The sequence below is a fragment of the Astatotilapia calliptera genome, chromosome 3, assembly GCF_900246225.1.
Source record: "Astatotilapia calliptera chromosome 3, fAstCal1.2, whole genome shotgun sequence".
Classification (NCBI taxonomy): Eukaryota; Metazoa; Chordata; class Actinopteri; order Cichliformes; family Cichlidae; genus Astatotilapia; species Astatotilapia calliptera.
This window is the reverse complement of record NC_039304.1, coordinates 11367355-11511533: the sequence shown is the minus strand read 5'-3', so window position 1 is coordinate 11511533 and position 144179 is coordinate 11367355. Positions and strand designations below refer to the sequence as shown.

Here is a 144179-nt window from a genome sequence, read left to right as displayed (position 1 = left end):
ACAAAGTTGGTGAAAAAAGACAGAACAATAAAGGGCTTTTTAGAAAAAAAACAACAACAAAAAACCTCACTGTATGTTTCTATTTCTCCGAGCATAATACAATATCAATATACAGGATGTTAGGAATTAAACAACTGTTCAAACAAACGATATGAGGGGAAAGACAGATGTTCGCCCGCTGCACAATAATCTGGCCTGTTATGAAAAGCTTGCAAGTTAAGCGAATTTCTGCTGAACCAGGAACCGATTCGTGTTGCTTTAGAAGCGTGATGCGCACGTGCCGGCGGTGCCGCTGCAGACCCAGTTCAGCAAGAAAAACACGAGTTTTGCTGTTTGCCGTTGGCAGGGAGAGAGTACGGTAACCGTCCACGTTGCCCTTGCGTTGTCACGCACGCTCACGCTCGCTGAAGCGTCCTTGAACAGCACGCTGCATCCATATCAGCTTCTGCCACAAGCTGCTATTCGGTACACAGGGCTGACCTTTGACCTCTTTTTGAAGGAGAGCATATCGCTTCACACACTCAGTTAGTAAACAGATAAATAAACCAAGAGAGAATAACAATAGCCCTCTTCTTACTTTATGAAAGCTCAGATAATTAGATTAGCTCGCTTTGCTTTGCCTAGAAGTCTCGTCCTGTGACTTACAGTGCTCAGCATAAATGAGTACACCCCCTTTAAAAAGTACAGATTTAATCAGCAGCTCAATGAACGAAAGAACAATTTCCAAAATCTTCACAAGGCTGAGTTTTATTGAAGACTTGTTTAACTCCATAACATGAAATTAAGGTTAATAATATAACTTAGATCACAAAATCTTCAGTTTTACTCAAATTGGTTGAAGCAAAAATGAATACACCCCACAACAAAAACTACTACATCTAGTATTTTGTATGACCACCATGATTTTCTAGGACAGCACCAAGTCTTCTAGGCATGGAATGAACAAGTTGGTGACATATTGCAACATCTATTTTTTTCCATCCTTCAAGAATAACCTCTTTTAGAGCCCGGATGGTGGATGGAGAGTGATGCTCAACTTATCGCTTCAGAATTCCTCACAGGTGTTCGATTCGGTTCAGATCAGGAGACATACTTAAATGAACCATTCAATCACCCTGTTCTTCTTCAGAAATGCAACAGTAGCTTTAGATGTGTGGATCTTTTTTTTGGAGTCCCAGTAGTCTTCATCTTTTTCAGCATGGGCCCTAGGAAATTCTAGGCATGCTTTTTTGTGCATGGGCTTTAGGAGAGGCTTCCTTCGTGTACAATACCCATGCATGCCATTCCTCTGCAGTTTGCGCTGTATGGTGTCACAGGAAACGGTCACTCCAGTTTGGCTTTATACTGCTTTAGCTAACTGCAGTGAACTTTCACTGCAGTTAGCTACACTTTCGGTCCGCTAGTAAAACGTAGTTCTATTAATCTGCGCTCGATTACTCTTGAACCGGAACCGGATGTAAGTCCCAAAAAAACTGAAATTTGGAACTGAAATTGAATTGTAGAACTGAAACTGGATGGTGACAAGTGAATCTGAAATTATTCGAGAGCTAAACTTTTAAAGGATAAAATACGGTTTCAAAGCAAATTAATTCATTTTCAAAATATAAAATTCAATGTCAATTTAGTGATGATCATTTTCAAACCAATAAATTGAATTTCAAATTAGGATAATTCATATTCAGTTTTTAAAAGCATTTATTCAAGTTACAATTCAGATTCAATCCGAGCAATTCAAATTTGAATTTAACTTATTCAAATTCAGTTTCTGATGGCACAGACTTCTGCCCATATTTCTTTTCCATGTGGAGCCATTGCTGACAGCATGAAATGGGAAGGGCTTTTCTTTGTTAAGTAATGCCCTTTTATAGTCACCTGTCAGCTGGACACCTCTTAAATGAATCATTAGACTCACCTGTGGTTGAATGCCTGTTAATTTGAATTTTGTAGTCTTAAGTGTGGCTTTTCTCCTAAGACTATAATTGGGGTGTACTCATTTTTGCGACATGGGCTTGAATGTGCTCGAATGAATTTGTTAGGGAAATCACTTTTTTGTGTGTGCAAATTCACAAATCTTGTTTGCAAGATTGCAAACAAGATTTGATCATAGAAAATGTTGACTAAAGGGTTTTTGACAAATGTAGTGGGGTGTACTCATTTATGCTGAGCACTGTACCTCCTGTTTCTTTTCTTGCTAATGTTGAAGTGTCTGACTTTTCCTGCCCCCTTCAGTTGATCAGTTGATTGATTTTATTAATGATGTCTAGCCATTTATTCCAGCTACAAGAAGACTTTTGGCAGAAATTTTGATATTTCTCCCCCAGAATTGTTTTTTCCTTTTTTCCTTAAGTGTCTTTCTCTAACACTGCACTATTAAGCATAATATTACAGTACATTTTACTACGTTAGGCCTAGCAATAGGCCTAAATTTGCCATTTCAAAGGGACAGATCGCACTAAAATGATGTAGTTGTTTTAAAACACATAGGTTGTCATCCATCTCGATTGTCTCGATTGTGGGAGTTGTCCAGTTTTGGAGTGTTTTGGAGAGAAGGGCTCTTACTTTGTGCTAAAAAATGCATTTGAAAAACTCGGCAGTCTCTTTCTACAAACCACAAGTAGGTTACTTAAAAACGTCCGGCAGCCGTGCTGTGGAGAATTTAAAGTGGGAGCTATTATCTTTCTGCTGTCTGCATCTGTCAACCAAAAGAGTTGCGCAGCTAGTTAACATTACAGCTCAGCTGGTGTTTACAACCTGTCAAAACAGACTGTAAATAAAAGATAGATGCAGCCGCTGTATGGTTATTAAAATATTGTTCCTTTTTCTTTTGTTTTTTGTTTTCTTCTTCCGATGTCATCTCCGTGTTTTGAAAGTGGACCTAACAAGCAGAGCTGTTAATCAAACGGCAGAGCATACCGTGCTTTTTTTCTTCTTTTTTACTTTAATGGAAATCGTAATGAGCAAAATCAACATCATGTTGTATTCGGTATGATTTGAAACTGGCGACTGACGCTATTAACTCCTTATGAACGTGTGTACTGAGGGCGTGCGTCAAAGGAGACAAATCTGTTCCCTGTAAGCATCTATACCAGTGTTTTCCAACCACTGTGTTGCGGCACATAGGTGTGCCGTGAGAAATGATCAAGTGTGCCGTGGAGGATTATCTGGTTCCACCCGATTAGTACTCTAAGCTACAAGCGTGATTAACGGGCAGAACAATTAAATTCTCTTCCACTAGAGGGCCGTACAACTACCTGCTCTAATTAAATGGTTTGCCAACTGCCAGTAGAACAGAAGAAGATGAAGAAGAAATTACATAATAGTCACGCTGTCAGACGACAGAGCGCGTAATAGCAATACATAAATATTTGAAAAGAAAAAAGTAGCCAGTTTCGACCCAGATGAAGGCCCTAGCATGAATAGTGGTCAGAAGAAAGAAAACAAAAGTATACTGGGGACAAACCGAACCAATTCCCTGTGCCTGGTGCGCTGGGAAAAATGATCAACATGCTTTTTGTGACATTTTGGTTTGGTGGTGTGCCGTGTGATTTGTCTAATGTGAAATGTGTGCCATGGCTCCAAAAGGAGAAACACTGATCTATACAACCAGAGGAGTGGCCTCCTGCTGGACAAAAAAAAAAAATGCAGTCATTTTTATACAGGTTTCACTTTCTATGGAAGCCCATTTCTGCCACTAAAAAAAAACAAAACAAAAAAAACTATCCATCAAATTTTGAGTTATCTTTCTCAAAATTTTAACTTATTAATTTGACAATAATAACTCAAAATTTTGAGTTACCATTGCTAGTCAGTAAACTACGTGAATGACGTTATTTTCTTGTTACCCGGAAGGATATGGATCTCAAAACCGGATCATGAGCTACCAATGTATAGCAACAAATTGGCTCTTTCGCAAGTACGTTTACTGATACCATCGTTCCCTCGAAGCTGGACAGGAAACTGCAGGATCTAGGACTGAGCAGCTCCCTCTGCAGCTGGATCCTTAGCTTCCTGTCTGACAGACGCCAAGTGGTCAGACTGGGCAGCATCACCTCAGCATCACTGGTGCTCCACAGGGGTGTGTACTGAGCCCTCTCCTGTACTCACTCTACACCTACGACTGCACAGCCACTAACAGCTCCAACATCATTGTGAAGTTTGCGGACGACACTACAGTGGTGGGTCTTATCACCAACGGTGATGAGACGGCTTACAGGGAGGAGGTCAGCGCCCTGACCCACTGGTGTCAAGACAACCATCTCACCCTCAACGTCGCAAAGACAAAGGAGTTGATAGTGGACTTCCGGAGGTGCAGAGAAGTACACACCCCCATCACCATCAGCGGCGCTGCTGTGGAGAGAGTGAGCAGCTTCCGGTTCCTTGGTGTACATCTGGATGAGGATCTTACGTGGTCAGTACACACAAACAAAACAGTGAAGAAGGCGCAGCAGCGCCTCTTCTTTCTCAGGAGACTGAAAAGATTCGGCATGAGCCCCCGCATCCTCAGGACCTTCTATCACTGTGCCATTGAGAGCATCCTCACTGGATGCATCACCACCTGGTATGGCAACAGCACCGCCTACAACTGCAAAGCTCTCCAGCGAGTAGTGCGGTGCTCTGAACGGATAATTGGAGGTGAGCTTCCCTCCCTCCAAGACATCTACAGGAAGCGGTGCCTGAGGAAAGCGGGGAGGATCATCAAGGACTCCAGTCACCCCAGCCATAAACTGTTCAGACTGCTCCCATCAGGAAGGAGGTTCTGCAGCATCCGGTCCCGTACCAGCAGACTGAGAGACAGCTTCTTCCACCAGGCCATCAGACTGCTGAACACTTCATAGACACCTCAGCTTCACTACTGGAACTTCAACATTATGCACTCCATACTGTACAGTAATGCCACTGTTTTGCACATGTCTCACTCTGTATATTTTATTTTATTTATTTTATATATTTTATTTATTGTTTACTCTATTTAATTTGTAAAATATGTGTACACACACACACACACGCACACACACACACACACACACACACACGTAGAAAAATATTTAGTACCGTATTTTCACGACCATAAGGCGCACTGTGCTAAAAGGCGCAGTCTCAGTTATGTGTGCCCTTACTGTATTTAACACACACATAAGGCGCACTGGATCATAGGGCGCATACAAGTACCGTATGCGTATTTAAAAATAAAGCGGGAGCAAACCTGAATTCGGTACCTTACTCACATTTCTATTGCCGGTAATCGTCATCATCAACAACACACAAGCATACAAGTGTGCATATTTAAAAATAAAGCAGGAGCAAAACAAAGTTTGGTACTCACATTTTTATCATCAATCAAACCCATCGAAGTCCTCATCCTCTGTGTCTGAATTGAACAGCTGCGCTAAATCTCCATCAAACATGCCAGGTTCACTGTCTTCACTGTCAGAGTCACTTTCCGTGCCGTGCGGCTCCTCGGAAACGATGCCGGCTTTTGCGAAAGCTCGAACAACAGTGCCAGCAGACATGTTAGCCCAAGCATCTACAATCCATTGGCAAATTGTGGCGTAACTCGCCCGGCGCTGCCTTCCACTCTTAGTGAAACTGCGTGGAAAAAACCACCTGGTCTCCTTACATACACCTCCCTCAGCCAGTCTTTCATCATTTCCTCATCCATCCAGCCCTTTTCATTTGCCTTAATGATGATTTCTGCTGGAAACTTCTCTTTAGGCAAAGTCTTTCGCTTAAAAATCACCATAGGCGGCAGTTTCTGTCCATTAGCATGGCAGCCAAGCACAACAGTAAAAGAAGACTTTTCATACCCCGTTGTGCGTATCGCTACCGTGCTGGTCCCCTTCTTCTCCACAGTGTGACTCACCGGGATATCAAAAGTGAGCAGGACCTCATCCATGTTTGTGATGTGGCTGGGCTGGATGTTTTTGTCGCTGATGTGTTTGCTGCAGTAGGAGCGGAAGATTGCCAGCTTTTCCTTATAATCCGCTGGAAGTTGCTGCGCTACCGTAGTCCTGGTCCGGATGGAAAAATGGCACCGTTTCATAAAACGAAAGCACCAAGACGGACCTCCTTGGAAATGTTCAATGTTCATCTCTTCAGCTAGTGAAACTGCTTTTAGCCGAATGGTGACCGTCGAAACGCTTCTCACGCTCGCTCTTTGTTCGATGATCCACCGCTCGAGTCTTTCCTCCAACTCGGGCCACCTCGCCTTATGTCCGCGGAAACTCAGCTGCGTTTTCTTGACCTGCCGGAGCTTGTTTTCCAGCTTCCTCCATTTGCGAACCATCGATTCGTTAATCTTAAATTCTCTCGCCGCTGCTCGATTTCCATGTTCCTCCGCGTAGCTGATGGCCTTCAGTTTAAACTGTGCTTCGTAAGCGTGGCTCTTTGCCATTTTCAGGGTTGTTAAAACAACGATGTCCTGCATAATGCACATACCTGTTCTTTTATACAGGTATGTGCGATTGTCCCGGTATATACGATCAACGCCCACACTTCACCCTTTAACGTTCTCATGGTGTTCTCTACTACGTCCTCCTTACAACACATAGGGCGCACCGCGCTATAGGGCGCGCCGCACTTTTTGAAGAAAATCTAAGACTTTTAAGTGCGCCTTATGGTCGTGAAAATACGGTATACACATCCAGAAATGCATATACTATTATATATTGTACATATATTTATTAGTTTCAGATGTAGCCATTCTTGTATTTTGCTTGTTTACATTATTGTATTTGCACAACTCTGTTGCTTGTGAAGCTCGCACACAAGAATTTCACTCACATGTGCTGTACCAATGTACCTGCACATGTGATGTGACAATAAAAGTGATTTGATTTGATTTGATTTGATAGTAACGCCATGTGATTCAGCTAATAACACAAGGATTTCATCATTTGTGAAGCCACGTTGAAAATACTCAGCAATTTACGCATTCATGACTGGCTGTAATACCGGTAGCTTAGCTGTAGCATTTGTGGCTGAGGGCCTCAGCTTACGGGTAACAAGGAAATGACGTCATTCACGTAGATTACTTATTGGCAGTGCTAACTCGAAATTTCGAGTTACTTTTCTCAACATTTTTAGTTATTTTTGTCAAAATATGACTTAATAAAAATAATAATAATTTTGAGAAAGATAACTCAAAATGTCAAGTTATTTCTTTTTGTTTTATAGTGGCAGAAACGGGCTTCCATACTTTTCGGATCTGGATACTGCTTCACCTTTTATATCATGTCTGTTTTGGTGAGACAGTTATGGTGGGTGTATTTTGGTGGAAAATATTTTTTTTGAGTAACCAGGTACTGATTTCTGTAAAAAGTCATTGCTGATGAGTTTTTTCAGAATTATTCTTTTAGAGTAAGGCCCATTTATTTTTATTTTTTATCTTTGATAGAAGGCAAACATGTCTACATGTCTATCTCAGGAACCAGGCCAATCAGACCAAAGCACTCTAAACAACTGCTATCTTATGTCACATCCCACCAATAATACAGCACAATGCTTTTTCCGAGGAATGAACACATCGTATGTTGTCAGGTGTTTTCATTCCTGAGAACAAAGTCACTAATAACTATTTATGCAAAAACCAAATGAACAACTCAAGGCAAATTATTTTCTTCTTCCCATATGTGTTACCCAACACTCACAGGGAACAATGTTAAGGCTTTACCTACCATAGTATTAATTAATCATTGCACATCTGTAAGCGTGTATGCCCATTTCTGTGCCTGTTAGTTTGTTGACTTGTGTGTGTGTGTGTGTGTGCTACAATGGTGCTTTGGCACTTTGGCACCTGCGCTACATTATAAACCTAAAGGCTTGGATAATAAGCTGCAGGTGCACTCCTGGCAACCAGGGAGGAGATGATGGGGTTGTGGATGGTGGTAGGGGGGTGGGTGGCACTGCTGGAGTGTTTGTGTGAGTGTGTGCTGGAGGGGGGGGGGGGGAAGCTGGGTCACCTGCTGTTGTTGGTTGGCGCACAACATTAGCAAATATATGACGTCAACTTGGCTCCTATACCTCGTGTACATCGCACGCTTACTGGACTTTTTTTTTTTAAACTTCTTCCAGGAAACTGGCTTCAAAGTGCTCAGGAAAGAGAAGCGTCCGTTTCGTCCATCCATCCCTCCTCGTTCATGCCACTGTCAATAATTATTGATGTTAATTACCGTGATGATTAGGGTAATTTCTTTATGGCTTTGTTGGCAGGTATGCAAAGCAAAAACGGGCCTGATGGAGCGGACTGCAGAAGGGGCTTCTCGCATTGATGGCACAGAGTCGACGTGACAGCCAATAAGGAGGCAATCTACTTCATGAAAATCTAATTATGTGATGAATGGTGCAATGTATAGACTGTGGCACGGTAATATTGTACTCCCACCTGTGAACGTGCTAGCTGGAAAAACTGTTTATGTTGTGGGCTGGCTACTTTTTAAAAAACCCCCACTGCTAATACCTTAAAAATGGTGTCCACAAACTTCTGCCTCACGAACACGAAATCTGTGGATTCAAATGTAAAAATGTTTCAGGCGTAACAAAATAGTTTTGTGTTACTATAGCTTCAGAGTCTCTCACCTGCTTAACATTTACTGTGCTTTCTGCTCAAGCCGGGTTATATTCTATGTTAATGGTTTCCAGACTTGGTCTTGGCTGAAGCACATTGTTGTGACTCAGCCAGATCTCTCAAAACTGTGACTGACTTAGAAATGTTTGTATACTTTAGTCGAGAGTGAATATAGATGTTCTTGGTTTTCATACGATCTGAACACCACCAGGGTCAGGTAGATCCACAAAACGGGCCTGAACTTTTTAAGGCTTTAAAACTTTCCCAGAGTGTCGCGTGTAAAATGGCCCTGACAGCCTTCAGCTGTGTATTCTTGTCATAAATTGTATTAGCTCTGAAGCTGTTTGCAGCTTTACATTAATAAGGACCGTCAGCCCACGTGAAACGTGCTGTCTCGTTATGAAACATATCAAAATGACAAATTTGAAATCCTTGGTTTAGAAGAAAGGTAGTGAGGCAGCGTGCAACATATGGCGCCGCGCGTCCAAACCTGGCAACAGGCAATGGATTAACAATGAAGATTTGCTCTAAATGAAACAAAAACCTCTCTCTCTCTCAAAAAAAGGCCCGTCATTAAAAGGGCTGCAAGAGCAACCTTCACTTTCATGTGCCCAGGGGACTATATGAGACAAGAGAGGGAGTCCTTTTTTGATTCTTCAGCTGCATTTGGAGAAAGACTGGAAATGCATTGAACTCTTGGATCTTGTCATCCGTGCTTTCCCATATGGCATATGGATCTGGGCGCAGATCGAAGGATGAGACACACACAAAAAAAGAAAAAGAGTCCCATATGTGTGTCTTTTTCTCTTCATTAGCTCCCAGCTAAACAGAAGTACTTCCTCAGCAGCTTGATTGAAATTAATGTTGTTAAAAATGTCAATACGGACGCAGCTCATTCACTCGAGGACCTGACATCACAGAGAGTTTGACATTGCGCTGCGAACAGATTTGAATATGTGGAATAAATGGCATGTTTAAGTTGCCATTCTTTCTTCCTCTCACTGCTTTTGGTAAAAGTGAAGGCAGGACCTGTCACCCCTCTGCGCTTAAGAACGAGCCCTACGGGGTGGAAGAAATCTCCATGTCGAACTAACCTGACATGAAACTAAGAAGTGAAGATGCTCTTTACACCCTATATTAAATTCTGAGAATGTACTATGAATTGAACCATGTTTATTTACATATTTATATGAAGCATGCCACCTTAAACCTGCTTCAAGTGAATTTCACACAGTAAAAGCAGTAAGAATAATTTCTGGTACATCGATACCTGGGGGACATTCCTCGCTCCTCGACAACTACAGGCTTCACTGTATTATTTGAGTATCTCTTATTTGAAGCAGGTACAGTGTATGGTTGTTTTATCTCTGTGGAAACAGCTTCCTGCTGTAGCTCGATAATGGAAATAAAATGCTAAGTCTAAACCAAGCAGCTGCTTCTGGTGATGCTAATATTCCCCCCTACACTCTGTAAGGAGAGGTAATTTTATACTCTACATTTATATTCTAATATGTATTACAAAGATATATTTTATTAAGGATGAGGGAGCTTTGAGTGACAGGTAGACAATATTTTGTAATGTTAATCACTCAGCTGCACTTAAAGACACTCTAAATGAGTCTGCTGTTCAGTTTTTGTAGCAAGCATCTTTCGTTAGCCAAAATTAGCATTCCGCTTATTAGCGGCTAACTAGCTAGCTATTGCTAGTGTTAGGTGACAGTTCCCCAGGCAACTCTTACCTCTTCATATAGTCATGCCTAGCTAAAATAGGATGGTGATAGCAAGGGTTACAGAAAGACTTCAGGTCCTATTGAAGTTTGGTGTAAATGCAGCTTTCAGTCTTGACCTCTGTGAACAGTTTTCTAGCTTATGGGTTCAGTCACTCATTTTCGGTCATTTCGGTCAAACAAGAAGAAGAAAAGAAAACGAGAAAAGAATGTGTATATATATTTTTTAAATATATATTTATATATATATATGAATATATTTTGTAGTTTGTGCTGTGTGTGTATTGTAAACTACAGCCTAGTTGTTGATATGGTTGGATGTTTTGTTGCTGACTGAAATCGCCACTTAGGTGGTTTCTGAAGTTTTGAGCAAACCTGACATTTGCAAGTTTAAACATTTATGACCTCCACCAATCAGAGAAATCGCTGTTTCAACTCAGGACAGTAAGATAGAGTAATTCTTTTCTACAACTCCACAAATAAAATGAATAAAATGCTATAGCTCGAAGTAAGTCTTCTTTGGATGGTTACAGCTTTTTATGAGAGGAATTTTACTACCCGAACTTCACCGTCAAGCTCTATTTTACCAAGCTAATTGATGACATCTGTGGCGGCATCTTTTAAAACCACAACAATAAGCAGAAAGAGGGAAAAATGAAAAAAATGCTAGGTATACCTTAGGGATGATCTTCTCTTCTTCACCTCCGTTACATGTTTTTACGTTACACATTACACAATGGCTCAATGTCATTTGAGCCATTGTTTACCTAAGAATATGAAACTAAGCAGCTTTGAGAGACATTACATGTTAATACACAGCAAAATCTCCAGTGTTAAATTAACACTGGAGAGTCTCTATATGGGTCCACACCTCTGAGGGTTAAATACAACACTGTTGAGTGTTAAATTAACACTTTTGACAGTGTTATATGCTTAAAAGTAACCTAGTCAGTTTTGAAGATTAACAATGGCTAACATTGAGCAGTGCTGATTTTCTAACACTGGAAAATAACTCAAAATGTTAGAAATATTCCAGTGTTAGAAAATCAGCACTGCTCAGTGTTAGTCTTTGTTAATCTTCAAAACTGACTAGGTTACTTTTAAACATATAACACTGTCAACAGTGTTAATTTAACACTGGAGATTTTGCTGTGTACTTGTAGCTTTTTAAAGTACAATTATTCCGAAGATTTTGAGGAATACATTTCCTGCTGTGGTTTATAAGGTAGAAGTCCCCAAAACTTTAGGATTCAGCTACTTAGGTTCAATCCATTAATCCCACAGCTCTATTCCCACCGCAGTGACCCCTCCCTCTGTTAGCCTGAAACAAAGTACCCATTGTACCAATGCCCTCATTCTCCCTGCAAAACCAACACCCTCATAAGGATTTTCCTATCCCAACCCCTTCTAACCGCAACGTTAAATTAGTCACATCCAGCCGTAACTGAAAATCAGCGTATATATGGATTTATTTTACCTGCCAAACACCACTTATCTAAGTCGTAAAATTGCATTTGACCTTATTATCTGCACACAGCACTTAAAAGTTACCTGTGCTGTTATTGCATTTTGTCCTCTGAGTTTTTCTATTTTGACTTTCAGTTGCTGAAGCTGCTGTAAACTTTTTATTTTGGGCCCTTTTTTTTGGAAAGCAGAAGCTCTCACTTGACATTTGAGGAAATTAGGTGGGTTGCTTGCTGCCGTCATCATGTGGGCATCTTTATTCACAGATGTTTCACTCACTTAGACCTATGACAGCTTCAGAGGCCCGACAGGAAATTCCAGTTTCCTAAACTCATTCGGTTATGACAGCATTTTCTGTGCAAAAAGGCATGATTTTTTTCTCCCATAGACGGTGTCGGTTTGCACATGCCCCCTCCCCCTCACCCCGCCTTGACCCTTTTTGCCTACGTCCTGAGAGGGATGGGCATAAATCTGCTGTTACCTTGAAGGTGTTGACACTGGGCCCAGCACCAGTGAATTGCGCTGCTGCCTCAATTAGCCGCTCAGGATCTTGTGTCAGAGCCATGAGGACAAGAGCGGTGATGTGATACCCTGCAGCTGAAGCTCTGTCACTTACCTGGTTGCTTCATAGTGTGCCTTAACATATCATGTGCCCGCAACATGCTAACACATACATGCTCTCATCTCTTTTTACATGGATCCGGCAGAAATGTGACCACGGCGGGTGAGGCGGTGGGTGGTGGGGGAGGCCTCTGCAGGTCCTCGACTCCTCCTTAGGTCAGGAATGTACTTCTCTAACCAGGCCTAACAGGAGGTGGGAGGGGGGAGAGAAAAAGTTACAGCTGATGTGATGTTATATATTCTCTGGAAACTAGCTGTTGCCAGCAGGATTAAGGTTAAGGAGCATTCTGGTGCTAGATCTCCGCTTAGGGGCGTCTTGTAGCTCGGAAGGAGTAGTGTCGGCAGAAGGGGGCGAGTGTTCCTCCCCGTTACCCCCTAGCCACCCTCCTCCAACTGCCATCTGATGTGAGGTAACATGTGAGGGCGAGCTTCCATCTGTCCACGGTATACGCTAGCAGAAGGTGCAGCTAATGAGGCTTGATTTGCTGCTGCACCTGCCTCCAATCTGGGGGGCGATGGTAGTGGTGGTGGTTGAGTGTGAGGTTTTGTATGAGTGTGTGTGTGTGTATACTGGGGATGCTCTATCTCACCAGCCTCCACTCCTCTTCCACCCGCCCCCTCTCCCCCTCTAGGTGTAATCATTGGTTAGCTTGTATGGGAGCGCCTGCAGGTTGATGGACCCTGGGAATTCATTAGGAAGTAGGTGAGGCCTTGGGTTGAAAGGGCCTTTTGACCTGCCTCCAAACACCCTCACATTACAAAGCAGAGGACGATTCAAAGGGAGAGGGGAGTCAGCCAACTTGTCGATGCGCCTTCCCTGCTATCACGCTAGCCCGTCTTTTGTTAAAATAAAACATTTTGACTCTCACACTGTTGCTATTTTTTTCCCCCTTCACAAAATCGATTTATTCAGACACAACTCGAGCGCCAGTTGAGTTGTTGCTTCAGAATTAAAAGCAAATTGAGGTTGATGAAATGCAACCAAAAACAGGATCTTTCTTTGGTAGCTGCGGATGAGATTGTTTTCCTTCCCAGATGGTGTTAGGGGGAGGTGTTATGTCCACATGTTAAATGCAGCATGTTTATCCCCCTTCCCTGTTCCCTGTCACAGATACCATTTGATACAAGAGCTCTTCAGGGGCCAGTTATTCCAGGCCATTGAATCCAGATCAAAACCAGCCCTGAATTTTTCCTTTTTTTGGGGTGGGGGGGACTCTGTTTTCAGCTCCTCTTTTCTTTTCTATCACTTCTTCGCTGCTTCTTCCCCGGCTCGGTATAGCGAGGCCACAAATATGACCACCTCTCTTGGGTCGACTTGTCATGCAAAACATGTAATTGTGAAAGTTTTTCTAAATATGTTGTTTTTGGCAGTAAATTTCAGACGCGGTGGGAAAGCGAGGGGGAATTCTGCACCCTGCGGTTCGATGTAAGTATTTTGGACGGGGAAAGGACACAGAGAAAACCAAAGAGAAAGAGCTTGTTGCCCCGAGGCGGCACTTATAACTGGTAGCAAAGCCATCACTGGGAAACAGTCTTTAGAAGCGGCGTGAATAATCGACGGGATGATGTCATTGCCGACAAAAAGCTGTGTGCCACTTTAGATTATTTTCAAATTAGCTCCTCCATTCAGAAAGGACTTATACGTGGAGGCCCAAATTAGAACTCACATATTAATGACTGACCTGGAAAGACTGGTAATGCTTAACATATTCACTTTTCATTTGGAGATTAGAGATAACACTCACAATCACCAAACATCCTGGGAATCGACTCAAGGATGTTCTTAGAGCTAATATTTTAACTTTCACCTTCTCTCACATGAGCGTGCTCGAGACTGTGAAGGAGATCGGCATCCTTGACTGGCATTAGAGCCGTTTTCATCAGAACTTTAAGGCCGTATTTTAAGTTGCCTGACAGCAAAACAAAACAGTATGGACTCGATAATGGTACTTGAGCCCTGCAGCCACTCCATAAATCGCATTTTAAACTCATCCCCTCTTTGAAACCTCTAAAAAAAGACGTCAGAGTTGAGAGCTGTTATAAATCAGAGCTTCGTCACCAAACGAGACGAGAGCTGAGATAAATCCAAGTCCTGTGCTTAAATTATGAGCCAGCTCCATGGGAAAAGAGTTTATGCTGCGAATCTGAGAATGCTGATCATCCCATCGGGCTCATTTGTTTACTTTTAAATTCCCTCTTTTGTGGGTTTGGAATTAGAGCAATGTTTGTGCTTGCACTGGCCAAGGGGGAAATCACTTGAGATGTGATTAAGAAAATGGATACTGCCCTCTTCTGGCAGCAGCAGTGATCACTTCTAGAGAGAACAGTAATTTTATTGAATATCAGTGTAAGCTGGCATTAAAGTTGCATCTTATAATTACAGCAATGATCAGTGCAGTGCAGAACGAATCACCAGCGAACAAATGGGGATGTTAAACTACTTATTTGAGCATTTGTAGTACTGACTGATAGTGAAATGTAACTGTTAGTGTTGTTTCTCCATAGTTTTATCTGATTACACAGAGATTGTTTTTACAATTCACATAAGACTTTGGAGGGCAGGCCATCGGGCTCCAACCAGGTAACTGTCCAAAGCTTTTAATGACCACTGCAAATCATTCATTACAGCGAGGTATAAATCCCATATGTTTCCTCTGCCTCGCTCTTGTGTGTGACGGTGCTCCAATCTTGTGGCTGACGTGGGTCAGATCTTCAGGCAGGTGGCTGGGAAACAGAGGCAGATGGGCTGAGCACGCCACCACTGAATCTGTGAAGTTCTCTCTTCAGTTTCAAGCTGCACCGATGGGCCCTTGAATTATTACCGGGCCCCCCATTCATAATTAGCCCGGGCCTGGTGGAGACTAAAGCCCCACTAATGACGCCTTTGTTGCCGCTGATCTGCAGCGCACAATCAACAAGAGAGGACGTATGACTGGAGAAGCAGTCCCACACTGAGCGATATCGTGCCTTTAGGGCAGCCTCTCTAAAACAATCACGCATGGTTTCAGCTCTCCCCTCGTTAAAGATGAGTGTTCACACGGGGCGTGAGACAGAGCGGGTATGTGTGACTCAGGGAGAAAGTGACGCTTGTAGGTCCAAGGATATGCCAGTTCCCACAGGCAATATGTGGCTTTTGATAGGCCATTAGTGTCTTTAGTGTTAAAGACTCCTCCAGCCTATGACAATCATATTGAGCCTACATTAATCTCTCTCTTTTTGTCATATAATTATATATAATAATTATATATATTTAAGTATGTACTCCAGCACCATCTGGCACTTATCAGTTTTAAATGTTTTTTTCTAGAATATACTATATTTTAGAAACTATTTGTCACATTTATAAAATGCCAATATGAGGGCCTTTTTAAAGTTATAAAAAACAGATACTATTATACTATATGTTAAATTTAGAGAAGCTTAAATAGAAGCTGAATTGTTGCCATGTTGTATTTTCATTCTTTCTAGCATTTGAGCAAATATTGATTGACTAACAGGGAACAAGCTCTGATGTCAAACTGTTCTCACTGGAGTTAAATTTGATGTTCAGACAATCTTCATTCAGAAACAAAAGACAGGTGTACAAATCTTATTTTAACTTCATTTAAAACCCCAATAGTACATTTTTAAAGTAGGTTGAAGAACGTCACCTGTTTTCTTGATGTCCTTTAAGTCTCCTCGTCCCGTGTGTGATCCCCGTGAATTTGGAACAAGTCAGACTTTAATAAAGTGTAGAAAAACATGCAGAAATGCTGCATTAAAAACAGTCAAAATGTTATATATTCTTATCTATCTGTGTTGTGTATAAAAATTTATGTCCGAGAAAGCTGCTGTGGAGTATTTGTAGGATTTTTTTATTTTTGTAGTTAAATAAAAGTGTAAAGTAGTATTGATGAAGTTACACAAAACTACAATTTCATTAAATATTCTCTTTTTTTTTTTTGTCTGACTGTCACTGAAAAATATTATGTAAATATACAGTACAATTGCTGTTTCAATTGGGGAATCGTAAAGGAAAGGAATTTTCCATGGATGTTTTTCAATGCATATTGTGATTCACCATTTAAGAAAATGACCATAAACAAAACAAAAACTGATGGAAACATAATAGAGTATTTTCATTATTTATAAAATATAGTGTACATGATTGTTTTCTCCCATACTTATTGGTATTTAAATAATGCGCGTAATTTCAAACATGCTATCTGTTATCTATTACACCTACAGTACCTAAGGCCTATCCCATTTTTGCCACATTTCACTACAAAAAACACCATCCCACTGCTTCCATCTGCCAGCTCTTCTTCACCTTCTTCTTTGCCCTTTTCACCCATCATATCAAAAACACTCAAAAAAAAAAAAAAAAAGAGAGAACCCACTCCCACTGATGAGTGCAAGGTCACACATAGGTCTGAAATAATCTCCTACTTTCTTCCTCTTGGTCACAGCACTCATCTTCTACCTGGAAGTGAGTTGGAACGGAGCGGCAAGGAAAGGAGGGAGGCGAGGATGGAAGAAACACAGAGCAGGAAATGAATCGCATCTGTGCTTTCTTTTCATATCAAGGACTTCATTTGACTTCAAAAAATGTTTAAGTATTATTTCATATGCATCACGTCCACATTGATACTGAAGTCATTTAACATATGAGACAAACACAGTTTCCTTTAGAGTGCGCACTTGAACATCACTTGAGCCTCCGCTGGTGAAGGAGACTGAATTTGGCAGCTCCTGTCATCTTGGCAGTATAGTGGTACCAGCATCTGTTTCTGACTCACAGTGGCATTGAGAAGCTGGAGTAGGGAATGGATTTATTTTTTACTTTTGGGAGAAAACTTAAAAAATCCTGGTCAAATATGAAGTGTCTAATGGCTCTTAATGTCTCGCGGGGATGACGGCAAAGTGTGCCTTTGTTTGGTGCTGCAGTGGAGGTTTGTTGCTTAGTAAGAGAAGTGTGCAGATGTGCTGAATGAAGCTGAGGGTGCTTAAATCTATCCAAGAGGGGGTGGATCCCAAAGTCCAGAAACTTGGCTCTTTTTCAAATCAAAGTGTATTTGTGCATTTATCAGTCAGCACTGACATCCTGTGTTAAAAGACTTCTTTCCACCCACTGGTTAAGTCCAGCTTTGAAGTCACATGTGGAAGGATTACCAATCTATACATGCCAAGGCAGGGGTTAAAAAAAAAGGAATATACTCTGGATTCTTTTTAATTATTTCTCAGAGTCGAAGGAGTGACTTGAGTTATGTTGGCTTTGACAGCACAGTCGATGAAAATGAGCGTTAGGATTGAAACACAGAGTTGGGACATCGAGCTAAATTCAGACAAACTCAGCAGCTATTTGGATTTGTCTTGTGTTGTCAAAGGTTATACTGGCGTCACCCTTGTGTTTGTCTGTTTCTGTTGCTTTCTCTTGCTTCCAATTTAATTTTGAAGAATTTTTCCCGTCTTGCCTTTGTTCTCATTCCATCCTCATTAGTGTCCCACTGAGGCCGCCTGTGCCTCTGAATGAACACAATGGAGCTGGGACTGAGTATGGAGTCAGCATCCTATCCCTGCTCCTGTTCAACCTATATGCCAAAGAGATCTTTTGGAATGCTGGGCTTGCTGATTGTGAATAAGGATTTTGTGTTGTTGGGGGCCAAAATACGAACAACCTCAGATATGCAGATGACACGCTTTTAATAGCAACCAGCACCCGATGCATGAATAACCTACTGAGAAAGCTATAACATGGCACTACTACTCAGTATCAGTGGTCTCCAACCTTTTTTCCCCCACGGACCGGCCTTTAAGGTGTCGCGGATAAATACAACAAAATAAAATGATACGACCGAGACAAAAACTGTGGTATTTTGTAAATATAGTAATAAACGCAAATTCATTGTGTAATTGTGTAACTCTATTAGCAGCGTCCTCCTGAAATGCGCCAGCAACGTTGAGAGTAACATCCTCCTCTCTGCCCTTAAATGCTCTCTGGTCGCTATGGTAACGTGTAAATATTTCTTTCAAAATAAGACATGCAACTACAACACAGAAAAAGACCTAGGGAAAGCGAGTTAACGATAAAAACCCTGAAAACCATAAATTTCACACCCGATTCTCAACTCTCAGGGCCTGGCACCAAATGACTCTGGCCCGGGGATTGGGGACTGCTGCTCAATATGTCTAAACCCCCAAATCCTAGCAGCTAAAAACTACACCTTCAACACAGACAACAAGAAAATAGAAATATTCAAGAACTTTAATAATGAGGCCACATCTACGTTGGAAATCAAAAGGAGCAACGAGGAAATCGCTGCATAAGGTCTTCAAATCCAAGGACATTTCTCTGTTGATTAAAAGAAGACTTACACATGGTCAGATTTTTTTCATGGTTATAAATACTTGTGACAGTTGGACAATAAGAAACCAGGACTCAATGAGAAGTCAGTGCTTTTGAGTGTCTCCTGTGTTGGAGACAGGTTTTATTAGTACTGTGGACAACCAGCGGGACAGCCATTCAGCTGTGGAAGAAATCAAGCCAATAATGTCACTGGAAGGACAAATAAGGTAACTACAACCTGCTGAATTTTAGACACATCATTAAAAAACAAAATTACAAAGGGACATCATGATTGGAAGAACAGAAGCAACAGGGTGCAGAGGAAGACCAGCAACGGGTTGGCTGGACAACATTTTGACAATGACAGGAAGTAACTTTGGATGGGCTTGATCAACTCACACAGGATTGGTCTGCTTGTAGATTATTTATCCCCCAAGTCACTATAGACTTGGCCTTAACTATGTTTCTTTACTCGTCTCCCTGCTGCAAATTTAGTCTTTTCTCAGTTTTTGTTGGATCATTGCAGCTCCCACCTAACCTGCTTCTTTTCCTCTTGCAGCAACTTTTGTCTTATTTCTTCATAATGTAAAGACACTTATTTTAGTTCCTGATTGCCAGCCTTCCTTCACATCCTACACGTGGGTCCATTAAAAAAGCTTAAACATTAAAATCCTGACAGGCTTAGCTTAGTCTAAAAAAAAAAAGCTATCTTGGTTTCTTAAGACTAATAAACTAATAAACTTATTTCACATGTTTTTGGTTGTCAAATCTTTTCTCAACTATCAAAGTGGAATTTAATTGAAATTAACATCATTATATATAATCAATAATATTCATTTAACTTAGCTTCAATAACTACTTTTTTCCCCCCTTGGTGATCCATCAACAGCCCCCACCCTCCACCCACTCAAACCCTTTGCCAAATGCAAAAATCTGTAGAAATGTTTTATGGTACGCAACATGGCCATCACTGTAATGTAGCCCCCAAACTCATCTCTAAAGAGATTTAAAACTTCTCTCTTTTTAATGACTGCCTGACAAGTGTTATGTTGCCAACATGTTTTCCAAGATCTAATAATTCAGCCTTTGGCTCACAGCTCTTTTGAAACTGATTGTTAAGATGTTGTTACAGATGTGCAAATGCTGCGAAATTAACAATATCTGAGCAGCGCGGCTCACTGATTACATTGAAACTAGGATGCAGGAAGCCAGCTGTGGAGAAGCCCTCTATGGTTTTTGGCATGTTGGAGCCACTATTTGCAGCCAATTGTTCGAGTCTCTGTTGTTTTACAGATCTGAGCAAAAGAGCATGCAGTGATACAGCAAACTGATTAAAAGAGGACATCACAGCACTTGAATGTGCATTTGTGAAGTGAAAATGAGAATATTAGGACTTTATAGAGAAACCCCGAGTGTTTTAGATTTGTGTTATTCTGAGAAGTTTTGCCGAAACACATATTTTTATTACATGCCAGTGTTAAACGCCTCATGGAACTATTTTAAAAGGGATTTGGAAAAAAAGGCCAGAAGCTAACAGTTTCCAGATAAGATTCCACTTTTCTCAGCACTTGCAGTTCCCCTGCTGACCTTCCTCCTGTCAGAAGAATACACATTTACCTCGTCAACAGTGCGAGGCTCCTTAAAGGAAAGCTGAAAATCCATAATGTGAAATGTGATTTCTTCTTGTTTCCGGACATACTTCTTGTTTCGGGGCAAACTCGGGGCAGACAGCCACTGTGCCTAGTAGATTAGACTTCTCCAGTTCTTCCTGTTTCATTCCATCCAGGTGCATACTGGGAACGCTGCCATGTATATCCCTCGGTGCACAACAGTACAACGCAGCTGTGGAAGCCACCTAAATTTGATTCCTCTCGTTGTAGCCTAGCAACGGTGGGTATTAACGCACACAGGCTGGATGGGTGCAGTTCTGGTGCCAGAGGCAGGATGGGCGCCTGGTTGCAGCTCATTGGCAGATGACATTGAGTGAAAGCTGGCATTCTGAGATTAGGGGATCAGATGCTCACAGCGCTCTATGCAGGAAGTAGGATGAAATGTAAAAATCAATGCCAGGAGGGCTTGACAGGTCCTTTACACTTGACGTGCAGATGTACACAGATACGCCATACATAATGTTGTTACACAGCGCATGAGCCCGCATGTTTTAGTTTGCTGTACACTGTAATTTGCTTTTTGGAAAGAGAAATTTATTATCTGGTGATGTAAATCCGAAAATGAGCATTTCAGAAATCTGCTATCCGATCTTGGCTCGTCCTGCAGATAAGACATTTGAGAAAATATTCTGGCACGTTTCCAATAGACGCAAATTCCTGCCGTCACCTTACCTATTGATTTACTCGGAGTAAATAAGCTAGTGTTTATACTTGTTGTGTTAAGAACATTGCACAGGGGTGTCCTGGCAGCTCTGCGGTATAAAGTGTGTGCCTTGTAAACATGACTTCCTGGTCTGAATCCAGGCCAGGACCTTTGTCACTTGTCTGTGTTGTGTCTGTTCCACCTGCAAAAAATACCATGCCCACTCCCCTCAAAGCAGCCTTTGGACGACGCAGCCAACAAACACACCTCTTGTGGATTTAAAACACAGCCTTCGCCAGCAGCACTTCCACTGGCTTGAGGCCGCTGAGCGGGGGGAGGCTTCTCTCCCCTGAAAGCATTGGCAGCTACGCTAGCTTCTGTTTTCTAGAATACCAGATGCCTCACGCCACATGCTTCAGCCACTTTGATTTCATCTCTGTGCAGTTGTTGATCAGATCTGTCTCTGTTTGACACAACCTGCCTCCCGTCTCCCTCGTAACTTTCATCTTTTCCATGCCGGGCAGGCAGGCGGCCGCGGCTGTCTTGAGATGTCACCCGGTGACGTGCAGTGTCCATCTGGTATACGATGTAATGGGCCTGGATGAATGAATGGCCAGCCACTCCACTGCTTCCTTTATGATTCTCAGCAGTGGTGCTGTCCAACTTTGATTCCCCAGTTATTAGGGAATTGAATTCCCCACTGAGGCGACGCCCAGAGGAGAGGAAGAGAAAGAGACACACAAAAGGAGTGTGAAATCTGTGGCAGTGCTACAGAATATGCTGCACAGCCCACCACTGCTCTCTTCCTGGAGCCTCTTCTCTCTTTGTGTTAGTCTGTAAACACATTTGCACCAGAGCCACTGCTCCAAAATGTAAAGATTTGCAGCAGCAATTCATTGTCAGGCATGATCTAGGGCTCTTCACTTTTCACACAGGCGGAGAGGAAGTCACTCAGTTTGAAGAGCAGCACGTCCTCTGAAGGTCACGTAATGAAACAAACCTCCTATAACAGAGATGGAGTAAACTAGGTGGATAACCCTCAGGGGATTTTGCTTCATCTTAAAAACTATTGACGGTTTCCCTCTGAATTTAAAGGGCTCCTACTGGATCCCATCACAAGGGGATTAAAAAGGAAAAGGGCAACTGGGATCACTTGGAGAGCAGACCCCTTCCACTTGAGCCAACACTCAAGCAGGGATGAAGTGGAGGCGTAGAGGCAACCCAGAGGGAAAGAGCGCAGAGGGAAGGGAGAGACGGGGAGGTGGCATAGTTTGGATTCCCAATATGTGTCCAGGGAATCCGAAGTGAGGCCAGATGGCACAGGCCTGCCGGTCTTTGGGAATCACAGCATACGGCGGCGGGATGCATGGCAGAAGGTAGCGGGAAACAGTGCCGGGGTCAGCTCTTGATGTTGGACGCTCCCCGGAGCGGTTCCTTCCATCCCTTTGAACAAGAGAGCATCTCCACACAACTGTGCCGCTTCTCTGCTTAATGCGGCAGTTGACTTCAAACGCAGCGCTATTCCCTCCTGCCCAAAACCTCCCGAGTTCAAAACATATGTTATCAGACCCGATGAAAACACCGTGCCAATAATGTGCCACCGAGCGCCACGTATGGACATATGTGTTCTGTTTCAGCTGCAACTTTCATCTCGTACAATTTCATTCGACTCGCTGGCGGAGCCGACATGTGGGAGCTACGTCACAAGGCCGGAGCGAGGTGCGGCGGCGCTTCGCGGTGCCTGTCGTGCCAGCGTGCTTCGCCGTAGACCGAAGCACAATATGATGGCGGCCAATTATATATCAGTCAGCTTTCGGAGACAGATGTCCAATATAACCTGGTTAGCGCTAATAGGCAGATTTTTAAACGAGTAATTATTCATCGTTCGCAGACCAGTAAAAGAGACGGATGCTAATATCTGATGCTGAATGTGTGTGACAGGTGTTACCAACGATTTCCCTCAGTCTCTCGTGGCAGCCACCACTACGCAAACATCTTAAAACATGTCTGCATTCACGTTGCAGTGATCTCACATTTTTTGACACATACTCTTTGACTTTGGGAAAGAAGCAGCCCTGTATGTGCATACTGATTATCTGCCTCTATTTCTGTCGAAATAACAGTTTTTTGGAAGCCAAGTGTGGTGTTATGCTTGTTGTCGCATCTCCATATCTGTGTATAGACTAAGATCCCCTCATTATTCTCATTAATGGTCCATCTGTCATCTTGGCAGAAGCCCACTGGTATAGAGTTAGCTATGATTAACATTTAATCTATATGATTTTCTAATGAAAGCAGGGGTACCGCACTCGGTAATGATTGATTTGTTTCGCTTTTTTAATAATGGCTCGAGTTGTTGGAGAAGATGTTTCACTGTGTGCTGATTATGGTGCCATTGTTTTCTTAATTTCATAAAGTGCTGCTTCTTAATCTGAATTTCCTTATTGTGTTTTTTCTGAAGTTGTCATTGTGCACGTCGCAGGGGGAATGAAAACGCTGTCACTCATGCATGAAGTGCTGTTTTGTGTTTTTTTTGTAGTTCAGCTTGTGACATGTCAATTTTCCGAGGGCCATCAAAAGGCTTAAGGTTTTCAGTGAACCGAAAGTTTGGAGAGTCTGTCTAGTATTTCTCTGCAGGTCGTACAAGTGCAGAATAAAAACGACTAGGTTTTAGTAAGTAATTAAGATGAGTCGGTCACATAATAAAGAAACAAAGCAAGTATGAGGTCAAAGTCGCATTTGATCTGTTTTGCAATCTGTATTCGAAATTCACATAAAGAACAACTGTAACAGGAGAACAGGGAACAAAACAGGTAGAGGAAAAAAGAACAGGCTGCATATATAGGTGCCATATGTGCAGAGCAGCGAGGAAAAGAACTGCAGTAAGATTACACCGCAGCAAAACCAGAACTGCATTATCATAATCCCCTGGGAGACTGCTTAACTTCAGTTTTACCATCTACAACAAACTAAAGCTACACATGGAAATTTCCCAGATCCCAAAGCGGTATCTGTCTGAATAACTTCTTTGGTTAAATTTAAAACAGCATTAAACACAGAAAAGCTGAAGAGAGTCTTAAGCTGAGCTCAGACATCAACATTTATTTGTCATTGATTTACCAAAAGAAATCAATGGGATGCTAAACAATAGTATATTTAATAATGTGTTAAACATCCAGCACTTTTTTTTTTTACTGAAGAGCAAAACAAATAAATTATACTCTTCAAGTTGCAGTGATTAAAGTATGGTCTAATTCACAAGTACAATTCAACTAACACAATCAGACTCACTTTTATTGAACACAGTCGGTAATCTTTCGCAGTACAGGCTGGAAAATTCAACCGAACCTCGACCTCTGCGCTAACGACGTCTCTAAAAATACAGGGAGTCAGGTGGTCCAATTAAAGAGAAGAGACTAGAAGTGGGGATTGTTCTCGTGTTATTCCTATAAATAAATGCATTAAAAGTCTTGTTACTGACACAAAAGTCTGGACTTCATAAAAGTGATTCAGTTTGTGTCCTGATCACAAGAGTGGAAGCTGGAAAACAATTCAAGAGGACGCGAGTGTTCACCGATCCACATTCGGACACTTTGTTTACAAGCAGGGGAACTCTTGACATGATTCTCGGTGTGATCACCAAGCAGCACCAAACCAACTTCAAAATAAAAGAATTGAAGTTTTTAAAGACTAAACAGATTTTCCACAACACATCTGGAACAAATGAGAGACAAAATGCTGAACACTATATGTAGCTAAAAAACAAACAAACTACACAACATCATCAAACCTGTGGCGATTGGCGGATGGCTTCTGGGGCTGGAGGCTTTGCTGCTAAGGGAATCAAAATTATATTTAGTAAATTTTAGGTGAGAATATAAATGGAGAGGGTTGGTGATGCAACAAGACAATGACCCTATATCTGCTCGTGTGTTAATACCCAAGTCAGATTGTGTTTGTCTTCAGTTTGGTTGTAAAGAGCCAGTTTGGAAATCCCGGTAATCCCAAATGGTTAGCAAACTTTCTCTTTATGACGCTAAGTTGTGTTGCTGTTGTCTGCATGAGAAACAGATCTGTAACCTTCCATAGGCTCACCGAGACATCTGCTGTACATGGCAACATGAATAGAGCTTTTGGCTTGGGTTCAAGGCTCCGAGAGTGCCTTTTGTCGGTGAACGGTCTATTGTGGGTGGATAGGAGGATGGTGTTTACGGTCGCCACTACCTCCATGGCCCCCGCAAGGAGGATAATGAGATACAGTTGTTATCAGTGACAGCCGAGGGCCACGAGGAGTTGTATCGGCCCGGTGCCTCGACTCTGATCCTCCCAGAGTGGGAGGCAAGATTGGAATGATGCTAATGTTCACTTGAAAGCCTTTCTAATTACTTCTTAGTGGGAACTGCACATCTTTAACTGGAGAGATGTGGCATGAAATTTAGCATATAGTTAATAAGCTGGTCCGACTGGTCATTTTTGCACTATTTTGCTCATTAGTAAGTTGCATAATTTGCATTTTAATTGACCACAGCTAGTGTTAGACTCTTGAATAACTTTTGATAAGTCTAAATTTAGCTAAAGATACACAAGGCTAGTAAAAAGTTGCTTAGAGGTGTAGTTCTGTTGGTCAACATATAACCTCTGTGGAAGTCTGCATTGAAATCCCTCTCATCTTAGTGACTCATGTTAAATTTCCCAACTTAGCAGCAGAAAAAGAAAAAGGGTATGAAAGCCTGGTGTAAAAAGGGGTACTGTGGTATGTGATAAAATGAATGAGCAGTGGAACACTTTCATCCTCACCACTTGTCTCATAAATATGAATTTTATACACCACAGTATATTATTTTCTACATGTGCTTATTTGCTATGTTTTGCCATTGCCAAGGTAACACTGCTTCACTTACTATTCTGGGTTTATTTGTGTTAGCATTATGTTGCAGTTAACATCAAAGCAATTGCACAGATGAAGGCAAATACAGTCTATCTTTTATTGTGTTGTAGATGTTTCCTGTCATTTATTCCTTTGTTCATACTTTACTATTGTTTCTTTGTTCTGAGCCGTAGTGGAGGTAAAGTGTTTGGGAAGGAGGCTCCTCCACATCTCCTGACTTTTATAGTGCTGGTGATTTCATGGTCGATATGACTGGGTTACATCAAGACGAGGGTTTTTCTTTCAGTAGGAATGTTTTCTTTTGTGTGAATTTTTTCTTGTCTGGATCACGGAATCACTAGTCAAGAGTATTTGTCTTATTGGGAGCTATTTAGCTGTGTAAATTAGCAAGTTATTGAGTTACAATTGAAGTTCAGTAAAACACATAAGAAACACACAAAAAAACCCTACACAGAAGTATTTTTGTGGAGACATTAACACAATGAAACAGCTGTGACAAGCTAACAGTGACAAGCTAACAGTGACAAGCTAACAGCTAACGGCTACTGGCTAACATATATATATAAAATCATATGACTCATGAGATTAAATCACATATTACCTGCATCTTTTTCTACCTTTGTGTTTTATGACATTTTGTTATTTTCTATCTCTGTTGTGTTTTATTCAACTTCTGTTGTATTTTGTGTTTTTCTTTTTCTGGGTATTTCCTTAAGCAGTGGTGCTTTTGACCCTTCAGGGCCACAATAGATTTGGGGAGTTTTTGGTTTGACTTTTGCACATCCTGTAGAACACTTTAAATAAACTGCTCATCTCTGGGAAAGCATTGCCAGACTGTTTTACATGGTGCAAGGACAAAAATGTTGAAAGACTCCTTTAAACTGAATTAAGACTTTAAGTTATGCATATTAGGAGCATGGCAGCTGGCACGTAGGTTTTCGGTACATGCAGTGCTAGCTACTAGCTGTCTGCTAAATGATTTCACAGGGACATTTTTATATAGGCACAATAAATACTAGAGCCCTGGGCTAAACTAATGTTTCCCACTGAGTAGGCCTGTGCATATTAATATAATGGAAAGTATTCAAGCATTACTTTGTAAACTGGCATACTATTCGGCTGACAGAGGTCTGATTTAGAATTAAGACGTTTTGATCTAAAATATACCTTAGTTTGAACTTTGACATATCTTTTACTCACCCAGCCTCACTCTAATCACAGATGCCATTCATTCTTATCTCAGTGCTCAGACCAAACATAAAAGCGAATCAGTAGTAGAACCCTTCACCCAATATCCTTGCTGGATATAGCACAACATCTTAATTGATTTGTTCCAAAACCAGATGAAGTGACTCACAAAAATCTGTACTATATGCCCTCAGATAAGTGCAAAAAAAACAAGATTTCTGCTTTGAAGAGTATCCAACAATTATATGTGGTATTTGCGGACAAACACCATTGTTCATGGAATTTAGGGTCGAAGCCGAGGCCCTTACAGATGATTTATGTATTCAGCTGGGGATGGGGGAGGATAAAATGGGCAAATTTCATCTGGCTGTAGAAAGCTCCAGCCCAGCGGGCCTAGAGAAGGCTTAAACATAAGCAGGACGGGTGCCAGGTCCTCTCCTCGGCCATTGTGCTTTAATTAACCTACATAGGAGCTGACTGCTTAAATGTGCAATGATAGATAAGGCCCCTTGGATGATTGATTTATTTACTGCACATGCTAGTGATTTCCATAACATTACAAGCCATATGAGGCACAAAAGTCATTAATGCTCAATATGGCCGTCAATGTATACAACATACAGTAAAACCTGCTTTCAGGTGGAGGTAAGCTAATAAAAATGCAGCAAATGGATGGGAAATTTTGGCTTGAAGATCAGCCAAGGTCACTGATGTTCCAGTAAATAACAGCGAGGACAGGAAATGATGGAGAGATGTTGAATTCACGACTTTTAGAGACATTGTTTTATAAAAGCACACCAGGTCTGGCTTTGTCAAGTGAAGTCTGGCATGGGCCCAGCAGCAGTCTGAGGCTGTGATTGCAGCCGAACGTCTCCATCAGAGAGCACTAGAAGGTAACGGTGGGATTAAAATGGGCACTGCTGGCACATACAGGCGGGCAGGGTGTTTCTTTCTTTTTTTTTAGCTAGGCCATTGTTCCATATGTGCTCCACCTGCGCCTCTCAGAGCCTCGCGCCAAACACACGGCCGGCAGGCTCCACCATCCTCGCTGATTGGAAGTTGCCATGGTGATGCTGGAAGCCGGAGCTGAAAATAGGGGGGGTGTGCTGTAAATCTCAACATGGTATTTTTTTAATTTAGGAAATTGGCAAAGGAAGTGTAGTAAATGAATCGGCGTTAATAATAATTCACATATGGGACAAAACACAATTAGGCTGCTTTTGGCTACAGGCAAAGAGAAGACAGCTCCCTCTAAAATGTGATCTCATCTCATCAAAGGCACTTCAGCTTTCCCAGTAGTCCTGAGTGAGCAGATAGTACGACTCTATGTGATAATGATGTTTATGGAAATAATATGACTGAAAGTTATCACTGGACACAAAGAGCAGCGAGATGGAGACATCAATCATGCAATGATGACCCATAAATTGATTCCTTATCAGCTCGTGTAAATGGATGGAAAGAGTGATTCAGTGCTTTGGTTTATTAAATAGAAAACTCAATTTTTTCTCCCTCCCCACTACCAGCACTGTTTTGTTTCAAAAGTTAGCTTTTTAAAAAAAAAAAATTATTTCGTTTTTTTATAAATTTGTTTGGAGTGCAGAGGAAAGCCGAGCAGCAAAGCTCACCCGTAGCTTTTAATAACACGATGGCCACCATCCAGCTTCAGACGAGTCCTGGGATTGGCTGATCCCTTCACACTCTGGCACCTGGAGCAAGCCTGAAGTATATGTATGTGTGTGTCTGTATGTGTGAGTGGGAGAGGGAGAGGGTGAAAGAGGCTGTCATTGGTGGCTGCACTATTGGAGGCGTGACATGACGAGAATCAAAGGCCGTCACCTGCAACCGAGTGAGAAGAAAAATCATTAAAATGGTTTCAGGCCAAAAGCCTTTGCATAAAATCCGAAAACTTTTAGTTTGGGAGAGGAGAAAAAAACATTTTCTCTTGGTTTTAAATTCAAAGTTCAAAGTGCATTCAAGGAAATTCTTGGCTTAGGTTTTGGTATTTGCAGCAGGTGTGAGGGAATACATGAGGAGAAAAACCTTCCTGACTAAAACTGTCTGCGTTCGAGTTTGTATTAAAAAGACAAAGCTGCAGCGCTGCCCGCAACACTCAGTGGTGACCCACGTATTTGTTTATGATTGGCAACCCCCGTCTGAAAACGGCTGTGCAAATACGATATGTACATTTGCATGTTTGTTGTCATTCATTTCACCATTAATCCATAATCCAAACTAAACTGGCGGTAAACAGCATTGCGGGGGGAGGTGTTTGGTTGTTCAGCTGTGGCTCCAGGATCATCCAGTGATACATGCAAAATGGGGCTTTGGGTCAAGATCACAGCACAGATAGAAACAGATAAAAAAAAAAAACCTGCCGTTTTCTCTGCACAGAAATCCTCAGCAGCGTTTTCTATACTTCTCAAGTTGGTGTTGTTTATGAGACTCCTGCGCCAGCTTAGCCGGTGCGGAAGTGACCTTTCCGAGTCATTGAAAATGCAGAGTAGCTACAGACAAACTGACCTGCAGAGGAATTAGCCGCTGCTCCTTTCGTCTCCTGCAAACCCAACAGCTTGAACACGCCTGGGCGCTGCCTCACAAAGGCGCTCTATGGAGGAGGCCTATTAATCTTCCCAAAGCCTCAAAAAAGCAAAAGAGTCAGTGTGGGCCCCTAAGTCTGGTGCCCGGGGCCCGCAGAATGGGGGTCCTTGGCAGGCTCTGTGGGGTCAGTCTTGGCCCTGGATCAAATAGGTGGGGGTGGGACAAGGGCACAGGATGGTGTACCTGTGCCCTTTAACAGATGCCAGGCTGAGGCTGGCTCCGGGGAGAGGGGAAAGGATCATTCCTGGTGCTGCTGGCCTTCACAAACATCAATCAGGATGTAGCTGTTCTTCCTCCATCATTAAAGAGGAGATAGAAAGAGGGTAATCTGAAAGCGCTGCAGCTTCTCCGTCTGATATTTAAGGGCCCGGAGTGCGACTGAAGAGAGCGAGTGACACCTGTGATGCCGCCACTGCATTACGGAGAGAAATATTTTATTAGGAGTTTAATCTTCTGATACATGAAGCGATAACAGCTGACAGTACAACATGCAGATTGCGAGTGTGAGTAATTATTTGCCTGCACTCTGAGTAAATATTGAAGCAAAATAGGCCCGTTCTGTATTTTGAGCCTTTTGCGGCATGTAAAAATAGCAAGAAATGATCGTTAAATCTTTAAAAATATAAGTATTTAGTAGTTCCCTACAAACATCTGCTGAAACACATTACACATACTGTTGCAATGGATGATATATTCCTTCAGAAAGATGTGAAAGGAAAGAGGAAAGGTTGTAAAATTTGCTGGCTTCTAGTGGGTGGGGCTTTTAAATTAAATCAGAGGCCCAGGTGCAAGAAGGCATGAAGGGAGGGGATCTTTTTCCTTTTTTTTTTCCTTTAACTGAGCCAACACCTGCCTTTAGCTTAGTTTACCTTTTTGGGACTGGTCGCAAGCAGCAAATCTTAACAAGAATCTCTGTATTAGGTACTATTTAGGCCGGCTGCTGGTGCTGAGAAATCTACTTAAGCTAACCTGACTTAAGGTAAGCCCTAAATAACCCAGTGCCAGCAACCTTCAGTTACTTCCTGTAAATCCTTTACAGGCACACCCGGTGTTAAAAAAGTAGAGCTTCTAGTCATTCACTGTCATGTCTTAAATATACATACATGCATTTAAGTGTGTGTGTATTGTCAACAGCGTGCACCAAACCCAGTGTTACTCAGAGGGTGTAACAGTCTGTCGCAAACGTTAAAAGTTAGGCACTGAAATAATCTTTTATAAGGGAAACATACAAATATAAAGTGGTGTAATTAAAAATGAATTCATTACTCAATAAACTCAATTATGCAAAACCATAAATTAATATTGCTCATCTCAATATACAACATAAATGAATGAGACCAAAAATAAATCCAAAGCCATTAAATAAGGTTACAGTTGTGAAGCCTCGAGCTGTTTTCACTATCGCCGTCGTCAAGCCAGAGGCACGTCTGACCGAGGAGCTATTGAAGACTGTAATTTGCAAAATAAGCATCTAGTTGGATTAAATGAGACTTGGAATTGATATTTTACAGCATAAATTTATGAGGAACCTACTGAGGTCAAAGATCAAGGGAAACAGGGGCTGTTTTTTATGGCCTAGACGATAGCGACTTCTTTTTGCCACCGGTTGGCAATCAGAAAGAATGCAGGTTCAAGGCACTCCTCTTTAGGCTTCACTTTTCCAGCATCTGCATTCTTTTAAAAGAATTATACATGTGGAATTTGCACAGATGGCATCATGGAGGGAAAAAAAGCAAACAAAACACCAGTTCTCTGCACAGCAAGTCTGTCTACCATGGACACAATTCATGCAGAATCTACCTCCAAATCATCATTTTATTACAGTCCAGTGATTTATTCTGGTACATTTAAATGATAAAAATGTAACTTTCATCACATTTTAGAGCGCAGAGATTCATAATCAGTAAGATAAAACTAATAAATTCCGATTATTTCCTGCTGTTTGACTGTTTGATCCCTAGGGGTGTAGTTTTGAATTCAGCATATTTGTGGAGGGGCTGAGGTAGAAACCAAATGATGATTTTTCCTTAAATAAACAGTCTGTAATCAAGTTTCCTGAGCTCTAAATGCACAAACAATAAAGAGGAAACATTTAATTTGATTTCTGTCAAGTAAATCTACGAAAAGCAAAACCCTAAAATTATCCTGTTATTGCCTTAATGCTTCACTATCCTTCAGCTGGGCCTAATGCCTCTTAAACAAATAGACCTTGCTCAGGCTTTTCAGTGTTTGTAAGGACTTGTCAGAATAGATGTACCCTGCTGTGGCTGCTGCTCTTTTCCCCCCACAGCCTGCGAGGACTGAACAGAGCTCTACTGTGCCTCGGCGGACATTGAAATTCCCCCGACGTTTGTACAGTGAATTCCATTTCCGTGCCTTTTGATTCATACTTCTTTTTTCCTCCTCCTTTCCCCCTGTGAAGTACCTTTTTGTCCCCTGTTTGAACTTGGGTGAAGAATTCATCTGCAAGTGGAGGTTGGAGGTCAGACAAAATGGGCGAACTGAATGACTTAAGGAGCGACGGAAAGGGAAAAATATGAGGAATGGTGGCATGCATTGACAATGAATAAGATTAAATAAGGTCTGCAAGTGATGGCTTCCTCTGTTAATGCGATTAGTGGAAGTGGGCTGTTTGTATAAGCGTTAAGGGGAATTCAGTTGAAAGAAGTAATGGTGATGAATATCCAAAGTTCAACCAATCCGACCTGTGAAGAAGAAGGAGCTCAGAAACTGTTACGCTTTAAAAACATTGTTTTATTATTAATGTTCTTCTTTATTAGCAGTAACACGTGCTCACAAGAGTGATGGCAGCTGGCCCGCGACACAAACTCATCTAACTGGAAGCTAAAAAAAGAAAGTCAGCATGAACTCCTGGATTGGACGCTTTGTTTTTGCTCCTGTGCCATACACTCTAGCTGCTCAGCTTTTTCTTTATAATCAATGCTGTCTACATTTACTGTTGAGGTCAGCTCTGAGCAGCTTGTTCTCATCACAGTGAGGTTCATCTATAACTATATGCGGTTTGTGGATTAGGGGATGAAAGAATGCCACTGACTGTGAAATTGCCTGATTTTTATCGGGGATGTTGGTGAGCAGCTGTGCACAATCCTCTGCCCTAATCTCGGGGCTGGAGAGGGGACTGGGCAAGGAGGGGAGGTGTTTGTGTGTGTTTTTGTCTCCCTGCATGTGTGTGTGTGTGTGTGAGAGAGAGTGTTGCGTGCATGCCAATGTTGGAAAGGTTCTGAATGGTTGTGTTTATGCATGATCCTTCAGAAGACTAGTTATCCCTGATAAGTTATCCCAGTGTTGTCCCAAAATCGGTGGTGCTACAGGGATGCAGGATTCAGTAGATGACTGTGGCGACAGCTTGGCTTTTTCTGTTTCAGTTGGTAAAGGCCAGTAAAAAGATATGTCATAATAATATTATTGATGCATTGACTGTATAATCCTGTCTCTCCACTATCTAACCAAGTCTAGTCCTGGAATAAGGATAGAGAGGAAATCTAATTAAAGTTCATGTTGCATAATAGTGAATCCATAAAACTGTATTCTGTCTACAAAGTTTCATATTAAATTAAATTCAGTTTGACTTAGCACTGAGTCACAACAACAGTCACCTCAAGACACTCTATATTGTAAGGTAAAGATCCTACGGTAATACAGAGAAAACACAGACAACCCCCTCTGAGCAGGCATGTGGTGACATTGGGAAAGAAAAATTTCCTTTCAACATGAAGAAACGTCCGGAAGAACCAGGTTCTACAACTTCCTGCCCACCTATTTGAGCAGACAATTTGCATGGGGCATTTGAATGTCACTAAACTCTGTGGTGTTGTGCTCAGTTTACTGTTTTAGCTCTTTTGAAAAAATGCTCAGATATGCAAAAGGCCCAGCAGCAACTGGGAGGCAGACAATTAGCAACTCAGTCATGGAGCATGGAGCAACTACAAAGCGGGATATTTTCCTTAGAACGAGCCAAAATGTTCCTCTCACCCATAGCCTCCTGACTTTATGGCAGTAAAGATATTCACAGGTGAAAAAAAGAGTTTTAATCTCTGTTTTTAATTTTCCTCTTAATGACAGCTAGGTGATTTCTTTTTATAGTTAATAATTAAATTTAGGCTTACTGTTAGGCATTATATAGCAAGTGGAAGCTGCTAACTGTTTGCTAATTACTCTGCTAGTTACTGAACTGGACCTCTTTACAGTTTTTGTGGTGCTGGTGCCTTCTGGACCTTTTTTAATGGAGTTAGCTAACAAATAGCATGGTTTGCCATGTGGCACGGCCCATTCAAAAAGTCCATACTCTATTTTTGGTAAGTGGAGCTCTAGTATTTTACTGAGCTACTTAGCCTTGCTAGCCAAACTTGCTAGCATTAGTGGAAAACTTTACACCATCTTTTCTAAACATGGTCACTTCTGGCAAGTTTGCCATTGTGTTAAATTTGAGTTTTTAAATCAGACTTTACAAAGCAATGTGCGATGCTATAGTATCTTTTATTTAGCCTAGTCTATGATTTATACATAGAGTGCTTGAAAATATATCCTAAAAAAAACAAAATAAAGTGCATTACTATTTAGTACTATTTGAAATGTAATTAGATTTTTATTGTATATTTATGGATTTTTTTTAACAATGCATTGAATTTTACTATTTATGGAAATTCCCAAAAACTTCTGCAAAAAGTAGACAATGTACTAGCAAAAACTTTGGAGGCCATTTTACATGTATTGTGGATTTATTGTTTAAATGTCTATACTTTTACTAAAATTTGCACAGCACAGTAGTATAGCTCTTTGGAAGTCATGTTCATATATATACATTTATGCAATTAAATGTTTTAGAGATTTCAAATGTTTATAGTAAAATACACATTTGGTAAAAAAAAACAAACCTCCAACTCACAATTGTATGAAGTGTGACCACTTTTGTGACCAAAAAGAAACAAAGTTACAGAATAGAGAAATACAGAAAGTGTCATTTCGGTCAGTTAAATAACATATACGATCAATGTAGGAAGTGTGTGTGTAGATTTATGTTTCAGAAACATCACAAGAATTTCTTTTTTCAAAGTGGATGCAGAGTACAGGGTTTGTCAGTCTTTGATCGTGTGTTTGATGTATTGCTGCCCACATACAGAAGCATGCTTTGTGTGGGCAACGCATGACACTGAAGTTCCCTATCTCCTTGTCTCTCTGACTAGGGAATTATTCCATGTGGTGGCGCTCAGAAATTTGCATACACAATGATTTGAGGCCTATCTCGATGGCCGTGCCCGATGCACGGACTGAAATAAACGCAGCAGGTGACAGGCAAACATATGCCTCGAATGCCATGGGGTCCCGAAGCCGGATCATCTCCAAAGGCTAACTGGCAGGTCTAAGTAGAGACGGCATTAATACATATTATTCACAAAGAGCATGATTGAACAGAAAAATGTGCCCGGCGTGTACCCAGCTGCTTTGTTGGCACACAGCTCAGCCTCTGCCTGGGTTTCAAGACTGAGCTTGGATTTAGCCATGCATTCACTGAATTCCCCATGCAGCTCTTATTCATTCATTCAAGCACAGGCAGGGCTATACCAACAAACTGGTGTCTGTGAGTGTGAGAAAGAGTGTGCTCATATGTGCCAGTTCCTGAATGGGTGTGTAAATCACAGCAAATTTAGATTTTTGACAACTATGTACCGTAAATATTTGCTGTTCACAAATGTGATTGACGTGATTTAAAAGCGCCGTTCTAAGAGGGTATTTATTAAATTTGTAAAACACAGAGATGGCTGCATTGTGGCAGCTAAACAAAATGATTTTCCCGGCAACATCAAGCCTTCTTTTACCCTAACATGACTAATATTTCTGCTCTTCGCAGTAAGCCGGCTTACAGCTTTCATTTTCTTTCCTTCAGATTCATATTGACATTTCTTGGCTGACGCGAAGATCGAACACATGCTTCGTGTTTGCAGCCACAGCAAGACGTAATTAATTGATGTGCTCATCTTCTGATTACATACATCAACATGTATGGATACATTTTTCCAAAGCTTGCCACCCAGTCAATAGGAGGTCACAGGTGCATCTGTACTTACAGATGTCTTCAGACTGTGGGTGCGATAGCCATATCTAGAGATATGACGCCCTCTAGAGGGAAACATTTGGAGGTTTTACAGGCCGAGACTTGCTGGCGTGAGCGCTGCCTTTCTCTAGAGAAGAAGCTCATAAAAATGAGAAACACATAATTTCCTCACTAATTATTAAAATTGTGGTTTAGTTTAAACATTTACAATTGTGAGCGGATTGCTGCAAATTCAGTAACAAAAAAACTGTTAGAAGCAGTTTAATCTACAAAATTACAGGAATACTAACATCTAAGTTTTCATAAAGCAAAACTATATGATGCTAAAAACCTTTCATTGTATTGTATATTACATATAATTATTCAAACTAATGCACTGATACAAGTTATCCTATAAGAGGAGGGTTAAGCTGGATGTGGACTGTGTAACATCCTTTTTACTTCTTATTTCTCTGAAAGAGAAAACAAAGAAACAAACGTGTTTATGTATTACAACAGATCACAGCAGCTAAAAGTCATAATTGAACAGAATATTAATAGTGTCTTTGGAGCCAAACAGAAAATATGATTCTGGCTTAAATAATCAAAGAAGTGGATTTCATACTCACAATCGATATAGGACTTGCATTCACCGTTTTTCGGATTTTCGGAAAAAAGCCGTCTGCAAAAGAATTTGGTGAATTGCTGCATTATTATATTTGCTTACTGGGACGTCAGTGTACAGTATTTTTTTTTGTTTCAAGCAGAATAATCAACAGATGTGATTAAATGATATATTAATGCAGCTGAGCCAAACTGTCCTACTGCAAGTGAGGTAAACGTACCTGCTGTGCTTTAAGCGGCTTGCTGTAAAAATCAGACTCTGCTGGTTGGTTTCCTCTTTGACTTCCATTCACCGCAACACCTGGGGGAGAAATTATCCAATATGCACTGCTGAACAGAGAATCATTCGGTAAAAGAAAATAAAGGACTCTCATTTAGCGTTGGTGAAACTCACTAGATCAAAACACAAGGCACTGGGGATTTGATTTAATAACACTTCCCGGAGGATTAATTTCCCAGCACTGCGACTGGAGCTCGAGAAACTACAAAGGCATGCAAACACAGATTTCCTCTGCGCGCGCTGAGATAAGTTTTTAAAGACTTACTTGCCGTGTGATGAACGATGTTGATTTTATCTGTAGGGAGAGAAGACTTTTTAAGCCATTTACAGTATACAGTTTAATACACTCATTTGTACCGGGGTTATTTATTCCATATACTTAATATTTTAAAGAAAACCAAAAAGTCTCTGCGATGACAGCACAGTTTAGCCCACATAGAATGTGAATATTTACCATAGACGCTGTCGTCTGCCTCTCTGTTGTTTATGATAGTGGCTCTCAGATGGCTCAGCTTCTGCTGTAGAGACAAAGATCAGTGCTTCAGTATTAGACTGACTGTACAGAAGGCATCCAGGTCTTTATACATTCTGAGATTTCCATGATGGATCCGTGTTATGTTTACACTGGCTAAGACAAAGAAAAGAGCGCGTTTCACAGACTCATCATAAATCTTTCGGTGCTTTCGTGGAGGTCCAGTGGAAAACATACTGCAAATATAGTCCAAGTATGCAACAACAGAGCAGAACAAAAGGGTGGAGGTAGTTTTACTGACGATATTAGTCCGCAGACCAATAAATCTGCTCTCTGTACTGCGCTGCATTTCAGAGAGCAATATACTTTTAACTGTTGATGATGTTGATGTTAAGGTGCTACCTTGATCATTTATCACTAAGTCTGTTATAAGATGTGAAAAGTAGTAAGAGTTAGTGCTGAAATGCCCAGGTGAAAGCTCCTTATATCAAATATTGAAAATTTGTGTAGCAGAACTGGTGACTCTTTAGTCGGACTTTGATACAGTGTGATCTCTGTTGCTCTACTCATTCTTCTCCTCGAGTCTTACATTTTGCAGGTATTGTGACTTGACTTCAGTGTTAGGCGGGAAACAAATTCCTTTAGCTTCTACAAAGGCGTCTACCGCTGTTTTACAACCTCATAACCTGTCTGTGTAACGCACAGCAGCGCACCGTAGACCAGACCTTATAACTTGCCTCAACAGGAAAAGCACAGGTGTTACTAATAACATTAAAAATGTGTCTCAAAAATGAGACGGCGCGCCAACAAAACCAGGACCCTGAAATAAAAGCAGGTACATGGAATTAGCGCATCATCTGTTTTATTATTTCCTACTCTGACGTGCCAGAAAGTATTAGGTGAAAAAGGTTTGTTAAGGCAGATTGAGCCCGAGCACTTCATTGTAAATTAACTGCAGTCCTGATGAAATTTACAGTACTGTGCGAAAGTCTCAAACCACCCTTCATGTCTTTATATTTTGCAGCAATTTATTCAAAAACCTGAAAACATAACTGGAAAGTGTATAAGGAGTTTGTGCTAACGAGCTCGAAAGTGAGTATTTGGCATGACCACCTTTATTTTCCTGCACACACACAACGCTCTGAGGCAAGCTGTCTTGTCAATAATCCTTTTTTTATCCAGGTAAAAATCTCATTGAGATTCAAATCTAATTTCCAAGAGAGACCTGGCATCATGGCAGCAAAAAGTCAAAACACAAACGCATAAGGGTGAAGTAGTCATCAGGAATAGTTCTCCAGGCTTCTTGAAGGACATTCAAAGCTCTTCTTTGGATGTTTTCTGCCTTTTGTTCTGTTCTCTGTCAAGATGATCCCACACTGCTTCAGTAATGTTGAGGTCTGGATTCTGGGGAGGCCAATACATGACTGATTATGTTCCATTATTTGTGTTTTCCTTTACCCAGTTATGCTTTTACTTTATTATCAGGGTGTTTGGGATCACTGTCATGCTAAAAAATTAAGCCCTTTTCAATCAAACACTTTTCAGGTTGAATTGTATGGTGGATCAAAATCTGATGGTACTTTTCTTTGTTCATAATTCCACCAATTTTGACAAGATCTACAACACCACTGGCTGAAATGCAGACCAAAACCATGACAGAGCCTCCACCCTGTTTTACAGATGGCTGTAGACTCTCACAGTTTGGATTCATTACTCTATAAGACGTCTTGCCACTGATTTTACGTCCAAATTGGCATACAGTCTCTTCCTGTTTCCCTTCCCTAAATAAAACTTCTTGACAGCTATCCTTCCACTGAAACCATTAGATGGAAGGTCCAGATGCATCTCATGTCCTGTGTTAGGTCTTTGGTGGATTATTTTTTTCTATTTCTTAAGGACTTAACTTTCTGTACTGCTCACTTTCTGTAGATAGTTTTTTTTTGTAGGCCTGTCACTTCTTCTTTTCCCCCCACTTCTCCAGTTTTTTGAAGTTTTTTATGGATGGATGGCACATCAAGCCAAGGCATGCCAAGTTTACGGCTAAAACCTCTTTGGGAATCACCTTGTTGGTGGAAAACTACATTCCTTTCCTACCCTGGTGTCCTAGTGTTGCACAGCTACCTGATAACGAACAGATACACCTTCCCATCATTCCCCTATCTGGAACTTAACAGCAAGTAACTTGTGTTGTGCTTCAAATCCTTCACTATAGCTGTTACAGTATTTTGATTGCACAAGTTTCACATTATTATTTATGAATTTATAAAGAATGCCAAAAAAATACTAGATAAAAATACCCCTCAAAACTGGACTGCGGAGCTATTAAAAACTGCTCTCCCTCTCTCTATCATTGCCTTCTTGGTTAACAACATAAGACGCCGATGCAGGGTAGCTTGCCGAAAGCTCTAGATTTGACAGACTTATTTTTTTAAGGCACAACAGCTGAAACCACCCAGGTCATGTGATATGTGCAGTTTGGTGTTTGAAGAATGTGTGCGTAGAGGCTCCTCGAGTTGCAGGTGTTGACGAAATAGAGTAGCTACAGGAAAAAAACGACAGCCAGATATTGTAAACATCATTTCTGCTACTTTGTGGTGCGTAACAATACTAGAAAACAGTACCATGTCAAAATTTACATGCTGCTGAAAATAAGAAACCCTTCCCTTCAAATGTGAGTTTGTCATATTTTTGGCCCCTCTGGCTTCCTGTACAATTCATAACAGAAACCCTATTTTGAATCAGCGATTCTTCACTTCTTTCTTTTTTCTGGCCTACAGAGATCTTTAAAACCCGAGGGACTGTTTTCTTTATTGTGACACATGGTTCCCCAGATGCATACCACACTTGCCTGATTATTCAGTATTTGTATTGTATCGTGTGTGGACCTGCTTGCTTCTTTCAGATCCCTTCATGTGAGTTCGGTCAGAGCATGCAGCGATCCTACCTGCTGCTTGGCATCCAAGTCTTTCTGAACGTGCTGCCAGTCGCTGAAGAGCTCGAGAGCCTCGTCCACAGTAAGCGAGCCTGCCTTCACCTGCTGCTGGAACTCAATGAGCTGCTGAAGCCCGTCTATCTGGTTTGGCACAAAGGTGTCGTAGGTGGTAGAGACACTGCCTTCTCGCCCGCGTGCTGCTGTAAACGACAAGCCCATAAAAACAATAAGCAGGAACGTTTCAACATGTTTACTGCTGTAGATTATAAAATAATCATAATGTAAGTCCTAAAATATCCACCCATAAATTAAATAGCTGATTTCTAGTTGGGAGAAGATAGAAGGAAGAAAAGCCCGAGTATAATACCAAAGCAGCTGGTATCCATAGTCGGGTAATGTGAGTTCGCTCGGCACATCTGTGATGTCTGTGAGTCACCGAGATTGTAAGTAATTTTCGTGGCGAGTGTGATGATCTGTGGACGTGTCATTCAGTGTCACTAATGGAACAGCGAGGCAGACAAATGGCTTCATCTCTCTGTAGGTGCTCACCATTGCAGTTCATCCTTTTTTTTAAACTTCTTAGCATGTGGCTTTGCTTAAATCATTTTATTGCCTTTTTTACTGCGTGTGTACCCATTACACTGCTGCTTTAATTACTGCCTTCCCCATGCTGATTACTGGAATATTAATCTGCTTAACAGAACACTACAAATTATTTCATAGCGTCTCCATTAACTTATATCATCCAGCAGGTAATTTTAATAGACAAAAAATTACAACAAAAAATTAGAGGAAAGTATTTATTAAAAAAATGATTGGCACATCTAATCTTAAGTGATGATATCAGTCGTAGCCAAAGAGGGAAATACAAGCAACTGTTTAAAGACATCACAAGCATGAAAAAAAGCATTAACTGCTTATTCTAGCTGCAGGGCTTGTTTGTTTCAAAGTTAATGAACTGCGACTGTCTGTCCCAAACAAAGCAAAGAGTAAAGCGGCAAAACATATCAAAGCTACTTGCATTAGTATGCAGGCGACTGCTTAGTCAAGCCTGAGAATAAAACCCTGATATATCTTCAGGATTATCTCAGCATGGGTCTGGAGACTGCAGATTTTTAGCAGGAAGTCTGCATCACTGAGGGCATGGAGTTTGAAAGATGCAGATGTTTGGATATCTCAGTGGTCAAAGCTTATTTAAAGCAGCACACAGGCAGAAATAAGGGAACGCTATCGGAAGAATGTCTTCATGCAGCAGTAGTTCATGGAGTTCTAGCTCTAGTTCAGGGGTCCGCAACCTGGCTCGCGCGCCCTTCAGCTGTGGCTCATGTGAGCTTTGAACGAAAAAATATTGCAAACTATACGAAACAATAGGAAAAAAGATTACATCTGTTATCCATCTGACTGTGTTGCGGCTAAAGAGGCTCTTTTGATGTTGAAGGTTGCCGACCTCTGGTCCAGTTTATACACACATATCCCAGAAGCCACTTTGTTGGTCCGCTTGTTCAACTGTTCATTAGTGCAACCAATTTAAGAGTCCAGCCCAGTACTGACAGGACGTACCTAATAAAGTGTGTATGCATTTAAATGATACCAACTGAAGGGCAAATTGTATATGATGAAACAGGATTAGCGCTGCTTTTTGTAAATGATCACATACGACTGGTTAGCACTGGTTTCCTAGTGATGTTATATAAGTTACAAATATTCAAGTAAAGTCCACGTACCTTAAATATTGTACTAAATGACTATTGTACACATTGATCACATGTTACTTATTGCTCTTATTACTATATATTACTCAACACCTACCTTGTTTAGAGGGAAGTGAGTACAGATCTCCATCGCCTGGTGTTTTCTTCCTCTGGAACACTGTTGATGCACAACAGTTTTATGTAACATTGTGCTAATAATGTGGTAAATATCTCTGTAATTTTCCACTAATTATCTTATTAGATAATACTACTAGAATGATGAAAACCAGATCTGAATCTTAAATTTTTTCTAATTTGTGCCTGCATTTTAACTGTCCTGCCACACGATGGAGCCATGATCTTATTTCAAAGCACCCTGCTTGTGGCTTGCTCGTAGCTTAGTTTAAAAAAAAACATCCAGTACTGTTTCAGAAATGACAAACGTAGTGACATCTGAATATATGTTTAAAAATCTCAAAATAAAAAATGCAGGATCTTGGCTCTTTGCAAAGAGACACAGTTGAGCTCTGAATTGAGTTAGACACTCTGAATGATGCTTTTGGTTTCCTGTCAGCTCTCTGAATGAAAGACTGCACTGTTTTAGCTGTCAGAGGCGGGGGAGCTGCGGCCGTGTGACCAACACTGGATTTCAAATTCAGCATCCACACCCTGGAAGATAATCCCAGCCTCTGACTCCGTCCTCTGTGACAGCATCTCCTCTTTTCCACTTCACGCTCAAACACGACCTCTCTTTCCTGCCTCGCTCATAATACAAGCCCGGCTTTGTGGCTTCATTCGGCCTCGGCGTGTCCATGTATGTTGCATGTGCAGAACTGCCTGCCCATGGGATTGAATTTCATTCACGTTTTCAGTCTCACTGAGCCCGAGATGTCGCTGCTAACAAAAAGAAGACTCCTCAGTGTTTCCACTTGTGCCGTGTTCTCCAATAACTGGCTCATCGCCTAATCCTCCACCGAGCCTCATCTCTGCCCTCACATCTTTGACTGCGGTGGTGGGAGTTAGGGGCAAAATGTGATCCTTGTGTGGTTTGAAGCTCCTCTGTCTCAATAGATGGAAACCTCAAAATCCCTCTCCTTTCTCTTGTGCGCTCTGGGGACAAGGACGATGGAAAACATGTGTAATGACTTATTCTGGCTGACTTGGCCTTGATCTGGCCAAGATTGGTTGCAGATGGCAGCCCGGTAGTTCCCTCTCTATTACTGAGAGGATGGTTGGGGTGCAGAGAACTCAGTGGTGCACTCAATTCCTTGTTTTGCTTCGTAAATCCCACCGGGAACGGGGTCGGCTCAGTAGATACAAGCAAGCTCACTAAAGAAAAAAAAAAGGGGAGCTATTTACTGAGCCGCTCTAATTAGTTTCGTCTATTTGAATGCACGTGAATGCGAGAGGCGGGCGTAATATTGTCTGCGGTAATAATTAATTGCGGCCCCGCGTGTTCATTTTTGCATTTGCGAGACGGAAAAAAGAGAAGCCACAGCTGTTTTAATGATTTATAAGCCTTGATAATACCAGTCACTTTTGGATGTTTCATCTTCATGAAATATTCACACAGCTGTAATTGAACAGTTAGGGACTGTGGGCTCTCAAGGCAGGCAAATGGGTCTTTCTCCAGACTCGCTCGTGTTTGTTTTGTGACGGGGAGCGACTATGTTCTTGCGGTTTCTGAAATCAAAACAAACTGCATCACAAAGCAAGCTCTCTTTTCTCTATTCAGCGCTCTGCAGCGCTCTGCTGATGGTGGCGATGCACATTCCAGGCCCTTCCTCCCCCCATCCTGCATAACTCAGAATCATAATCATCACTATTGTATCTGTCTGAATGAGTGATGCAAGAAAAGAGTCTCAAGTTACCTTGAGTGATGTAAGGGGTTTTGCTGTCCATCAACTGGGTGCCTTCAGGCCGGGGTGTGGGTGCTGGTGGGCGGTTGGCAATGGCCACTGCTTTTGCTTTAGCTGAATTCAGGATGGTGTCGTATTCACCATTCACCCCCAGCGGTGCGTAGAGATCTTCATCCTCCCCCTCTTTTTCCTCCACCTGTTGCAGTTTCTGTGTGTCTGTGATGGAAAGATTCCCTGACACACAGAGTGTTTACTGCACTAAAGCCTCAGAATCATAATGGATGCTGCACATGCCGTTTTTGTTTTGTTTTTTTGGCCACTTGTCATTTCACAGCTGATCAGAAGCAATGCTACACGATGTCCCCATCATTGAGGGGAAACGAAATGAAAGGAAACACAGTGTAATCATATGCCGGGGGGCATAAAACAATTCCATTACTGGCTTGCCTTCTGCCCTCGCTCCACTTCCCATCAGTTGCTCACTCACCTGCACTGCACATCATTTCGTACACGCTGGTATCGTCATTGTCCCCGCCTGAGCCAGACATATTCTGCAACAACAACAGAACACCGAGATGCATTTCTTGCGCCCGTCCAGGAGGCCACTTTAAAGGATATTTGTCTTGCATTGTGATACAGTGCAGCAAAATGTGGATTACTCCTTAGCTCGCTCTCCCTACTTTGCCCGCCGGCTCTTTTTCTCACCTGCGTTCTTAGGCTTAGAAATTGAAAGCTCAGAGCACAGATGACTCTCCACACACCACCACAGGCTGATATCTTCTTCCGTGCACTGATTTGATATTCAGCATTTCATGTCAGCTGTGACAAACGTCCAGATTATTAATCGAGCTTTCTCACTGCATCTGTTAGGACTTGTGGAAAAGCAATTTCAGGGGGCCATAATGTGAATTACAGAGGTGTGCTTGTTACCCCGCCTGCTGGCTAACAGAAACCCGTTTTCTCTCTGACAACAAAAGCTGCAGCAGACTAGGCCTCTTCGCTAATAGCACGCTGAGGGACAGACAGGGGTATGATCAGGGTAATTATGAAATCAGACTATCTTCCCTTTTCAGTCTAAACATATCATTTAGTGAGCAATTCAAGACCCCTTTGCTCCATATCAGACCGCATCTATAATTAGGATGAGAAACAGATAATGATTTGCTGCCATATTTCAACTTCTGATAGAGATGCACATTCTGATATGGCTAACAGAAAAAAAACAGACAGTACCACTACATTTTTAAATAAAAACAGCTTTTACTGCATTGTAGCTTTTCCATCGAAAGAGTGAATATGCAATAATATCTACTGATTACAGCTGACCCCGCTGCCGCTTTACGAGGATACATTGTGAATGCAGCAATGTAAATCTGCAGAATGCATGAGATACAGCTCATTTGGATCAAAACATCCACCATATAACCCGCCCTGCTGCGTGTGCCGTTCCCAAGCAACACAGCAAATCATGACTCAATTAGAATATTGCACTGTTCCGAGTACTGCAAATTACACATTGGCTGCCATGAATGCATTACTTAACAGTAGAGGTTCATAACAAGCCCAACAGGTGGAAGGGACGGGTTAATTACCACCACTCGATCATTGAATTTTAATAGTCAGATGCTGTGCCGAAGCACAGTGTGGTATTTTCAGGGGTAGTTCTGGACCGAGGAGGGGTATTTGTTTACTAACCACAAATGCTAAATCATTTTAAAGATGCCTGAAACTGCAGAAGCCCCATTCATTCCAAACAAATTCAATATGAACTTCCGCAGTCCAGACAGTATACATCTAACATGGGATAAGGGCCGTAAATCTGCCTTTAACGGCTGAAATGGCCAATTCACAAGCTTGCTCTTCGCTCGGCTCTCAGCTTTAGCGTGCTCGCTATCTTTTTGCATACTGGTGTCAGCATGGGAGTGTTTGATGTGTGGCAGATTGCAAAGTGTAAAGCTGAACATCACACAAGTGCTGTGCAGTTAAAAATCTGTCCAACTTTTTTTTTTTTTTTGGCATAGAACAGCTAGTTGAGCTGGCGAATAAATACTTCACACTTCTGTAAAGCTAATTTTGCTCAGGAATGTGTTACCTTCGCACTTTTCTTTTCACACAAAGCCAAACATGTATTATTGAAGGCTAACACAGCAAGCATAAATCAGTTGTGCTTACATCAATCTGCTGTCAGTGGCAATGCTAAGATGTCGGTTACATGTTTACCATAGTTGACCTATTCTTATATTAAATAACAAACAACTGGGAATAATGTTCCAGAGGGAGAAGGTTTATTTTTAAACCAGCATTTTACTGTAAAGAAAATGCCTACTTTGATATATCAATAATTTATCCTTCTTTAAAGGTGACTTGATGCTAAGTGACTGCCCCAAAACTAAATTAAGCTAGCACTAGCTTATGTTAGCGAAAGTGCGTATCAGACAGATACTGATAGTGACATTTTCTAATGGCTCATCATATGTGTTACTTTGTCCTGAATGAGACTATTAATTATTTGTTCATTGATTTCCATGGCACTCGCATGGCATACAGTTAGCATCTCAGTGTATACCTGAAACGCCGCTAAAGAAATGTGTAAAGCTGCACGTGGGTGTTCAGATGAACTCGTTTTCTGTTAGTTAGAAGGCATGTGGACTAAGGAGCAGTGAGAAGAAGAGACTATGCAAAGTAAAAGCTTGACTAGAGTTGTAATATTCACTGAAAACATTATACAACATTAACACTTTAGAACTTTTATGTTACTACCAACATAAGTCGACTGTAACATAAGCGTTATTGTACAAAAACTCATCCATTCATCTATTTTCTTCTACTTACCCAATTCAGGGTTGTGGCGATTCACGCTCACAGCTATGGGCAATTTAGAATCACCAGCCCAACAGGTGGAAGCCCAATTAACCTAACCCCACTAACTTCATGTTTTTGGACTTCGGGAGGAAGCCAGAGTACCCGGAGAGAACCCACACAGACACACGGAGAACGTGCAAACTCCACACAGAAAGACCTAGGCCACATGGTGGATTCAAACTCAGGACGTTCTTGCTGTGAGGCAAGAGTGATAACCACCAAACCACATTACTTTAACCAAGTATACCCCATATCATAAATACAGTTTGAGTAAGTTTGAATCTAGTTGTGATTTCACTGTGTAGAGATCTGTGTTTCCACAGACGTGCATTAGAAATTAGAGTGCAGAGGTGCTTCAATGGATAGCCACTGCCATATCTACGCATATATGTCTCTATCAATATTTACCATACTATGCTGAATAACATCGTCATGCCAACATTTGCTAATTAGAAACAAAGTCGAGAGATTCATCATGTAGGACTGTGAGATAAAACAACATCAACCTAATCTGTTTCACTAGAAACTTTGTCAAGCTGACTGAACGATGTACGAATTCAGGGGATTGCTAAATTCAGGCTTCTTCAACCTGTTAATATCTGCAAAAGCTTTTGATGGAGCTCCATCCAGTAGCTGATATATTTCAAGTGTTTCTAAACCAGCTATGCTAGTCCGGAGGAATAAGTGCTTGGTGAAGTGCAATGGATATGCAACATATAGTCTGGTAATGAGTGGTAAAACAGCGTTTTACTTGAGGAATATGCAAATGTTAAGCAAATCTCTGGAGCTGACGCATATTACCGTGCAGTTACTAATAAACCAAACACCTTATGCAAAATATGGTCAGCTGATATAACAAATCTCACGACCAGAGTCTAGGACGTCACCTAATTTGGATTTTGTGAATTTGAATAGGTGGATACACGAACAACACATAAAACGTTCTTTGTAGCCTTCGGGTGGTGAAGTTGCTAGCTGATTTGTATTTATCGAGTTGTGCTCTGCACTCAAAGCGCACACAGTGAAATCTTGCAGCATGAGCACAGAGTCCATCGAAATGCCAAGTGACACTCAGCCAGATTTGTGACCCAGTTCTGAAATATTAAATAAGGAATATGCTGGCTTGTGTAAGTAATTGAGTGAGCACATTGCAGTCTGAGGACATAAACATTGTTGATACCAGCGGAGCATTTTCTATATTTGTATTCTAGTTATGCTCTCCCTGAATAATTCAGCTTTCCCCTCTGGAGCAGTTCACAGCTAATTAACAAAGAAGTGTGGTGCCGGGGCAGACTAGTGGATCTAACGCAGGCCCTGTGAGTGATTCGGCCCGTCTATGAAGCAGGGGGCCAATCCATCTAGGATTTATTGACAGAGTGCTGCTACGCTGACGCCCAAATCACTGATGCATCATGGGTTGATTAATTGGAGGTGGTGGGGGGAAACACTGCAGATGATTTAATGAACCGAGGACAAAAAAAAAAGGAACAAAACCCACAACACAATCATGGCTCTCATAATTTCTCCTCCAGGCCACATGCAAGCACAGTATGTGTTGTTTTTAGCTGTCGAGATGAATACCCTCCAATAAAAACTGCCAAGAAATAACACTTTCGTCTGTGTGCTGTATCTGATGTCTGTTAGGTTGTAGCTATAGACTCCTTTTTGATAGACCTCCGTATGACTCGACCGCTCCTCTGTCAGTTCCGCTCCAACGACTTATTGTACACTCACAGCGAGCACCCGCTAGACCGCTCTGATCGAACCTCGCTCACTATGCACTCACTCTCAATTAGCAGCGTTGCCAGGGGGATAAATACATTTGCAACAGCTGTTGGAGTGCCAGGGCTTTCTATAGGTTAGGCCGAGGCATTAATAAAGCAAAAATGTTTTCGACATCATAAGGAAAGATGAGGGGAAATTGACATTTTCTGACTGAGCATTAAGTATGTCTGAAACAACCTGATTGTAATTTGTCTGATTGGCTGCCGTAGCTTTTATTTTTTCCTCTGTTTCTTTTTTCTTTGTCTTCTGTGCCTCCCTGTCTGTGTCTCTTACCTCCTCTTTTATTTTGAAGTATATTTTCTATGTTGTTGTTCTTTTGTTTGGTATATCTGTGCTTCATTCCTCTTCCCCACAGAGTGTATTTAGTTTGTGCTGTCACATGAAGCTGGTTATCTGCTTGATAAGATAACCCAGAATTTATCGATCTAGCTATGAGTGTGTTCACATAAAAAGGGGGTGACATCTGACCAGTCACAAACGGATAAGGATCTCTGGAACATAACCTGTTCTGGAGCAGATGATGTCTGCAATCTCTTAAGAGGTTAACAATATGAAAACACACAGTTAGCCCTGAAGTTACCTGAATAAGCCCAAAGCTCATCATCTTCTCTTAAGCTGATTTTATTTTTATTCCTTTTGTGGGGATTTTTGTGTTTTTCAATTCAGTTTTATTTATACAGCGCCAAGTCACAAAAACAGTTGCCTCAAGGCACTTTATATTGTAAGGTAGACCTATATATAATAATACATATGGAGAAAAACCCAACAATCATATGACCCCCTATGAGCAAGCACTTTGGCGACAGCGGAAAGGAAAAACTCCCTTTTAACAGGAAGAAACCTCCGGCAGAGCCAGGCTCAGGGAGGGGCGGGGCCATCTGCTGTGACTGCTTGGGATGAGAGAAGGAAGAGAGGATAAAATACATGCTGTTGAACGTCCTGTCTCCTTCCCCTCGCCCGCAGTGCTGCCCTTAACTAATCCTGGTTCTGTTCAACTTCCTGTTAAAATTGAGTTTTTCCTTTCCGCTGTTACTAAGTGCTTGCTCAAAGGTTGTTGTTTTTTGATTGCTGGGATTTTCTCTGTATTATTGTGGGGTCTTTACCTTTACTATACAAAGGGCTTGTTGTGATTTGGCGCTATATATACATAAATGTTGATGTTTCTATTCAGGTTTTGAGGTGTCTCTCTCTGAAACACTATTTGTTTTCATAAGAATGAGTGCACCTCTGTGGACATTTGTGGAAAACATACTTATCCTTACTGATACAAAATAACACTTTTATTTAGAGCTTTAGGTAGGAAGATTTGGTAACCTCACTTAAGAAGCTTGTGGGTATCATGAGCAATCAAACCTTGCTCAAAATTGATGTTCGACTACCTCACAACAGTGTACCAAAGATATACCGCTCCGGCTAAAATGAATACACTGAAAAGCTTTTGAGGTTCACTGACAGCAGATGTGCAATGTTGTGTAATATTTGCATTACACACTGGAAAAAAAGGACCCGCTGACCTTTCTGTAACACTGGGTGCGTGATGTGTGTTTTTGCTTTGTTTTTTGGTTTTGTTTTGTTTTTAAATATATATATAAATAATGTCCTCACGGCCTAATGAAATTAGTATCGGAAAGAACATTGTGATTCTACAGGTTTATCAAGTAAAGTGAGGTAGGTGCACGCAAGGAATCTATTAAATATGGATTACCTCTAATTAGCGCGTGAGAGGCTAACCTGCGGCTCAGGCGCGAGCGCGTCTGCACAGCGAAGTGGAAGGTTGAGCGGGAAGATGATCTCCGCATTAACATGACAAAATGGCAGCTGTTACGCAAGGACATTTTTAACATCAGCGGCCGCATTAATTGTCTGAATGTATGCAGACGACCTGTGCTGGGAGCCATTGTGCACGCATGAACAAACACCGTCTTTCTAATCTCTGTGGGGGTGTTCCATTAGGAACCTCACAGGCCAGATATATTGAAGATGGGAGGAGGGAGCCCACCATCCATGTGCTAACTGAGTCATGATCTGGATATAAAGACGCAAGTTAGGAGGGAGTGTGTTCGCCCCTCCTCGCTTTCAATCCTTCCTATTCTCTCCATTCCTTTCATTATTGATAAGGGACCAGTCACTTATTGTCCTGCTGCCGTACTCATTTCAGTAAGAGCATTCCTAAGTGCTGCACTGCTTACCCCGGCTTTTAGATCTCAAGAACAAACGTCTATCTTGCTATTTTCCTCAACTGTCAGCAAGTAACTGGAATTCAGCTTACCTAAAATGACATCCAAGCAGCTCTGTAACAATGATTAATGGATTCACAGCTTTTTATTAAAATTAGAAATCACTGAGCCGGAAAGCTGCAATCAGATATTGTGATTTTTCTAATAATGTCTTATGAATGTCTTGCATCTATGGAAGGTTAATAAGCCAGAAGCATGATCTAACTTGTTGCAAGGATCAATTCCACATGGAATAAGAGTCAATATGAGCCCAGAAGATGAAACGCACACAGCGAGAGTGAAAGAAGTCTTATAAGGACGTAGTTACCAGCATCTCTTTCAGTATGACGTGAACCTCTGTGTGGCCGTGACTCTTGGCAATCTGAACGGGAGTCTGTCCGTGACGATTGGCCGTGCGGAGTGTTCTTACAGCACCTGGACACTGCAGGAGGAGGCTGGAGACATTTCTGAAGCCGTACCGAGCGGCAAAGTGGAGGAGCGAGGGCACCTCTGCACGGTGGAGCTCTGCGGGGGATGTTTGAGAGTTTAGGTCTTGGAAAGGAATTTCCATCCATTACATTAAGGCTGAAATTGAAAATGAGCTGCTGTATCACGTAATAGCAGCAGATACCTCTGCCTTGTGATAACTTGACGGCGATCTAGTGCAATGTGGGTAATCTAACACATCCAGGAGCGTCAAAGAAAGACAGCTTGGAGGTACTTATTGACCTGTTTGTCATGGCAACATTTCCCTGTGCCCTTTTCAACAGAGTTAAGAATCAATCTCAGTGGCTGATGAAGCCATCAATCTGCCACATAATGAGCCAAGTAATAATGGAAGGCTTTTTTTCCCCTTTCAAAGTGGATACTGCGCTTGATGCAAGTGGGACCTATTTCAGCTGTGTGCATTTTGTTGAATTCACGTCATTGCTTCAAGACATGGCCAGGAAAGAGAGAATTAGGTAGACATTATAGTGCAGCAATGCGGCACCTAATATAAATGGCCTGATCTGACACTTTCTGTTGTCATAACCTGCCGCAGCTTGTATCAGCTACACGTTAGACGTATTGATTTGTAGCTTCTGTCTGAAGGAAAAATGTTTTCCACACAATTAGGGATCGTGTAACTACTGTGGTTTGGACTGTGGATCTTCTGACAATCAAACAAGAGTTTTGTTTTTATACATTTTATATACCAGGTTGGGTTTTTCTGTCTTTGCGATTACTCAGCAGATGCTTTTTAATGTAAAGTTCAGACTAAGCAATCCACCATGGAGAGCTGTACCTCTTTCAGGTGCGTTTTCACACTGCAGTCCTTGAAAGCCTCCCGTGGGCATGTTCTCCAACAGCATGGAGGCCAGTTTCTGATCCAGCGTGTTCACAGAGGACACCTGAAAAGCCTGAAATGCAAACACAGTCTAGTGAGTAATGGCTGTAAAGAAAAGCTTGCAGCCTTTTCTCTTAATGACCAGGCTGGAGGCCTTTTTTGTTTTTATTTGATGAACGAATTAAACATATGGATTAAAAAAAAGTACAATGGAACTGTTGTTGATGTTATACTGAATTTACAGTAGAGAGACCATAAAAGTGCCAGGTTGATTTTTAACCACACACACATCAGAGGCATGTCCGGGCCTTTAGTTTGAGATTGTCTTGGCAAATTCTTCTGCTGGCGTGCCTCGAGTGTGCCTCTTCAGCAAAAGGGATCTAATCAAATCAAGTGTTCATGGCTCCAAGACAGCTGAAACCTGCTGTCCTTTAATTTCAGAAAGGAGATGGTGAATGGTTGTTCATAAAACACCAGAAGAAATATGCTGATTCAATCTAATGGATGTTTTCCCACATCTTTGTACTTTTAGGCTGTGTTCTGAGGTAGTGATTGACTAATTTTGATGAGTGAGTTGCATAATCGTGAGTCACTAAGTAGCATTGTGCAGTACCTCAGAAGAGTTACTTCTATTGTTAAGGGGGAGTCTGGAACAGCAGTTAAAAGTGCTCTAAACATGAGTAAGTTAATGATTGACTGCAGGTATTTAAATATATTTGCAAGTGTTATATGTTTGAAGTCCCACTGCTGTTTCTGTGCACACATATAATGTGAGCTAAGAGCCAGTCTTTAGTACAATTATTTAGTACAAAAACCAAATGTTTTCTTGTTTTAATGGTTCCTCAATTTAATTGTCCACCTCTGTAAAAATAGTTAGAAACAGACTCTAAAGAAAGGATGCGGAAATAGAAACAACAGAGATCACTGATGTATGTATAATGAGGAAAATTTCCCAGTTCAGCACTAATCCTTTCTGGGGGAAGTAGTGGAATTTCCCATTTTAAAACTCAGATAAGGCATTTATTCTTTATTCTTTACCCACATATCATTTATGGCTTTACCTGACACATGAAATCTACAGGGTCTGTTACCCTCGAGAGCAGACACGCGATTTCTTCGATGTTGTTGTAGTACTGCAGCTGTGCATCATTCAGCGGTGCTCCACCGCTGTAGACAGTCACTCCTACATTTCCTGCTGGAAAATCTTCAGTAAAAACACACAGATAACACACAGGCATGGTCAGAGAAGATACTAAGATTTTTGTGTGTGACCAAGTTGTTATCACGTGCCAAGAAGTTACTTTAGCAAACAGCCTATTATCTTGGTTCAACTATTTAGTCCCTTGTATACAAAGATAAATGACTCATTCAAAGAAGATCACTTCGTAGGACTTTAGAGGCTTCACACAAGACAGAATAAAGCTTCATTAATCATACAGTCATCACAGTATTTTATTGTTTTGTTCACCTGGGGCGCTGACACATAGGATCCTTTCATTCCAGCGGAGAGGCTTCACTCTTAGCGTCCGACTCTTACCCGTAAACTCAACTTCAGTGTCGGAGCCAGCCACCTCATTTTTTAGAAGAATGAACACTTCCATAGAGCTCTACCAAACAGACAGTACACACGTTACATGTGCTTTGTGAAAAAAAAGGTTTACTAATGACTAGATGAGTTTCTCACCCCACAGGGAACTCTGGAAGGAACCACCATAATGCTGGATCTGGCGCTGTCAGCTCCAGACAACTGCATCTGCACCCCCTTCAGCTCTGATGCTGATGGTTTGTGTGTCATGGGGTTCATATTTGCTGCTGAGGCTGAAAAAGATAGACACTCAATAACATGCTGAACTATGCACTGAGAATTTCTACAAAACACATTTTTCAAATAGCAGTAGCTATCTGAAACATGTGTTTTAGTTACTGGAAGATCCCAGATGGTTGTTCTGCCACTTTGGCCCGAGCTGTAATATCTTGCCGACAGTCAAAGACATTGTCATGGTTGTCGACAGCATTATAGAGCCACTGGTGGTTAGCAGAGAATGAATTCCTGTAGCATTAGGATAAGTTTCTTGCAGTCGATTTTGTGGAAATGTCTAAGCATGTACCTATACTGACTCTGTACAGCACCACAGTGGATCTCTCAATATGTGAACTCTCAATATGAGGTCTGCTGGTCATACTGTTTTTCTTTGTTTCTTCAACCATCGTTCCTAGATCTGCTTCACATTTGATAATCAGGTGCTGGAGATAGCAAGGCAGAAGGTTGCAGCAGTTCACATTGTCACCATTATGCTCCCGACTCTTAAAAACCTTGCCACCTTGGAAACACACTCATCTGCTGCCTTTAGAAACCTCCTGCCAAGCTTGCCTACTCATTGGTTCTCACTAACCCACTAACTAACCTGCTCACCAGCCAACCCACAATCTGCCTATTGCTCTTGCTTACATTGGCTTTGCCACCAGCTTCCCACAGACCATCCTCATAACTTCATTCTGATAATCTCCTCTCTGGCATCTTAGGCAGTTTCTAGTCTTCCTAGAAGACTAGTGGACATCGCGGCAAATTGCTGACAATGCTGAGAGAAACTGTAAATAAACCCAAGAGCTATATCTCAGATTCTATGTGCCTCAGTTAGCATGCTAAATGTTAAAGGTCATGACAGTGCAATTATAAAAAAAAAAACTGAGCAAGTGTGATTTGTTTGGTGGTTGTTTGGTGGGGTGGTTAGGAGAAAGGCTCGTGTCTCTAAAGGAACATGGCAGCAATGCTTAGGTCTACAAAGTTGCATCTGAACAAAACAAAAGAGTTCTTGAATAAGGTCCTTTGAACAGATGAGACTGACGTGGAGGTGTTTGGTCATAATGTGCATGTAATACGTCATCCATAATGCGTCATGTTTGGAGAAAACCAAGTGTATCAACACCTCATGCTAACTGTCAAGCACAGTAGTGGAGGGGTAATGGTTTGGGCTTATTTTGTAGCCATGGGATCTGGGCAACATGAAGTCATTGAGTTGACCATGAACTTCTCTGTATACCAAAATATTACTTAAATAGGAGGCTATCTGTCATGCAGCTAAACTGGCTGAAACTGAGCTACACAACAGGATAATGATCCCCAGCAGAGCAGCAGAATAGTTGATAAAGAAAAGGATCTATCTGCTGGGCCAAGTCACACTCCAGACTTAAATCTGATTGAAATGCTGAGTCCTTAAGAGAGCTGTGCATAACAAATGCCCACAAACCACAATGAATTGAAGCAACGTTATAAAGAAGAGGGTGCCGAAATTCCTCTATAATGACTTGAGAGACTGAAAAATACATACAGCAAACAGTTAATATAGCTGCTAAAGGTGGTGCTAAAAGCTGTTGAATCTTGGGGTGTAATTTTAAGACCTGGTGAGAACTTGATGTTGATTTGCTGTCATGTCCTAACATGTAAAACCTGGAAAAACTGGCAGAGGCTGTACATTGGTTGTATGGCTGCCAGGGGAATGAAGGCAATGATGTTTACTGATGATGTGACTGCTGACAAAAGTAGCAGGATTTGTGAAGTGTACAGGGTTATGCTCTCTGCTCAGATTCAGCCGAATGGCTTATGACCTAAAGCATACTGCAAAGGTTTTCTCATGGCAAAGAAGTTGACAGTTCTTCAATTATCAGGTCAGCTGCATGTATACTTTGTCAGGTATAATACTGGGATAAAAATACTGTATGAGCATGTTAGCATGCTAATGCTAGCCTTTTGCTCAAAACATCGGTGTGCTCAGAAGAAACTGATAGACCTGCTGCCATGGTTACATGATGTTCTCTTGTCGTTTACTTACCTAACCTAGCATGGTAAATAGAGTTTTTAATTTGATGATTTCACATGTGTTTGAAATAGAAAATCTAAACTCTCCTTTTTCATTGGAAACAGCCTGACGCTGATGCATGTAGGTACAGAAACCAGTAAAGAAGTACGCTTACTTTACGTGGGGTACGCACTTATCAAACACCCACATGTCTGTTGCATGTGTCAACAAACAAACAGCTTCATCCTGCATTAATAGTGAAGGTGCTTCTGGGTTAAAGTGTAACTGTTTATAGGCTCCCGCTCTGAACCACTTCTCTGTACCGCTGCAATGAAGCAATGCTGTAAGTGCTATTGAATTTGCATGGCTCACAATGAGTAATCAGTGGTGTCTGAATGTGCATCAAATGTTCCTCCTGCTCCCACACCTGTTTAAATAGAAGCCCACTCCTCCACTTTATGGTTTTATACAAATAGTGTAATTAGGAAAAAAACAGGAAAGGAGGCAGAGGATAATTGGCGGGGCAGATGAGGACATGGTAGTGATACACGCAGTTTCACCAAAGATGTCTCTGCAGCTGCTCCTAACAAATATTGGATCTTCAAAATGCACAATTCTCATGAAAAAAAAAAACTGAGTAAACAGGTTTCCAAGCTGCTCAGGCATTCTAGCAAATAACGAGCACTCGTCTCTCCTCGCATTTATTACAAGGGAACAGCAAGGACATTTGTCCTAAAGGAAGGGCAGGTTGAAAAAGCTGTTCCGGGTTTTCAAAGCTGAGATCAGCACTGAGCCAAAAAAACATGTTTTTAACTGTTTGTTTTTAACTGTCATGCATTGAGATATTTTGCATGCTATTTGAATTCAAATTCAAACCTTAAACTTCAAACATAATTTTTAGAGAAACACTAGGTAGCGTTAAGACTGGAATAACAGTTGGAATGATGTTGAGCTCAAAATATGAGATGTGACAGAGTTGCGGGGTATTTCACACCTGACTGGTTCATGAAATAAGATCAGAGACCTCATGGGGTGGCAATGATAAAAGATACCAATAGTTCAGTTTTACTCATTATCCACTCTGCAGGAGATGGTTGATTTGCTTTTACCCATTCTTTTGCACTTTAGCCAATATTAGCATTCCTCAAGTCCTATAATCTTCTACCAGGCTAAAGACAATGGTGCTAACACAATATATGGTCAGTGATTTTAAAAAGATTCCATACCTTTTCTCACAGTGTCCATCACAGTGGACAGGTATTCAGAGGCGTCTTGTTCACTAGAGATCTGCGTGCACTCATCACCGTTCAGAGGCACCAGCTCTAGCAGGGGGTTCAGGCTCTCCACCCCACATAGCAGAACCACCACATGAGCCGCAGGACTCAACACGCGTCCCAGGAAGAAGCGTTTCGTCGGGCAAAGACCCTCCAGCAAGCCCTTGGAAAGGATTAGGAGCTTGCAGGTATACTGGACGAGCCTCAGGAAATCACCCTTCGGACTGGTCGCTGCAGCAATGTCATAGCAGCAGATCCCAGCCTCTGAGATGGGACCAGTGAAAACTGACTGTAGGTAGGTAGCCCATTGCTTTGCCTCAGTGTCGTAGACGATCAGCAAATCCCCAGCTATATGAAGAAAAAACGTTATGGTTTCAGTATTTTATGAAACAACATTATCTAGACTTTTCTGGAGCTGAGCCACATAGAGGTAAACTGCCAAAGTAATCCCTGTTTATTTAAATATATAAAAACAAGTGAAATACAGAAATTATTGATCTGGTGATGACAACAAAATCAATCAAAAAGCATTAACTACAAAAATCACATACTACACAATCATTTTTCACTATCCAAGATAAAATAGTAATAATGGGCTAATTAATAAATAATATGAAAAAGTAGCCTACCTGTGTGGCTCATGTCTGCGGTGCTGCTTGTGTGCAAGGCTGACTTCACAGTAACTGGATGGCTATTGTCAGGAGGCGTGCAGATAAGAGGCTGTTTCCGTGCCAAAGCAGACAAAGACTCAGCTATGATGACCAGGAAAAAGTTAGGCTTTGATGTTTTGCTTAAAATATACATAAATAGTTGCTTGATATACGCTATGAAGTTAGTCTAATTGAGAAGTTACACAACTTTTTACTTTTTGTCCTTTAACGTGATTAGAAATTTCCCAACAGACCATAAGAGATAAGGACATCAGAGGTTTAGTTTTGCTCTTAAAATGATGCTGACACCATAAAAGCTGGCGTGTTGTGCGTAAAAGGGAGTTATAAATTTATAGTCATAAAATAATAAATAAAACACGATGCTGAGGTAATGGAGTAAACATTATCTAAAGAGGGCGGCACATTAAGATGAAAAAGATTGTTGTCAGTGTTTGTTTACATCTTTCATGCTGAAAAATCTAATTTGTGTGGAGCGTTTTTGAGTATCACCTTATCACGTTGTATCGTAGACATGCCAAATAAATTTTATGGTATCCCTTATAAAGACAAAGTAGGCATTCAGGTAAGCGAAAGAGGAAAACAGAAACCAACAAAAGGTCATCGTCAAGCAGAGCTTGAGTCACAGACTTGACCGGAGTTTAATTAAGCCTGGGTACAAAACAAAGTGTTAGAACCCGAGGCGTGTTAAAATTAATGATCTGATGCGAATGCCTCCCGTACAGCCAGAAGTTTAAAAAAAGAAAAGGATTGTCTGACCTACCAGGCGCAAAGCTTCTCATTGAGAGAAATGTAAAAGTTAGGGCTTCATTAACTGCCTCCACCTGCCAAACAACTGACTCATACCACACAGGTGTCTCATTAATAGCAGTTTGCAGCCGTTTATGTCCTTTCAGTGTTAGAGGGGCGACTGAAATGTACAAGTCGAGAAAATGAGCAGGTGAAAGTTGAGGTCTCCTTCATGCAAATCACTGGCTCCGTCTATCTGGTGACTCACCGGCCACAGATCTTCCTGTTCCTGTACACGCAGATCCAGACTGGTTCACTCAGATTTATTCATTTGTTTTTATTATCGTTATTTTTTTGTTGCCAAACTACGCTGATGAAACCACTAAAACAGAAAACGATTGTATTCTGTATGAACTATTCTGCATTTGGAGGAAGCCCAGCTGAACATAGTTGACAATGAAGCGACAAGCACCTAAAAACATGTAGTCAAATAAAAATGGCCTTAAACCTGACCTCAGATCAATGACTCACTGTGTACAAACACGTGAAGCTGCAGATCCTGTCCTGAGGGTGGTGCCAGTGGGAAAGACATAGAGTAGTTGAAATTAAAAAAAAAAGGTTTACCTTCATGGAACAATGAATGTTCCTATCATTTTCTTTTAATTAATTAATTTATTTATTTTCAGAAAATGTGTCTGTTAGATAGGGCAAAGTACAGACAGGTGAAAAATATAAAGAAAAATCAGTATAAAAAGGTCTTTCCCGTATGTGTTCAGCTGGGCTGAGATCCAGTCGCTGTGAAGACTGCCCCTCATAACCTGTATGAGGGGTTACTGACATCAGAATAAAACAGATTCTTCATATGATTAAAATGATCAATAGGAGCAGTTTTATATTGATTTCCTTTGATCGTTCCCTCTGGGGAACATGTATACCCAAACCTGGCAACCACATTACCCTGGAGCATAACAAAGTCATGAGAACCTTTCACTTTAAGGGTCAAAGGTGAATTCTTTGTCTTCACTTTGTCACATGCTATCTTTGCAAATATTGATTTATTGTCCCAGGGTTGCTGCAAGAGGATGCACATGGAGAATCTGATGTAGAAAGGTCAGGGGGACCTCTTATATATAAGCATTAAGGAATCCTTTACTTCTCAGTTACTGTGAGAATATTTTGCTATAATCTCATAATATAATCTCATATTTTACTTCTGAATTTTTACTTACGTCACAATATGCAATGAGACTTTTTTTTAACTATTATTCAAATCTGCTTTGTTTTGTTTTGTGTGTAAATGACTTGTTAATATATTTTTAAAGCTAGCTAAACAGGTGTAAATCTTTTGAGAGCTAATTTCCAGCTGTTTCACCAATCTTTTCAATATGTTGACAGAATGTTTCAGTTTTTATCTTTTTTTAAAATTTAAATCGTTAGGGACTGTTTATTTGTGCACTTTAACCAGTGTATACATTCATATTCATCCATACCAGTTATTAATACCAGACTGACACAGAAACAGCCCTTTGATGAAAGTGGATGTACGGGCATAGGCAAACTGTCACTCTCGACCAATGGGCGAAGCCGCTGTCACCAGGAGGCGGGTCTTGCGAGTCAGCACGTTTGAGTGCAGACTGCGTTGAGACAACTTGATACAGAGTAACAGTAAATCAGACAGAGCTGCTCCTACAGCACCAGCAGTGAAATTGTAACCCTGTTGCAAGTATTTTTGGCCGCTGATAGGACCGAGTGAGATCACTGCGGTCTCTTTCCTCGGATAGACTCACGAGTTGTTCGGCCAGAGCAACGCAGGGACCGTTTTAAGTCTCATTTCTGCCCTATCTTAATTTTATATCACACTGGAAATGTCCGAAAACAAGCCGAATGATGAACCGAAGTTATCTACGACGGACAGGGTGGTGAAATGTAAGTGTTGCTTTTCGTGTCATATTGAAACGAGACGCTACCACAGCTCTGGGTCTGACCAGCACAAGCAGACTTGAAGAATTCACGGTCGCAGCAACAGCGGGCGGCAAATGTAGTCGAAAAAAAATTGTTTGCTGGCTAGGGAGGAAGAAGGGTGTTAGCCGAGCTATGACAGCAGCAGTAAACTAGGAAGTCAGGGTAACTCCAGTTTGTAGACCAGAGCAAGAATTTAGCATGAAATGTGTCACAGTCTGTGCGCGAGGCGTTAGACGCGGTACAGCCGCTCGTCTGTAAATACTCGGGGTTTTTTTTTGCTGTTTTTTTCCCCCCCTATTATTAGTGAATAGCATGCTACCAGCGGTGTGACAGATGCATGAGCGTTTCGATTCATATATAGTGCACAGGTTTACAGTATGCATGCAGATGTTGCACAACCGTTGCATTCAACCCCAAGGGCGATTTTCCCTCATTTTGCATGCATCGTCAAACAGTTATACCAAGGCTCCTCTTCTCTCTCTCTCTCTCTCTCCCCTCTCTCCATTGCATAATACTGCTTGATGTCGTCTATTTTGTAATCTCACATTTGGGGGTGTTCATCGTGTGCTTTGTTCGTGTCACACACGGTGGTTCTTCCTGCACTCTGTGTTTACACGTCTGACATTCCACCTTTGCAGTCTACCATAAGAATGCAATAAAGATCATAATCGAGGCAGCCTTCCCTCGAAATAGGAGCAATGCAGCCTGCCCAGTTTCGTGTCACTTGACGTCTCATGTGTACTTAAAGGCAGCACACTTAAGTTGCAGCATTCAAGCCTATTTTTGTGTTAGCATGTGGGCACTTCAAAGTGAAAAATACCCCCCTCCTCCTTTCTCTTGTTGGAAGACAAAAGCTTTTCCACACAAGTGAGATGACAGAATGTGTTTACTCCTGCTTGCTGGCACTAGTTACAACCCCCCAAAAATCCTCTGCAGCTCCAGCCCAACAGGGATGTGCAGGGATCACAGTGTGCGCACACACACACACACACACACAAGGGGACTGTTGAGTGATTTTTATTCAAGTTTAGCTGGTTGAGTTCAGTCGATTGAAATGATTGGATCATCTCAGAGCATTAAACGTCAAGATTTATGCAAGAAAGTTGGAATGAATCGGTCTGGGATTGTTGACTCTGTGTTAAAAGACGAGGTTGTGCACCTGGTTGCTCAACTCAGTAAGGAATACAGCTCTCCCGTGTTGCAATCTCGGACTTAGGACTTGACACTTGAAACAGAAGAAAACGTTTCACAAATATATCTGCAGCCATTTTTTTGTAGCTACATTTTGCTCCAAAAAAATAAGGGGTTGAGTGTTAAGAGTCACTGCATGTCTTGGGTGCTTTTTGTAATGAATATTTCAAGAGATCATACCCCTACAGTCTCCACCAACTTGAAGGCTAATGAAAAATATATGGGACAAGCATAAGTTTTAAAGAGACAACAATATCACTGGGTGACCGGTCTTGTTGCATGGATCTGAAGCTACATCTTCCTCTGTCATGCAGAGGAGATGCCAGATCTTCATGCTCGGCTCTGTGGATATTAATCGGGTTGAAATGTATCAATTAAACGTTAGAGGGCCATGTCAGTTAATCTCGGAGGCCAGCTCACTTTTAAACCTTGTGTCAAGCTCAACAAAGTAATTTTGCTCATTTTTCATTCATCAAGTTTTGAGGACTCAGTGTTTTGGTAATGCATCAGTATTATGACAACACAGGCGCTAGCTGTGTACAAAGCACCTCCAAAATAACTGCAGGCTATAGGTGTGAAGTAATTTGTTTTCAGCTGCCTAGCTTGCCGTGCTACAAGGTGTCAGTCCAACTTATCATAAGTGCTTTGCATCCACCTGTTTTCAAAATGCATTATCATAATGCTCCTGAAAGCCAGCGCTGCATAGTAATTGAGTTTAATCAGCTAAGGCGAGAGAAGTTGCTTAATTTTTCTTGTGCTTTCATCACTTGCAGGAATAAACACGTGAGCAATTTCCAGTATATATTTCAACAGACTTGACTGTGTTTGTAGCTGTTTTTTTTTAATATTGTATATAATGCTTGGTGGATCATCACTGGATGACCATTTTTTTAATGCTCGGTTAATTAAGTGGAGTTTAAATAAGGATTATCCTCTTATGGTAATCCTGATTATTAGAATTCGTGGTCATGATTTTTTTGTTTTATTTTGCTACAATTAACAGCAAAGCTTTTTCATTATCAACTAATGAGTCATGTAGTCTTTTATTTTGAAAACCCTGTTTACATACTGATATTGCTGAGTTTTGTCCAGCACTGTATAAAGCAAAGATGTAGCAATGTCACATAAAAAGTTGGTAATATGGTTGTCATGGTGCAGTCGTGACAACCTCAGCACGCCAAAGTAAAGCAAGCGCACTAATAGTGTTTTTCCATCAGCGACCGAGAAACTGGGCCTCCGAGCCCCCAGCGGTGCGCTGGGTGCTTCTCTGCGAGTTGGGGATGGATAACATCTGACATTTGACTTTTGAGAAGAGGCCCCCATGCTCAGACATGCGTGGGCTGGAGAGACGGCGGTGGTGACAGCGGCGCGATGCCAGCCACTGATCCCAGCTGGAAAGCCGAGTCATTTATAGAACAGAACATTAAGTAATGCCACAGACTTGATCCTCGCCTTACGTGCGATCACCTGCACACAGACCCGCCGCATCGTGCTCATAAAGCGACCTGTGTGCCATCACAGTGTTTCTTTCTAATCGAGTACAAGCGCTGTGTATTGCAGAGCTATAAAATTACCAGTCGTGAGTAATTTTCCTTGAGGTGTTGTCATTCTGAGTAATATTTCCTCATTACAATTCATAAACCTTGTCATCAGGTTTGTTTGCATGGGAATAGGATTGCTGTGAGAAAGTCAGGTGATTTATAACCATCGAGGTTGTTTATAATTTTAAACCTGTGCCAGTCTGCTCTGTCTGTAATTTGTAATGTTAAAATTTCAACTGGGATTTTTAATTTTTTTTTCGGTGACGTTTGTGTTACCTTCCACTCGTACTATGGTTTGGCACATAATTTCTTCATCTTACGAGCAGTCATTTTTATTCAGAGGGAGTAAGGACGTAGATTTGTTGCTTTGTGAGACGGAGACAAAGCAATAAAGATGGCATCAAATTGTCTTAATTAAATTGGAGTTGCAGAGATGTGTTGTGATGAGACAAATACATTACACTCTGTTAAGTTGTGCTGCTACTAATGAATAGAAAGAACCCGTTTGAAAGCGTTAAAAGAAGAAGAGGGGCACTTTTGGCCATTATTTTTATTTCACTTAAGTGTAGTGGGATACAAAAAACACTCTCTGGGAGCTTAAACATAATGTTGGGTTAGTAGGTTTGTGAGTAATTAATCAACATTTCTGTGATCAAGTAATTTTTTTTTTAAGGAGAGTTGCAGTGAGTGTCTGTATTTCTTCATCTCATGAGACAGCAAACAGATTGTAGCTGCTCCTGTGTGCGCGTGTGAGTGTGTGAGAGCAGCAGTTAATCTAAGGCTGCGATTGGTCAGACAGCTGACCCGTGGGTTGCTTGAGCCGATGCTCCAGAGCAGGCACTTAAATGTCAAATTGTCAATTTCATACCAAGTCTAGTTTAATTATCTTGGGAAGGAAATATCATCTTGATCTAAAAAAATATATTAACTGTGCACGATCAAAAAGGAGTTTGGGAGGCTCCAGCTGCTGTCTTGCATTGCGTTTCAGTGCCAGCTTTCCCGAGTTATTCCAGACAATGAGTTTGCAAGATTTAGTTTTTGCTTTCTGCTTTTGAACTCTTGAGAAAAAAGTTAGTAGGTCACTTTCCTAGGTTTCATAAGTCATCAGGGCCGCCACTTTCCAATTCCTTGACATACCTCCTTCGCATGCGAAGAAGTCTGGGGTTAGGAGCCTGAGGGAGGGTGGGCCACCTCCTCCACCTTTTGAATCTTCTGACAGCAGTCCACTTACTCAGCTCAACCCTGAAATGTCTCCCATAGCTGCAGCAAGATAACCGAACTAGCTATTGGTGCCTGCCATGTATGTGCTTGTCTGATCTCCTGTGAGGTTTCCTTTTTTTCTTTCTTTTTGAGATTTGATGGTTCTGATAACAATGCATTGCATCATGGCCTGAAAGGGAAGACCTGAGCTATCTCTGTTGTGGTACAACAGTAAGATATACGGTCTGCGGTATTCCAAACCAGAGTAAGTGCACCTTTACTGCTCATTAGATTAAAGAGGAATTAGGCTCTGTTGTGGATTTGGGGCACAGCAAAGCAGCGGATTTGGACAGATTAAGCTCCATATAGGGGGATAAAGGCAGCTCTGCTCAGAGGTTGTAATCTGACTCCATGCATTAGCTGCTGCTCTTGCTAATTCGTGTGAACAAATGGATGTTGGTTTTCGAGGGGAAAAAGTGTTTACCTACCTTTGCATTTTCAGGTTGTTGCTAAGCCTGCGAGTAGATTTTGGGGATTTTCAATCCTTTGAACTTGTGCTGTTGATACACTTGTCTAACCAGTACACATTCATAAGCAGCAGTTCTGTAGCTTATACGTTGATGGAAGCTGTTTTACTTTGGCTTTTTAATGTAGCTGCTTTCTTCATAAGGTGCCTTTTAATCACCAAATGTAAAAAATGTAAAATACCCAGAGTAGCATCTGTGACCCAGTGACTATAACACTGTTTTATTGTTTTTTGGGGTTAAAAAAAAATCAACCTCTACATAAACAAATCCTCAGTTTTTTTCCCATTTCATGGCATGTACACACCGACACATGTTGCTGCTGCTGCTGTGAGCTACAGTGGCTAACAAAAGCCATTTGCAGCAGAGGCAGGAGTTATGTGTCATTGGATCCCTCTCTAGAGTTGGTTGCAGAACAGTCACAAATCAATCAATATAGTGTCTGCAACACATGTAACTACAGGCTGCGCTCCCAGTACAATGAGTGTGGGGGAGGAGAAGCTAACCCAGTGAACTGGGAGCAGTCGGGTGGCTGGGTTATATTAGAGGCTAGTAGAGCAGTAAATCTGCTTTCTCACTTTGACTCCTACTTGGAGGGCTGAGCATGGACAGCCTAGGAAGACACTAAATTTTTATAGGAGTTGTGCATCCGCGTGTGCACACTCGTGTATACAGGCATGCACGTTAGCTGCAACACTGGACACATAAAGTTAATTGAGAAAGCAGATTTTGGTAGAATTTACATTAAAAAAAAACATCTGTGTGCAGTTGTTTGGTAGCTTATGTTTAGCAAAAATTGGGGAAAAAGTTTTGTCAAAGAGCGTGCGTCATTGGCTGAACAACACTCGGTTCAATCAGCAAGCTGCTAAATCGTTATTTGACTTGATCCTGGAGTAATTTTGTGCTTTTTTTTTTTTTCTTGCATTTTGTCAGTAACAGTTTGGTAAGTTAAAATTATGACTCCATTTGACAAACTTATGCTGGGAAAACAAGTGAGTCTGTATTTCGGCTATGAAGTAATTGCTCGGGGGTTTGTGAAACACTAAAGACTGAAGTATAATTAATTCCATGTAACTATGTTGAGCTGTTTCCCACTCATAAACTTCACCTCGGATGTGCCTCTTAGATAAATTAATGGCCACCCATCTGTATTCGGCAAGTTATTTGAGCACGATGTGTGTGTGAGAACGATGAATTTGGATTACTTTTGGATAATCGCCGCATTCTCTATTTTGAAAATCTGCTAACCAGCTGCCTTGTATTATTCCTGCAGCCTGCCTCGCCAGCCACTTTACTCTTTTGGTGGTCTTAGATATCATTCAGCTGCTTCTTCAGTGAGAGGCTTATCTTGTGGTCACGTCCTATAATAATTCAAATCGTCGTGGCAACGTTAGTTTTTGTTCTGCTGTGGAAACAAGCTGCAGCCCACCGGATGACCACTCCAACCAGATCCTGCTAAAGGAAAACGATAGATAATATAAATTCTGGTTGAAGATGTGGGTGTGAAAAGTGAAGACAGCCTGTCTCTTTTTAATAACCAGCAGGAGGCGATGGCTGCGGCTGCAGCAAAACTTCAGGTCCTGTGGAGGTTTATGGGAAAACAGCCCTCATGCTTGACCTCAGTAGACACTTTCCTGATAACTTTAAGGGCTCAGTCACACATTACGGGTCAAACTGAATAAAACCTAAAGTTCATTTTGTGAATTTTGGTCATTCTACGTTTGAAAAAGGAGCATTGTCCATCACAAGAGTGCATTTTTGCTCTCAGGTTCGCCTGCTCTCGTCTCACATCTGGTTTCAAAAAAGCAAGGTGGTAACAGCTTCAAAATGGGACTTCAGAAACCAGTGGGTGACATCACAGTAGCTACGTCCATATATTTCTTCACAGTTTTATGATGACAAATGCCTGACCTGCCATTTCATGCCAAACTCACAGAGGCTGCAGAACAAGGACTGCAGGCCAGGACGTTGTAGGTTGGAGTTCAGTATTGAGAGACTCATGGGAGAAGCAGCTGATCAAGTTCATTATTTTTATTAATTTAAGGAATGGGACAATACAAAAGCAGTTTGAGAATTGCCAACAGTTTGATCTATTTCATATGTGAGTTTGCTAAAGTCAGAACAGTCTATTTTCTTTTGCAGCGTGAATGCAATTGAATCTGCATAAGTGAATGAATGTATCAGTTACAGATAAATGTTAACACCTCCAGCTTTATTCTCTGCACAAAGAATCGCAGTCTCTTAATATATTTGAACCTGCATGTACGTGCACACGTGGCCACCTTTAACTGCTCTGTGCATGAGACAGTTTTCACTACCCTGAGTAATGTTTTGTGAGCCCAAATACAATTTCTCTGCAGTAATGTGTTTATCTAGGACAAATATCCCGCGTGTAGACGCACACAGTATTTTGGCCTCAGTTTTCATGCCATGCTATTTAGCAGAGGAGTTTCCTTGTGGTGAAAACATACCTGCATGCTAAATGGGAGACTCGACTTCCTGGATTAGGTCAAGCCCCTGCATGGTGCTGTGTGACAGATGCAAACACAGTCGCACACTCTCCTGTGCTGGGCCAGGCAGTTGTTTGTATTTAAATACGAGCAGAATGAGTAAAGCCATCTGCTGGTTGCCTGTAAATGGTAGATTAGTAAGCGGAGAAAGCCATCCACAGGGGAAAGGGATGTTGTAACTTTTATGCCCGCTCATCAGCTCAGCGCATGCACAGGAGGGGAATGACACGGGAAGGGTACACAGTGTTTCATGGCTAATGCATGTTTGCAATTGCATCTCACTGTTATCATAGTAGCATCTGCACTGGTTGACACCCACACACGTATACATACTGAGGCTGATGCAAATGTGACCTGTTGAAGATGAGATGGATATGCTGTTTTCTTTTCATTTCCAGCACATTGGAGTTTGCACCAGGGAGCACACAATAAACTCAGCAGATGTAAAACTCATATATTTTATCCATCATTATGACTTATCGAGGAAAGGTAAACCTCAGCTATGAGGAAGTCTGATACGATGGCTCTAGTTTGCCTTTTTTTTTTTCAGCTCGACACCGTGAAAAGGGACGAATTTCACAGGAAGACTGAGAAGAACCGTTGCTTCCTGTTAATTTCCCTGTTTTCTCATTGTGTTTTGATCATGCTGTCGTAGCAGAGCAGGATTTTACGCAGAATTCCTCGTTGCCTTCTGGGTGTAGCATTCCACTGTAGTGTTTGTTTTGGCAGCGGTCTGGTTTGGCACGTTACTGAAGCACCGGGAGCAGTATCAGCCAACATGGCATCAGGATTTAGACATGTTGCCCCGGTGGTTTGTGGCCAGTGACGAGTTTCAGGCCTTAAAAATGCAGTTTGACATTTTCCAGGCCAGGACCCATAGCTATGAACCAGGAGAGTAAAGTATCTGTGGCTCTCGTATTAAATACCGTGTGTAGCAGTTTCCAGTTGTCTGGCTAAATTAATGAAAGAATCCAAGTGGACTCACCATCCTCCCTTACCTTCTTATTAATCCTTTTATTTCAGCGAGCGCTCGAGATTTCTTTTACACGACGAGAAACTCCGTCTTTAATTAATCATCATCAGATTTTATGTATATACTTCAGTAAGGCTGTAGCAAGAACACACACACACTGAAATATTTATTTATGTTTCTGCCTGAGTGTTGGATAATGCGATTTCGTTTTAAGGAATTTAAACAAAGAAAACAATTCATTTTCACTCTTTGCTGAGAAAAGTCAAAGCTATTCCTGGGTTCTGCACGTTTTCTGCACATTTTTGCTTTGCAAAAATTATATTCATTGAGAAGACCAGCAATTACGGATGGGTGTTTAAGCACATTGCATGCTACGTGGCTGTACTGTGTAGGTTCATGGTGGATCTTGGTGCGTTAGATCCTGGTGCACCTTTTTCCCCCCTTGTTCTTCCAGGTGTTATCAGCTTACTAGTTAAAGTACCCAGCTTGTGGACAAGAGAGAAACTCCAGCTATACAAATACAGCTGGAGGTGAGTCGAGGCCCCAAGGTTTATTTACCCTCATTCACACGCGTTAATTATAGACCACCTGGCTGAAAATTAACCCTCTTATTCCATGTGCTGGTGAATTTGGCGTGTGCTTATCTTGGATTACCTCTGGAAAAAAAAAATCTGTCGTTGCTTGTTGCCGTGTTCTGTAGTTGACCTGAGAGGAAGTTGTCTGGTGAGACTGGCATTTGTCTAATGGGATATGATGATTTTGGCTGAAATGCTTTATCAATACAGCCTTCAGGATATTACTTCAAGGTTTCACCTGCAAATGTTTCAAACCTGTGAAACATTTTTTTTTGTTTGTTTTTCCAGTTTTACTGCCAAGCTGTGTTTTTTTTTTTTTTTGTGCTCAAAAAAGGACAAAGAGGCATTAAGTTTGCCCAAGAGCTGATGATTTCAGGCCACTCACTTCCTCCCACGTGGAGAGTGGAGCAGGAGGAGGACCACTGGCTGGCCCACTCACTCAAAACATTGCAGAGGCTGACCGAAGCCAGAGTCGTGACTGTGATGTGTCTCTGCTGGTGAGGGAGGGGCTTGGGGTTAGGCCAGCTCTAGAGGTGGCATATATATACACACATAATGTTCCCCTGCCTTTGCTGTTTCGTCTTTTGAATTAGGCCCCAGAGACAATTTGAAAAGCTCCAGTAAATTTCCTCTGGGATTACTCTCCACGTAATTGCAAGTATCTTGTTCTAAGTTCCATGATAGACCTTAGCTTTGGCAGTAACTCAAGGCAGAATTTGGCCTCGGCTGTTGCCACGTCAAATCGAGTCCAATCATAGGGCAAACTGATATCCCATTAGTCTGAACTCACAATATGCCTCGGCTAGCCAGATTGCGGCGAGGTTAGTGTGTCCCATGGCTCCGACTGATTATGTGCCTGTCCAAACACCACCAGAGTGCCATACATTACAGTGACCAATCACTTGTGCATCCTATTCCCTGTTGCACTCAGGGTATAAATATATATATTCTTTTGGGCTTGCCACTCAGGAGCAGTTCCATTTTTGCTTTATTGATTTGCATGCAGGGAGATTTTCAGCAAACTGCTGCTGATGCACTAGTCAGCTGTCACCGTTGTGCGTGTTCATACGTGTGCCTGTGTGTTCTCAGGATCGTGTAGTGACGACTCTGAAAAGCGTCAGATGCGAGGATGGAGGAGGAACCTCTCATTCCACTCATTTTTGTGTGTGTGTGTGTGTGTGTGTGTGTGTGTGTGTGCGTGTGTGTGTGTGTGTGTGTATTAAATTTAGTGAAAACTGAATCATGAAACTGTGGGAGACGTGTTGTTTCAGCTAATCTTCACTCCATGTGAACTCCCGAGCCAAAGATGTGATCTTTTGTTGGTAATTAATACCGTTGTCGCACCCCAGTCCTACACACATATGCTCCCTTGCTGTCATGCTCTTGGCAGCCTATTTATTGCTTTTGTATATCATGCAAGCCTTTCATACTAGCCTGCCCCCACATAAACTGGTAAGGTTGCAGAGTGACACAGCAGCTAAGTGGTGCACAGTTACTGCTGCGCTGCAGGTTTGGGTATGTCCACATTCATGTCACACAGTCTCAAGAATACTAAGGAGTACGATGTCTTTGACAGCTTTGCTGCCGAGGCTCGACAGTTTCACAGTTTGCCTTTTTTCCCCCGTTTCTTGTAGAAATGTCAGACATACTGTACAAGACCGATTATTTTCTTGTTTTACCTGCTCACTTATTTTTGTCTCTGCCTTGTATTCCAGCAGTATATTTTATATTACTGTCTTTTTCCTCTATTTAGCTGCACTTCATCCATTCCTGCTTTCAGCTATGACTGCAGTGTTTTTTTTTCTAGGCCACCGTCTGTATTTCATTCAGCATTTCCTTTCATTCCCTTTTGCGCACTTGCTTGCTCAGGCTGCTGCTCAACTGTGGCAGACCCACGCTCCAGGCCCGTCTCCCTGTATAGAACGTAATCCGATCCCTCGGGAGGAATGTGGTAAGCCTAGGGGACGGCCAAATCGAGGTACAAATCAGCTGGTCATCCAGCAGATTGTGTATCTCAAAGTAATTTTAAGCGACACTTGAGCAGTAATTAGAAGTGTGGACTCAATTTAGCATTTAGCCTCCACTGCTCATAATTCATGGTTATTATTTTATTTCAAACACTCCATGACAGCAGGGATGTAAGACAATAGTTTTAAGCTGAATTAAACATAAGTCGAGTACTTTCTGTTTTGCAGCCAGCAGTTAAGAGGGCCAGAGGCTTCATTTTAGCCCAACAGATGGTGCGAACACAGTACAGTTTTATGCAGTCCCACAGTACTGGGCTGGAGCCCTGCATGGGATGTCTCTATAAAGCCTGTTTGCTTTTGATGAAAGTAAATATAGTGTGTTAGAGCAGCAGATAACGTAAACACCCTGCCCAGGGTATGTGACAGTGCGTTTTGTCCTTGTTTGTCTTTCGAGGAGGAAATGGTTACCTGAAATTTAACTCCAGCGTTTTTCCTCTTTCTTTATGTAAACATGGACGTTATTCAGCATTTACAGTGCAGCGTGATCCGTTCTGGGGAAACCCAGAAACTGTTTTTAATAATTAGAGGGGAAAAAACTGACCCTCCACCCTCCTGTGTCTGATCTGAAAATGTAAGTGCAATAGAAGAAAGTCAAGACTCCCTTCAGGCACTCAAGCTGTCAAGTGAGCTGAACATACTCTGTGACCTGATCCTCAAGAACACATGAACCTTGGAGCAGCCCTGTTTATCCCAGAGGGATCAGGGGCATGACCCAGGCCGCACACTGCTGTTTGATCCACACAACCCAGCAGTGCTCGGAGTCTTATAAAGGCGCTGTCCATTGCTTATGCTCTCATCTTTGATTGGATGCTGGCTGGCGGATGGCTTTTCAATGCGATGCTTTAACTGCCTTTAATCTCACGGCTGCTAGCAAAGCCTGCACAGATGGCGCTTCAGCATAATACTCCTTTAGTGAGTTTTGAAAGTGCTTCCTCTGCTATATGGGGGTCAGGCTGGCAGCAGGGAAGGATGATTTACTTTACAGTCACTTTTAGCCTAGAAGAGTTGCATAACAGCAGCTACTTCAGGAGCTTCGTCACAGATTCTCCTGATATATAGAGCTCCTCTGGGGTGCTAACAATGGCGAGACAAGATGCGTGTGCGTGGTTAGTGTGGAGTTATTGCTCTTGCTGACTCAGAATTCCTTTGGTCTTTAGAGATGTAATTCCTTTGTTGCCCATCCTCTCTCCAAGTCCAGCCACGTGCTGCTTTTGCTTTTCTTTCTTGGCAGTCAGGTACCCCTGCTGGCAGGAGAACCCACCACACCCACACAATTTTGGCCTAGAAACAGCGATAGGCTTGAGAGGTGGGCGTGGGTAAGGGGGAGAAGGAAGCAATGGCAAAGGAAGGGAACTCTTAGGGGCCTTGTTGACTTGGCAAGAGGCGGGAGGAGGTGGCTGGCTGCGCCATCCCATTGCCTCACCACCTGTCCCCTGAAAAACCACGGTCAGTCTGCCAGAAATAAAAACTCTGCCATGGACCTCTTGGATGCAAATGCTTGATCCCACAAAAATCCTTGCTATAATATAAGTACTTTATACTTTCAGTATTATTTCTTTGCTATAAATACTTTCAGTACTTAAGTTGAATCATTTTGTTTGCCATTTCTGACCCATCCTAGTTATTTTGACATGGCATGGAGGAATGCTTTTCACATATGAGATGTAGCTATTCTTGTGTGGCGGGGAGGGTTTTCCCCAGTCCACACATCATTGTAATAGTTGGCAGTGCGGTATTCATTTTTAAATCAAACAGGTAGCGTCCCCAGCTGAGAAGAGTGGGGGGGTGGGGGTTAATTAATGATGAGGAATATTATCTACAGCTCAGGCTCTGTTTTATTTGGGTCAGCCTCAGGTCTGGTATGCTCCGTTTACCAAGTGTGGTTGCAAATATAGACTGGCCTCAACCCCTCTGTATGTGTCTAGTAATTGCATTCTAGAAATGCCAACATTGCGGCTGCCAACAAGCCCTCCTTGGGAGGTGCGATCACGCCTGTTGAGGCATATTATCTCTGAGGCAAGCTGTGAATGAGTACAGAAAACACTGAAGTCAGTTGGAGTTTCTGGAACGTAAAAGCATTTCGCTATTGATTTGCGCTCCATATTGTTTCACGTTACATAACACCGTATCCAGTTAGATTCTTCACTGTGTCATATGTATAGATTTGCAGTTGGATGTTTGATGTTGTTGTGCGTCTTGGTCCAGAACTTTCTCAGGTGATAGATGAAATGTCACAGTGTTGTATATAAATATGATCCCAATTTTTCAAGAATTCATGAATGTACTCTATTAACGAGACTTAATGTGTGTAGCAAATGTGTACTTTTCAGACTTCTCTTCGAAAGGTTCATATGTGTTTAGAAATTTTTACAAAGGTCTGGCAAAACAGCTTCAATAATGATCTCTACAGCTGACATCGACAAGCAGTGAAATAGTGATTTATTTACTTTCTATTTAGAAACTAAGACTGGGTAAATAGTAATATATCATGTCGCTTGTCGAGCTAACATGATGCATTTTATTCTTACACATCTTCCAGTTTGAAAAAGTTTTAAAATGTATATGAACTGCAATGCACGAATGCAGTAATTAGAAAATAAATTGGGATTAAATTAAAATCACTATAGATAACGTGTTCAGTATTTTGCTTGAACCTTGTGTACAGGTTTTCAGGGAGTGTCTTGCATGTTTCAGCCAAACCACAATTTCCAAGTAGCATGACGTTGTGGTAAGAGTTTGGCTCTTAAAAAAACAAACATGTAAACAAACTGGAATTACCTGCTATCCAGAAATGTCAGTCACGGAAAGCATCTGATATATTTAAGAATTTCTTTGGGGCGGATTATTTTTGTTTTTTCACTGTTGACAGTGCTTTGAATAGAGGGGTAGCAAGCACGTGTTTTTTATTTTATTTTATATGACAACACTGAATCTGTATCCTGTCCAGCCACCTGTCTGCTTGTCACTGCGCACTCATAGAACAAGCCACCAACAAGAACCCTTTGTAGACTGGCTGCCGGCGCGCTCGCAGAGCTCTCCAAGGTTAGTGGGGACACATGTTCTCGATAGACCTATGTCGTCAGTCCTTCCCAATACAAGCGCCAGTTGACAGCGTGGTGGAGAGTGGCGCGAGACTGACACAAAGGCGGTTCTGTCGATGTACGGGGCCAGATTTTTGTCCAGACCGGAATATAAACATGTCCACCTAATCCCTTCTCAGATGCGTGACCTTTGCCTTTACCACCTGAAGAAAAGGTTGAACTTGTAGTTTGTCATTATGCCAAAGAATAGACACGAAAGACCTTGAGGGTAATCACATATCATTAGATGAAGTTGTGTTGAGTTGCCTTTGTTAGTTTTTCTTTTTATGGAGGCAGCCTTAGGTGTTTTGTAGATTAAAGCATGTGAACATATCTAGTAGCTTTCTCTTATTGCCTGTAGATGAATAATTAAGCCCATTAAATATTAAACGTAGCAGGAAAAATTAAAGGCGTTGGCTGCCTCTGAAGTGCTCAAGAGCAGAAGAGTACCTTGCATGCAGTGTCAAGGCCCTAAAAACATAAGAGAAGCAATGTTGCATTCAATTTGTTAACTTTTTGTTTTTAAGCTGGTGAATAGATGCCACACAGCATTACTTCTCTATCTGGCTGTGCCACAGGTTGCATTCGGAGCTTGCATAGAGCAAAGCATGCACCCTTAGCGCCCTGTCTTCCAGATCCTTTCAGCCTCCTCCATTGTTCCGTCTCTGCTATGCTCCAAAGCTGATTACAGCACCTTCTCTAATGAAAGCTAATCCTGTGTCACGGCATTGTGTAGGAGGAGGAGGGGGCAGGCCTGAGCCAGCAAAGCTAGCAGGGAATGTCTTCTTCAGGGCCTGTCAGAGTGGCTTTCAGAGGAAATGCCAGAAAGTGTTAACGTCTCCACAAACCTGCAAATCCGAGTTTTAAATGGAGTTTTTTTTCCTCTGCGCTGGCCCATTGTCCCTTAGTGACTTCTACACAACAGCAGCAATTTCTAAAATCCTCTATTAATTCCCCCCTATGTTCACAATAGTTGTTCAAAATATTTATAGGAAAAATATAGGGTACACTTTAAAGTGTTATATACAGAGATTATTATCCTTATGCCGTTTCCCTTCCCAAGTAAAGCTTCTATAAAACCTATAAACTACTTATCATGGGAGGTAACACAAGTCCAGGGATGTACAAGTGAAATCAGTGTGAATCATATCAAAGTTAGGATTGAGGTCTGAATGAATCTGCATTCAGTCAAAACAAGACGTTGCGCATTTTATTCCTTAACAGGATGTGTTTACATAATCCCAGCTAATCTTCTTACATACACCCACACAACAAACAATGATCTTGTTAAATGACTTTGTTTTAATCGATTTCAAATGGGAAGAGCTGTAACGCCTTTGAGTTTGACTTTTATCTACGGAGCACAGGACCAAGGTGCTCTCCTGGAATAAAAGCACAACACAATCTCATATTTATGTGCTATAGGCTGTTATAATGTTACATTATGCAGGATTGTAGTAGCAAACTTAATGTTAAGCAACTTCTGGCATACTGAGATGTGCTGTGTTTAAAGATATATGGGTTGCTTAGGTTAAGTTTTATTTACCTTCGTGTTAGATTAGTGAGTCCATGCGTGCAGTGGGTTGCTGGCTTGATGTTGAGCCCCATGTCAGCACAGAAAGGCACATTGTGTTATTAAAATAAAGAACAACTCTGCAGTTTGATTTAAATTTTTCAAATTTGAGTACATTTGTCTCAGTAGGTTTCTTATCAAATTAAAAAAAAACAGGTCATTGCTGTGATTAGTTGTGATTGCAAAAAAAAGTAGGATTTACCTGCTAATACACACATGAATGTAATTATATACACCGTACGATTACAAAATGTGAACATTTGAACAGAAACAAGAAGTTTTGAATCAAAAATAAATAACTTAAGTACATCACTCAAAAAAATGAGTTGGAAAATGTAAAAATTAGACGTTTATGCAGATCCTGCTCTAGCTTGATGTTCAAAATAATCTGATACGATTATGTAAATCCCAAGGTAGAGGGAGGAAGACCAAGGACAAAATAAAAAAATACATTTCTAAATATATTGTCCGATATAATACTTGTAGCAAAAACCATGATGTTCAGATTCCCTGTAAGAAGTGTTAAAAGCATTTTACTTACACCTGGGCCCTTGGCTTAATGCTGGCTCTTTCACTGTGACTGTATAGCTTTCTAGACGTTGAACTGTTTTATCAGGGTGCGGCTCATAATTTACTGTAGGTAATAAATTGTGCAAATACACAGGGACCTCCCATTATTGGACTGTGACTTGGTGAATAGATTTTTTTTAAAGATTGGCAAATGCTCTTTTCTCCTTTTTCTTTTTTTTCATCCATTGTTATTTCATTGACTTATCTTTCACTCTCCCTGACTCATGCCCTTCCCCCAGTCCAGCTCCAAATAACTGAAGTCATTTTCCAGCCATGATCTAGATCCCTGGTGGCCTCTCACTGTGTCATTGATCCACTGCTCCACTGACGGCTTACCACACACCCAACCACTACCAAAAAAAGCTGCAGTAGGAGATCCCTCAAACTGCCTGTTGACCCCCATCCCCCACCCCATCTCAGTATCTACTGCCTGCTCCTTTCTATCCATCCTTACATGCATATATATATACATCCACCCCTACATTCACCCACGTCAGCCTCCCACGCTCCAGCCCTAACCTCACTAATTAATCAGAGACTTAGGCTGACTAAGTGCTGTCTGAGTACCGGTGCATTTTGATCACCTACTTCTGCAAATGTTTTCTGCATTTCTCATCTAAAACCTGTTGAGGCGACAGCAGGACCAACGTTCACTTGTCACTCATGCGGACTTCGCTGTTGCCCAGGTCTCTAAAACACTGCTCAGGGCTATTTTCTGTCAGAGCTGGATGGTCTTTGATAACCCTGACAGAAATGGCAGGACGAATGCAGGTTTGGGGTGTGTGGCCGGCTTATTAGTACACAACCTGTCTTAATAATGAGCATACCTCGATAACTGTCGCTGATGAGACCTCCTGTGCAGATGGACAAACATGCCACTGCATTGAACGGCCGTCAGATCCACCGTCGCGCTCCTGTTTGTGTTCGCCGCATTTTTCTAGCATGTCATTTTTAAGCATGAATATATATATATATATATATAATTTCCAGAGCTTTATCGACTCTGTGGAGAACGTAACATGCTGCCAGCAATTCATTTTTAAGCCAATATTTTGATGGATGAAAGATTAATACCGAGACTCTACAGCACTGTTTCCCTGGCAACCCCTTTACTCACTTTTATCTAATATCTCTCCTGTTTGTCGACGCGATTTAAAAGCTCTTTTCTCTGCAGCAGATGATGATGGTCAGCAGCACTTTAAAGTGCAGTAATGGCACCCTGGAAGCAATAAAGCACAAAGTTGGGGTCTTTGCAGCTTTGGTTGGTTATGACACTGACCTCCATGCTGTAGCTACTGACTGAAGGAAAGAGAAGTAGATGTGTACGGGATAATCTCGTTGATTTAAAAGCTTGTTATGCAAAGATAAAATAGAGCCAAAACATGACATGTCTGCTTGCTGCGTTCAGACTCGACTTAACAAAGAGCTCGATTTAGATTGCTGCTAATCAGCCCCAGTTTATTTTTAAATTGATCAAACCGTGGCTTTTGTGCGCCACGGATGACCAGCGAAAAGTGGTCATATTAACGCATGAAATTAATGTTAATTTAAATGCAGTAAGATCACAGCTCCAGGACCTGTTTGTAACGAGGCACAGTTTGAGTGCTTTTCCTCCCTGACTGGACTCTATACACAGTTGTGTGTAATTTCTCCTAATTCTGCTGACCTGCTGTGTTAATTTAAATGAATGAATTGAGGGAAGCAAAGACACCATTTTGCTAATGTTCGGAAATGTGTTATTAATTGCAGGGGACACATTAAGCAGTACGGGAGTCCAAATTATTAATTTAATGGAGTCATTGCTCATTTGTTAACATTAGAAATCTTTAATACCTGCTGGGCGATCTCCATGGGATGAGATGCCAGCCCCCTGAGTTTTTGTTGACTGCTCTGCTTGCCCCACCCACCTCTTGTTGTTGCATGGGTCTGTATAGTATTTTATCTGATGCAGCTTCTCTTTCTCGTACTCTCCCTCTCTGGGAAAGTGAGCGCTATTGGCCCTGCTCTCCTTCCTGCCTCAGCCAACCAAAAGTAACGCCTACACCTCCATAATGACACACAGATATAATCAGGAGACTTGTATCATTGAACTTCAAAGCTATGCTGTGCTAAATGTTGTGTTTCGCCTGGGTTCATAGCCATACGTAGCAAAGAGGTTCACACCACTTTCCACCACCGTTAACCCTGAAGCCCACGGGCCTTCTAAAGTCCTCACTGAACAGAGTTCTAACATTACATGATCTTTATATAGCATCATATTAAGATTTATAATATAGTGGTAGTAGATAAAGTCGACCGGCGTATAAATATCCGGCTTCTGGATTTAGTTTTTGCAGTTTTCAGCATAAGCAGCTGATAAACGACCATGTTTTGGTAAGAAAAGAAGAATTGCAGTCTAGAAACTTCTCATCACCCACATAGCAGCAGATTCCATTAAGGAATTTTTAAAAGGCTACCTAGATCAGCCAAGTGTCATTATGTCCTTATATTTCTTGCCAGTAGCCGATTTAATATTCTTTTTGAAATCCTTTTTGTAATAAAAAAAAAAATATACTCCATTATTACTGTGGACTGACATTTGGGTCATTCTGCAGCTAAAATCTATGTTGTGTTAGCTTAATAAAAGATATCGAATCTTAGGAGCGCAGACTTATGAATTATTGATTTACTGTGTCTTAGGCTTTACAGGTGGGTTACAGAGACACGGAGCTGTTAAATACAGCAGTCTCATCTGTGACTTGCAGACATCACACTGCAACCTGTGTGCGAAAGATGGGTTATTGTAGATCATTTCTCACCTTGCGAAAGTAATTTGTGGTGTGCTTAAAGTGCTGCAGTTCTTTGTTGTTAGTAAATCAGGGTCTCAATCTTTGTGCAGTATGCATGTCTGTTAACCAGCTTCCGAATGGGCCGAACTGTGTAATAACGGAGTAATAAAACAGCTTCTAAATGACGTGAAGTTGAGGTGTTTTCTGCTGTACAGTATGTCCTTTGTTTCCTACCGCCTACAGAAGCTCATGCATTCTGTTCATCCTGGACTCCTACCCCACTCTAATTCAGTGTTGTTACGTAATTTAATTAACAAACCCTGACTATCAGTGGAGAGTGAGTTGCACACTCTGTGCCCCTTCAACACTTGGCAGTCGTCCTCTATGCATACAAGACGCGCAGTGGATCCTTCATCACTAACAGGCTTCCAACTGGGGGATAGTAACAAACCAAAAAATCTGCACTGTCGATAGCAGGTTAATCTCAAATGCAGATATTGCAACTGCAGTGTAGCATTCAAAGCGTGATCTCACGTTGTGCAGCTGGATGCATTTCTGTTTTGTTTTTCTTTTTTAAACATACTGCTGCACTCCACTTTGGTTTTGTGTCTTACCTGGTGCTGGTATTTATGTACCATTTGATCAGATAGTGAGTTTCCACTTGATGCATTACACAGAGATCTTGCTCGCGCTGGCAGCTATTTACCTTGCCTCAGGATAAAGAGCACTGTACCGTCATTCAAAAAGGCAAATGGATCTGGCAAGTAGTCAGTGCTGCTTTGTGCGGGTAAGGAAGCAAAGTTATAGATCGGTATCGCGCTTTAGATCCGACACCGCACCGCCTTTTGCATAATAACGTCTGGCTGTGCAGTCAAATGTACTCTGTTATTCTATACTTTGTATGAACTGACCTTCTGTTGCACTCACAAACAGTTTCCTGAATCTTTGTTCTGACTTGGCTCTCTTTTGTCATGCTGAGATTTCCACTGAGTCTTAAGGGAGGGGAAAATGCCGGTGCTGTGGCTTGTCTGGTGGAAGGGGCCCGGATGGTTTGATGTGGGAAATGACAACCCAAGTCTCGCCCACACTCGGGGAGGGCCGTTGCTGCATCGTGCCATGTCAGCTGTTTCTGTGGGGTTCAGTTTAGCATCGGCTGGTAAGATGCTGTGCTATGCCAAAGTGGTTGTGGACGTGGAATTGGAAGAATTTCTCACAGGTTGCTGGGATTCTTTACCACCAGTCTGCTGCGTCTTTATGGTTTTAATGGATTTTTTTGCTTTTATAAATGGCTGATCGTTGGCCTCCATCCCAGTCCAGCTCAGACTGTGCCAGCTTTATATTTTTTTGTCCAACAGAGGTAGTAGGTAATGGCTTATGCTGCATGATTTTCTGCATCAGCTAAAATTAAGCCATTTTCTCATGTGCACTGAGTGAAAGTGGCCTTTTCCTCAGAGCATCGTGTGTGCTGCCTCCTGCTTGCTCTGTCCTCCCCTCACCTAACACACACAAAGTACTCCCAGTAGCATGTGAATACATGTGAGAAAGAAAATTGTTTGAAATTGTTCAGTTTGTGTTTGAAAATGACTTTAGTTTATGTTTTTTTTATCGTTCAGTTGGTGTCTCTAAGTGGCACAAGTTGGATATCAAATGACTGCATTGTGTGAGCAGCCTCAGCAGTTTTCTGATTTGCAGAAATCGCTCTGAAAGAAGACCGAACGTGATCGTCGTTATGTCTGTTTGCAGGTTTAGCACACACCTTTCACAAAGCTGCCGGGGCCAAAAGGAAATTGATGCACACCAATTGTAGCGACCTGAGCTGCCGGATCAGTCCAGACTAACGGTCGCACTCCATGTCCTTCATTAAACGGAGTCAGGGGTTGGTGAGCTCTGCAACAGTCTGTCTCTCTTTCTCCAATTAAGCTGATCTGTCCAACAGCGTATGACTGCGCACCTCCCGCTGTCTCATTCCTCCAAAAGACTGCCTTAGCGGTGAACTACACCAACCTCACAATTTCCAGCTGCCTATCTTCCCACTGCTTCTCAGCAGTTTATGCTGCACTGCACCCCGTGGTGCCGATTTTCTCAAAATTCACACCTGCATGTCTGCTATGCGGTGTGTAGTTATATCATGATTGCTACATGCACGAAGGTGGCTGCGGGGGTCGACGATCTAAAGCTGGATGACTTTAAAACCCGAGGTACATGAAATCATACCGTTTGTGTGAACCTGACTGTAGTTTTAAATTTATTTTATACACACTTCAGTCATTTAGAGGTCTATTAGGCTTACAATGAAATGCCTGATGAACGGCTAGCTTGGAAACTATAATACTAATCTGAGACAAATTACCATGGAAAGTTAAGTCGGACTCCAGATTTCTTTTTGCGTTTTATATTTTTTAAATTTAAAAATAAAACCTGACTCTCTCTCGCTCTCTCATCCTTTCTTTCTCATGCCAGATTTGAGGCTGCAGTGCAATTTCCCTGTTACATAACAGAAGAGAACAGAGAAATGTTAAAATTAATGAAGGCAAAAGTGAACGGCTAATGGAGACCATTTCTGACTCATACTTGGGTTTCAGGCACATCGCCGCAGGTCAGTTTATGCTCTCACGGCTATAAAGCATTGTAAGAAAAGAAGAATAGATGCACTAGATTATTTGCAACAATCAACAGCTGCTGTCTGGGGAAAGCCCCGATACCGCTGATGAAGGCTGGGTTTGGGAGGAAAAGGATCAGAGAGATTTTTGCCGTGTGGTTCTTTTAGACTTGGAATAGCCAATTACTTCAAATAATGATTATATAATGCAATATCTGACACCATTATTTATTCTTGTTTCTTTTTCATGAAAGAACAATAAATGTTAGATTTTTTTTTTTAATGTATTTCTTTATGGAGTTGTTTTTTATTTATTTATTTTTTAGACAATTTAATTTTTTTTTTTAATACGTTGCTGTGCAAAAGCCTCGAAACCCTCCTCATTTCTGTGTTTAGGTTCCAAGGAGCCAGACTTAATGCTTTTACACACCGGATGCGTTACAAATATTTTTTGTCACCTGTTCATAATGTAATTGTTTTTATTTTACAATTTTTTTCAAATTAATTTTTAAATCAGCTCGATATTTCCAAATAAATAGATCTGACCAATCAGACCGTTGCATTTGGCAAAAAGTGTGCTCATACTAAAAAATGCACACCGCTACTGGATATATAAAGATTTGGAAATAGTAAAATAAAACTGCTTTACTTCACACACAAGTGGGATTTCAAATCGTATCGTTTGTTCCAGTTTCTTTAGCTGAATCTACGAAAAATGTCACAGATAACAATTTGGTTGCCGTAAAATGTTGGGAATCCCAAAAACCTGGGATGTCTCATTTCATGTTTTTGAAAAAATTTGAGGATACTGGACAAGTGGAGGGCAAAAGAAGAAGTGCTGGGCCGTTTTTAAGATGAAAAATGTGCATCAGATGAACAGTGTCTGAAAATCATGTCCTAAAGAAATGGGAGTAACACATTCTTCTTAAGAGTGTGGAACTGATCATTGCAACGTGCCATGTAGTGTTTTGGCAGATGTGGGTGTTACTCTTGTTAATAAGGGAGCTGTTAGAAATTCCACAAGGGGAAAGTTCACAGTGTTTCCATTGTCATGACTGTAGGAAATGGAAGGGTGATGTGTTAAGAGGCTGCTAGCATGCCAGCACCTGCAGCTTTCACACAGCGTATTTTTATTCCAGAATAATGTCTTTGGTGTTTGGATTTTAGAGTGCGTCATGTTCTGTCACTTCGGCGGGAAGTGGGATCACTCACGACATTCACAGTGGCTACACTGTTTGGGGACTATCAGTCTCAAAAATGTCTGTAAATCAACTCACCGGTTGCCATTGTTACTGCATCAGTTACTGGTTATTTTGGGGTGGGGGTCGGGGGTTCTACTTCTTTCACTGACAGGCTTACTATTAATTATTATCTACAGGAACCAAATAACTATTGCAGCTGGTAGGTACAAGGTTTTCCCATGTAGTTTCCTCATAAGCTCAATATGTTTACCGTCAGGTATGTTGTTACACAGATTTCGTACGTCACTCTGCGCATGAATGATTTATGGCTTTGTCCTGCCGCTAACTGTCATTCCTCATAATCAGAGTGTTTTTCTTTTTTCCTGCACAAATGAAAAAAGAAAAATGGCTCTGTTTCCTCTTATGCAGTTCAAATTCAACAGCAGCGCAGTTGTGGCAAACAGCCTGGGGAGTTTACCTGCATTGCCTAATTGGCTAACAGCGTGGGATTAGGGAAATAATTTAAGCACCTTACTTTCTACTCCCATTTGACAGATGGATTACGTTTAGCCAATTAAAGCACCTAATCCTTATAGTCTGCGGTTCATTCCCCAAAAGTATCCCTCCAACATGAAAGCCAGCTTTGGTCATTCTTTTGTCTTTTTCTGGCTTTAATTTACAGAGTTTGCATAAGAAGTTGTCACATTGGCAGCTATAAGTAAAAGGTTTTTCTGTATTTACCTGAAATCTAAGTTGAAAACGTGTACCTGTGTATGAAATTTGACATCCGAAAGAATTTCGGGGTGTGATGTTTAAATTTTGTAGCACTTTTCAAATAAAAAAACTCTTTTTCGTGCTGCTTCTCAATCATTATCTGAGAGCTAATCATGTCGCAGATTCGTGGCCTAGCTGTCATTTTTAAAAGCTTGCTGCTCAGTTGAAAAATGCCCTCTATCAAGTTCAGAACACTTCACATGAATGTAAACACTCAATTTGTTCAACAACTCAAGGGGCTGTGCTTTCTGCACCATGGAGTCAAAAAGCAGTAAGGCTAGAGTTGCGTAGCAGGTGCTCACACCTGGGGCTCTGGTAAATCACTCTCAGATGAGGGAATCTCTAAATCCACCTGACACCTGAGCAAAGACATCGTATTGTATTATTCAAGATTTATTTCAAGCATCGTAACTATTTATTTGGCTTAAAGTGACTTTGTGGTATCCACCTCCTTCAGACATTTTGGTTTTACGTGTTTGAATTTACAAAGGAAACTGAATGAGTTGCATTAAAATGTTTGATGTTGGAAAACTTGTGTTATGTCACGCAGATTCTCAAAATAGCATTTATGGGGAAAATAATTGCCAGGTAGGTAGAACAAAGCTTATTTCCGTGTAGCTTGCCAGCATCATAATTATAACTTTCAGATATCAGAAACAGCTTTCAGCTTCACTTCTTTTCTCTTTTTTGGGGGGCTTTTATAGCTCGTGTTTCTAAAAGCAAGTTGGGACGCCTTTAAAAAAGTGAATAAAAATGGAACGCATTGAAATGAGTACAAAGACAGCACATCGAATGTTGTCCTATCATTGCAGGATCCTTTTTTATAAGGAAGGACGTGGACGTGTTTACGGCCGCGGTGCATGACCTCATCCTATAGCAGCCCTCTTAAGTGTTAACTCAAAATAAACAAAACGTTTCCCAATCCTTCGTGTCGGATTTAATCTGCAATAGGTCCGACCTCCTTTGCGGTATTTTCCTGCCATCATACTTTCCAATGCTGGCAGGTCTGTACTGCAAACATGCCAGTTTAGATGGAGCCATGCTGGCATTAAACATGCTGGATGTGCTTTGGTGTTGTCTTGCTGAAATAGGGAAGACCTTCCTTTGTCTGCATATGTTGCTGAAAACCTGTATTTATTGTTAAACGTCGATGATGCCATCACAGATGTGCAAGATATCCATGCTTTGTGAACGAATATGCCCTCATGCCGTCACAAATGCTGGCTTTTGAATTGTGACGATGAACTGTCCATGATTTTTGAAAACAATTTAAAATTCTGATTAATCATACCCCAAAACAGTTTGGCTGTTTACTAGTTAAGAGTTAAAGCTTACTAGTAGTAAACCTTGAAGCTCTGAGCTGAGCCTCCTCCTGTTTCAGGCTAGCTTATAGACCGAAATGACTGGATTTGCATCAGTAGCTGGTGAGGGTTGTCTCGTTCCTTGCAGCTACTCTCAGAAAACCCCAGAAACTATTCCAATGGTCGTCAAACCATGTCTTTATTGATCTATACCCAGGTGTCAAAAGTTGTCAATTAGGGGTCCAGGAGAGATCGTCAGATGTTATGAGACGAAAGAGTTAAATGCATGTGTAGTTTTAACATGTAAATGTGGATGCGACAAGACCAAACCATATCTAAACATTTAAACCTTCTCTGAATCTTTTCAATTAGAAACAATACTCTTACATTCGCCCTCTCACAGGGTTGTGCCCCTCTGAATTTACTACTATTTTTAAAGTGGCGTTGTGAGTTATCAGAAATTGTACATCCTGTCTCTTTCACCCTGCTGATTTTACATTTTTACACACATAGCATTGCTGAAAATACCCAGGATGCAACTGTGCAAGTCCAGTAAATTTGTAATTTCCACATAGACCCATTAGAAACTGGAGCTGAGATCCCAAATGTCATCTGTTGCTAAAGCTCACTGTGACACAGATAAAGTGCTGGCCTGATTACCGCTGATGTCACCTTCAGGAAGGATGGATGCTGGAATACACGTACACACCACACATGTATACAACAAACACAGACACTAGCTCAGCAGTATTTTCTTCTGGTTTTGTGGATTAGTCACCTGTAAGCTGTATGTGAAGTCTGACTAAGAGCATGATGTATGTTTTAAACTCTTAGAAGCAGTTCGATTGAGCAAAAGGAAAAAAGCGGGGAGGAAAAAAACTGTAATTTTGTACATTTATTGTAAGTAATATGTTTAGCTTTCATTTAATAAAAGCATTAGGCTACTAACATCGCAATAATATGAAGTCCAGTTTGAAGAGCGTTTTTAATAAAAGAAGACTAGACCTAGACTGCAAATCCCTGTTTTGATTTAAAATGCATGCAAATAGCATTGCAGCTTGCGAGTGCATCAGTAGGATTCCAAATTACTGGGGAACATTGAATTACTCTGAAAAGCTATCCCTCATAAGCCACTAATTATGGAAATTGACAGTTACAGAGATTTGTTGAGGATTTGGATATTGTCTGATTTCCACAGTGGCTGCAAGACTCTGAGGAATAAACCCAATTTTACTCTTTAAAAATAAATAAATAACTGTTGCTGAGAAATAAGTAAATGCTTGTCAGGCTGAAGATGATATCTCTGTTGTTTCAATCGAACACAATAAAAGAGAGCACACTGAAGTATGGAGTTGGTTACACGTCACACATCCGCATACACTGGTGTTTCTGTCCTCGCAGCACAAGCTTTTAATGTTAATAAAATAAAGATGTGTTGGTTCTCTGCCTCGTTTTTAATATACAGTCTCTTTTCTCGTGAATATTGCCAAGTAAACTAGAAAATGTGTGTGTCTGTAATAAATATTGAAAATTGAATGACTCACAGATCATAGCAGCAATCAGGTAAATTGTCTCAGAGGGTGGGCTGGAAGCATGGGAGTGAGCGCAAACTCCCTCTCCTGCAGGGAGTCGATCCCCTGGTACAAAGTACCTTCTAATCAAACAGCTTAAATGCAGTTTTCTCAGTGATGTGGAAATAACTGTGTATTGCTGTAAGCCTTTTGTCAATGAAAAGTGTATTAAAGCACTGTAAACGTGGTATGAAAGTACATCAGTTCTAATGATTTTCTTCTTCTACTTTTTTTTTAAACCCTTGCAGCTGTCCCCTTCCCCCCCAGTCACCGACTGACAGCTAAAGAGGTGTTTGACAGCGATGGGAAGCCCAAAGTGGACGTGCTGAAAGCTCACCTAACCAAGGAGGGCCGTGTGGATGAGGCGGTGGCGCTCAGGCTCATAGGAGAGGGCGCCGCAATCTTGCGTTCAGAGAAGAACCTGCTGGACATTGAGGCTCCTGTGACAGGTCAGGGTTCAAATACTGCATGTGTTACTGCAAACCAGTAATCGACCAATAAAAAGTGAATAATTTTGTTTCACTCCAGAAATAGTAGTCAGAGTAATTATTCAGTAGTCAGCTGATGCATCTAAGATTGTATGCAGTCACCCGCAACTAGCCAGTGCTGCAGCCCTACGACTTTACCAAACTGGACACCAGGGTGTATGTCACTCATTTGTTCTCTACTGCTGCAAAAGTGACAGGAAGTTGTAACCAAGCACAGTGAAAAGTAAGACATGACTGTCACGTAAATAATGCAAAACGACATTGTGCATGTGAAAGTTAACCTGTGGGCAAGGTAGGTTGTGCCAGCACTGAAATGGGTGTGTGCTATGTTGTGTGCAACACATTTCAACATCTTTTGAAACAGCAGATTTACTGAAGAAGGCTCACCAGTTTGTCTTTTGGGTTATAATTTTTAGACAATAATGGAAGATTTGTTGAGCTATTTATTTTTGTCTGCAAAACTTTCAGGATTTATATTCATAGTCTAATGCAAAGATGTCACTGTGCACTTATAGAAATTTAAAAGGGAATCATTGATTAATTGATGATCAGAAATGACGAAACGCAACTGCTTGTCTAGACTCACAAACTACAGCCTTTCCAAGAGGGAACACTTGGGTGGACACCACTCATATACTCTTTATTCCACAAAATCCTGCATATCATGACCTACATTCATTTTTCTTTTTACTTTTTCTCTTGTCTTTTTTAGGCTCCATATATCTAAAATGCAAACCTTAGAACCGGCCCACAACTATAAGAAGAAACAGACTCATTCATCATCATTTACCTTAACAAACAACAGATGATGATTCACTTACAGACACTTCCCAGCATGTTTCGCACTGTGTATTCCAAGTATTCCACCTTCCCAAACAAACGGCAGCTCACAGTAACCTACAATAACTGTTTGTTTTATTTATTTGCAGGTATAAACAATATACAGATACAAGATTTTAAAATCAAACCGACACAATGGAAGAGAGAGCTGAATGTTTACAGCAGTATAAAACTTAATTTTCCTAATTAACTGAGTCACTGTTTTACCAAGCCACACGCGGGCCATGCCGATAACTAGAGCAGTGTATTTTTAAGAAACACTGCTTCAGTTCATCCAATTTGGCAAAGCTAACGAGCAGTGTTGCATTCAGTTACTAGGCTGAGTCTCAAAGCAATGCAGAGGGACGTTATTGAAAACATCTGCTAACTTTGGAGAGAGGTAGTATGACACATCGATCGTTGTTGTTTTAAAATCGCTTATTAGTCATTGTAGTTTTGAAAAAAATGTCATTTTCATTTCATTTGCTTGGTTTAGCTAACAGCTTTTACATTCAAAGCTGCTAGTAACTGAAGCTTAGCTCATTCACCCCCGTCACACGCTGCTGCGGGAGGTTCGCTGATGCATATGCACAAATCCAGCGCGTCTATTGTCGTCTTTTCTTCCTGGTCAAGTGCCCTGTTCCTCCATTAGACTTTCTGATGAGGCTTCTTTGATGTTGTCGTAATCAGAGGCAGAGACACACTCATAGGATCTATGGCAACCAAACATTTCCTAATGTGAGATCATTCCCACAATATCATCCAGAGAGGCCTGTGTTCATATTTAGCAGGCATGGCACTTACTTAAATTCATAAATGCAAATACCCCCTTTTTTTTTTTTTTTAAAAGCTGTTCATTGTTTTGTCTTAATGGATGTAGACCGTTATGATAACCCTTGCTGTTCGAGAGAGTTGAGGTAAACAAAAAGATGCAAACAGACTGCATGTTTTCCACGTCTGTCTTTGTGTTTGCAGGCACCTGAGAGCTGTAAGGTTAACAGATGTGTTGTTGAACACAGCTAGATTCCTCCAGTTTGAGCTAAAACTAACTAAGTGCATATTCAGCTGTTTGTGAAAATTAAACACAAGTTCATTCTCTGGGCGTCTAAATAGGGGTTAGAGGGTTAGGGGTTAACCCTAACCCATTTTAAATCTGACGCTCTAGGTGTTTAAAAACAAAAAACACAAAATGTGGTGCTGGGACAAATTGGATAACTAGCATGGATAAACCTTATTCGATTTTCTGGCTTAATCTGATCGCAGGGTGGATTCCTGTGTGTAAACATGCTCCAGTGGTGACCTTCCCCGGTCAAGTCGCCTTTTTAAAATCTGGTGCAAGTTAACATGTTTTGGTTTCAGATTTTACAGCACTTCAAATAAGGGATTTGCCAGGAAAGCCTCCTCTCTTTGTTGTGTTACATGGAAACAGTGGACAGCTTCTCCTCCGTGTGCAAGCCACAGATCCCGAGGAGCGGTGCGCGTTCGGTGCACTTGTGTACACGAGTGCAGCGATGAACCAGTTCTTTCCCTCCCACTCAACACCCCTGCCTCAACCCCTCTCCCACTCAGTAGGCTTGGACAAGGATTTCTCTGTTGCGCGTGCTCATGCGCCTGCTGTGTTTCCCTCTCCGTGCGCACTCCTGTTTGCTATAAGCATTTCTTTGTTTTTGCTCCCATTCCCTCTCTGCCTGCCATGTTTTGACTGTCTGTGTCACGGTCAGGAGCTGTTTCTCTCTGCCTCTCTCCGCGTTAGCAGGCCTCCCAATTCCAACATGACACATGGTCAGTGAATTAGTATGTAAATATTTATCATGGATGCAAAGCACCACGACATGTCAGCTACCTCTCTCTCTCATAGTTACTTCCTTGTTGGGCCAGATGGCAGGTGGGGTATTTCATGAAAGGGAGGGGTGTGTGTGTGTGATGAACGGTGCTGGCTTAGTGTACTGAGTACAAGCTGCTCTCATGGCCTTCACACAAGTCACCCATCAATAGAGCTCCTACAGCCACATCACCAGGCAACAGCCAGCTTTTAAACTATTCATACACATTTGCAGTGTGTGAGCTCCACTTTGCGCAGGGGCTCTGTCATGGTTTCCTTGAACAAATGATCTTTTAATTCTTTTTGTTGTGTGTTGATGTAACACTACATAGCTGAGTATAAAATGCTCTAAGTTTCCCTGCATCTTCCTTTAGCTGTTCGTGTTTGATAAGATTAGAAATAAATTCGAGAAATCTGCAAAGCATAGTTGGTCAGGAAATATTAAGACCTTGGTTGTGGAATTTCCTGTATAGAGCTTAAAAAGCCTCCTCCTAGACCCTGGTGAGAGTGGCAGTTTTATGCGCATAATGTGAAGTGTTTGCTCTGTGCAGCATTACAAGGTTGTTGAATATTTCCAATAGGTTCTTATGCAACAGTCTTATAATGAGAAATGCACTTGTATGGACATTAGAGCAAGGTGGATAGCATGTATGGTATTTGTACGTATGGGCCCTGCTTTATTTTGTAAAATGTGACAGCCAATGTAAACACGAAAAACAATTAGAAGATATTTTCTTTGTAGATTAGCAATCCTACAAGTTTACTGCAAGCCATGCAGTGCAGTGTTTCCCAGAGAGCTGCATAGTATTTATGGCAGTAGTAGGTATTGGGTGCACTCCAATGCTTTTAAATTGAAAAGAGAATTTATTGTGTAGTCAGTGTAGGCAAGACAGAGAATACATGTGTGTGAATGACAGGAAGGCAGGTGGGAAGGTGAAGTTGGAGGAGTTTAAATATGTGTCAGCTATCCAAAGTAACGAACAGTGCACGAGAGAGGTGAAGAGAGTACAAGGGGTGGAGCGGGTGGAGATGAGTGTCGGGGTAGTGAGACCTGCTATGATGTATGGTTAGGAGATTGTGGCACTGACAAAAAGACGGGAGGCCGAGCAGAGATGAAGCTGCTCATATGTTTATTGCAAATGAGCAACAGAGGGGCAGCTTAGGTTCAGTGGTCTGGAGACAGAGTTAAAGAAGTATGGCTGAGGTTTCAATATGTACTGATATACATATACTGGGCTTTGGTAAGATTCCACCCTCTAAATGGAGGAGGAAAGCAGAAGTTCCTCATCCAGTGAATGCTTGAACTGCAGCTGGTCACAATAGTCCCTGCTTTGCTGTGCAGCTTTGGATCTCGGCATAAAACAGGGATTACTCTGGCCGACTCCAGTTTAGGATAGTGCAGTTGGCATCAGTCTGATCCTGGGAGACCTGAGACAGCTTAATGACATTAAGGACTGCTTCAGTAGCAGCTTAAACAGCCCGCCAGTAGGAAACGCAGTAAAGAAAAGAACTAGTTAATTAGCAGTGACTGAACCTCCACTAATTCATCCACTAAAGACGTAAATTACAAAGCCAGTGGTATACATCACCTGCCCATGTAGAATATATGTGTGGGAAACCATGCTGTGCATTTCATTGTAAGATCTACTCAATCATAGGCTGGAATTCCTCGATGTCCTCCTCAGCTCAATCCTGATAGCCGCTTGAAGAAACATTGTATAAACAAGGGTCCTTCTGACACGGGTCAGCTGTAATTTATTTTTGAATGTGTTTTGATTAGGACATTTATTTCCATCGTGGTGAGACCATTACAAAGGTCACCCCAAAGCCTGCTCTGTCATCCAGTGGGGATGACTGTTTTGGAGCCACAGTTTTGTCTGATCTTTTGGTCGGGGCTAATCCGATCATGGAAAGGTGTTTTGTTTTTTCCCCTATGTGAAGTAAATTAATATTGACATTTTCAGGGTTTGGTTTTTTCTTTCTTTGATTTCTGAGGTCATCATTGATAATATTTGTCAATACTGTCAAGAAAAAATCCATTATTAGCAAATCTCCATGGATATGGATGTGAAGGGTTATGTTTTTTAATAGTTGGGAACTATTTGTATTATATCCAGACAAAATGAATCTAAATCTGACTGAAATATATATAATATGTTCAATATTTAGTTTTGCTGCTTTACTTTAATGGCAGCTTTCACAATATTGCATTCAAATTGATGTTTAGAACAGATTGCGTTTTTCATAAATGCGGGCTAAAACCGGGGGTATTGTTATCATCCAATCTCAATCAAAACACGATCTGACACAGTCTGTATCACAGTGGATTTCACTCGCTCAATGAGCGCGCCCTTTGGAGTGGCTTGTGTAGGTTCTGAAGCCAGGTTGTGTAATGCCCGCCACCCACTCAATAACTGCTGCCCGCTGATATGCTGCTACTCAGGGAGATCACTTTAGCACACAAGCAGTAGATGGCCAGAACGAATTGTTTCTCACTCCAGATAATGTACTCCCACCTGCTCTTCTTATGTGGGCTGTGGTTCTCACCTCTTTTTTGTGTGTTGTATGACAAGAGGGAGGGAGGCAAAGCACGTCTGTAGGTGTACTGGAACAGAGTGATGGGTGGATTGTGTGTTTGCTGCGATAAAGCAGAGCACTGAGCTGGAGGAGTGAGCTGCTGTAGTGTTACCGTTTGATTTGCTCTGACCAGTGGCGTCCGGGGTTGCACACATGAGACAGCCGCAGTTCACAGTGACCGTCACATCGGGTCTTTTTGGCCACCGATTGAACTCTTAACATCACCGCATCGCCCCGCTGTTTTCTTCAGCAGCAAGCGATAGCTTTCCAAAAGGTCAGCTGGAGTCCTCCCACACACAGTGTGTTTTCCATTAGCTTCAGGTGAAATCGCTGTCTCTGGCTCCCTAAATGGACTTCTAAAAACATATTGTATATTAATTTTCCTGTGAAAACTGGGAACGCTTAATTTTGATAGTAATTACACTCGTGGTGGTCATCCATTCAGGCAATATCGTATTCTCAGGAGCACAGTTTATTGTGAATATTAGAACGTTTAGTCTACTGATGAGATGGTTACTTATGTTGTGCCATCAGCCTGTGTGGTTTTATACAATAGCTGCATTGGATTGCTGCCTCTGGTGATGCTCGTAGAGGTCCTCTATCAGGTCAGGAGCAGCTTAGGTTAGCCTTTTTATTTTCTTGAGAGATATTGACTGCCATTGTTTGGAGGATTTACTGTCTTGGGGGTGTTTCTATAGTGATAACCAGCCTATGAAGCTATGAATCACTAGGATTTCAGAGTTGTGTTGACCTTTTTCGAAATATATTAATTTCTTGTTGTGTAAAAATTCCATTAACACCTAATGCATATGCTGCAGTTTGAATATTTCAAGTCAAGAGTTAAGTCTGCATAAAACTGTCGAAGAATTCAGTAGTCATGTAGGTTTTAAAAGGTCAACATTTTTTATTTTCCGTCATTTTTTTTTTTTCAATTTTACATAATGAGTTCATGCTTGTGACTTGGCTTTGCATATACACAAACCTGATATTCAGTTTAATTTTTAATACAGTGTCAAATCACAACAACAGTCACCTCAAGATGCTTTCTATTGTAAGGTCGATCCTACAATAACACATACAGAGAAAAACCCAACAATCATATGACCCCCTATGAGCAAGCACTTTGGCAACAGTGGGAAGGAAAAACTCCCTTTTAACAGGAAGAAACCTCCAGCAGAACCAGGCTCAGGGCGGGCCGGCCTGATATGACCATCCATAATCAGATATCCCAACTGCAGTTTGTAAAGCTTCTGTTTACAATTGAGAAGGCAGTCAAAAGAAATTTGGTGAGCTGAGGGGCTGCACCAACAAGAATGTTATTCATGCAAAGCTACTCTAGTAGAGCCTAAGAATAAAAGTGAGGCGATGGAAATGAGAATTATGAGTTTCATTTAATTATCTTATTTTGGGGCATAAGACAAATATGTGTAGCTCTAATGAAAACAACTAAGGAATCAACATGTGGGCATTTTAAAACATCAAAGAAAACAATTTGAATTGTAATTTTAGTCAAATCAATAAACTTTTAACAATGATTTAACAATGATACATCGTTGTCAGGATGAATCAATACATTCTCTGTTGGTGAGGAAAAAAATTAAACCTTTCTAACGATGATGGTGTGATTAGAAGTGCTGCATCATGATCATCTATCATATCTGATAGACAAAATATAATTTATGTATCCCAAAGTTTGGAATTTCTGAAAAGTTGGGATCAGGTGGGAACTTGGTGGCATTAAAGCACCAACAGACTGCAATGAAGTATTTTTCTCTGAGTACATACAATTTAAAAAAATTGGTGTCAATAAATAAGTTTTGTGCAACTAATATTTAATAAAGCTCCTTTTGAGTGTTTTTGTTTCAATAAATCACTTTCACAGGAACTTTACAACAATTGAAAACAGACCAGCGCTCCTTTGAAGTATACTTAGCTTGATTGCAAGAGAGAGTGAGGACGTCCTTAGAAATGGGACTACAACTACAAGGCTCCTTTTAAGTTGGTCCCCGCTGTGGATTTAAACAGTTACTCTGTGTGGGTTTAATAAAAGACAAATGGTAAAGTAGAGGTTTACGATACAGTCACGCAGAGCTGATTCTCAGAGCTGTCTCACGAGGCTCGTAACCTGAGATAATTGCTCTCCAACGCTGTCCTCCAGCTTCCACTAATTGGGTATCTCTGTGAAAGAGTTTTTCACTGGCTCTTATTGTGTTTCTTGCTCCTAGATACAGTTCATAAAGCAACGGCCTCGCAAAAAGAAAGTCTGTGTCCTTTTCAAATTAGATTTAAATCTATTCACCCTGTGGTTAATTACTCAATTAGCCGATTACTTGAAGAATAGATGAATTGAGGTGCGCTGGCTACGAATGCCATGCTTATCATCACAGTTACTGTGATGGTGTTCAGTGGATACTGGTAATTGGTATCTTTGGTGTTATTTGTGTGTTGCATTTTGCAGGTGAATAAACTTTTGTAATATGTTCACTGAACTGGAAAGGCTTTAAGTTTATTAAAAAAAAAAAAAAAGAGGAAAAACTTATTAATTATTGTTTTGAACACTAGCTGTGAATTTAATTAAAAAACTTATCTGACTGTATTTGTTGAAATCTGAGGCCCTAATAACACATTTGTCCACGAACATCTCCACCAATATATATGGAACTATTTAATAGGTGTGACGTCACGCTAAACACCGTTTAAAAAGAAGATTTCAACCCCTTGAAACGAGCTGAGGAGACTGACTGTTTCTTGTATCAGGCTGTAAACTTGTTTATTTTTGTTGGTCATTTTAACATGGGAGTCTGCAAAGATTAAATCGCCTTTCAAACATAGACTGTATAAAACACTGGCGTAGCTCCCAGATTGGAACAATTAAGCCAATGTTGAATTGCCTTAAACCAGCAGTCTGTGTAAAGACCGAGTACTGTGATTGCAAAAAGACATCTAATCCTCTAGAAGTCTGTGGGAAAGCATATTTTTGCATCGACCTCACTTTCTGACCAAACTGTTTCCTAAGTCGTTTCACATAGAAAGAAACAAGTACTCTGCCTCAAGTGGCCGCTAGGAGAACTGCAGTTTTTGCCACTTGGCATAATGGAGCTTCACATTTTAAATGTGTTTTAATCACATTTTTGTTTCTGTGCAGAAATGATCCAAAAGTTAACCAACTCTTGAATCGATCTTTATGGTATCTACAAAATTGAGCAGAGGCTTTTCAATCACATTATCTGACATCCCTCAATGTTGTCTAAGCAGCTAATCTCCTGTTGCTTCTGTTCATCCTGTATCCTCGGGGAGTGAAAAGAGTATTGGATCACAGTGATAAGAAACTAATTCAGACTGAATCGGTGTGCTGGCTCATTCCTGACACAGATGTCATCCAAGAAGCCAAACCTGACGGTCGGTTTATCTCATACCTGCTGTGCTTGTTGTAAAATAACAAATCTATATGATTATAGTTTAAAGTTACGAGATAAAGTCATTGATTACTAATAAAATGTGGTATGATGTTCATCAAAGCTACAAGCTACCTCTGCTGGCGCCCTGTGGCATCTGGCGCTGAATTGTTGGCGAGTGATCCTTTGGGTTGTGTGGTTTACAAGGTTTCTAAAGAAGTTTCTCGAGAATGAATCCACAGTGCTCGAAAACTATGCCTCTATCAACCAGTCAGGTTGCGTTTTACAAGCTTTCCTGCCCAGACTTATCATGAGTGTTATGGTCCTGAAACTGAGACCAAAATATGGAGTTTCATATCACACTTGAGCTGTTCCATTTCACAACAACTTTTAAGATAGTGCCTCTTATCATTTGTGTGGACACCATATGTATAAAGAATGTAACTATATGCTGCTGACAATCATGTCGTCACATTGCCTGTGCTAAAAAGCCATGTGGGGCTGTGTTGGTTAAATCATGCTTTAAAGCATAAACTGGAAACGCACCAGAATGAGGTTTGTTTTTGTTGATGATCCAGTAAATGTTATTGTGACATCTGTTTGTTTTTTGTCCTCATTTCTTTCATAGGTTCATTATTTTAAGAGGTAGGATGACTAAGTGTGGGTAAAGTATTAACCAGATCTATGATTTGAAGAATAAGTGCACTCCCTAATATATGTAGTAAAGATGAGTATGTGAGCACCAAAGATTTACGTCACCATTTCAGTGTCTGACAAATGTTGAAATGCGTCCCATCTCCCCCTCTGTTCCCATGTTGTGTTGTTGATTAATGGACTGAATAGTTTTAGCAGAACATTAAGATGTCAAATGAAGTTCCCCTTTGACCTTTACGTATAAAATCACGCTCCTTCTAGGAAGTCTTGCTACTCTGTATCTTGGTAACGCCCCCCGGAGGTTATTTTGGGCAGTTATTTATTCCACTACACAACCACTTGCGTCAGTCCAGCAATACCATTGGCTGAGTATGTTTCCCTGCTTGGCTGTCTTAAAGAAGACAATGGCTCAGGAGAGGTGGGTGATTCAGCAATGCCCATGATCCAGAGTACACAAAATGGAGGAAAAAAAAAGATTGTAAAGTCCAAACGCTGATCTTAACCCAAACTGTATGTAACTACAGGGGTCCAACAAAGAATGGCCACGCATCATACTGATGTCTTCGGAAATTTATTTCTCTCTCTCTCTCTCACTCTTATTGTCTTCAGACACCGTGAAAACTGAAGAAACACAAAGTTTACAACATAAATGTTTTGAGCTTTTCAGTCTCTCATATCAGTGTCCATAAACAGTCTTGTGCAAGCAGAACAGAAAAATGCACAATAATGGATATCACAAAAATGTCCTCTCATTACCAGTGTAGAACACGTATGCAACATTATACAAACAATATACATGAAACCATACCGTGTGCGCCTCTTGGACCACATGCAGAATAACATTAACGCTGAGGCTGTAGATGCATCTGTAGCCATGTATCCATGCTAGCTCCACAATGCCGTGATTGTGCTCTCAACCAAACTCTGGTCATGTGACAATTACAAATATTACCTCATACAAACTTTACAGCACTTTACATATTTAACAAACCCATATTTTGTAATCACATATTTTAGACATGTTTTTTTTAATTAATCTTACACTTTTATCATCTTATCTTGTAAATAAAAGAACTAAATTAAGCATGAATCTATCACAGAAACATGAAATAACCAACTTTATTTTAACTGTCTCAGGGACAGTTACACTGTAAACCTCTGGCATGTCCACCTAAAATTATGATGATCTGAAACAGGTTTTGAAGTGGTCTCAAAAGCAGATACAGGAAGGGTTTGATGGATTGTTGCAGGATTACTAAATTAAAGAGTCCAGTCTTTGTGTGGTCTGATCCAGAAATCCTGGTTAATCCAAAAGCTCATAACTTTTTTGTAAGTGATAGAGTGACCAGATAGCACCGAAGCCACGTACTTTGTAATTGTCTTTTAATATTTGTCGTGACAAAGCCAGGTTTTTAGTCGCATCAACAGGGGAAACTTAGAAATGAACACAGCTGGAAGCTTTGTGGTGGTTTAAGTTCAGTCAAATGCTAGTTTATTTGTTCAAATTAAGTCTCGCAAGCCAGCTGAAACACCTGAAGGTTATAAAGAGATTGAAAGAGGATGGGATGGAAAAGCAAGGCGTGGAAAGGGACACTCAGTTCTTGTGATTCCAAAGTATTACAGCATGTTAGAAGGAAGATGGCAGATGCACTGTTAACAATTTTTGCAGGCTTTGATTAAAAATCTCTTTTTAGGAAAAGCTTGTTTGGATTATTTCTTATTTACCTTACTTTGTGCAATGGGATAAACGCTATGTGCAGAGTTATTAGGCAAGTCATAATTCCCATGATTCACTTTATTGTGTAATACTCTCAATCCAAACTCAAAGTTTAACAATATGAAAGTGAGTTTTGTTATCTTTAGGAGGAATATAATTATGCATATTATCTGGACATAATAAATTACAGAGAAGATTTTTTTCCAAACTCTCATCCTTATTCTCAATTTTATACAGCGTGTGTATATAAAACCGATGACGTGGTATGTTGGTTTCTTGAACCATTTGGAAGCAGCTCGGCCTCCGAAATGTGTCCAAAGATCCTCATTTGGTCATTTTTGAGGCTTCTGCTGGCCAAACAGTGGGCTGCTTGAAAAACGAAAGGGAGAAAAATCTAAATGTGACCATTTTCATCACTGTGGGACATGTTGTCAGCAGTAGTTTCTCCCTGTTCATTTTCCACAACACCTCTGAAATGTTCTTGGCCCATCAGCCTGTAAACAGTTGCCATGTTTCAGTAGTCTTTACCTTGGCATTTTGGCATTTAGTAGAGCTGAGGGACAACCAACAGAGTCAACAAAGTGCTCTGCAAAGCTGGTAATGGTGTGGGTGTGGAGCCCGACTCTCTGACAGCGGTTTCAGAAAGGATGCAATCCAAGTTGCAGTCAATACTGAACAACCGTTCACGCCCTCTCCATCGTCCACTACATCTTGTGCTGATCAGCCACAGGAGCGTGTTCAGCAAAACACTCATTCTCACACGATGCACCGCAAAACACCACTTGTATTGTGTGTGTTTGTATTGTGTGTGTGTGTGTGTGTAACTTTTCACACTAAGAACTTTAGTTTTACTTCTTCTTTTTTACATAGTTTACATTTTTATCGTTCATATTTTCTTTTTTCTGACCTTTTTCCAGTTTGCGGAGACATCCACGGGCAGTTCTTTGACCTGATGAAGCTGTTTGAAGTAGGAGGCTCACCAGCATCCACGCGCTACCTTTTCCTGGGGGACTACGTTGACAGAGGGTATTTCAGTATTGAAGTGAGTCTGTATATTTGTTTTTGTCCTCACCAGGGCCTAATCAAGTGTGACACACGCCATGTGTTCGGCTGAAGCTGTGTTTATTAATAGCTTTCTCTCAGCGTAGATCAAATCAGGCTGCAGATATTGTAGTGGTAATAGGCTTTTGTAATAATTTCAAATGTGCCTTGGAAAGCAAATGTCAGAGTGAGGCTTGGAGTTATATATATATAGAGAGAGAGATATTTTAAAATAAAGCAATATACAGATATTTAATCTGGGAATTTGCCTATATGTGTATATGGCCTGAAATATTATTCTTTTATTAATAAAAGAATAATGTGTTGGCGTGTGCCATGAGCACAAAATGCAGAACTACTTTTATTGTACCACTCTGTAAAAGTGACACGATGTGACTCGATGGTTTTATGCTTCCAGCCTCTTAGAAATATGACAAGCTAACAGTTTCCTGCTTTCTTTTGTTCTGCTTTGTTTCAGTGTGTGCTGTACTTGTGGGCCTTGAAGATCCTTTACCCCAAAACACTGTTTTTGCTGCGTGGGAATCACGAATGTCGACATTTAACAGAGTATTTCACATTTAAGCAGGAATGTAAGTAACGCTTGTGCACTTAATGTTTAACCTTTTGATATAAAGCGAGTTAGCCTCTGAAGCTCTGCACGGGGAGGGAGCAAATTGAGTTATCCTTGCTAAAAAGCTGTTTATTATGTGTGCAGTTCAGCCACTGACCTCAAATGTTCACTTAAAAGCACACTCTGGCCCGTTACAGGATTCAGCCTTTATATTTGTACATGTCAAAACTGTTTCTGTTGGACTCGGACGAGATGGGGGGGGGAAAGCCCAACGAAACCCAACAAAAGGGAAGTTTTTGGAACTGCGGAGAGCCTTTCCGTCCGAGGCCAGTGAACTTCCCTGATGTATGAGAGCGCCGTTGTTTGACTTGGCATCCTCTGTTCTCCCTGCCCCGTTTCTCCCCATGACAGGTAGAATTAAGTATTCAGAGAGGGTGTATGACGCATGTATGGACGCCTTCGACTGCCTTCCCCTGGCTGCACTTATGAACCAGCAGTTCCTGTGTGTACACGGAGGACTATCTCCAGAAATCACAAATCTCGATGACATCAGGAAAGTATGTGTCCGATTTTTTTTTTTTTTTTTTTTTTTTTTTTTTTCCCCCTTAATTTTAATAAAGCTACAGTCCTGTGTTTTAGCATGCCATAACAACATTGCTTGCAATGAGTGAAGTTATTCCTCCGGATCTGTGTGCAGACGTGGACACGGTGGATTGTAAGCAGCAGTCTGGTCCTACCTCTGATTAAAAAATGTTGACGAGTCAGATCCAGCTTTCAGACTAATTCAATAATTCTAAATGGATTTTGTGGCTGCAATCAGAGGGCATGCATAATAGAATTTTCTCTATTGAAGTGTCCATCATGCTACCCATCCAGTAATCCACGAGCTTTTGTTGGAGAAAGAGCTACTCTTGCCTGAAAGCAAAGCCATTTATTTTCAGCGCTCGTAAAGAACGGCTGCCAGTTTTTGCAAGTTTTTTCAGGCCTTTCCTTGAAAGATCCTTCCATGTCCTGAAAGACAAGTGGTGTCTTTTGACACGTCACCCATATTGTGTTACCTCGAATGCGATTTAAAATCCCTTCAGCAGACATGTTACTTAATTATGATCATAGCTGTAGTCGCCAGCTCGGCTATCGCAGAAGAAGCAATTTCTCCGCAGCAGTGTGAAGACTCCGTGTGTCATATTTCCATTCGAGCAGACTGACGGGAGTCTTGACTTTTTCCCTTCCACAGCTAGACAGATTCAAAGAGCCCCCTGCATACGGTCCAATGTGTGATCTGCTGTGGTCCGACCCCCTGGAGGATTTTGGGAACGAGAAGAGCCAGGAGCACTTCACGCACAACACAGTGCGAGGCTGTTCCTATTTCTACAGGTGAGTGTGTTCTGCGTTGATTCACAGTCATGTGATTTATTTATTTATTTGTTTTTAAGACATTTGTGTGTGTGTGTGTGTTTGTTTTCTTTTTGGATTCCAAGTAGCTGTCAGAAGGAAAGCAGCTTTAGTTTAGAGTTACATTCATCTGCAAGCCAACATTGTTTTTGTTGGAATCGGAATTAAAAACAAGATGTTGTTGCCGGTATTTTAGAAACTTTCGGTGCTCTTATTCCGCTTAGTAAAACTAAATAACCTGATTAGTTTTACTTTGTGTTTTTTTTTTTCTCTAAACAAAATATTTGAACTTGGAGGGGTGAAGGAGGGGGAAAAGAGTTAATAACTTCTCTCCTCCCATCCCACAATGCTCACGCCTCTGCAGCATCTCAGCTGTGAGACGGTTGTTAGAGCGCGCTGTGCAATTGAGAAATCACAAAGACTCCTCCCTAGACTGTCGCCAGTATTTATGTAACCCACATTACCTTCAATTGAGCTGAGTAACTGAACAAACTGAGGAAATGCTCGGAGCGAGCGGCTCGCGCTGTCACAAAATGTAATGAACTGGCACATTACCACGAGGCACAGTCCCGCTTCTAAATGCGCTCGGCACTCCCTCCACTCATTACGGCCTGAGTGATGCTTGCTTCGCCCTGGCGTGCCTCTGGCGAGCAGCAGAAGTCGTTGGAGATGTCCCCAGACTCCTAATAAGCATTTTCTCATTTTCTTTTTTTTTTTCCCAGGTGTTTCATAACTACTTACTTAATAGTATTTTAATGCCCATGATGCTCAGAGAACGACTGAGTCTCGATATTGCAGATCAACAAGTGGTTCTGCGTTAAAAGAATATTTTGCCCACGCGTGTAGTCACCAAAAATGTAAGCTCTGTGGCCTTTTTGCCTCATCGACAGATCCGATCACATGTTTGTGTTGTATCAGCATCCCAGTTAACCTTCTGCCACTTCGCTCAGAATTCCTCTGGAGTCTTTCTTTCATCGTTGTCCCCTCGACTCCATCTGCCCAGGGGATTGCTGCTAATTGGCATCACATTGAGTTTCAGGATTTATGAGACGGTTTTAGCCAGACCGGGAGAGAGCCATTCCTCAATACTCCTCCCCAAACCTATCGGCTTCTTTAACCCCCCCACACCATCGCCACAGGCACGCTCGTAACACTTTTACAAACGGTATTCAGGCGTGAAATTGCACATGTTTGAGATACGGCTGCTTTTTACAAACGCCTCCACTCGGTAGTGTGTATGAATAAGCCTACAGTGGATGTTTAAAAAAGCAAAAAACATCTGTAATCAGTTCATATAAACAACTTTAAAGCTTTAATTTTAACCTAGCGAACGAGTTCCTCTTGGATCGCACATGGCGAAGTAATTTCTTGTACATCTCTTCTTGTTGTCCAAGGAGCACATTAACATCTGTGCCCCGTTGTTGGACAGATGGGAGACGATCTAATCTCAGAACGCAAACTGCCAAAAGACAAATTAGGCCAAAATGTGTCTCGACTACCAAACAGCAGCATATGGCACGTATCTACATCTGCTGGAGGAAATCAAGTGAGAAATCAAACATTTATTTCTAATTTCTCGTCCCTTGTAAAGAAAAACAAACTCATTGCGTCGTTAATTCCTTCATGGCATCTGCTCTCTCCTTTCACATGACTCCCAGCAGAACGCACGGGTTCTTGTGTCTACATGCGCCGCGATTGTTGATAGATTTCTCCTAATGCCTTCACTTTTAATAATTAATCTCTGCAGCGAGCGTGGAGCAAGACATCCAAAAAAACAGCCAGTCAGATTAACGCTTGCTTGTATAAATTTGCTTGATAATGACCGTGTCCCAGAAGGACTGTACAATAGGAAATGCAAATGTAAAGCTGCAAAACGCTTCTCTGCGGATCACACTTGAACAGAACTCCACAACAGCTTATCAGAGCCATTATGAAACCTCAGCGGTGCTTTGCGTTGATTATAGAGAAGTCTAAAAAGCTATTTTAAAATCAGCAGGTTTCGTCGTGCAGCAGTTGCTGAGGAAAATGTCTCGTTTGGTTTTGATTGCAGCGTGTGGGTGGTGTTCATTGTCGGGCAGAGGTGTCGAGCTAGGATTACAGAACCTAGTTTAAAATCCAGCCTGTATTTTATTCAAGAACTTAATATTACTTCAGTGAATCAAAGAGATTTGAGCATTCAGGGGTGTTCATTTCTTGGTGCACTTTTGTGTTTTTAACTTCTGGGTTGAATAAAAAGCGAGAAAAACTAATTGGGGTGTAGAGACGGGGCCCAGAGAGATGGGGATTTGAAGCAGACTGACAAAAAGCATTTCTAAGTAACCGAATTGTAGCAGTGATTTTAAAAAAATTGAGAAGGATGTTGTAACCCAGAGTAGAAGAAGAAGCGGGCAGCTGTTGCACAGCGCCTGGGGACCAGCTCCAGATGTAAGCCTCGGTCAAGGGCGCGACGACAGAACATCCAGCCTAGTTTTTGATGGCAGGGGAAGCTGGAGCTCCACACAAAAGGGCCCTGTCCTTTTAACATCACGAATGATATTTCAAATGCTCTCATCTAATTAACTTCTGCGGCTCGCACAGGGCTGTAAAGTGGCTTGAAATTTCATCTGCATAGCCGCAAGATGCCAGGGGAGGAGAGGAAAAAAGAGAAACCTCTTGAATTTCGCCCCTGTTACTGTCGAATAAATCCTCCCACACTGAAGCGTTTCACATGTTGCGCGTCGGTGCCACTCATTTATTGCGAGTTGTCACTCACTTTGCGAATCGTGGGTTTCTTTGAAATGAACAAAACCTCGGCGTCCACTGGGGTTTTATTTTATTTATTTAATTTTTATTCACGCGGGGTTGAAGCATCTCTCAAATGTTTGACGGGAAGGCTGTTTTTCAAGAAAACCTATAATGAGATCATTGTTTTTGTTCTTTTCTTTTTTTTTCTTAAAAAAATAAATAATCTCGAGGAAAGGATAACCGGTGGAAGCTGGCGCTGCAGGATGGCAAACTGCAGAGAAGATCTCTGAAGCCTTATTGTACTGCAGTATGCTGGCAGTAAGGGTTTTAGTCATGCTGCTCACAAACTGAAAGATCAGCTCAGGCATGAAACAATGCCCTGCTTTTATTCCTTAAAGTATTTCGCCGTGTGTCACTCTGTAAAATAAAATCCAGCATTTGAAAATGGTCGCACTCCTCTTATGTTCTGAACCTTTTTTGAGAAATTAAGTGCATTATTGGTGATTATATGAGGTATGAGTTATCAAGCCTTCGCTCAGGAAGTGAAAGAGCCTGCTTTAAATTTCAGGTTAGATGTTAAGATCACCTTTAAAGGCTTTCATAATAATCTTGATGTATTTTTATTCAGTGTGCGGCTGGTTTTAGAGCTTGGCCACTGTTTCCCTGGGCACAATCAATAAAGAGCCATGACTTATTTGGTTTTTCTATTGATTGTCCTTTCTTGGTCTTTTCTTGACATGTGAGTAAACCAAATACCTCTTTTATTCAACAGCTACCCTGCAGTCTGTGACTTTCTACAACACAATAACTTATTATCTATCATCCGGGCCCATGAAGCACAGGATGCTGGGTGAGTGCTGTGGTATTTTGTCTTTTCTCATCCCACTGTCACACAGAGCGATTCAGACTGGGGTATTAAATGAAAAGCCTTCCCCTGGTACCTAGGGGTTTGCTCCAGTCTGTCTGGGAGCAAGTTCAGGGCAGCCTGATCTTTGAGAGGAGCCACGTTAATCCAAGAAATGAAAAAGAAACCTCCGTGAGGAGCGAGCTGGCCAGATGTGAAGCGACAGGAATGATTCACGCAGCTCGCGGTGCGGTTTAAAAAGTGTTGCGCATTTCACATTTAGACACCTTTACAATTTTAACTACCCAGCAAATTTTTTTGGCACAGCAGGAGGTGTGATAAGCATTTCATCAGGATTTCTACAAAAATAAAGCCTCTTTGAAATGTTTTTGTTTTTTTAACACTGCCAGGTGGGTGGATGTGTCAAGCCGATCTTCCTCTAAGCAAGGTTAAGACAGTGGGAGGCACAGCAGCAAAGTTGTTTACCATTGCACTCCCACTGGGTGGTCACATGGGACACCTTGGCCCTCAGTTGAGATAGCTGCCCCAAGACACCTCAGACCACACATCATTAAGTTAATGGCTCCCTTTTAGACTTAATTTGCAATACCCAGTGAATATGCAGATTTTTTTTTTATGGCTGCAGTCTGTGGTCTAATAAATCGTCTAGGCTAAAACATGAAGCTTTAGTCCATTCCAGATATAAATACGTAGCATTCCCCATCATCAGTAGCTGTTAGTTGCATCAGACTACTCAGAACTTGGGACTTTAGCAAAGGGATTTACTCTCTGGAGGCACAGTGAAATATTAGGCAATAAAAATTATCACTACTAATCAATCTCAAGGGTCAAATGCAGTTGAGTAATTCATGAATGAATAGTTGAAATGTTAACTGATGCTTCTCCCTGGAACTTCACAGATACCGCATGTACAGAAAGAGTCAGACCACTGGCTTCCCGTCCCTTATCACCATCTTCTCAGCACCTAACTATCTAGATGTCTACAACAACAAAGGTAAGAGCGTGGAATTTGTCGTAATCAGTCTACTGCGGCTTGTAGCTTTTGAATACCAGATTGTGACATGTCGTTTTATGACTTGCCTAAGGCGACATAATATTCACTGTCAAGTCGATCCAGGCTGTAGAGTTGTTAGTGTCAGATTTGTTAAAGATGAATGACAGCAGTGTCTCAAAATGCTTCGAAATCACTGCAGGATGATTGTAGATATAACTAATATTATGATTTTTTTGGGGAGGTTATTTGTGAAGAATTGCTCTACATTCATAAACTGTATAAAAAGACAGACGCAGCTTCTATATCTGATAGGGCTGCCACAAACGATTATTTTGATAGTCGACTAGTCACCGATTATTTTTGCGATTAGTCGACTAATCAGATCATGCGTCCATTGGACGTAAAACGTACAGCTTATTGCACCAGCACCACTCGAGCATCTCACACTTCTGATAATCAGTTGTCTGCCTGACATTTATTCAGCTGTGTAAAAATTATAACTTTAATCTCAGCCAAACCGATTTACTCAGGAACAAATAAAATACTAAAAAAAGCCAAACGATAACATTTTAAGTTATCTAAGTGACTTATATATCATGTTTAACCTGAGTAGCGAAAGACAGCAGGGGGGTTTGAAAACGATTTGCCGGGAGTCCGGTGTTCTCACGGCGCTAGTGAGCCTTGCCCCCGGTTAGCTATCGAGCTAGTGGGTAACAGACGTCTCCGAAAACGTCGGAGCGCTTTTGAAAATATGCGGTGTCTTGATAAACTGAGCAGATATTTGAGGTTTACACAGCTACATTCTCGCCTGAAAATATGTTAAACGTTTATTTTGTGACCCAGAAAGTATAATAAGAGAGTTAAAACTAACTAGCTGCCGCCATTGTTGGAAACTGAGCAGGGCCGCGCTATGAATTCTGGGATAGGTTGGGCCACAAAGCGACCCATCCTTCAAATCTGGGGAAATGAAGGGCGCGTTTGTCGGCCGCATTTGTCGGAGTCTTCGAATTTGGACAGTCTTCGACGTGTCGCTGTAAAGTAATCTGCCTACAAATGCGGGCACAGGAGGATGCGGTTCCTACATTTGGACACAGCTACGATACCGGACACCGCTTCTTCTTCTTCGAGGTTTAACGGCAGCTGGCATCCTCGTACATGCAGTGCTGCCATCTTCTGTTTCAGTCCGTTATTACACTCTTAAATCCTACTACTTATTCCTGCGTCTTTTGGGATCTTACAAAGCTTGAAACGATGCTTCGACTATTAAATTAGTCGTCGACGATTTTAATAGTCGACGTAATCGTGACTAGTTGACTAACCTTAGAGGTTTTTCTGAAATGAGTGGTTTCTGTCCTATTTCAGGTCTACTTTTAGTTTGTGAGGGTGGTCTCTGCCTATGTGGCCATCCTTGGAAAAACCCAGAAGCTATTCTAGTGGTCATCACACGACATCTATATTGATATATATTCCAATAGAGAACTACTCTTCCTTGGGTCAGTGGTGTACACAAAAGTTGGTTTGCACTATTTGTCCTGTGCAACATTGATTTTAGTCTGGTAGTTTTGGGGAGGGAGCTGGTGTGAAGTGGCCTGGTGCCGCATCACTTGGCACCTAGTGACGCCCGATGCTGTGCTGCGGTGCCTGCACTGAGATGGGCTCGCCTTTGTGCTGTGAGTCAGCACTTCTTCCCCGAGAGAACAGACAGTATCTGCTTTAACTGTGGGGGCACGTTTGGAATGGTGACATCGGTGGGAAAACCACAGGAAATGGGAAGGAAAGAGTAACGGAGGCTAGTTCGTGCTGTTCTGCAATGCCTCTCTTGATGAAATGCCACATCACCGCAGTGGTTATTACACATGTGAGGGCTTTCCTATTTGCAGGTGTGTGCCATCTTTGGTGAGACATTAGGTTACGTTTGTTTACTTTTTTTGGAGCTGCCTCCTTCCCTACACAGTGAAGATGGTGAAGAAGTGTGGCACTGTGCCTTTGTTTATTATTAGAAACCTATTTGTTCCATGCCAACTAATCTTCCTAGGACTCACAGTCAACACAGCACAATCCAAACAAACAAAGTGATGTGAAGCACGTGTTTGGGTTTTTGTTTTGTTTTGCTTTTTAATTCTGGTAACCAATTGCCCGGAGAATCGTTTAAGTCTTCTGGAGATCATAATGGAACAGCCGAAATATCAATTTTTCTTCCCGATTTTGTCTCAACGCTTCTTTTAGACGTAGCTGGTGGATGTTCAGCTGATTAAAATACTACCCAGGGCATTGGTGGTTATCAGACAGAAAAGATTGCTTTGTGTTGTTTCAGAACTGACTTCATTTAGACATAAAAATATATCTTCCCCCAGAGTACATGCTTTAAAAAAATAATAAAATAAAATACAATTTCTCAACATTTACTCTCCGTTGCAAAACGATGCACACTTTTTGACTAAATCCATTTTCTTAATGTAGCTACAAGCAGTAATGAAGGCAGCCGTGCAGTTCAGTAGAGCAAAGTCGCGATGGAAATGTGATCTAATCCTGTTAAAAGCTGAGCAGTAAGCACTGATATAAAAAATGCTTTTTTGCTCATTACAGAAAGTTACCAGACACAAGAATTACTTATAGATATTAGGTTAAATCCATTTTTTTGCAACTTGCTGGTTTTTATTTCGTTTTTTAGTTTTTCGCTTGGTTGTAACAAACACTTTCTAAATTTTCAGTACAACAACTAACGTGATGCTGGGCCATCTGTGTTAATTTTAGTAAAAATGTTTCCTCCTTAAAAAATAAAATAAAAATGAATTGTGACCTTTCAGTCTTCAGTGGGTGTAAACCAGTTTAACAGTCTGTGTCGTGAAGTTTTCTGCTTGATCTCAGGAATCTTAGTGTTTCGTATCTAAAAACTGGCCGTCGGCTGTTGTTCAGAAGTCTCTATATAAACACTCTTCTAACCTCCACCTCTGATGGTGTTGGATGGAGACCTGGATAAATTAAGGGACTGTTATAAATCACTGTCGGGTTTTTAAAACTTCACAAATATGAGTGGGGAAAGGGAGTAGTTCCCAGCCACAAAGAATAAAACACTCCAACTTGAAGGCTCTGAGATTTCATATCAACACTAAAGCACATTACTTAGCTCCTATTCACTTGGCATCCACTTGACAGTTACACAAGTCCGTGAAACGATCCCACATTCCTGTTGATGCTCTTAACGAGTGCTGTGGGTGGGGTTCATTGGTAGAAGTAAAGCCCCTGTAATGAATTGCTGTGCTCTTAGCTTCATGCTGGAGCTCCACGCACACTGAGCAATGGCCCTGTGATTGATGGCCAAACGAGTGGGCGCATAAATTTTAAAGAGGAGGGAGGAGGCATCGGCAGCTCCCATCAATCCCGCGTTAGGGGGTGGATGGATTAACCAATGATACCTCTCCACGTGGGGGTAAAAAAAGAAGAGAAGTGCTCCTCCTATCAGAGAGGTGGACGATATCTGAAGCAACACAAACTGACTCCTTTCCCAAAAGTAGACTGAACTCACTTGAAGGCTAGTTAGACTGACGAACACATGAATTAGGACTTAATTCTATAAATTCCAGCTTTAGATGCCACCCCAGCCCTCAGTCCTCCTTTTTTCATTGAGTGTCAGATGCTGACCAGCTGTCCATCACTGCTCTGACCCCTTCAACCCTTCAGTAAAAAGTGACACAGGCAGTTGCGACATGGCAGAGGGAGGCTGTGTGAAATGAAAACTCAGCAGCAGCAGTGATTTTGCAGTTTTCACTGTTTGATCTTTCTCGGTTTGGCTCCAGAAGTGACTGCAGTGGGGGGAGAGAGTGATGGAGTAGGGTAGATGGAGTGGGTGTAGTTGGCAGTTGTACACTTGTGCTTTTGTATTAATGGAGTGCTTTGTGCTGCATCATTATTGACCGGTCCAGAAAATCAGCAACTAAGCCCGAATGGTTATGTTTCTTAGATTGAAGTAAAGCTAAACGACAGTGGTGCTGCACGAGCTGTTTACATGAAACATTTACTTCGTCCACGACGACAGTTAAAGGTTGTTTGATCCATCTCGCTCGTGTCGCTTTCCTTCCTTCCTGTTTTCCTTTCAATTAAACAGAAAGTACCTGTTGACATCTCCTTGCAATTAATTACATACAATACAAACTGGAAAGTAGGACAATGAGTGGTAACATCAGCAGATGCATTGTATTGTAGGACAGTTCAGTTCATGCATGGATTAGAGCCAAAGTGGAGCAGATCCAGTATGGCTCCAGTTCACCGAGACGTCGCACATCGTGAGGACACACTGTGATTCGTGAGTTCTTCAGCTGTACACGGACAGCACAGACCAATTACGCAGCAGTCACTTTGATATGAAATGTTAGGCGGACATTGCAAAGGTTATTGATGAAGGTTGTGTTCTGTTTAGTTCAATAGCCTCAGTTGTTTGTGATTAGTACCGCCTCTTTCCCCACCATCTCATACCAAAATGACTGCTCTAAAATCTTTTCAGTCCCTGCAGTCCACGCGTGTGGCGTCAGCTTCTAAATGGCTGGTGTGAAAAGCTAACCCAGTGCAACTTTATACGCGAGGCATTAAAGGCAAATATGTAGTCAGCACAGAGTGTCGGAAGGACAGCGGGAATCTCCCCCTGGTCTCAAAGCAGATTTAACAGTCTTCGTTGCCAGGGAAACCTGCTGGAGGCACTCCCTTATGAATAATGAATGAGCAGGCGTCTCTCTGCAATATCTGTGTTACCGTTGCAGCAGGCTTGGCCTCAGCTGCCCTATTATCTGCCGTCGGAGCAGCAGAGCCCTCTAGTGGCTGTCATGCAGCATGCTCTGGCAGTGGACACAGAACTCTCAGCTGGTCCGTGCGAGCTTAAGTGACTTCCATCGTATGAAAAAGCTGCATATAATTGTGTTTTGCAGTGATGAGGAAAATAAAGTGCTTTAATGTCACCCTCATCTGCCCTGACAATACAGATGAGGGCACTGAATACATATCGTTAGCTTCATAGCATAATTGCCTAAGTCATTTGACTAAGTCAATGACTTAGGCACTTATGCTATGAAGCTAACGATATTTGTCTCTAATGCCTCTTGTATTTTAAAAAAAGAAGAAAAAAAAAGCCTGAACAAGTGTGTTTGTTTGGTACGAGGCAGGTTGCTGGGTGTCTCTGTTCCTTTAAAAGGAATCTGATTTGAAGGAGCGACAACAGGGGAGCTGACCTTCTCCCCCGCTCTGCCTTTTTCCCTCTGGGCTTCCATGGCTGCATTCAATCAAGTGCCTCAACGATGTTTATGCAGTATGTGATGTTTATGCAATGGCTGCCCACGTGTGCGATTGCTTTCATGCACGCCAACGCGCAGGGATAAACACCCACAGCTCCGTCTGAGTGGACCGTGTTGTAGCAATGCAGCGCTGTTCTTATTCGAGCGGGTAGTAGTGTTTTGCTGATATTGATAATAATCCTGCATTAATTATACAAGTGTATGGATGTTCCCCTGCAGGAAAGTTTTCTGTTTGTATTGTGTTGCCTGGCACTTACAAGTGTTTAAGTATTACTTGAGCACCACTTTCAGTGCATACTACACACACACATTTGTATCAGAATGCTTACTGACCTGAATTGTGTTGTTCCTGAGGTAAAGCTGCCTGGATGCCAGGTTTGATGACTTGCTATTCTTGAATCTGAGAGGAGCTCAGGCAGGAAAGTCCCCCATGGTGACCCTGCCACAGTATCCGCTTTCCTCAGATCTGGGCCACCAGACTGGCCTTGTGTATTAGAGAATCTGAGGCTGCTATATACAGCATGGATATATTTATGTTTGGCAGCTCTCATGTTTTCCTCCACACCCACGTTAACACTGTCTAATCATAGGTGAGGTCGCACGGGGCACACTGTGTGGCCAGTGTTTGACAGCTGGTTTCTGTGTGCGTGGAGATCACGATTATAATGAGACATTTAGTAAAATAAACTGAGAAATATACTGTAAAATATACCAAATATGGCACAAGCAGAAATGTATACTGGTGAAATGCTGTGTCTTCTTTTTAATACCTAAGATTTACCTGGCAAGTTCATAAGGAGTGACACATACCATGCCAGCTGTGTAATCCTTTTTGGAAAAGCAGGTGCTGTCAAGCAGGCTTAAGTTAAAGACCCAACACACAGCATGTTTGTGCTTTTATTCTGCTGCTCTTCCTCCACCCTTACTGTGAACACCAGCTACCACACCCACTCAAGTCTCTCCTCTTAAATTATTCATCTGAGTAATTGAAAACCGCTGTGTATGGATTTTTTTTAAGGCAAATGTAGATTTTTGTAAATATTCTCTAAGTTTGCAAACTGAAACTGCTCTAAAAATAAGAAAAAAATAACATGTGGGTGTAACTTAAGAGTTCATAAATCGATTGCCTAGAAACTAAGAATACATACTTTCATTACAGTAATGATCATTATTGTGTCTAGTACCTTACTTTTCTATCTATTCCTTCCTTTCCTCCTCACCAGGAACTGCTTTTCTGTTAACCAGTGAAACGTGCTCTCCCTCATGAGCCCAAATGTTCCAGAGCATCGATTTTTATTTTCTCCAAACAGCAGGTTACCCTCGTTTAGATGCTTGTGCAGTTTGCTAACTTTGATTTGCAGAAATCAGTTTGTACTTTTGCATTTAAATGAGTCCTTCTGTCAAAGTGAGAGATTGGCACATGCTGACTGTGTAGATATCACCTTAAAGTGGCAAAAAAAATATCCGCCTTTTAGTCTTTGTGTAGGTATTTTGTTCTAAACCGTTTTATTCTCCATCATCTCCAGAGGTTGACTGACAGCATTTGACAAGATGTTGAGCGACGTCCAGGTTTCGGTGTGGACGTGGACGACAGTTTTGTCCACCTTTTCCTTTTTTCTTTTCGGGCAAATGGTACTCTGTAGTTATCAGTGGTTTTGCTGAATCACACCTCCGCACAGCACCTGCAGCTAATGAATCATTAACCAGGAACAGTAAGCGACTTTTAACATTGAATCCCACATCAAGTGTTTCATAATGCGGCTGAATTAATTTGTTGTTTTAGGTTTGAAGAAGAAATGTTAAGGCCAGTCCCGAAATGCTTTCTTACTTCAACTAAAAGGGGGGGGGGGAAAGTTACTTGTGAAGAATGCATCAGTATTCTTCCAGCGATGTTTGTTTCTTCTGTGTGTATACCATTAGCTCTTCAGCTGAGTACTTTGAGGGCTATTCTCCTCAGACCAAGTGTAAGAGCCATCATGACAGTGAAGGCTGTAAGTGGTGGTTGGGAACAGGATAGAATCTAATAATGGACCCTGGACCACAGCGAGAGCTGAGGCCTCTTTATCGACATAAATCCCAAATGTGTCATAAAATCATAAATCAAAACTTCCATTATAGGCTTGGGTGGTATCTCTTTTTTCATACTTTGCTGACATTTCATAGGAGTATATTATATTTGTTGGGTGAAGCAACCGCAACTTTCTTGAGGCAGATGGTACGCGCAGCTTTGCCCTTGCTGGCGGACAGATTTTTATCAACAGGATTAAATCTAAATGCTTCCATTGGGTTTTTTTTCTGTCTTTCACAGCTTGCTGAGCTCAGCTGCCTTGTTCCACCAGTAGAGACTGAGCTCTGTGCACTGCAATCCATGACCTAGGGCTGTGCGATATGACCAAAATCTCATATGCCGATATAAAACATCTCTATATAAACGATATAAATTTTCTGTAAATTCTGTGAATCTCGGGCAGCTCGACTTGCGTGAAGTGTTTCCAACTGGGCGTCGTGTACCTGGAGTCAAGTGTTTTAACCGATGCATGAAACGATACATTTTTAGTCACAAGTTGTAACGCCCATCGTTTTCTTTGTATTTATTACACAGCGTGCTGCGGGGAAAAGCCTGCTCTAACGTTTGAGTCTAAGGTTTATTTTTTAGCACCTTTGCGTCTCATCCGTAAATACTCTGCATACTCTCTCACGTGATTCAGTTTATTTTGAAAAGTCTCAACAGGATCTTGAGCTTTATTGTGAAAGGTTTATGTGGAATATAAACAAGCGGACACGCGATGGTGTTACCGTCGTTGTTGCTAACAACAACTCATAAAAACAGGCGCTTGTCCGTCCGTAGTGTGGTTATATTAAATATAAGAGAAAGAGAGAACTTTAAGAAATTAATATAGCCACTACAGTGACCATCAGAACGATGAAAAATATTGCCGTAAACAGCTTATTTTGCGACACCACGAAACAAACGATAGCGTAAAATGAAACGATAGATGTTTTTATATCGTCATCCGACATATATCATTATATCGAACAGCCCTACCATGACCCCAATACATCTCTATACCATTTCATTTATAGAGAGATGTATACTCCCTGATTTTCTTTATTTTGTGACCGTATTGAAAATTTCTACATCCCCAATTTCTACATTGTCTTGTTACATGTAGGCAGAGACGTTCTGGAAACTACGACTGTTTAATACTCTGGATTTGCTTTAACATCTTTCCTTTTTTTTCCCATCCCCAGCGGCAGTGCTGAAGTACGAGAACAACGTGATGAACATACGACAGTTCAACTGCTCACCTCACCCCTACTGGCTGCCCAACTTCATGGATGTTTTCACCTGGTCCTTGCCCTTTGTTGGTGAGAAAGGTGAGTGTGCATGCACTACATTCAGTTTCTTTTAGTAATGAGTGAAAGCAGTTCTTCTTTTCATTCTTGAATGGCGCTTGTCCTTCTGATTTTCATGAATTGCTATTGAAAACAGCCCGGCCTTGAGAAATATAGCGTGTACACCTTTGTGCCGCAAAATCACTTTGCGGTTCATACATGGGATACTTAAAGCCAAAGATTTACAAGCCAGAAACGCGCTTGTATGCAGCGTTATAAATAAGTTAGAGGTAGAAGTTGGGACGAATGGGTTTGTTTTTTAACGAGGCACATACACTTAAGGATACATAAAAGGGAAAATTGGAGGAAAGTTGGAAAATAAGTGTGTTTTGAATGTTTTGTTTGATAGTTTCCAGCGGACTGGATAATCTAATAGCAATAGGAAACTTTTCCAGAGACAAAGGCAGCAGATGCTCAATCTCTTTGATCTTAAGTGAAAGGATAGACAGTGGAGAGCCAATCTGGTTGGATTTAAGTCCTAATGCAAACACGAATCATTCAGAAATATGCTCCAACGTTGCACCATGTAGCACCCAATAAGCAACCAAAATTATGTATTGATTTCTAAATTCTTCTTGGAGCCAGTGTTTGTCTCCCTGCTTTCTTGATCAGAAGATAAACTCCAGCTTTTCTTGTCTTTCTTTGTTCTATTTGCTGATGAGCTGCAGCTCCTTGTTAAAGCAGGAGTATAATGAGCAGTTGTGAGCTCTATATATATATACATGTCTATATAAAGTAAATTGCAGATAAGTAGTCCATGAAAGTTAGAAACTGCCAGACATTGGCTGTGCTTGGCATTGTCGAGGTCTGGGTTGCTTTGAAGATTTACTCTGGTTAAGCTGTGACACATCTGTGTCAATTAATCACACATAAGTATGCCATTCCTGGCAGTCTCACGAGGTCACTGATCAGCACAGCTAACTGCATGTGTGTGTGTGGAAGAGTCAATCGAGTGAACCGGAGCAGCCCAGAGTTTCTCAGCAAAGTTTTTTATTAAATATGTGTGAGATGTTTTAAAGTATGCTTCTCTTTTCTTGTACAGTGACGGAGATGCTAGTGAACGTATTGAGCATTTGCTCCAATGATGAGCTGTCAACTGAAGAGGAGCTGGACGGTAAGCTCGGTGGTTCAGTTTTCTCTGCACTTTGCCCCTGCTCCACTAGAGGGCGTATCAGACGTTCATTATTCAAAACCTCACACACACACAGACTCTTACTTAGTTTTTACATGTATGGTGTTCAGAATTTTACATGTAAAAACTATATATGCTTTAAACTATTAAACACAGAGGAACGTGACGTCTGAATGACTGAACTCGGCAGCTTGGAAAGGATGACCTTAGATAATCCAGGAAATATGAAGACCCTTATAAAGTCTCAACATGTCTGTCAGTATTAAAACAAAAAATCCTTTGAGGACAGTTTTTTGAAGTGTTGTTTTCTGCTAAGTTGCTTGGTTTATCTACGCTAGTGGTGAATCTGAGTCATCTGTTTGATACCAGCTTACAGCTTATGTACACGAGATGGCCAGTTTTCCTCTGCCTGCCCCACCTCTTACTGCCAAACAGGAAATGATCTCACCAGACCCCCTCCTCCCACCTCTCTTCCTCCTCTTTCTTTGTGTTTACTAATGGTCACAGTGTGCATCGGTAAACCCAGGATATGTGTCAGGATCTCAGCAGATTTCCACCATGTCTGAGCTCCTGCACATCTAAACGCAGCGTTTCCTTTAATCTACTGATCAGGGAGCGTAGATTGAGATTTGCACAGATCATGTGCAAGACCAAATGTTGTGGTTTATAATGATTTAGAAATATTTTGGGGGGGTTTGTTACTATTTTTTCCAAATTCACAAAGAGAACCTTTCTTGCTTCATTGTGCTGTTGAAGTTGTGATTGTAAATATCATTATAGAATGAACTGGTTTTACATGTGGCTCATTTAAAAAGCATTTCATATGAGAAAAGCTCAATTCTGATTATATCGATGAGGAAATTAGCACAACTCATGCACTCGGCCATTCCTAAACATTAGTAGCTGTCCTTTAACATCTTCATTTTCTACCAACTCATTCATGCTGATTTTAGCTGATCTCATTTCTTGCCACTGCTTGTTTCTTGTTTAGTTTCGCAGCCATTTCCATGCTTGTTTTATTTATTTATTTTAACTGTTTTGACATTTGAATTGTGTTATGTTTTCTTTCTCGCTCATGAGCTCCTTTTTTGTGCCCTGTTATGATTTCAGATAATCCTTCCTATGACCCGCTCTTTATCTGCTATGGTTTCCATGGTTTTCAGTTGCCATTATGTTGATGTTTCCAACCTCACTACATATTTCACATCTTTTCTTCTCTCTCTCATTCTCTGTCTTTCCCATGATTATCTCATCTAATTTCTCTTTTTTATGTTTTCCAGAGTTTTGTGCTCAAGGCATCGCTTTTGTTTACACTCGTGCTTTCTTGCCTCTTATTTTGCCGTGCGCTCCCTCTCTTCCACCTCATTCATTCTGCAGCCATCCACTGATCTCTCTGTCCTTTCTCTTGTCTTCTCTTCTGGGGGTGTTTCATGAGAAGGACAGCTAATATATCCCCCCAAAAAAGGTACAAACACTAGCTGTACTGGTGTGTGCAGAGATGGACAGACTTTTGTTCAGTGCTTGCTCTCTGCATTTCTGAAGTCTCTAAACTAACACCTCTGTTTAAAGCACCTGCTAACACTTCTGCTGAGGCTAACTGTGGTTCTCAATTAAACCGAAAAATGGGTCAAAAGTGTTAACAGTTACCCACTCCTGTTTGAGGCCGGCCCAGAAAGGGGAAAAAGTGTTCAGAAGAGTCATGCCTTTTATCTAAATTAGTCTTTGTTGTACACAATAAATATATTCTGAAGAATGAGCAACCTGAGGATGGCAGGAAACAGATCCTCACACTGTCAGCTGTGTCCCTTACCCAGCTTTACTCCATGCATCGACTTCATTTCTGTCCCTCGTACATTTTCCAAACTGGGCCTTTGGGACCTTGAAACTGTTATTTTGCAAAAGGGGATCTTTAAAACAAAGTTTCCAGTCCAGGAAAAATCCCGTTAGTCTCCACCGCTAAAACACAGCACAGGAAAATTTAAAGAGCGTGCTTATCGAAACATGCTGAAAACACTTTGGACAAGGTCAGAGCCATTCAGTGATGGAGAACAGTGGCTTGTTTTAAAAAGGTTTAAGTGCTCTCTGGGCAAAATAATCTGTGAGAGTCAAAGGGACTGCAGCTCACAGTACGTAACACAGCCGCAGCATGAATGCACTGAATGCTGAGAATTACTCAGATGATGTGATGTGTTTATAGATGCAAACCATTTTCTGTAAACCGAACTTAAGACTCCAATAACAATGTGTTTGCATTGTATTCGTCTCCTGCACTGCTGGATAAACTAATAGTGGAGAGACGTGCTCTGTTTTGAGTAGACTCACTGAATTCGATGGTCTTTTAACGAGGATTTGGGGGATTAAAACAAACAGCACATAGACTATGCGGTGCATTGTACGCTCGACTTCCACAGGACGTGGTTGAGTTCAGATGAGTCACGGGTTGTAAGACTTTTTGCACTTTCTCAATGCAGGTGCCACAGCTTCTGCACGTAAGGAGGTCATCCGCAACAAGATCCGTGCCATTGGGAAGATGGCCAGGGTATTCTCTGTGCTCAGGTAAACACTTAAAAACAGTGTTGTTGTTGCGTTAAGCTCCATTTACACAGCCTTAGAGATCTGCGCTTGAATATATTATTAATAACTTATTAAAGTAATAAATATGTTACTTTAATATTTCATGTTACAATTGATTTCTGACTCTTTTTGTTTTGTTTTTTTTGTTGCCAACTTAGTAACATGGTTATGTAGTTATGTGACTGCCCAAAACCCATATTTTTGATGTTTTTCTAAATAAATAAAATGTTGCTCGGTTAATATTTCAGAGAGGAGAGTGAGAGCGTGCTGACGCTGAAGGGTCTGACGCCCACAGGCATGCTACCAAGCGGAGTGCTGTCCGGAGGCAAAGAGAAGCTGCAGAATGGTAAGTGTGTCACAGAGACCCCCCACCACCAGTGGATTCTCACACCAACACGTTTTCCCCTTACACAGCAGAACTCTCAACAAAGTGCAAGCTTAGTGTTTACAGAATACTGCAAATACAGACTCCTTCACTTTTCTCCTCATTAACTGTACTGGAATTTCAAAATGTTAGCATAGTTAAATGTTTCTGAGAGTGTCAGTCTTTTTTTATGTTTAGTTTAATTGTTACTAAACAGCAACAGTTGCTCCTTGTAGTTTTTATCTCCCTAAACAATGACAAACACATTCAGCAGATTTTTATTTATTTTTTAAATTTTTTTGTGTCCATGTGTCCCCTCTGATCTGTACGGAGCCCCGCAGGGGACATGGGAGAAAAAAAAAATTAAGACGGACTTTTGCGAGATCTCGCAAAACAAACTCGGGATCTCTCTTGCCGGGAGGAACACTGCTTTCCCGGCACATCGTGCCTCGACCTCCCGGTCGGCTTCAAACCGGCGTCCGAAGAATGCGGCTAAAACTTTTGCGAGATCCCGAGTTTGTTTTGCGAGATCTCGCAAAACTTTTGCGAGATTTCGCAAAAGTCCGTCTTAATTTTTTTTTTTCTCCCATGTCTCCTGGGGGGCTCCGTAGATCTGGCATTAATACGCTCTCTTCCCGTCCTATTCTTTCACTGTATTCCACTGGGTTTATCTCAAATATTACCTGTATCTTTTTCTTTCTCCTTTCTCCCTAGAAACTGCAGGTATAATCAATTGTGCAAGTATTCCATTGTGTGTTGTTATTTTTTTCTTTGTGGGAAAAGATAAGCGTTCAGTTCACTCTTTCTCATGTGAAATTTCAAATGCTCCCTCAATGAGTTTGGCAAGCTGCCGCAGCAAGGAGATGAAGGCTTTTTTGGAATCACCTTTACGCACGCTTTAATTGGATACAAACGTTTACAGCGCTGATCAGATCTGAGCGCTAGCAGAGAATCTCAGCAGTGCTCTGTCAGAATAGACTCAGGTCTCTGTGAATCAAGGGATAAAACTGTATCGACACTAATAAGTGTAGAAAAAGGGATAGCTGCCATCTGCCTTGTCATTCACCAAGTAAAGCAGAAATCCGGTAGACTTCCCTCTCCTCGCACAGGTTCTCACCCTACATCAGCTAGCACTTTCCTGAATACACAAAAACATCTGTAGCATAGTGTTAGTAACCTTTAAATAATGATGATAATAATAAAGGTTTAATCATGCTGTACAGTATGGTGTACAGTACTTTAGCACACTTAATCATCAAACTGTTTGTTTGGTCCTCGTGTAGCATTACCTACTTAGCTACTGGTCATACCACACTAAGGTAGCAGCAGTCGTGCAGGTCTATGGATCTCAGTAAGATTGTGTTTTATTGCTTAATAACACCCCTTTTCGTTTCTAATGTATAAAATCTTATTGAAATCGTGGAAGACTTTACTAAAGAACCACTTGAACATATTACATAACACCGTGTTCATCAACTTAGTGCGCACGTGTCCTTAGACGTGAGTCTGTCAGAAATCAAAGAGCCTCTGACTAAAGCTGTCAGTTTTGCATATCTCTGTTAGGAAGGATGCAATTATCCTGAAAGCATAGCATTCTTTCACAGTCATTTTCAGCATCTCTACTGAGCTTTTAAACCAACATTAAAGTGGACCTATCATGCTCATTTCCAATATCATGGGTTTTTTCAGGGGTTTTTTTTTCTTTCTGGGAATCAACTAAAGTAGCTCTGCATGATTCATTTTTATCATCATTTATCTTATGCTGGGCCGTGTTGCTGCCCATTAGCACATGCCCTGTCTGAAAAGAGCTGCTTGAATAGCAGGTGGGTGGGGCTTCTGTGTTGTTAGCCGGGGGAATATCTGACTCTGACCTCATTATTTGGAACTTTGACCATGTCTGATATGCCCGTCCAGCATTGGAAAACAAGGGAAAGCATCATGGGTCCCCTTTAAGTTTCAAACAGGTGTTTCTGCCGATGGCCTACATGACAATAGTGCTCTTAAGGATTAGTGTATACATTATATAAGTTCAGAGGGATTTGTTTTTGAAGCAGCTGACACTAAAGAGAACTGCGGTGAAGGTAGAGCGATGTTCAGAGATTCCTGTTACGACATTGGTAGAATCACACTGCTGCCCTTAGCACATCAGTGTGCTTCTACTCTAATGTTGACTCCATCAGTCATACTCTTTAAAGTCTCATGCTATTGTGCCCTTTTTTTTAAGTATGTAGTCTTTAGTAGAATTTAGTCATTACTTTGTTGTCACCCTCGCCCCACCCCCCATCTTTGTTAAAGTTGACTCTGCAAAGTTTTATCGTGTGTTCACTTATTATCTCGAGGATGACTGTAATTGATTGGTAAGTGGCTGAAAGGTTTCCTCCCCTCACGCGTCGCAGAAGTAAGCCAGCACTTTTGATATTTATTATCAAAAGATGCTAATCCCGCAGCTGCAGATGCTACTTCATGTTGCACACAACACAACGCTAACGACGCTCCATGTTTCTGTTGTACTTCGAGCTTTTACATTAACAGTTCAGTCACGGCCAGAAAGCTCACACCTGCACGCGCACTTAAGTCCTCTCTCTGTTTTCCATTTGTCTCGTTTCGAAATGTACTCTTTTCTTTGCGTAACAGGAACACCTAATGCATCTGCAACTTGCTAAAATTGCTGTCGATGTTCATTCTTGCAGTTTCCATTTTATCTGTCACACATTCAGACCTTTTGTCAAACACATTCAAAGTACCTCAAACATGCAATCCTCTCCATGAGGTTTGCTGCTACATACGTGTATCGCCTTCCCTTTACAGATCTGGAACTAAGGCTCATCCTCTCCCCTCCTCCCCCCTCTTTCACCGTTTCCCCTGTTTGCTAACATCCACATGTCCTCTGTCATAAAATGTGGAGATGATTTTTAACCTGTGTTGTCGGCATTGGCTGTCTTTGCTGCTCATTGACTTGTTCCTGGGACAAAATGAACTCTCCTGCTCACTTCTCTCATTCATTTTGCAACCTCCCTCTTCTTCTCTTCAGCTACTATTGAAGCTATTGAGGCTGACGAAGGTAAATGGGTCTGGCTGCCCTCTTCTGTTGCTTCTCATGGCAATAGACAGGGGGCTGTGCTGGGTTTTCATCCATCTCGCTGGTGCTTGAATAGAGTGTGTTGGGTGTTTGGGCTAACAAATTGTGGCATAGTATTAACGGAGAAAAAGAAGTAAGTAAATTAGGAAATCCTGTGGTCACATGTTTGAAAGGGGAATGTCTTTCATAGCACAGATTTTATAATCACAAAGGTCATCTGTGATTTTGAGTGAGTGCAAAGCAAATTACACCTCGCGGTCTTCCTCGGAAATCAGCGCTAATGTAGGCCACAATCGGTTCATCCACAAAAACTCCTGCGTTAAGGATCTTCTCTGTTAGAAGTTAAAATAATCTGCATGAAACATCAAGATAAAGAGAAAATGCACATTCACACGTATATAATGTAGGAGGTGGGTATCATCAGGTCATCTGGCAGCTTTACCAAGCCTTCAGCCTATCCAGAGGGATAGACTGGACCAGCATCCTTAAAGGTCCTGAAAACCTAAAGTTTTGAGGGGTTATGTGATGCACACAAGCCAATAAAATCCTTCATTTTTAATTCATAGAAAGCTGCTTCTTAATTAATGTTGAAAAGTGCAGTATTGTGCAAAGGTCTTGAGCCGTGGCCCATTTTATATTGTTTTTGTATCGTTTCGGCAAAGAGCCAGACTATGTTTGGCAATTTTTAAGGTGGTCTGGAGCAATACTTTTCCAGGCACTCCATTTTTAGAATTAGTACCGCTGAGCTATGAATCTTTCAAGTGTAAAAAGACACCCGACGAAAGGGATGAACCAGTGTTGTGTCTACACATAACAGACAACTTATTTAAAAGCCTATTTTAAATTGTATCTTTAGGCACGTTGTTACTAGCAGCTTATCACAGAAACACACGAGATGAGTTTCAGAGCTGTTATCCAAACAACTTGGTATCTCTCACATGGTTTGCCCTTAAAAAAATTGATAAAACTGGACAAACAAGCGGTAAATCAAGACTTTTGCACAGTATTAGATCTGGCATGAACTTTTCCTAAACAAGCCTTAACTACTTCAGACCAATAGGAGAAACACAAAGGTTATATCGCCATCATGGGTTCTGAATTTGGCCTTTCCCAAAAGCACAGGTGCTAATGTTGTGGTACTGGTACCAGTATTTTTCCACAGCAAATGTGTGCAGCAGATCTAGATAAGGCACCATGTAAGTGAAAAATAACCCCACCTTCCTGATTAAGGTTTTCACGACCTTAAAGAGGAAGTAGGTCCTGTCGAGTTATCGGTAGAGTTCACCTTGACAGGATATTGAATATCATTTTGAAGTAACACTTTATTTCCTAATGGAATATATTCCTAATGTTACCGAGGGTAATACTTTATGTGGTAAACTGCACTTGTTCTCTTATCTGGGGATTGAATGAACTTTTCCAGAGGAAGGTACTTCAATGAAATCACTCATCATAGTTTAAATGATTAATGCAATGCTCTTATCATAGCAGACAGCACGCTCCCCCTCTGCTCTGCCCTCACACAATACAATGAAGTCTTGCTATGAAAGCTCTTGATGGTTTTCCCCTTTGAAACAGCTGAAGCAGTTGTGCATTGTTGTTGCTGTTTTATTTATGTAACACCTTCCTTAGAGCTGAATCTGAATTGGTAGACGCTCCACAGGAGGCTTTGAAATCCAAATTGGACGCTCCCTAAAATCTGCTTTACTTGCATCGCCTTTGGCGCAAGAACAACCTCAACTGCGAGCTAAATAGTAGTATGCCAGCTGCTATTTACATTGAAATTGTCCAGTACTTCCTCTTTAGCCCCATAGAGGACAGTCCATTGTAGTGTCCAGACTCTTCTCTGCTTCTCTCTCCATGTGGATCCTCTGTGGCCCTGCTGTGTCGTGTTCTTTCCTCTGAGCTGCTAATAACCTGTGTCTGACCTGTGCTATGCAGCAACACAACTACGCTACCCATCACACCGTCCTCTCCACAATCCCCAATTTGTCCTCTTAAATCAAATCCCCTCCTCCCCTTGTCACACCCCCATTCTAGTAAGAAGGGTTTTCTTATTTACAACCATAGTATTAATCACCCTCAGTCTGTATGAAAGGTGGAAGTAACAAAATGTTTTTTAAAAAGTGCTGAAATAGAACTCAAGCTGAATATTGGAACGATTCGTTCTTGTAATACTTAAAGTATCCATCGACTTGAATGAAACAGCCTTGAATTGCTGGTTTTATTAATGTCATTGGTGTTTCTTTGCATATTTAAAGGGTTTTATCTTCATTATTCAGTTTAGTTCACTCAGTTTTGTATCATATTGCAACTTCCACCCATCATAACCTCCAGTCAACCTTCAATTGCTGCATGCTTCAAGCAGACTAAACAAGTCGTTAGCACCCCAAGTTCCTTTGATAGTGTCTTTGTACGTGAGCTCAGTCTCAACGTGGTTTCTATTTTGTGGAAGTGAATGTCTCAGTGGGCTCCACTCTAGTGTTTCTTTTTCTCCTCCCTTTATTCTTTTCTTGTCTCTTTGATCATTTCTCCCCCTTCCCTTTTGTCGTTACAAAAGCTGTGTTGTGATGGGGTGACCTGGATGTTTGGGGTCTTCAGGTGTTCCGCGATACGGCTGCGTTGAGATTTTGGTTAATATCGGTCACATTCTTAACTTTTAACATGCGCAAAAAAGCATGACAAGATGGCCACGAGATGGTCTGCTATCACGGATATTGTTGGCACAGTGAAAACCTGTCGACCCTGATGTCAGGAAGTGCCCTTTGTAGAGTTAGAAGGAATATGTAATCGTTTCATCTGTCAAGCGGCATTATCACATAAGTTATATCCGTGTGTTGTCACATTATCAAATTGCTTAAATACTTTCATATTGCGTTCATGCCTTATTAAACCATTAATCGTTTAAAATGCTGCACGACAAATACTGTTTTCCATGAAAAACACAAACAAGTAACAGTGGTTGAAGACTTTGTCTGGCCTCATGAATAGCAAAGATTCTTCTCACTTCATTCATCTTCAACCCAAAGAAAGTTCAACTTTTAGAATTTTTTTATTTCCTGGGTGGAGTCACAAGAGAAGATTCATAACACTCGTGATTCTCAGTCACAGCTAGCTACTTCAGCTTAACACCCAGCAAAGCACTAATGTGCACAAACTTTGACCTGCCTGGTATCCACTTATAACTCATAGAAATTATTAATAGAAGCCAAAAAAACAATATTTTGTACTAGCCTGTAAACATTCCTTTGGTAGGCTCCTTTGATTGCCTCGCTTTTGGTTCCACGCTCAAGGGGCGGAAGTTTAACGCTTTACAGTCGGCTCCATAGTGTAGTGGTTAACACATTTGCCAAACATGCAAAAGATGCATGGTTCTAGTCAGGAGGAGATTATCAAAATCCCTTGAAGAGTTGTATCAAAAAGGACAGCTTGGATAGAAATATGAGGATATTGACACTTTGCAAACAAGGTAGCAGCCAAAAGAAACAAAAGAAAGAAGCTAAGCTAACCAGATTTAATGGGCAGGATTTTTTTTTTTTTTTTTTTTTTAAATCTTCTCATGTGACCCCACCCAAGAAAGCAAGTATTTCTGTTTTCCAAACCTACAAGTGTGTCTGGAGAGATCGACGCCATGCACTTATCATATCAGAGATCGCCTTTAGATATTCAGTTTTCATGGATTAAATGTAACTGAACTAGCCAGCAGCTCATCAGGTGATCAGGTGCAGCCTCTGTTGTCACTTTCTCAGTAAAACAATTTTTTTTCTCTCACAATTTCAAGAGCAAAGCAAATATAATCAAATTTGGTGATTCACGGGTGAATGTGAGCGTGACCCCCACCCCTTCCACCCCCATTCTTTTAATCATTTAAACTCTACACCATATAAAATCACTCCTAACTCTCTTCCCCCCCCCCCCCCCCCCCTCCCTACCCTTATTTCCTGCATCTCAACAGCAATCAAAGGCTTCTCGCCTCAGCACAAGATCACTAGCTTCGAAGAGGCCAAGGGCCTGGACCGCATCAACGAGAGGATGCCTCCGCGGCGAGACGCCCTGCCTTCTGACGCCAGCCTCAACTCTCTCAACAAGGCCCTGTCCTCGGAGACCAACGGCACAGATGCCAAGGGGAGCACCAGCAGCGGCAGCAACATCCAGTGAAGGCCCAGCAGCAAGGCGCCACCTTGGCCGACGGGGCTGCCTCGCCCCCCAGCCTCATCGCGACCCGCCACCACAGAAAAGGGGCAGAGGGTGAAGGTGTGGGATGGAGGAGGAGAAGGAGTGATGGAATGTGGAGGGGGGAGGCATCTATGGCTCATAACGGGGGGACATCTCACTTGCTAGTCTTTGGATATGCCTTCAAAATATTAGTTCATAGTCAAATCTGCTAAGTTATTGCCAGGTCACATTTCTGAAGGGTCAGGCCGTAACCGCGCTTGATTCACCTCCACACCACAGTATGTCAGAGAGGGAGAGAACGATGGGGGGAGAGAAAGAGAGATCGAGATCTTAAAGGTGATTCAGTTTCTTGTTTTTCTTTTTTTTTCTTTCTTGAAAGACCCTTGCTCATTTACACCGAAACGGAAAGTCGTTTAACTTCTTACTAACTATCGTACGTTTACAAAAATACAGCACTAAAAAGGACAGAACATGAGATAATGTTTTTAACATATAAGGGTGTACAAACTAAATAAGGACTATTTATTGATAACTTTTTGTTTTGCTACTCTTATAAAATAGCTCTGAAATTAATTAGGCAGTCTTAAAAAAAAAAAAAAGAATGTTGCAATGTTGTGGAAATGCCAAATAATGGAACGTTTTATGGTTTTGTACATATTATGCTTACCTCAGGTTCTTTTGGTGTGTGCTTTGACCTGATTTTTCTGTATAATGGCTAAATAACTCAGTAATGAATACCTATTTTCTTGAGTTTCATAACTGGAATTTACACTTAACCTATCTATCATTTGCAGATATGTTTATTTTTTGTCTCTTTTGGAAGGGGGGGGGGGGGGAGGGTAGATTTATTGTGGCTTGCTGGAAATGAGTGTTATTTTTTTTTTCTCTTTTTAAGTATTGCGAACAAAGTAAAAATAGAGAAACTATATTGTGTAAAAAAGAAAAGGAAAAAAGAATACAATAAAGTGTCTGCCTATGCATGTTTTATAAAAAAAAAATCAAACAAAAGGAAATAGAACATCTGAAAACTTTGGCTGTGGAGGCCTGTTTTGAAATATATTGCGCTTTAGTGAACATATACTGGAAACGTATAACTGCATACTTTCAATTAACACCATGATGCTCTATGCCTTCTTTTTTTGTAATTGAAGCATTTAATTATCTATGATGGATGAGAAATGAAATTTTTAACCTGCGCTTGTAAGTGCACACAGTCCAATTAAGCATGTTTGACAATTCTTGTGAGGTGTGTGGTTACATGTGGAACTCCAAAATGCATGATTAGCTGTTTGTGTCATATAACAGGTGAATCGGTTTGGTTTTGTTTTTGTAAATGTGCCACAGAAAGTGTAATTTGATTATTATTATTATTATTATGACTATTATTTGGACCTCTGCTTTGTATATCAGTTACAGGTTTGATACTGCTCAATACTTTAAGATGAAACGAGGAAAAAACAAACTTAGATCTTTTTTAAGAACTGCTTTAAGTGCCCAAGTAATTCACTACACGACATGAAGCCTTGCTTTTGTAATTTAACTTCAAAACTGTTGGCAGATGAGGCATGCACTTGCAACTATGAAAAGTATTTTATATAACTGTTCAATAAAAATGTGCATGAATTTCAACTTGAAATGAACCTGAATCCCCTGTGTGTGTGGTGAATGTGTGCGTGAGCGCCTGAAAACCGATAGAAGTCATCGTCATATATGGTTTCATATGAGTTCAGTGTGATTCTCCTCTACAGCTCCAGTCAAACACAGCTTGGCTCAAAGCGCTGCAGTATGTAAATAGGAAATTGCTACTTGGCAGTTCCTCAGCAAAGGTGTTTCCTCTTTATCAACCTCAGTGACTTCTTTGATTAAACTCGGGAGGCTAAGCTCAAACATAATGACTGTGCATAATCACACTTGTTTGTGAGAACAGGGATCTGCAGCCTTGTTTCTTTTACATGCAACTGCCACTTTATTAGCTACGCCCGAGTTGGACCCTGAGGTGTTGAAAACATTCCTCAGATTGATGTGACAGCATGGCTGCACATCCATGATGCGGCTCTCTGGTTTGCGCCACATCTCAGAGGTGCTCTTCTGGATTGAGATCTGGTGACTGGAGGCCATTCGAGTAGAACGAACGAACTCGCTGTCACGTTCAAAAGAAGTTTGAGATGACCTGAGAAGGAAGCCGTCAAAGGATGTGGGTGCGCTTTAATTAGTAAGCAACAGGTAGGCTTGTGACTTTTAAACAATGAGGGAATTGATACAAAGGGGCCCAAAGTCAATATCTCAAACACATTACACCACCAGCAACCTGAACTGCTCATACAAGTCAGGACGGAGCCATGCTTTTATGCTGCTTATGCCAAATTCTGATCCTTACATCCAAATGCAGCATGAGCTCGAGACGACACTTTGCAGTAGCAGTTCTTAGCTGATGGGAGTGATGTTCTGCATACCTTTCTTGTAACAAGTGGTTATATATTGGCAATAGTGCTGCCTTCCTGTCAGCTAGAAGAAGCCTGGTCATTCCCCTCTGACCTCTGGAGTCAACAAGATATCTCCACCCAACTGCTAACTGCATATTTTCTCTTTTTAGGCCACTTTCCTTACTCATACCAACCAGCCTGCCAAGGACAAACACATTAAATTAAACAAACACTTCAATCACTTTTCTTCCTCATTCTGATGATTGATTTGAAGTCCAGTGAGTCATTGTGAGCATGTCAACAGGTCTAAAGGCACTGAGCTGCTGCCACGTGATTGGCTGATTACACATTTGTATTGACGAGGAACTGAATAGGTGTACCGAATGAAGTGATCGGTGTGTGCATGTACATTAGGTTGCAGTTGAAGTTTACATTTAATTTTGGAAATGTCAGGCTTTCTGAAAATGTGTTGGGAAAATATGTTACAGCTATTTCTATTTTATTGTCAGTGGGAAAAAAAAATTCTAATTAGTAAAACAAACATTTAAGTCATTCTATATTTTAGCTAAGAAGTCCACTTCTCGTGTGCGTGTCTCAAGTGTCTTTCTTTTGGACCTCCTTTCAGTTATTAAACACAATGTTTAAATGAAAGGAAGTAAACTCTGGCATCCTGTTTTTTGGGAGGGCCCAAAAAACAGCAGTTTGGTTTTGTTGGGGGTGGGGATAGGGTAGGAAACAATATGAGTTGTTTTTTTGTTTTGTTTTTTAAAGTTTTTTCAAGTAAAACGTTTCAAGTAAAAACGGGCAGTGTTCAAAAGTGAAGAACTCATTTCGTCTTTGATTATAACCTCACTCTGTATAAAAATCCAAACTCATTTTGTGATGCTTTTGCAAAAAAACAGCTGTCTTGACTTTATGCATCGGTCGATGTGCGAGTGTGTGTTACCACCAACACGCCTGGACAACAGGTTTTGTGAAGACATTGTTTAACAAATAGTGGAGAATGGCTGGCTTCTCAGCAGCTCCTCTGGGCTGTCAGGTCTTTGTCATCAGTTCCAGTCATTATTTACCAATCTGATTCTATCTCTCAGTTGAACTGTGTAGTATGTTAATGGTTTCCAATGGATTAAGGCTTGCAATGTCACCACTATCAAAATTTACCACAGTTACTTCACTTACGCACAGCTCTGGCTCAGTGTAGCTACTTTTTTAAAGATCTAATCTCATCTGTTTTGTCCGATTCTGCTCCATTCACTCTCCGTGAGGTCTCTCCAGTCTCCTTCACCCTCGTTAAGTGGTGTCAGAGCAGGAAAAAATAAGCAATGGGAGTTGCCTTTGGGTTCCACCACATTATACAAAACTGACATGATTGTTAAATAGACCCAGAATTGAGCCAAGTGCCTGCCTTGTGTTAGTCTCTACATCCACCCAGTTTACGTCAGGAAGGGAAGCCAGTGTATTTCCTCCCCTTCTCTATCTAAAGGAAGTGCCAAAATAAGCATCAGCAGCGGAGCACCCAGGCTTGGACACCTTTCACACGGGCCACTCGAAGGGAGACGTTTAAGGAGTTCACAGCTGCAGAATCGCCATGAAGTCCGTCAGGGTTTTTGCTGTCCTGCTTCTAGCATCTGCCCATGTCTTCACACAAGGTAGGGCGATCATTCACAATGGCTACAGCTTGATCACATGCTGATAGAAGTCTTCAGCACTCTTTAATAGTTAGCAACAACCTTGTTTCTGTGATTTATAGTAAAACTAAACGTAGTAGGCTTTCTATCAAGATGACTGCCTCCATAGTTGTGTTCTGTTTTGGTTTGAGCACTGGTTAATGGTTCTTCCCTTTAACCCATGCGTTTCCCCCTTGGTGTGTGCAATGATAAAGATCACAGCGATGGTCAAAAGTCACTTACGTTACTTTAAGGACATCCACTCAGACTATTTTTGCTTATCCAAGGGAGATAAACTTGGAGCACATTTTTATGTGATTGTGTTTCTATGCCTCCAAATCTTAACGGAGACCTTCAAACTAACAAGTCTGACAATTTGTTTCTGATTTTTGCGAGTGAACAGATGTTAGATACAAGTCAGAACCTCTGGCATGAAAAGCACCAGAGTGCCACATGGCTACTGACTTGTTTTTTTTTTTTCATTCTGCAGAAACAAAAGAACTTGAAAGCTTGTCTGTGCCGAGCAGATAGGTGATCTAACAGCAGATAGGCAGTGAGAACCAAACCGCCCCCTCTATCACAGAGACAGCAGATTATTGTCCTGAGCCTGACAGATCCCAGGTGACAGCCAATCTTCTTCCAAGGTTTAAGCGGTAAACAAGCTGGAGGAAACGCCCACGCCTGGGCCATTAGAATTATCTGTGTGAGATTTTGTTCCGCGACACATAAGGAAAAGTAATGAAGTGTGGGCCTGGTAGGATCCGAAACTCTCTGATGCTGGCAAATCTTTAGCTTTTGATCTTTAAACTTGCTTGAAATACTTGAGGCTTGACTTGGATTTGTTTACATGATTAAAGGACTGAAAAGGCCACGATGCGTCGCAAACAATTTACACATACTTAACATTTAACTTTACCTCGATTTACTAGCAGGAACTTAAACAACTCTCTGAATGATCCAACATACCGAAGACTCGCCTCATACTCTTCCTTTAACAACTCAATGACCTGACTTGAGACTTGCCTTAAATACTTTAGAGTTATGTCTGGCAGGGAGACTTGATTTTCCTTCCTGACCAGATTCATGAAAAACAGTCTGATCTTTGTGCGGTCAGAGCAGAAACGTCCTGTTAGCCATCAAGCAGCCGGACTGCAGTGAAATGCACTGAATGAAATCGTGATCGACAGCAGGAAGTTTAACACGGGTCGGGGAGCAACAATTGTATATGTCTGGGACAGGATGCAGCTTCACACTGCTGCGACACTTGGGGCAGAGGATATCCACCTCGACATGCCGTAATCTCCTTCTCTATCTAGACTTTTCACCCCCTGTCTGACATGTTTGACCCTCGGTCGTCTCAGAAGCTGGCCTTTAAAGTAGCGCCAAACAGCCACGACGCAGGATGGCGGTCAGAGCTTGTAAAGCAAGCCTGTGACTCAGTGAGCAAAACTGGGCATAAATATCTTTACAGTTTCAACCAAGGATACACAAGTAATAACTTACTGTAATAACAAAAAGGAAATATTAACCATTTCCTTTCTCAGTTGAGTATTTTTAAAAAGGTTTGTGCACATTGGAAAAGAACAGCAACATGTCACTTAAGTTTTGTGACTTGTAACGATGACAAGTGAATTCATTGTTGGCGGCACGGTGTTCAGCAGAGACAAAGAATACCATCGCTTCCGTCACTTCCTCGATCGAGGAAGTGACGGAAGCGACTTCAGATGGAGCCAAAGAATTCCATTCCCATGAGTAATTATGAGAAATGCAGGGTTACCAAAGCAACCACAACCCAAAATCTTCAATGGAGACCATACAGGTGGACAATATAAGCTGTAGCCACTGCTGCACCACCCGTTAGTCAGTAAAATCCTGCTGTGAAACCTCAAGCTGAGCATTTCTGCTGGAGCCATCTTTCTGTTTCATACCCTGACGTGGCGAGTGAGGGCCTGATCTGATGGTGAAACCAAAGACTGTACATAAAAGATAGACATACCTTCCAGCGGATGCAGAAATACCTTAAATCTGGATCGCAGAGAACAATCCAACCAAAGAAGGCACTCAGGGACGTTACAAGACAGACATGCAGACAAAGATTTTGAGTTTTTAGATGCAATGAGTTCAACAGTGAGCTGGTGTCGGTTGTAGATTTTCTCTGGATAGATAACAAAGTGTGTTAATCTCTCTTGTAACCTCTCCACAATCACATATATCTTTAAATAACCACCAAAAGACTTTTATGTGGATCTAATCAAATCATTTTCCTTAACTTCCTTCATGATTTCTTCATACCACACAGAAAATGAGTCAAACCAAACCTCAACCACAACAAAAGCACCAGGACCGGCAACAGTTCCAACAATAACAACAAAAACGACAACAGCAAAGGCAATAACAGCAGCACCTCCCTCTCCTCCTACAGATACGACCACATCTCCTCTGGATAGTGAGTGTTTCTTAAAGCCCTCTTCCAAATTTCTTTGCATTTCACTTTGCTTTATTGTCCTGTTTCATGGAATTTACATGCATCTCCTGAGCACGAAAACGGTTTCTCAAAGCTCACCTTAAAACCATTTTTAGGACACACCTGTAGATGTAGAAGCACGGTTTGTGACCTTAAACTGCATACTGGAGTACTTGTAAAGACATTTAAAATACGGTGGATTTAAAGGTAATAAATAATATACTGTAGTAAAGGGGGGGAAAAAGGGACAAGATGGTGTGCTTTTAAAAACAAGCTAGTTTGGGCTAAAGACTGCTTGTTTATTTTATCGTCAAGCTCCAACAGATTTTCCTACAAACCTTCATTACATTCTGTTTTCTAGGAGACACGCCTAAAGCCAATACTACGTTACCTACTACTACTACTGCTGCTGCTGCTGCTGCTACATCCACATCCGCCCAGAATGACTCTTTGACTACTGAACTAGTGAACAAGACAAGCATTGGAAGTAAGGCTCTGTATAATTTTATATGACATATGTGGTTTGTTGAAGGGTTTCTACATGTGCTTTAGTACAGAGACGATTTAAATGAACTTCATTTTGCATTCAGAAATAAAGTGTAACAATGTATATGGAAGGCAGTTTGACATAGATACTTTTAACATATTTCATGAGGTTTTTTTCTTTTTTATCAGCCCCCACTAATGTCTCTCAGAGTGAGCATTCTGATGGCCAAAGCAGAGCAGGTCAAGGTAAGTGTGGCACGTGTGAGCTCCTCAGTGATAGGCATAGGTTTCTTCACTTGTTTTCTGAACAAGTTGTGATGTGTCATATCGTGTCGTGTTGTGTTATATGTAGTGCCGACGTAGGACAGTTTTTCCAATTTCATTGTACTACTGTACTATGTATGACTGTGCAATGACAATAAAGAGTTATCTTATCTTATCTTATCTTATCTTAACAGATGAGACCGATCCTGACCAGGACTTAGGTACACAATAAAATAAAATGTGATCATGCGATTTTTTTTAAAGCATTAAAAACACATCAAACAACTAAAACAGTTTGTTTTTCAAATGAAACAACGCTGCTCTTTACTGTCCACAGGTACCACTCCTCCTGCCCCAGGTACAGTACTGTTTGTATCGACATGATTGTTTGCCTCCCTCTCTTTCTTTTTCCTTCTGTGCTCTCTTCTCTTATTGATAACCATCCTTCAGCACTTCCTTGTTGAAAATGTTGAAATTAAAAGAAATCCCCAAACAGCTCCACACATTATAATTGAAACCAGAACCGTCTTTGAGTAAAAAAAAAAAAATTTAGTTAATTTATGAAATATATAAATAAATAATGAATTTAAATGTGACAGGACAACAAAACACCACTGACTCTCAAAGCAGATCTTCAAGGACATCATCACCTCCCACTAAAGGAACCCCTCAGGAGAACAGTCCCGGTAAGTGATCCTGTGTACAGTGAGCTAAACGTGAGGTCATGAATGGACATCCCAACCGTGTTTAATCAAATCAAAATGTGTGTCGTTGAAAGGTTCTCAGGCGGGTCAAACAGAGGAGAAATCAGCAGGTAACAAAGCTAATCAGTCTGACTTTGCACACCAGCGATGCAGCAGCTGCAGCCTCTCACAGCTGAATCAGTACGGAGGACCAAAGCTGCCAATAAAAATATAGACACTAAATAAATGGTATATGATTAAACGCTAGCAACAAGTAAATGTAGATATTCATTCATTCATTTCATTTTCACTGAGTCATATTGAATGATCTTGATATGTAACTCTTCTGGTCCTCCATATGATTGACTTGTAATCTAGAGATGAAGATGAATGCATAGACTGTGAGTATCGTTTGTTAAATAAAAACCTTGAACTTGAAAGCACAAAAAGCTTCAGAGCAAAGAAAAAAAAGGAAAACAGAAAACTAGTGTCCTACTGGGGATTACGCTATCAGCAACACCGCAAGCAATTTGGGATTCCTGATTACATATATCTGATGTGTGGGCAAAAAAATACACAGTAATTACTGAGATTCCCATTTGCCCAGCCCACTGACTCTGCCACCTCAGAGGGCTGAATCATTCCACTGCGGGGCTCCAAAACCTTTAAAATAGCCCAATCCAATAAAATCTTGTTTTAAAAAAGGTCACATATTATGTTGACAGACTTTAAAACATTTTTTTTTTTACTTTTTAATGATTTGGGGGATAAAACTCTGCACTGCAATGCAGAGTCCATGTAGAAGGGCCGTTAAAGGTCGAAAGTCCAAACTGCGTGGTTCTGCAGCTGCTACATCACTGCTCTGCCCTTTGGTTAGACGCAAATGTGGAAGACGCACGTCACACCAGATGGATACTGATGGCCGTGTCCTTCGTGTTCCCCTCCCCCAGATAAAAAGCTGTGGTGGCTTGTGTTGCCCGCCACCCTGGCCGCAGCTGCTATCGCCATCGTCCTCAAATTCAAATCCAAGAAAGTCCACAACCCCACAGGTACATGCTCTGCCAGGACGCCCATGCACGAGTGCTTACACTGGGATTTATGATTTGAAAAATTATTTTAATTCAAACAAGCATGTGTGCTTATCATTGCCTTCTGTTGTCTTCTGCTGAACAGAAACCGTCGACACTGGAACTGAGAAGTGAGTTTGATATTAAAAGATCAGACAGATTATGCCATTTTCAGGGTGTGTGAAGAAAAGCCAAACATTTATCTCTTTAAAACCCTTCACAGCGCATCTTTCCAGAGAGCTGAGAACAGCAAGGATGGCGTCATGCTCCTCGGAGTTAAATCATCAGGAAGAGAAGAGAACGGTGAGCCGCCTTCCCTCTATTTCCTGCAGCGGGTTCCTCCCGACTTCCCTCTGTTTGCGCATTCTTCCATCACTTGGTGAAACTGTTTCTCCAGACACCGAATTTCAATTATCCCAGGGAAGTGCTGGGCTTTTAATATCCTCATTGTACTGTATGGGCTTCTGGGGCTTTAGCTAGGCAGCAGAAGGTGTTTCCTGTGATTTCGCGCCCCCCGCCCTCAAACAAGCAGCAGGGCTTGAAAGATAGGGACATCCTAACATAAACGCAGATTATTTTGGACGCGACCTATTGTGCACTGAGTAAATGTCAGCGTGGCCCCACATGCTACGGAGGCGTGCGTGCGTAAAGGCACGAGCACATCCACGGGCGCGCATGTCAAGCATAGTTTGCGCACACACCCTAAGTTACCCCTTCACCCCACCTACTATAAAACACAAGTTGGCCAACGAATGCAATGCCTTCCTTCCCAGTCAGGCCTGCATGCCTTTGGCAGGGAAATGGAATAACGCTTCAGGAATTCTGATGAGGAAAAAAAAGAAGGGTTTGTTTTGTTGCAGGCTGCTGGAGCGGAGCTTTAAAACAGCAAACGCAATAAGATGAAAATCACAATTTAACGGCCTTTTTGACTTTTCAGGTTGGAAAATCAGTTTTATGAATTGCTCCTGTTCTTTTGTGTGTTTCAGCTGAAGCCAGATAAGAAGAGTCACCATCGCCGCCCACACACTGATGGTCTGAGAAAGCTGTTTCGATCCTAGGTCTCCTTTTTTTAAGCTGTAATGAAATATTTTAATTTTTTTTTTTTAATAAAAGATGCTTTCAAGTGTGATTCTGTATGCAGAGAGCAGTTTTATGAAGTAGGGCGTGTGACTGCGATGATAAATCTTAAAACAAATGAACTTGATCTCAAAAGTAAGGACTGCAAAGCTCATCTAAAGAAGCTGACACGCCACCTATTAAATGACAGTGGTGACTTATTATTTATGCAGCCTTTATTTGCACTCGGTGCAAACTACTGCCGCAAACATGTTTCCTGTGTAGTGACCCCAGATCCTTCACGTTAGTCTTATCATACGCTTTATAACTCTGTAATCATCCTTTCGTTACCTTCTTATCTGCCATTTACTTTTTACTCGCCTTGAGCCATTTTGCTAATTATGAAGGTTTGGGGTTTGTTTGATGTGCGCTAGATATTTGCTGTTAGGACGACTTGTTTGCGCGTGTAACAACATAGGAATTTGCTGCAACAGAGGGTCTGTTAAATGTTTTTGTGGGGTTTTCTTCTACAAATGTTGCACCAAAGCACACATAACTAAAGCAGATGCAAAAGGCTGTTTGGATTTATAGACACTGGAACTACTTTATGCTTTGTGGCTGGAATTTGTCATCATCAATTTCCTCAATAAATCACTAGAAAATGTCTTTTTTGTGCTGCCCTGTTTTTTAACATATACATATGCATCTTCTGATAGATCTGAAATAGCATATAGGAGATGTGCTAAATGGATAATTTAATCATTAAAATAAATTAAAAGTTCTAATTTATTGTATTTGATTGTGGTTCTTTGTGAGCGAGCTGTAGGACACCAATGGTGTGAGTTAAGTGATTCACCACTAGAGGGAGCCAACAGGTAACTACAGAATGAAAGAGCAAAGAAATGTTTTTGGCTGCTGTTTATTGCAGCCAGGTTCCAAAGAGGTTGTTGACAGTGGAGTGAGATATAAGCAACGATAGTCAAACACACCTCTCAGCTTCTTCTTCATATTTCCACGCAGTGCGTAACAAATAAGTTCAAGAGCCTCCCTCCCAGATGGTGTTTTGAGTATATAACATCAAACATAAAATCTCTCATGACCTTCATTTTGCTCTGATTCACACACTGCCCTGTTAGGTCTGACCGTGGCCTTCGTAAAATGAGACCGGGTGACAGCTTGGACTGTGGGCACGTTTCCATCAAAGACACGGCGAGCAGGTTGGCAGAAGACCCTCCACACACAAATAAAATGCGCTAACAGCTGTGGCCGGGGCTGTGACATTCAGGGCATCGTGGGGAGCTTTCTTCGCGCTCTCCTGCTCAGTGTGTTTGTCACCCCTTTTCGACCCCTTCTCCTCTCTTGACTCTAAATAATCAATATGTATCTTTGCCTGTTATTTTCTCCCACATGTTTTTGTTCCTGTTGTTACAAACCTGAATCCTTCTGTCTTTTTACATTTTAAGGCACAAGCCTTCTTAACTAAAAGTGCATGCTTTGCAGAATAGAAATGAGCATAGCGGGCCTTCTTTAACTGCCATTTGAAACATTCACATTAACGTTGAGTCATTTTATTTTAAAAGCACATTTAATAACAGCAGCACTCGACCCAAAGCGCTTTACAGTCGATGCATTTAGAGGGGACAGTAAAACTGTGCATCTGAGGAAGTAACTGGCAAGGATTACAAAAACAGATGAATAAACTATCAACGCATCAAAGCTGTAAAAGTGTTTAAGAAAAGGTCGAGTTTACATTTACATCAGCTGTGGGACACGATCTGAGCTGAAGTAGGAGATTCATCCAAATCTGGAGGCAGACAGCTTTAAATCTGAGAAATGAATAAAGAAGTCTGACAGGAGCAGTTGTGATAATGACCTAAGTGACCTGGGGCAGAGAATAGTGCGAGCAGATCAGAAATGTAAACCACTAAAGCCTTTAAAAAGCTAGGAAGGGAGCGATGTGCTTTCTTTTCTTAGCAGCTGTTAAAAACCAAGCTGCTGGATTTCAGATCGTTTGAAGCCGTGAAATAGTTGAATGGGTGTCAGCCCCGGACACAGCGCTTCACAGATGACCAGCCAACAAGTTACAAAACCATGGACTGGGGATAAAAGTTGCCTTTTTTAATATTGCTGAGATGTAAACGATGCCTTTCAGAACATTTTTCATTTGTTAATTAAAACTGTTCAAGCTGCCTGTGAAAACAGAGATTTTGAGCTCACTGTGCGACACATAAAAGCCTTTTATGTTTGAATTTATAAAGTGATAAATTAAAGCCTTCGTGACCCACAGACTCTAAAGAATAGGTTTAACTTTTTTCTGTGTGTGTGTAAGTCCTTTTTTAAATGTACAACCAGCAAAACGCAGCTACACACCAATATGAACCCCGGCACATGCAACCTGCTTTCTCCTGAAATGCAACTCAGCAAAAAGCTTCTTGTTATTCAGTTTCCTAGCGGGGGCAACGAGGGGCACGTTTTACTGGATGGAGGCGAGTCCCAGATCGGCCTACCACGTGTCCTCAAGGGGATAAGAGAAGGCTCATCTGAACCAGAATGGATTAGTAACCCGAGACCCAACATGTTTCATCTTTTGCTTCATTCAGGGAAACAGGAGTTGGGGAAAAATTATCAAGCGGATTCGGATTTGACTTGACTTACTGACAGGAGGTTAAGGTCGAACGCAGCAGTGCCTCACATTGGGGGCCTGCTCTCAGCTGTTTCAGTGGAGCAGATGTTTGACGCACAAAGCAAAACGAGCAGAAGTGGATGTGATCTTGTGCAGAAGTGCAAACGCACTGCACCTCCTGAGCTCGATTTCCGAGTGCTTAAGAAATGCTTGTGTTGTAGACACTGCACGAATCAGTTTGCTGCCCAGGCTACTGCAGCTAACTCCCACTGCTGCAAATTACAACAACGCCTGCAAGATAAGAACCAGAGCTTTGCAGGACAGGTCTCGGGCACAGTGTCTGGAATAAATCACACACAGTGTTCTCTTCATGGCAGATTTTCAATATGTCATGCAGCTGACACTCGAGATGATAGTCTTTAGAATATAGAAGTGTCTAGATTATTTTAAACTTTACTCGATGACCTGGATAAATATCTTTTCAAAGGAATCTCTTCTTGCTTGTAAATTTTAATTGCAGGGTGTAAAATGTTGATTGCTGGCTTTGAAACGATTAGATACAGAGTTTTATGTGCTGGACTGTGCCCTAATACTGATGATGTTAAGAGGCGCTGCATAAGAGCTGGGAAATTATTTTACTTCTACTTGTAATCTACCTAAAGTACAAGTACTCCTTATTCAGAGCCCCTGACCCACTTCTACCCCTTAGACAGCTACTAACGACCTTGCATATTTTTCATAAATGTCAGTCCAAACCTCATTACCACCGCCTCCATAATGACAGCTCTTTCTGTCCTTGCTGTGTTTTTGACACATGTGAACTTTACCAAAGTCCTTGCTTACCTAACACTTGTCAGTATATTTCTGCATCTACAAAAGCAGCAACATTAAAGAATGTGACTTTTTTTCCAGGGCATATCTAGTTCCCCCCATGTGACCGGTGGAAAACGCTTGGTCTCTCCGTCTCTCCCTCGCCCACTGGATTCCATTACCCTTTAGCCAGCAGAGCTGCTGGGGGTAAGAGGGTCAGATCCAGTTACTGGGAGAAAAACTCTGTTGAGACTGTGAGTGGTGAGAGATAAACCGCTGATGAACTGAACAACTGTGCTCGCCGCGTTGCCTGCCAAATGTATACACACAATACAGTAAGACAAGACATTTTTGGCTCAGCGGCTCTATAGTCAAAGGGCTTCCTCCTGCCTCACAATCCTGAAATTCACATTTTGATCTGGTTTAAAAGAATATCTGGGGAAATGTTTGCACACTTTACTCATAACTGTACTTTTGGGAAGTGAAACCCACTCAGACTTCGTCTACTGATCTTCTGTGTTAGGATGAATGTCTTTCATACGGCAGTGTGTCCTTTTGATGAGGACATTGTGCACTCTGTGTTTGGGGTGAGGTTCACAAAAATTGGATTTGAGATGAAAAAGGGATTTATTTTCAGCTTTTGCCTCAAATTTTCTAGATAGTACCGTTGTGTCAATACAGCTAATAAAATTATGAATAAAGTTACTTAAAAAAAAAATCTGTTTTTAAAGGGCCCACATGAGAATCTGGGACTGTTGTGGAGGGCCACCAGAATAAGTTCACAAAGAGATAAACTTGATACTGAACAGTAATGAGTTCAGCTTATTGGTGCAGTCCCAGTCTATCAAGTGACACATTGGGAATATTAATTAACCACCCCTTCTTTAAAGTGTGTAGTTTAACTTTTATTTTTTTCATGTGTTTACGTTTTCTTTATTCGTTTACCTTATTGATTACAAAAATATTTTGCGTTTTCTGATCAAACAGCAATATGAAAACTCACGTGGCTTGATTACAGGCTTAAACATAGCTCGAGGTCTCTCTATAATAATAATGAAACAGTCATAGATAGCTTATTAACATTTGCTGGTGACCCATAATCTACCAAACAGGTGGCTGAAGCGTTGAGTGCATATTAAAACACGTTTCGGGCGAAGTTAACGCTTTAAAATGAATACAAAAACGTTACGGCGTGTTATCTTGCCCACGTAGCAACACAAGAAATCACCCCCAAGTATTGGTCAATGAATTAATTTAAATGCTATTTCGCAGCCAATCGGAAAGGAGCTGTGTCCCGCGTCCAGCGCCTGATTGGTCAAGCCCTCTGGTCAGCTGAGTAGACGAGGGTATAAATAACCCTCAGAAGTTTCACCCCGTTGCAGTACGTCTGACTGTCAGTGTGTGTGTGTTTCTATATCAATGTGTGTGTGCGCGAATTTATTCATGAGGAACCGTCTAAATTAAGTTATTTTGTATTAAATAATATTTAAGGTGAGTCGTTTAATGCTGCGAATGAGTGTCTTTTAAGCTAGCAGTTAAGAATTGAGGGGTTTAAGTTTTTATTTGTTTAGGTTTTTTTACGGCTTTTTGTCTTTTAGGTGCTACATTTTGAAAGTTTTAGCATCCTGAGGTAGCTACCTCAGTTAGTCATTTGTTTAAATATAGCTCAAACCATCCGCTTGGACTGACACAATGACGCTACTATTTTCAGGCAGCTTTTCTAAAACTACGGGAAAACGGCCGACTCCAGGAGAAACAGGCTATCACCATGGTTGCTACGAGCACGTTAAAGCCCAAAAGCAGCGAGTGTGTTTCAGAACTGGCGGATAGAAGATATGACCACGGTTGCATTGATGCAGGTGAGCTTACTAGTGTTTTCTTTTTGTTTGTGTAGCTAACCTGCTAGATGCTGGATACTTCTAGTTGTGCGCTTGTTTATCCCTGTGTGGTGCATGGCTGCAGCAGTGGGGAGGAGGAGGGGGCGGGTACAGATGAAGTCATCCCTTCAGTTTGTTTGCGAAACAGCAGCCCACGATTGAAGGCAAGTCTGAGGCTGTCTTTCTCTGCACATTGCTACAAGATTGTGCTGCAGAAACATGATATTTTGTGGGTGTGCAGCTCAGACTCTTGAGATGGTATTTCGTTTTTAAGGGACTGTTGACACATTCACACAAGGCAGCTGAAAAGCATACAAACACAGACCCATTCCTTTAGTCATTGGTGGAGTTGAAATCTTGTGATTTGTCCCAGTTGACCTAATAAAATACCTTTCAATTTTACTGCAGCTGATATGATTAAGTCAGGATTATCTGACCTTTAAATGTTTATCTTGCCTTGTTTTCCCAGGACTGGACGTCTGGTTAGACTGCTTAGATGAGACCCAGAGGACTGCAGATGCCACTGAGGACAGAACCTGTCAGCAGCTGGCAAAGATGTTTGAAAACTGCCTTTCGCGGGCTAAGAAGACAATGCTACACTGCTCCTCTGTGCTGGTACCAGAGAAGCTAACGCGGAGAATAGCGCGTGAAGTCCTGCGGCTGGCATCTTGCGAGCCCTGCGGTCTGCGCGGCTCTGTTCTCTACGTCCACCTGGAGTTGGACAAGGGATGCAAGCAGCTCGAACGCATCGTGTACGATGCCACCGTGGTGCCTACATTTGAGCTGACTCTTGTTTTTAAGCAGGATGGCACCGCCTGGCCCAGCCTGCGGGACTTTCTTTTTATGGGAACCTGCTTTGCGCCGACCTTTAGGCACGCACTTAAACTGAGTCCAGGTTTCCGTCTCGTTAAGAAAAAACTGTACTCCTCCTCGGCAGGTACCGTGATTGAGGAGTGCTGAACTTTTGTAGGGATTGGGGATTTGGATATTGGGTTTCCTGTTGGGAAATGCACTTCTGCCCAAATGTAAATGACACTCCAGTGGTGTCACGTTTTCTACAGTGTTTTTGTACAGCGCAGTGTTAACTATTAGCCAGTCAGCTTTGGATGTAAAGCCAGAAGCTTGTGCATCAGAAAGCCTGATTGTTCTCATTCAAGTCTTTTTTTTTTTTTTTTTTTTTTTTTTTAAATCAGCAAAATTGTAATGTTCTGGGTGTTTGTGTGTTTTCTAACATGAGTTGCTCAAACACCATTTGAAGTTGTACTTTTTGCAGATGAATGTAAACCGATCCCAAAGTGTGAGAGGGACATACTGTCGGGTACACTTTTCTTAAAGACACTAGACACTTTCTTGAGGCATCTGTGTGTTTCCAGATACGTTGAACGCTCAGCCACAGCGAGCACACAGAGGGCTGAATAAGAGTCTGACATTTAGTCTTTTGGGGGCCATATTCTGGTTGTGTGATGCTGTATTTAGGGCTGTGATTGTTTTTAAGACTATATGTCTTGCGTAGATGCTGCTGTCATGGTGTGGGACCTCCCACACTATAGGGGAATATGTGGATGCCTTAAATCTCATGCACATTTTTTTTTTTTCACACAGCTTTGTCACAGCTGCGTCTCTTTCCAAATGTTTTATTGCATTTTTATTTTTTTACCCCCCCTCCTCCGCCTGATGCACCTTTTCAATGCAGAGACTTTATAAATTATTAAAGGATGGTTCACCCAAGTGATGTGTATTTGTTTTAACAATTAACTTGTTAAAAAAAAAAGTCCCAAATCCCCCTCCCCCTTTTTATTTTTTTTAACTTTCCATTGTTTTTCAAATTTGATGTTGAAACAAACTGAGTTGTCTGTTTGGACAATAAAATCACTTTAATGTTCATTTTTGATTCCACGTGTGCTCTTTTCTCCATTCTTATATTGCCATGGATATCCTGTCATGGCAAAGCCTGCAAAACGGCGATAATTCACCTTTTAGACACAGCAACAGGCATTACAAGATCTTGACAAGAATGTGGCACTTACTTGATCCTTAAAAGCTTAAAAATGTAATTTGTTCTGCAGGCTTCCACACGCCACTCTCCTGACTGCTCATAAAGCTCACTGGCTGCCGCTGTGTGTACCTGCAGTGTTTGTGTGACATTTCTCTCATTGTCTTGAATGGTTGGGATTTTAATAAACTTGTGAGATGAGCAAAAGATTATGAGACTCGTGTGGTGCATGACAAGATTCCTCCCAGTTTTGCTTTAATAATGAATTACTGTCATAATTGTTTACAACTTTTTACATTAGTGTAAAAGTTAGTTATGGCAACACGCCGGTCATGCTCAAGTGGCGAAACAGGCCGCAGGGGTTACAGCAGGTTAACGGCAGAGTCACATGATGTTGTGCAAGATGCGCTGCATACAGTCCTTGTGCAGGACAATGAAGCTCTGATCGTCTGGTTGGCGTCACACGTAACGACCTCTGATCCCGTTGCTTTGCTGTGCTAATGTGGGTCAGCGGCGCAGATCTGAACTGCGAAGCCCATAAACACAAAAGATCCACAAAGAATATGTGCTATACAATTCATCGCTATGTCTAATATTTCTATAGATACACTATCAGTCACAGGTTTGGACACACTTTGTCATTTAATTGTTCTTCTTTATTTTATTTTTTTACTTTATTTTTTATGTAGCAAAGAAAATAACTAAATATGTTCATGATGTCTTCAGTGGGAATCTACAATGTAAATAGTCATGAAAATAAAGGTGTCCAAATTTTAGATTGATAGTGTACCACACTTGATTATTCATGGCCGGAAAAAACAAGTTAAATTGAAGCCCAAGTTACAGTCTAATTTCCTCCTGTCCCCATTGTTATATAGATTTACTTTAGGCCTTCTCATTCCACCTACTACATCTTACAAGGATCTTTGTCAATAAGTCCCTTGCAACATTAGCATTTTCCCCTGATTTATGGTCCTTGTCCATTAAAAAGGCAGAGTTGGCAAATCCTCCTACTGAGGGAGGCTTTGCCATAATATCTTGCCTCATGGAAAAGTACTGAGGCCCTTGTCATGCTGCTGCAACCAAAAAAGAAAAAAAGGAAAATCTTAGCGCACTGTACTGGCTCGGCAACTCGTTTGCTGAAGCTAGTAAATCTGCTTGTGGTGCTCGATATCCTCGGTGTCAACATGATTCATCTCACCCCTGCGCAGCGTGAGTTACATTGACGGTTGTGAAAGGGGTCTTTTACCGCCACAGCTGTGGAGTCGATCACCCCGATCAGACGGATGCATACTGCTTACCCTGCACAAACAGCCTACAGATGTTTATCGGCTTTTGATGCCTCTCCATCTCCACGGGCTTATCCGAGTTACTGGATAGGCCTATTTGTTCCTGACTCCTGAGAGATGAGCTGGGCTTGATTCCATGTTTCCTCCTGACCCGTAGAGCAAGGTCTTTCTGGGAAGATGGAAATCTGATGAACTTACTAAAAGGAGAATGCATGCCACTCTGGGACCCGGGGTTAT

General features: G+C 41.4%; 4 protein-coding genes and 1 long non-coding RNA gene across 13 annotated transcripts in view; 4 read left to right on the top strand and 1 right to left on the bottom strand.

Annotated features, from left to right (window-relative positions):
- LOC113018624 (uncharacterized) overlaps window positions 1-9718 on the top strand; it is a 15021-nt gene extending 5303 nt beyond the window's left edge. For both annotated transcript variants that reach the window (XR_003271826.1, XR_003271825.1), the window contains exon 3: window positions 8209-9718. This is a non-coding gene — a long non-coding RNA (uncharacterized LOC113018624). The remainder of the gene's footprint in view (window positions 1-8208) is intronic.
- A 26344-nt stretch (window positions 9719-36062) lies between these two features.
- On the bottom strand, window positions 36063-57665 carry LOC113018620 (B-cell scaffold protein with ankyrin repeats). Its single transcript, XM_026161807.1, has 16 exons — window positions 57491-57665; window positions 56814-57209; window positions 53475-53608; window positions 53259-53397; window positions 52852-52994; window positions 51749-51863; window positions 50792-50988; window positions 44088-44151; window positions 43613-43834; window positions 41860-41919; window positions 40063-40250; window positions 37101-37164; window positions 36912-36941; window positions 36588-36667; window positions 36372-36424; window positions 36063-36215 (listed from the first exon to the last, which is right to left on the bottom strand). Exons 1-15 carry the CDS (start codon window positions 57663-57665, stop codon window positions 36392-36394), a joined length of 2040 nt encoding a protein of 679 aa, XP_026017592.1. The 3' UTR covers window positions 36063-36215; window positions 36372-36391.
- Window positions 57666-59859: 2194 nt separating this feature from the next.
- Window positions 59860-126880, top strand: LOC113018612 (serine/threonine-protein phosphatase 2B catalytic subunit alpha isoform). Of its 6 annotated transcripts, XM_026161785.1 has the most exons (16): window positions 59860-60184; window positions 86427-86627; window positions 98568-98692; window positions 99170-99281; window positions 99674-99819; window positions 100497-100636; window positions 104151-104228; window positions 105143-105237; window positions 113772-113897; window positions 114958-115029; window positions 116486-116512; window positions 117519-117603; window positions 117870-117967; window positions 118700-118708; window positions 121017-121046; window positions 125020-126880. In XM_026161785.1, the coding sequence occupies exons 1-16, from the start codon at window positions 60124-60126 to the stop codon at window positions 125220-125222; spliced, it is 1608 nt and encodes a 535-aa protein (XP_026017570.1). In that variant the 5' UTR covers window positions 59860-60123; the 3' UTR covers window positions 125223-126880. The 6 variants fall into 6 exon arrangements, with proteins under 6 accessions (XP_026017570.1, XP_026017571.1, XP_026017572.1 ...); XM_026161786.1 differs by lacking the exon at window positions 118700-118708 and having other exon boundaries at window positions 59861-60184; XM_026161787.1 differs by lacking the exon at window positions 116486-116512 and having other exon boundaries at window positions 59862-60184.
- Window positions 126881-128709: 1829 nt separating this feature from the next.
- Window positions 128710-135366, top strand: LOC113018618 (mucin-5AC-like). Of its 2 annotated transcripts, XM_026161803.1 has the most exons (12): window positions 128710-129312; window positions 131630-131776; window positions 132156-132281; window positions 132470-132526; window positions 132739-132765; window positions 132882-132902; window positions 133144-133230; window positions 133323-133358; window positions 134178-134276; window positions 134401-134425; window positions 134518-134597; window positions 135281-135366. In XM_026161803.1, the coding sequence occupies exons 1-12, from the start codon at window positions 129252-129254 to the stop codon at window positions 135292-135294; spliced, it is 780 nt and encodes a 259-aa protein (XP_026017588.1). In that variant the 5' UTR covers window positions 128710-129251; the 3' UTR covers window positions 135295-135366. The 2 variants fall into 2 exon arrangements, with proteins under 2 accessions (XP_026017588.1, XP_026017589.1); XM_026161804.1 differs by lacking the exon at window positions 132739-132765 and having other exon boundaries at window positions 128713-129312.
- Window positions 135367-139742: 4376 nt separating this feature from the next.
- Window positions 139743-142444, top strand: LOC113018619 (DNA damage-inducible transcript 4-like protein). Of its 2 annotated transcripts, XM_026161805.1 has the most exons (3): window positions 139743-140274; window positions 140495-140642; window positions 141130-142444. In XM_026161805.1, the coding sequence occupies exons 2-3, from the start codon at window positions 140552-140554 to the stop codon at window positions 141618-141620; spliced, it is 582 nt and encodes a 193-aa protein (XP_026017590.1). In that variant the 5' UTR covers window positions 139743-140274; window positions 140495-140551; the 3' UTR covers window positions 141621-142444. The 2 variants fall into 2 exon arrangements, with proteins under 2 accessions (XP_026017590.1, XP_026017591.1); XM_026161806.1 differs by lacking the exon at window positions 139743-140274 and having other exon boundaries at window positions 140281-140642.
- The last annotated feature ends 1735 nt before the right edge of the window (window positions 142445-144179 follow it).

Coding starts and splice junctions, on each gene's coding strand:
- LOC113018619 (XM_026161805.1), top strand. CDS start 140,552: ATGGTTGCTACGAGCACGTTAAAGCCCAAAAGCAGCGAGTGTGTTTCA. Junction 140,643..141,129: donor CCACGGTTGCATTGATGCAG/GTGAGCTTACTA, acceptor TTGTTTTCCCAG/GACTGGACGTCTGGTTAGAC.
- LOC113018620 (XM_026161807.1), bottom strand. CDS start 57,665: ATGTATATTTTAAGCAAAACATCAAAGCCTAACTTTTTCCTGGTCATC. Junction 53,609..56,813: donor GATGGACACTGTGAGAAAAG/GTATGGAATCTT, acceptor TATCTTTTTCAG/CCTCAGCAGCAAATATGAAC. Junction 40,251..41,859: donor CTCACTTCCCTCTAAACAAG/GTAGGTGTTGAG, acceptor TGTCGTTTACAG/CAGCACGCGGGCGAGAAGGC.
- LOC113018612 (XM_026161785.1), top strand. CDS start 60,124: ATGTCCGAAAACAAGCCGAATGATGAACCGAAGTTATCTACGACGGAC. Junction 98,693..99,169: donor GAGGGTATTTCAGTATTGAA/GTGAGTCTGTAT, acceptor GCTTTGTTTCAG/TGTGTGCTGTACTTGTGGGC. Junction 99,820..100,496: donor ATCTCGATGACATCAGGAAA/GTATGTGTCCGA, acceptor TCCCTTCCACAG/CTAGACAGATTCAAAGAGCC.
- LOC113018618 (XM_026161803.1), top strand. CDS start 129,252: ATGAAGTCCGTCAGGGTTTTTGCTGTCCTGCTTCTAGCATCTGCCCAT. Junction 131,777..132,155: donor GACCACATCTCCTCTGGATA/GTGAGTGTTTCT, acceptor TCTGTTTTCTAG/GAGACACGCCTAAAGCCAAT. Junction 132,282..132,469: donor GAACAAGACAAGCATTGGAA/GTAAGGCTCTGT, acceptor CTTTTTTATCAG/CCCCCACTAATGTCTCTCAG.